The sequence below is a fragment of the Genypterus blacodes genome, unplaced genomic scaffold (genome assembly GCF_046128005.1).
Source record: "Genypterus blacodes isolate CSIRO-AG114 ecotype Tasmania unplaced genomic scaffold, CSIRO-AGI_Gbla_v1 ptg000111l_1, whole genome shotgun sequence".
Taxonomy (NCBI): Eukaryota; Metazoa; Chordata; class Actinopteri; order Ophidiiformes; family Ophidiidae; genus Genypterus; species Genypterus blacodes.
Window position 1 is genome coordinate 2103460 of NW_027466915.1, and position 111645 is coordinate 2215104.

Here is a 111645-nt window from a genome sequence, read left to right on the forward strand (position 1 = left end):
TTTTCACGCCACCCGTGCTTGTTGATTGTGTTTGGTATAGTATTGAATATGTAAGAATTAAGTGAATGTCGATGCTTTTCGTCAGTATTATACTGCTGTTTACTTCATTCAATACTTTACTTTAATCGCCTGCTTGCATTTGTTTTTGCTTTGCTTTGCTTTCCTATATTCACTATTGCACTATTGTAAGACACTTGCAGTTTACTTTTCTGATAATAAAACAGTGATGTGTGGTATTGAAGTTAAAGGGCCATTGTGTCCCTGTAGATGCAGTTAGATACACGCTGCTGTACATTCTGCTTTGGAACAAACTTAAAGCTCAAAGTCTGCATGAAACTATAGTTACTGCTGTGGCATCCTGCAGTACATCTTCTAGATATGATATATTGTTGTATGCTTCATTTGTCTGTGCTTTACTTTTTTGGACCACAATAAAAGCCTCTGTGTCAGTGAGAATTATTATTGTCTGTTCTTTTCTCTCTAGTCTCTCTTTTGTCATAACTAGAGCAAAGTGCCCCAAGGGCCTGAAGGGCACTATGCTCATCACCTCCAATGAAAGCTTTCACAGTGCTGGATCTCTTTGCCCTGGAGAAGATTGGCTCCAGTGAACGAATCCCCACAAAGGTCAGGTAACAATTACTTAAGGTTAACGCTGATTCATGTACAACTTGAGGCCATGGTGAAGAGGGCAAAATATCAGGGGGATGATGTTACGGGAGGGTCGGGAAGAAAAGGTAGAAATGCCCAAAGCGCTTTGAAGGGGTGGGGCAGGAGGGCCAGGGAGGAGAAGGAGGGTCAGGGGAGGCTGGGGTTAGGGTGGATGGGTACAGGTGGGGTAAAATATCAGGGGTAAGATGTTACAGCGGGGTCAGGAAGAAAAATTGGACAGTGTGGGTTTGTATGTATGAAGACGACAAGCTCTCTTCCTATAATCGCCTTCAAACTTGCCAAACACATGAATTCCGGGGTCCAGCGCGAGTGTGTTTCATTCCCATTGTATTTATTTGCATGACTGAAAAGTTGACATGAATGTACCGACCCTCGCAACCCCTATAATAACATCACAAATGCCATGAAAACCATTAATATTCAGACCATTTGCATCATTGCGAAGAAGAAGCGACTGTCACTGTCAGCAATAAGACAGATGAGAGCTTCTCCACACCTTTGTCAGGTGGCAGATTCTTGTCAGACCGGCTTTGGCATTAACCATTGACAAAGGCCAGGGGTTAAGAGAATGAACGAGTTGACATCTATTTTCCCTAGCTCATTTTGCATTGTGGCCTGCTGTGAACGAAGGTGCTTCGTCTTCGGCATGGTGCAAATGGTTTATCTTTGGAAAGAAATGTGTCTTGTTTTCCGCTTTACAGACGTTCTCCGTGTTATTATTATTATTATTTCCGGGCGGAACGTGTGTAGGATAGTATTTTCGGCTTCCATTCATGCCGGTGATTGCAGGTATGGTGGAACTCCGCACAAACAAACTGCTGATTTGATGTTGATGAAATGAAAAGCACTTCCATATGCTGGACAATGTTTCCAGCAAGTTTGGAAGCGATTAGAGGAACTGCAACTCAATAAGTACACACACACACTCTCTTCAATTATAGTAATAATAATATATTTATGATATACTATCGCAAAATAAGATGGCGTTTGATTCAATTTGACCACTAGAGGGCAGTAAGCTCACACAGGGGACAAGAAGATTGACAGAAGGAGTATGAACTGAAGAAGATGGCAGGAAAAAAATCAAGAGGTTTATGATTAATGTACGAGTTATTGACAATATTACTATTCAGGATAAATAAATGTGATGCATGCAAGTCTACTTTATATTCCATTATTACTATGATTTTGCCACATTATAACCGTAGGTCGTGAACACTGGAAGAGGAGGTCTACTACATCACCTGTCACCCATGTACAATGCTGTTCTTCATCCCTCTTTCACAAGACTTAATAACCATTCAGCCTCTAACCAACATCATTACAGCAGAAAGGAGAACCCCAATGACTGTTGTCACCGTCCACTCCTGGCCACAGGTGACTCCAAAGACTCTGACAACAATTCTTACAGCAGCCAAGGAGGACTAATCAAGAGTATTAACAACCCTGACAACTCCACACAGGTTCAATCCTGTGAATCTCCACCTGTCAGTCAGAACTGGAGAAGCTCCTCGGACGAGAGGTGAAAGGTCTTCAAGTCTTTACTACCAAGTCCACTTTCCTTGGGCATTACATGATTCTTACCTCTGGGAAATAAGGATATAAATAAAATAAATAAATGAATCAGTCTGCTTTCTGGGGCTGCACAATACATGAAATGTGACGTTATGTTATATGTTATATGTTATATGTTATATGTTATATGTTATGTTAGATGTGATGCTATATGTTACAATTGCCAGTTGTAACAACACCAAATTGCATGTGTATACGGTAAACGATGGAATCCCCCATATGTCTTGCATTTGTATCCAAATCGCAGTCCAGCCCAAAAAATGGGAGCATATTATGCACATTCACGTAGTGATAAACAAGCATGTAATGTAGTGTTCAGCATGTGATCCAGAAGCTCAGGAAGATCATGACAAAATACAGATTCATATTGACACACGCACACACACATTAACACACTGATGAGGTCACAGCACCATTGCTCTTATCATAGCCTCACGCTGACATATGTGCTCCATGACAAACATTTGTGCTCATTATTCCTGTAATGAGAAGCTGCCTGTGGTGGATGGAATTCTGTGCACTTTGTACTGGAGTAATTACATCATGTGCACCATGTTGTTTCACCTTGGCCATGAAGGTCAAATTCATTCGTTGGAACATAATTGGGGCTTTATTGCGGTATGATAATTTCAGACCACGTGTGGGTAAAGCGCAGTGTGTCCTGTGTGTGCGTTTATATACACACAGCCTGGAAGCATGTCTGCTCCATGCAGCAACAATAGAATTAATTATCTGAGAATGAATGCGATTTACTCCATAGAATATGCTGCATTAAAAGCAATATGTCCTTGGTCTTCAACGGAATATAATAAACGGAAGAGCTTTGTTAAAGAGAGTAAGGAGTTTGGACATCAGGAGGGAGCTATAGCTGCTTCAAATCATCATGTGTCCACACAGGTGTTTCAGGCACATCCAGCTGGGAGGAAACCACAAAGCAGACCCAGAATACACAAATATGGAGGAATTACGTATCATCTGGCATGGGAATATCTTGGGATCCTATAGAAGAGCTGGAGGATTTGGTCAGGGAGAGGGACATCTGGGCTACTTTGCTCAGCATGTTGTCTCTCCAACACGAATAAACAGTTGAAGATGATGAATCATCGATCAAGCTGGTTTATGAGACTACATGCATTACATCATTCGCAGGTCTAGATCCTCCCCATGTTACTGGTAGGGTTTGACTCTGTTTGTCTTTCTCCTTTTTGTCCTTCCCCTCGTTTTTGTCCGTGTGCTTCTGTGTGTTGTGCAGCTCTGCCTGGCTGGGCGTGGCTACCTGATTCCTGTTCAGTCAATCTTGTCCAGCCTTGTGTTTGTTCCTTTTGGAACACTGTTTAAGTCTTGTAGTTTGTGTTTGCCTTTTGGTTCCGCCCATAAATAGACACAACATTTATATTACATATTAATCCTTCTTTGTATGCCGTTTTAACAGTTAGTATACAAGAAATTAATCAACTTTAGCATTTTGGAATAATAATCCAACTGCAACACTGGTAAAGTGCTGCCGTTTCAAATTGGGAGCTTTCAGTACAAACTAATGTTTCCATCTTGTGTGTTGCATTGTGGGGAATCGTGTCCAGTAACTCCATGACCAGAAATTAATAATTTTAATACAACCAATGACATATGGAATGTTACAGTGTAATGTATTGTGAATGCACTAAATAATGAAAACCTGAATAGAATTAGTTTGCAGTATGTAATGAGGATATAGTTTAGAGGCTCTGCCAGCCATTTATTGCTGCAGTATGAGTTGGACGCAACTAGTGGCATACTGATGATTGTTGTTAGAGCCTTACTAATAGCAGAGCTGAAACCGTTTGTCCTAAGGTGCTGCTACAGGAAATGACTGTTGCTACATTCACATTACAGGCTAAAGTGGGCCACATTCTTCTTCACCCTCTCAGATTAAGGTCACTCGCATATGTAGCGTTAGATTTGATTCATATCTGGGCTCTGCTGATACGACCGGTGTGAGAACTGTCTGAGTGTGTCACGCCTCCATGCACTGCATCACCCCGTGTAAATACAAAATGAGTGAGAATGTAGTGGAGAGATCAGGAGTTCGGAAGTTTATATTCTGTATTTAAATGAGAAATTATTTCTTGCGGATGATGCGTGCATGCGGATCATGTTTTATACTGTCTGTGTGTCAGATGCAGGTTACTTACAGGTTACATGAATGTGAACTGTCAGCATCAGAATCCAGCAAGCACTTAAGCCTGCGTTGTAAATGGTTAATCCTCTGGGGTGGCGTGAATGAACTTTGTGATATAATTAGTGCACATATTACATTTTATATGGGAACTTTGGTTTGAAGCTCAATTTGATGTGAGGTCAGGGGGTGCAGGTCACCAAAACATGAAGACTCATTGGCAATTGTTCCAGTAGTTATTGTGATATCATAAAGTGTTAGTCAGGCCAAGTGACCAACATCCTTAAACCGCATTAACTTATCTCTGTAAGGCAAAAACAAAACACCAAGCCCCAACTCTCTCACGTCATATTTACCCCAAATTATGACAGAATGACTTTGCATTTTCAAGTTAATTTTTTACTTAAAAAGGATCAAAAGAAAGATGTACAATTGAAAACAAAATAAGACACCATATTTCACTCGAGCTCTAAAAGAGTGTGTCAGGACAAAAAGTTCATGACCTGAAATATTTCCGCCGATTTAGCCACGCCAAACAAAAACACACCCTGTCAACCACGGTGTGTCTATAAGGGAATGGACCTTATGAGAAAACAAAAAAAACATTTAGACCAACAACCACCCACCACCGCCAGTGTTGGTTGAGCCTGTGGCCTGTGTATCCGCAGTATCGCAGCCAAAAGAGGCCCTGAAGGTCGTCCCCTTTCCGATGAGGACACTTCAATCAGCGAGACTGGAACGAGAAATTTTCTGCTACAGTGCGTCCAGCCTCCTCGGAGGATCCACAGTGTTTTTCCACAAAGGAGGGCTCTGATCTTTGTTAAACATACAAACAGCGGCTTCATTACTTGGTTTCGACGTGTCATTGAAAATAGCATAGTCACTTCAAATAACATAGTGAGACAAATGTCACTTTTCAATTTCACACATCGTTTGGACTCATGTCTCCGCACACATAATCGTCTAAAAGATCTACCCAGACAGGACTATTGACTTTAAAGGAGACAGACATTTAATTTCTTGGTACAAAAAAATAGATTAAAGGATGAAAAAAATATATATTCTGACTGCAGAAGTCGATTTATAAAGCTCTGCTCGTGAGCAATCCCCCGGGTCTACATCTGCACAGTGACAATTGTGGTTTAAGGATTGGGGTGGAGCTACGTAACATTCCTTCTTTAACATATGGATTAATATGGCATCAGATATCAGAATGTTCAGGCAGTTGATACCCCATCTCAATGAGAGCTTTAATGTATCTATAATATACTGTATTTTTACCACTGGCTCCTCTTTCATGTTTTAATTATTGCAGTGAATAAAACCTTTAAAGATGATTACAACAAAGAACTGTCTGTCCACTACAGTATCTGTATGTACATCTGTTTAAAAAGCAAGCATGTTACACAGTCTTCCCTATGTACAGCTTAAGTCTTCCTTTGTTTTCATGGAATATACATATTTACGTATTTTCACAGTTTCCTATGTTTTCTCATTTATTCAGTATCAATAGATTTCACGTAATAATACAAATATCTTCCATCATCACCTTACGGCACCGGGGCACAGCTCTCCCAGTGTCAGTTATTGATATCCAGTGATGTTGCTGCAACTACTGTCCAGTGTGGAAACAATCTTGATTGCGATTCACATTTTCCCAATCACAGCGATCCCCCCAAAAAATGCACAGTTTAAGTTTCAGCCTTACAGTTTTCTGGTCTTCGTTGTATCATAAATCATGATATCGTTATCTTCCTTTCGTTTCCTCTTCTTTTTACTGGAGTGATGATTTCCGTGACCACTTCATTCATACTTCATGTGGCCGCACAGTGAAAATCAAAGATAGTTTTGCCTCTGGATTCCACAGATGTCAAAGAGAAGTCGTCAAAGCCACAAACGTCTACGAACGTCTGTGAACGCTGGCGACCGTGTTTCACCGACTGCAGGTGTCCTGTTGTGTGTTAATCCTGTTTGGGTTGTTGTTGTGGGTTTTGTAAATGGTGTCAAGTTTTCTGTAATGGAATATTGGAATAAGGCACTTTGGAGGTTTTTGGTTTTCATGGGAGCTCAGAAGAGACTAGGGCTAAGCCAGAGCTCTGGCGGAGTGGAGGCCCGGTGTGGACAGCCTTGGGACAGTCGGGCGTCAGCACCCGTCCATTTTCCCCGACACTGCCAGTGATGGACAGACGGGCCTTGTTCCTCATGGCTTCTGTAAACGTTAGCTGAGGAGAAATATAGAGAAAAAGAAATATGTACAGAGGAAAGCTGTGAGCGTGAGAAACACTTTTGTTAAATTGCAGAATGGAGTTTTAGTGTCTGTTATTGCCAAATATGTTAACTCCTATTTGATGAGCTAGACTGCTAACTTTAGGATTTTAAATGTCATTGAGACAGAGCCATCATTTTTTTTAAAGTAACTGTGAAAATCTCTTTAGGTAACTTCCATAGAAGTCATTTGTTATGATCCAGAATTGTACAGAGTACAATACAGGGCTGCTCTAATGAGAGCTCAAGCCGACTGTGAATGCTGCTCAACCCTGAGTTTGGTATGAGGGGCCGTGTAGGATTTAAATACTGAGACACTCTCACACATACCAGTGAAACATTCTTACATTTACTACAGAAACACTCTTACATTTGCTCTTACATTTGCCTGCTCTTGCATTTGCTATTCAGGTATATCATTTAGTGAAACCTGTTTTCTTTAAATCTGTGTTTCAATGGCTCTAACCATTAAACTATCAACCAATGACTTCAAAAAGCTCTGGCAGAGCTAAAACTCCAATCAGCTATAACATTGTTTATGAAAACAACAGCCCCACAATACCATTGTACAAAGAAATATATACATAGCGTACATCTGTCATAGCCATTCATTACAGAGTCAAGCCGCTCTACACGTCAATCCACTGGCAACAGAATTATTACAAAGTGAGTGATTGTTGCAGGCAGTGGGACAGGGAAGCTGACTAAGCAACAGTCAAGCTAATGAAAGGGTCTTGGTGAAGTGCTGATGGGGAACACATAATCATGTTGGACAGATACACTGACTGAGAGGCTAACATCTGATGACCAAGGAACTATCTACAACATAAACAGCTCATGATCAATATCACCTTAGCTCAGGGGATCATTACTTTACACTTACTTTAACCCTTCAACTCCTGCAAAGTATAGAGTTTAAATGCAGCTTTATTACAACACTCTGGGATGGCTCAAATTTTTGGGATTAAATCTGGTCGTTTGAATGATGATCTATGATGTTGACTTATAACTCCCAGCTATGTAGTATTCAGGTGTGTGTTTGTGTATGTGTGTTTTGTATGTTTGTATCTTTTTGGTCCTTGCAAGGTTACAAAGTTAACGTACAGCGTTTTGATGATTCCCACTTATTCTTTGTTGAATCACACAATGCTTGGGGATGGATGTACTGTGTTGTTATGGAATGTCCTCACAAGTATAGAAAAACAGACACGTGTGTACAAGTAAGACATTGGTCCTCATTTATCATTGTTCTAGGTTAAGGGTCCGATCACCACAGAAAAGGTCCGATCCGAACTTTATGGGACAGAGAGAATCATTTTAGCTTTTAGAGCCAATAGGCAGTTTGGACAAGAAATGTATTCATATTTATAACCTCTAGCAAAGACTTTGTTTTGTCTTTTCTCTCATTTGCCTGTTAGCTGGGAAAACAGATTTTAATGAAAGCTGGTGTAAATTTAGTCCATGTCCGAGCACACGAGTGTAACAGGACATATTTTACTAGAGAGTGAAGCAAGTTTTGAGTTGTCAAGAGTTGACAATCAACAATACCCTGGAAGCATACGGCGGATTTTACTTCCACGTGGAACCAGGTAATCTAGATTACATCATCAATATTAACAAAAACATAAGCTTGCAGCGCATAAAAGCCACAACCAAAGATTCTTTATGGGATCTAAAACAGCATTTTTCAAGAATACGTGACAGCATGGAACACAATAAAAGCCAAGAAAAATGTCTGTAGTTAGTTAGCTGAGATAAAAGGAGATGCTCGTATAATATGATCTATGTGGAGCAATTTTCTTTTGTGGAGAGCAGAGCGGAGTGGTTGTTAGGGAAAAGCACAGTGAGCGGCAGAGTGGGGAAAAGCTCTTTTCCATGGATGGAGAAATTAGGTTTTCATGTGGATCAAAAAAGTATTTTTTTGCAATTTTTCCCCACTACGAATATCAATAACAAAAATCTTGACATATTTGGAACACATTTTGAAAAAAGAAAAATGCCAACTGGTCATCTCCTGTGATTATTCATTGTAGCTTAACTAATGTCCTCATAGTCAAATAGTCTAAATATTAGTTTAACAGAAGATGAAAGAGTGAGTTTGGATAGGAGCACCGTGGGATCAATCATGTTCCCGTAAACCCATTATATTTGGTCACATTTGATAAATGAGGGCCAACGTTAGCAGCCACACAAGCCGAGAAGCAACAGAGGCGACATCATGTTTGATGATAACTCACTGGCTGCCGTTACATTGAGAAAAGCTTCAGTGCAGACCAGGACATCACATGACCACACAGTGAGCAAATAGAGAGACATGTAACTAGGAAGCACTTTGCCACTGGTCATGACATGGTCACATGGTCACTCAGCAAGGCACAGCTAGCAAGGGAATAAGATAAGGTTCACTTACAGCCTCTTTGCAGGGGGCTACAAATAGTCAAGCGAGGGGTTGGCGGAGCTTCTACGAAAACCCCAACTACATCTTATCAACTTCCCCATCGCTGCCATATGTACTGAAACCCTCGCTAAACTCGGCTAAATTGTGGATGCTGGGGCTGGGGCTGGGTCGTGGACTCTGGCTTTGGCTAGGCTTTGGGCTGGGACAGGGGCTGTCTGTCGGGCAGTGGTGGTGATGGTGGTGGGGGTGTTGGTGGTAATGGTGGTGTTGGTGTTGGGTCTGGGCCTCCACCTTCATTCTCTTGGCCTCGTTGCGTGACTTATAGCAGAACTCGATGAGGGCCACCAGCATGGCCAGGCCCAGGCCCCCCACGAGGATGTAGAAGACCCCCGCCACATTGCTCAGGCTGAGGGCTTGGGACGACTTGTCCTGTAGGATTGGGTGGGGGAGGTGAGAGGGTGGCCGGCAAAACACCAACATGTCAGGGGCAAGTTTGAACTCTGTATATACTTGCATTCACACAACATTTACACACACATAAAACTACTATACTACTACAATAAAACTACCAGTTTACTGTACATCACGCACACACAATCACAGACACAGAGTACCTACTTTTTTCTAACCAATGATAGTATTGCGGCCCATTCTAATCTGAACCAAAAATTATCGTAACCAACTCCACATTTCAGGCTACTATTGTTTAAATTTATGCGACTGATCACTCTCGTTTGTAGGTTTAAGTAACAATAGCTCTCGGAGTGGCTGGTATAGTATTGAAATGTACAGCTTTCGCCACCAACATATTATTATAATACAGCTAGTAGCTAGCTACCCGTCCTAGCTAGTCAGTATGTGAAATTAAGAACCCCATGATCAATCAATGGAACTGAATGTGTAAAATTGACATCCGTACTTTTCTTCTATTAAAATATAGCTCCATATGGTTTGTAATTGCATTCAGAAACCTCTCTCAGTACATTTACATGCACTCTAATGTACTCCGTTGTTAATGTCTATATCAGGATTAGGGCAAATAAGACGAAAACGAAGACAGTAAATGCATAGGATTCTCTTGTTCACTGAATGAGGAGCCTGCCAGGTGGCTTAGTCACATTACTCACATCACTCTATGTGTCAAAATGTACACGCTTGAGTAAATCAACCGTAGTAATTCAATGTCAATCTAATTCTGCTTTTGTATGTTGTTTGACAAAATCAGTTTATTGCATCCCAGGTTGAACATGCATGTAAATGTACTGAGTGATGGCCTCAGATCAGTTTAGGGAAACGTAAATCGAATGATGTCATGCTAAAAGGCAAATTAGTTAAGTTGCATAGAACACTCAAAAGTGAAATTTGTGAATATTCCTTGTGCACAATAAACATTTGAATCGAGTTTAGATGAGCAGTTCACCAATCCAAATGAATAAGACATTACTTGATGTGGAAGGTTCATGCTACTTAGTTCAAAATGTGGCAGCTCTTTCCATGCTCCGGTGCATCAGTCTCCAGTGTGCTGTAGCTGAGGCATACTCTAGTGCTGGCATCTAATGTGACATACAGTAACATCTGAACATGCCCTGAGATCATCTGAGGTGACACCCAGTGTGAGTGTGATCCTCCATATCTGAACTGCTGTAAAACTCTTAGCACTGCACCATGCCTTGCTTCTGTCATGCTGTATCCCTCAGGCTACACCTTAAGTCTCTACCTGGGTGTCTGTCATTCCCTGACTCTGTCTCTAAGTGTTATGTGAGTGCATGGTGTCAGCCAGCCTGCTGCTATAACAGAACAGTACTGCCAGCATTAACAGTGTGCAGTGAGACAATGAGGGGACGGGAGGCTCCCGAGCCTCTGGAGACTGACCTTACTTCCCGAGTCCTTGGGTCCACACTCCCCTTTATCGTACCACCATTTGTTTTTCAGTTTGTCTAAGACTCCTGCTTCACTCAGTTTCAATACGGCAAGGTTTACGGGCGTTCTTCAAATCACGAGGAATGGGGAAGGGTGGGGAAAATAACATAAATAACATCATAGGACATGTTATTTTATGTTATTCAATCAGAAGAAGCCCAACAAGAGCAGCTGAGTACTCTTAACAAAGCAACAAAGCCAGGAAAAGGTCCCACACATTCCACATGTCTCTATGCTCACTGGTCAAAATAGTTGTTTTGCGGGGTTATTGGGGGATGTGGCGACACGAAGACGCGGAGCTAACAGACATGTATATGTGGGGCTCCGGCTGCATCACTTTTCTGGAACAGGCACATACTGCCGGGATCTTTGGTCACATCAAATATAGAGGCTGCGACTGTCAACACAAAACTATTGGCTCATAAACTCTTCTTCACACCCAGGTCGTATCATTCTAAGACACCCAGAAAGAGTTAACTCTGATGAAACTAAGGGGACTTCCAGGTCCCCCCCCACTAACCTTTGCAGTGCACAGCTACACCAAATACTTTTGTTTTGACAGCACTCACTCCCTTTCTCAAGATTTAAAGGTGCCTTTGTTTTTGTTAAGTGGCACTCTGTGGGCGTCAACCCGGCAGATGCCCCTGTTGCCAACAACACACATTTCTCTGTTTACCCATTTCAACATGGGCATTAGCGACATAGCGGCTAACCTTCTCGCCACCGCCTCCGCTGCCACACTCTCCTTTGTCGTACCACCACTTGTTTTTCAATTTGTCCAAGAGGCCTTGCTCATTGAGTTTTAACACTGCCAGGTTAACAGCACTTCTTGAAAACGATAAAGCATATTTGGTGAGAGGGGTGAGCATGCTGTCCAATTTGAGGGGAAGGAAAGAGGAGGAGGGGATAGGGAGAAGGGAAGTAGCAGTAACAGAGGGACAAGGGTGGAAAAGTGTGTTAATGCTCTAAAAAAAGGGTACAACCCATCCCATGCCCTAACGCCCCCCCCCACCCAAGACCCAAGACCCAGACAAACAATGATTAGAAATCTCTCTCAGGCCGTTGCTCATGTTGACCCTCATGGACAACAGTGTATATGACCTCACTGGAGTTAGATAGTGAATTAGTATTGGGCTCCTCTGTCCACTGTTGATGTCACTATACAAATACATATTGAAGAATTGATTTATTTGTTTTTGTGAGTCATAACAACTTTAATGTTTCCTCCCAACTTAACAAGGAAGAAGCAGTAAAGCAATTAATATGTTTAAGTATTTGTTCAATATCAAATGTTGGCAATTAGCAGCTTCCAGCACAAATCCTCCTACAATATGAATTTTATTCTGAAAAATCCTCCAGGAATGATTTTCTGCACCCACGTTATCTGTGTAAGATCTGCACAGAAAGGCCCAACAATCCTAGGACCTTACAGTGTGTAGTTGGCTGGTAGTTGTCGCTCATCGGAGGTAAATTAAAATAATATTACATTTTGGACATGTATTAGTTCAGCAAAAATCATCTGACTTGCATAAAATGTCTGTTTGAAGTAATTGTTGATAGTTTTGTGTCTTATTTTGGTGCCAGCTGTCATGTAAAGACGGTATAGACTGTGGAGAGAGAGATTCACCTCAGTGTTCATTTGGATCCTTCAAAATCATTTGTATCATTATGAAAATAAACAATTTAATGGCAATGGATCAGACATGTGAAACAAAGAGCAACACAGCCAATATTTCAATATGCGTCGCTGAGAAGACAAAAGACATTCAGAAGTGTTTGCAGAGTCGTGTGAAATAGCAGCCTTGACCAACAGCGCTCAAGTTCTGTGCGGCCGGCATGTTTCCTTGATGGTATGAGGAAGAAGTGACCGACAGAAGAAGATGATCCCCCAAAACAATCGAGGCCTGGGCGAGGAGGACTACCATGATCTGTCAGAGACACTTCCAGGTGAAAACAGTTGCTGGCGAGAAAACAAACTACTACCGACTTCACAGACTTGGCCAGAGGAATTTACAGACGACAAAGAGTTCCTTTGTTCACTCCACCAGTTACTTTGGAACAAATTACTAAGTGGTTTTCTATTGGGGGATGAAAGCCCTTAATGTTTGGCCATTGTTTCCCTACACACTTCCAGATTACTCATGATCAATGATGGTGATGGCAGAACTTAAGTGGTTTCAGTCGGCATAAAAATACTGTCGCTGGCGTTCTCTTCTATGTGTGTGTGTGTGTGTGTGTGTGTGTGTGTGTGTGTGTGTGTGTGCTAATACATCAGGAACTTGAAGTTGCTCTCTTTGGGACACACATACTGGTTGCAAGATTTTTAGACTTAACTTTTCAATATCGTTTCTATGCAATGAGTAAAGCAACATTAACAAATATTTTACTCCAGTTTTTTGTCGTTGTCTGTTTTTTGTTTCCTCTGTGTCCTATGTCTCCTTGTCTCTGCCTCCTCCCACTTAACTACTAAACCAACCAGATGTAGCTCCTAGCATGGACTGCTCCACACACCTGATCCTTATTTCCTCATCAGTCTTCCCAGTATATAACCGCCCATTTTACTATTGACCAACGGACTGTAGAGACTCTGTGGCTGGTTTTGAGTGATGAGTGAGAAGTGAAAGCACCTCTCTCTCCTCAGTAATGTCACTGTTCTCTCACAGGTCTGTAAATTCCACTGTGTGCAGAAAGCAGTGTTAAGGTTGTGCAGGGCTGAGCACTCACATGACTCCCAAAACACAATTTCAGTCACTGAAGTTAAAGAAAAACCCCTTGTCAGTCAACTGTGAAGTAAAGCTTAAGGTAGATTTAGACAGTTTTGTATAAGAAAAGCACAGTATCTAAAATGGCATTTCCTAAATGAGATATTATCAGATGAGTGCTTCTGGCATGCCATTCCAACATTTCCTTGGCAAAGACAGCAAGCGCAAGCACAAAGGTTTACCTGGTGTGAAGAGCTGTGAAGAAAGCAATGAAATAAACACACACTCCTACATCATTAACATGAAATCCCACATGCATACAACAAGCAAACAAGCAAAAAGCCATCGCTTCTGCCTAAATGACCTAAAACGCCCCACCCACCAAAACCAAGCAGTAAGTGGAGAGACAAAGATAGAAAGATGGAAAAGGCGGCACATCAGGGAAGGTGGAATACCATAACAACACGTAGAACATATTGTTACACTATTCCACCCACCTTAACTGTGAACCCTTTGGTGTGGCCACTCCATAGCCTTTGGAGTCCAAGTTGCCTCCGACTTTCATGGTGTCGCAGGGTTTGCGCTGCTCGGTGTATTCATTCATAGTGGACTCCAAGAGGAAGGCGTATTTCCCTTTGGATTTACGGACCCGTGCGACGCCCTCGGCCGTGGTTTTGGTGAAGACTGTGGGCTCGGCCGACTTCATGTAGCCCCACATCTTCTCATAGACGGCTATCTTTGACCGCTGTAGAGTGTGAGGGGGTTGGAGGTTGTCATGAGAGACAGGGAAGACAAGAGAGAGCACATACGCATACAAAACAAAACACAAAGCTTTAGTTAATACATTAGTATTAAGGTTACAGGCTGGGACTAGATGCGGTTTCCCATATTCATGTGAACAATAGACCATTTGCACATGTGTCACATCTGTAGTCGTGAGACCATTTATAACTTCATACCTTACCTGTGGTAGGGGTCAGGTCATTATTGATCCACTTGTGGACACAGTGTGTATCAGTGCTGTTATGATCCTAGTGGAATGAGTCTGGGTCCACACTATCACTAAATGGCTATTACTGTGAAATAGACAGCTAAAATGATGATATAATGGGTGATGAGCAAGTCTACCAGTGTGGTGCCGGTGACCTGTGACGTCACATGGAAAAGATCTATTGTCTATTTGGCATGAACAGCCTCTAAAACTTACCTGCTTTTAAGGGGCAACTACAAATACTGTGGGGGTAATTTGTGAAACACAGATTTAACGTGTCTTTCAGGGCAAATCACGCAATCACATTCCCCTACACAACATTGCGATTCCAAAATCCTTAGAGTGCATCAGCAAATGTTGTGTCTGTGGGTCGGACCAAATAAGGTCAAAATGTTATCAAAAGCCAGTTCTGGAACAATGTATTAGATAGACTTTAGATAGATAGATTTGCAAAGAACATTAATATTTTGTGGCCATTTTGTTCCCTGGTGTGTGTGTCTGGGTGTGTAAAAAGGATGTGTGTGTTTGGCAAGTAGACAATAAACCACCGTAACTCACCCTAAAGAACTCTTTGGTAGAACCAGAGTCCAAAGTGCCGTAGGCAATGTCTGTCTGCTTGGCCAGATCCTCTGCACTCTCTATGGGAGAAACCATCCTCTCCACAGTGAGGAAGGCAGCCAGGTTAGCCGTGTAAGATGAGATAATGATGAGAGTGAAGAACCACCAAACTCCTCCTACAATACGACCAGATAAAGATCTTGGGGAGAGAAAGGAGGGCGGAAAGTAGGGCAAAATAAACAGAATTTTTGGGAGGGCAGAGTTGAGATTTGGGACATAGGGGTAATGTGGAGGAGGTAAGAGAGGGGAAAAGGGGGTTTGCCAGAAAGCAGAAAGGAAAAAAGGTAAATTCAATGGAGTAAGTGTTCAAATTAGAACAATGAAAAGAGGGGAAGTGAGGGATCAGTGGGGTGAGATAGAAAGACAACAAAACAATGAGTCAGTATAAGAAAATACACCCAGGCTGCAGACATTCACCAGAGTGACACAAAGGATATGACTGGACAAGGCATGGAGAGAGACGAGCCACCACAGTGGAGAATACAAATGCTGATGCACCACCACAGGGTGGAGCTCCGACAGCACCTGCGAGGGCTGCATCACCCCTCATTAGAGAACATTACCACATAAAACACAACATGATTGTGTTGGTACAGAAAAGGCAGGCTACTCCTCGCTTTGTTTCTGTTTGTAGGTTTGATGAAAAGAGCTGCAAGTCCCTAGGACCAGGCAACGGCTGTGACACTGTTCTTTTCTTGTTCGCTGGCTCGGGAGAGACAGAGAGCGCGCTGCTCAGGAGCGGCGGAAGGTCGTGAGGAGAATCTTAAACTGTAAATGCCGCATTGAGGAGAACAAACAAGATCTCCCCTCTGTGCAAATCAAACAGTGGAGGATACAAAGCCCCCGAGCCTTGTCAGACGGAGGGAGAAATGGGGATGTGACATAAGAGAGGAGAGGGGGGGCATGTGCAACTCTTGGGGTGTTCTCTTTTGCCCTGTGTCTTAATGTAATGAGGCCCTATTCCAGTGTTGCCAGCAGCTAGTCCTGTAATTCACTATGCCAATGTGCATGCATGTGTGAGTGAATGCCTTTGAAAAAGGTTATACACAGTGTCTAGTTAAATGTGCAATAGAGTCCTTTTAACACTGATTTCTCCTGGCATGCTCAATTGGTTCCTCATACAGTAAAGGCTGCATGGTGCTAAAGAAGCTACCAGTGTTATGCCGTAATCCAGTCTAAAACTCATGAAAAACGCAAAAAGGGCAAAACCTTTAATTTCTTTAGAATTCCTTCCTTATCTTACTACAAGCCCCAACACTGGGAATTTCAAAGAAACACAAGGCTCCATATTCTCTGTTGACAAAGGGCTCCACCATTAGAGATTGACAGATAACCAAAGACTGCAAGACGCCTCCCTTTATCTACCTATTGCAGCAAAAGGAACTTCCAATAGAGTAAAGCATGTTCCCTGCACGCACACGGCAGGCTTTGCTCATGAAATAGACTTACTTGATGTATTAGCTCGGGATTTGAATGCAAATGACTGCCTCCCCTTTCTTTCCCCCCTTCGCTCCATTTTCCCTTTCACTCAGATGCTGGAGAGAATTCCTCTGTGGCTCTTCCACACAATATTTAACTGGAAAAGTGAGTGAGGGGGGCGGGGGGGGGGGGGTATGTGCTTGGATGAGCTTTATTTCCATTTGACACTGCTCTATCTCTTTCTCTCGCCCCTTTCTAAGCAAGCAGCAGTGAATAGTGGGGATATACGGATTACTGTGTGTTTGTTGACTGACAGATGGCTTTGACTCGCTGGACCTGCACCAAACAGAGGTGATGGGCAGGTGAAGGCAGCCTGATACTGGGAATTTAAGGAATTCAATTGATTCATTATTCACCTAATCAGTGAACAATACACTGATTCTACTTGTTATGGGCACTATAATTGGAGAGTGTGGGTGTGTTTGTTTTTACGTTTATCTGTTCGCCTGGAGTGGCCACAAGCACCGTTCCTTCCCTTTGCCTCCAAACCTGGCAGAAATATTGTTCAGGGCTCCAGCATGTGCATAGTGTGCCTTTAATTCCATTTCATTTCCATCTCTTATTTGCATTAATGAATTATAGTAGCGGGTGATGATGTCACAGCTGCCAATGACATCACACACACAACTTTGAAAACAGTTTGCAGAGGAAGAGTAATGTGTAAGGTTTGGGGGTGACGGGGTGAAACTAGTGGGAAGCACCCCGGAGGGCTCAAAGGGTGCTAGGGGAGAGATAGTCAATAATGAATTCCCAGGCCTGATATTATATATAATATAATCCTTTAAGTAAACGCAGGTTCTACCCGGGAATTCTCTTTCCAGCTGGACATTTCTGGAATACCTCCCAACCCCGGAGGCCTCCTGATGAGAGCCACCTTTCATCTCACCGGGCTGAAGTATGGGTGAGTTGTGAAAGCAGCTTCTATCTGAAATTGCATCCTATTGGTCACTAATGAGAGCTGATAACCACAGGTAAGAGCTGGAATGCAGATTGGCTAAATTGTGAACATTGTCTTCATGCTGAGCTATCAGCTAGCAATTCAGTTTCAAATGATCTCAAACATATTTAAGCATCCTGAAGGACATATTTCTATGTTGGAACATGATACAATACAAAACACTGCATTCCAAACATCAATTGACTACATTACTGTATTATGCCCTGTGTTCAATGTGTGAGTTTGTATTTATAGTGCTAAATGTGTGTGTTTTTGTACAATATGTTTGACTGCAAATTGCAATAGATGCTGTGAAAGCCATTGGGAAAAGTTTGACTGTGATGTATGAGTTCAGATTTCCCACGAGTGCAGAACACCAGAGAAAGAAGTAGGGAAGTATTGGAAGAAATAAAGGGGAAACAAAACAGATATTGGCTACACATTTGCTGACTGGAAGTAAATCACAGCACCAGAGTAAATGACAACAAATATGAAACGTTTCAGAGATGAGGAGAAGATGGCTGGCATTGTTTTGACAATTTGACAAGGCAACGTTTCTGCCATCATGCAACAATTCATCTTTATCTCACAATAAAATAATCCTCTCTATAAAACTAATGAATTGAAGTGTGTATTCAAGCGCCGTGTTTGAGGCCAAAGGTAGCTGCCAAACAACTGAGACAGGTTTTTAACAAACGTAACAAATTAAGTTGTCAAATCAAATAGTTGATTTGCAATTGGGTGGGGTAACACAAAATGAATTTTTCAGGTCCTGAGTCGGTCTTGTTTAAGTCTGATTTTGTGAGGAATTTGTGTCACTAGTTGCAAATGGAAATGTTCCACACACACACACGCACACACACACACATGCACACACACACACAGTGGCACAATAATTGCACATTGTCCAGTTCCAAGAAGAGGCCTTAACCTATAAGTAATGATCCAGGATTAATTTAGTATTTTGTTTAATTTTTATTTCGTTTTATTTTATAGGTATAGGTATTTATCTTGTTTCAGTTTAATTTCAGGAGTAAGCCAAATCATCTTAGTGTTTTTATGACATACTGTCATAAAAAACCTGGAAAACTCTACCGCTACAGTGAATGTGTGGGAAGAGACGTGACAAAGGCTGAAAACCTCAAAGTGATCCAAGTTTGGGAAGAAATTGGAGCAAAGTTTTCCTTGGAGAAGAAGAGGAAAGTCTAGGCTGGTGTAAAGCTGCTTTTCTCCAATAAGTAAAAAGAAATTCTGCTAAATTTATGGTAAAATACTGGCAGCTGTGGTTGCCAGAATGTAACCGTTAAAAAATATGATGCAAACATAAAAGATATTACAGTACAAAATTAGAGTTATAGTAAATGTAATTTGATCACAGTGAATCACAGAATATGACAACAACAGGGTTTCACTGTACAATTAGCACAACAATGCTGACATTACATTAGAATTTTATGGAACATTTTGATTGAATTTATACTTATTTAGCACCGAATCGAATGTAGTTCCTTGACTATTCACATTGTGTGTGTTGGCTTTTTTCTGCTGTCGTGTGCTGAAATAGGGAGAAGCTCACAAATCACACATACAGTCTCAGTCAGGGCTGCAACACAACTATGATGACAAGTCTTAAAACTATAAACTATAACTATAAAACACAGGAGAAACATACATAAACACAGGAGACCTCAGTCATTGTAATAGGAACATGAAACATATGCATGATAACATAACAACTGCTGAAATATTCAGTCTGTCAGTCAAAGGCCTGCTGAGAGATTTATCTCACTACCTACTCAGGGACGCTGCGATACATTAACATGTTTTACTGTGAAATTATCATCAAACAAAGTCAATAAATTATACTTTTCTGTCCAATTTAAAACATGATTTTGCTTATCATACACTTAATCCAATTAAATTCACTGGCAGTATTTTACTGTCAAACCAACATAAACACTACACACAACATAATTGAAGCCTTTATTACGATCCTATTGTAATAACAGGTTTGTACTGTATCTTTACCATCAAATCAAATTAATTACTTTGTTGAGTAGAAAACGGTTTCCTTTTGTACTTTTAATGACCAAACTTTACGTGGTTATTCATTTGTAATTCTTTTAACGTCATTCATCTATTCATTTGTCTATTTTTGAATCATTGAAGAGATAAAAAATAGGAAAAATCATCAGCATAAAGCAAACAACAGTTAAGCCTAGACAGGAATCAGCTACTTACATTTGACAAAACACACAAACACACACACACACACACACACACACACACATGCAGCCATCATTTTTGTCATAACTATCATCATTGAAACCGCTACCGAGAGTGTCCCCTTGTTAATAATTCTATTTGTATTATTGTCCATCACGGTTTGTTTCAAAAACGAGGAAAGGAGAAAAACAACAAGAACTGTAATAATGGCAGTCATTAAAAAGAAAAGTGTCACAAACACGTTCCCATAGCTGACATTGATTAAGTTATCACATCATACCTGACATTGATTTAGTAATCATGTCCCACATATCGTTTTCCTGGGACCAATCATCATCCGATTGCAGCTCATCTTCTCTAGCATCAGCATTTTGCGCAATAAGATTTTAGCCACAGTTCCTCTAAAACAACATCAACATTCTCTTTCTCTTTCCATTCTCTTCAATGTACAGTAGATGATTCCACTCGTATGCTGATGACACTCTCTTACTATATGTTTCCATAAACCTGAACCATAATTCATGGCTCTTTAACCTGGAGTCCTGCCTTTCTAGCTGTTACAGGCTGGATGAAGAATAACGTTTTATTCCTAAATGCTGATGAAACTGAAATACTAATGTCAGGTTCAAAGAAGCAAAGATTGACTCTTCACAACATCTTTGGAAAATTTTGATAGCTGTTCTGTCTGACGTTCCACAATAATAATAAACCTCAGCGTAACATTGGATGAAGACCTGTCCTTCAGCAAGCAATGTTAACTATGTTACTACAGCTCCACAATATATCCAGGATTAGACCATTCCTCATCATAGCAGATGCTGAAACCTTAGTTTAGTCCTTGTTACATGGAGACTAGACTTTTGAAATGTTTGTGCTTTAACGCTCTTACAAAACTGCAGCTCATTCAAAATACTGCAGCACGACTTTGAACTACAAACATCTAAATCTGAACATATCACTCCAGTTAACTTACAAAATAGTATGTGGCCTCTGTTACTTCATTATATCTCACTAATCATACAACCACTTGTGTTCCTGTATGTGTTCTAAGGTCTCAGCAGGTGGGGCCTGCTCCTTATTCCAAAAACCAACACAAACTCTTTTGGAAGTAGAGCACTCTTGTACCACACTCATTTCCTTTGGAATGAACTTCCGGCACACATTAAAGAGGAAATCTCTCTTCTGATCTTTACAACTAGACTAAAAACACAATTTTTCATTAGTCTCCCAATGTAACTAAACTGCTGATAAACAGGGCGTGAACACATGTGATTTAGCTGCTCAGGCTAAGGTAGGCTAGAGCACAGCAGCTGATTCTCTCTTTTCCCACTGTTCCTCTGTCTCTTGTTATTTGCTGTGTACTGTACATGCTCCCTCCTGTGCTCTTACTCAGCATCTCTGCGTCCTGTGGGACCCCACACTCACACACTCTGGGTGTCGGGATCCTATACTGTATTCCAGTTCTGCTGGCAGCAGTTCTGTCTCCATGTCAGACAGAACATGGCTCCCCACCTAGAAGGCTCCCCACCCTTGCAGGTTGTTTAATAGGTCCATCAAAATCCATCCACCATCCTGCCCCCCTGTAAACATCCCAGTCCACCTGGTGTCCACCTGGTTGCGGCGCTGCTTTAACAGGTCATCAAGTTTTATGCTACGAAATGAGAATTCTAACAGCAAGTGCAGGCTGTTAGCAAGCTCAACAAATCTCATCTGCAAAGGCGCAAAAACCATTTAGTATTAACAGTGACGTGATTCGGCTGTTAAATGAAGAAATCACTTCAAACTAACTATCAAATTGAGCCATAGCAATTTGGTGTGTGGCAGGACTGAAAGAGTGTTTGATTGCTGCTAAGGAGTTGATAGGAAACACAGCAAAAGGTGATGATGTCAGATCACAGATCCAGAGGAGGAGGAGGAGCATGAGGAGGAGCTTGTTTCCTCTCACGGCAATGCAGTGGTTCAATTTATTCAACTCACACCGTTTACTTCAATTTCTGCTCTTAGCTCCCTTCCAGCTCGGCTCTCTGCAGCTGAGATACACAACGTTAAAGCCATAAAGCAATTAAATCTTTGACAAACACTTTTACCACTGTCTGTCTCCCTGTGCGCAGGCATTACTGCAGCTGCTGAGACGTCCTATACCATCATCAAATATAACCCAGGTAATTGCCAGGGTGCGTTACATGTTAACTTAACTAATTGGAGGTGGATGCTAGGCGATTGGTTTTCATCTTCAACAACATGATTGCCTAATTACTATTCATTTACTGTTAGTATTCTGTGGAAACTGATACCACAGCATGCTTCATTGAGAGTCACGTTTGCGTGTATCGTTTCAGTCGCTCTTTACATTGCAGGGAAATCAGCGGGGACACACATCTACACACGGGCTTAGTGACAACACAATACGGTGGTAGAGGCATAGCAACAATTTCTCCTCATGATAATCAAAGCAGGTAATATTTACGAATAATAACCATAAATAAGTTCTGTAAGCAGGAGGAGGATACACACACAATCAAACGCAAATTTGCATTTTACAACCCTATAACCCTAACTCATGGTTATGACACAGAAACTACAGCATGTGTCTTGTAAGGAGTCATGTAATTGTTTTTAATAATGGTTTAATAGCCATTTAGCTAATGTTTTTAGTGTTAAATTACATAATATATCATCATCTGTGATACTTACTTACTCCAATATTAATCTCTTTTTCAACAATATCTACATTAAAATATACCTTCAAGACATAAAATGCAAGGATCATGAATCCGTACAGTGACTCATTATTATTTATTCATGCTGAGTGTGTAGCTGGCAGGGCATCACTGTTATTAATGTAGCAATGTAATTTAGTGTTACAACAAATAGAACTTTGATGGATACATCAATAGTATTACTTTGAAGCTACGGGCCTCTTCTGTAAATAGATGCAAGAAACACTTTAACAAAGTTCATCACAGTTTAAGGATGAGAACCACTGATGCAACAACAACGGGAAGTAGGATCACAAAACTAAGTAGCATTAAAACAATGCAGGGATATGAGAGGGATAACACCAATGCCTTTTTCATGTCTCGAAATGAAATGATGTATATACTCATACTACACAACCGTCAAGAGTAAACAAGCAAATCGCCGCTAAGTGATATATAATAATATATAAAAACCTGAGGTACGCTATGACACAAACTGATCCATCAGCGCAAATGGGATAAAGCTGACTAATATCAGGAATAACCAACTCCACCTAAACTGACAGGCAGAGAGTATTTTGTTGCCTTGTGCTGTTGTGATGCCACATCCTCTCAGGCCAAAGCACTACAATACCCTAAGTTGTGTTCACATGGGGTTTAGACAATTAAAAAAACCCCACCTCACCTTTTTATTTAAGCTTCCCTCTGAACCTGTTTCCATGGAGACCTTACCGTTGGAGACCGGGATATTAATCACTGAATTAATTATTATGGGTTTCCTTGTGGGAGCAGAAGGGGGTATTAACCCTTATTAAGGAGAGAGGCGAAGAGAATAGAAGAGAATAGAATTCATGGCAGTCTGTGCATGCAAAGTGAATTACTAAATAGAAATACCTATTCCTATAAAACAAAACACTGGGCCCTGACATTCTGGAGTATTTGTGTTTCTACTCACTGCATTCTACATTTTCCTGATGTAGTCCAGGATTATCATCATCCTCTGTGGTGAGGGGGGTTGCTATAGAAACTCTACATATCTTACCAAACCAATCAATGTACTTCATTACAAAACCCTATAGTTAGACATGTGGCTACAATTATCCTGCATATAACATAGATTACAAACCATGTAACATAATCAGCGGTAGTACTTCAACTGGATTTCCTGTGTAGTTTTGAAGACGTTCTACTCTTTCATTTGGCTTCTTCATTTCAAGTCAGTGTCTGGCTGTAACTCTTGGGCCAGACCACATCAGCTTGTTCCCTACAATTCAATACCACCCACAACCGCTGTGCCAACAGGGGGTGCTGCCGGACTTTTGAGTGTGTGTGTGTGTGTGTGTGTGTGTGTGTGTGTGTTTGTGTGGGTGGCAGCACAACTGACAGAAAACCTCAACTCACCAAAGATGTTTTCACGCACTGTATGACGTATGAACCAGTTAATCTGCCACTTAATGCTTTTGTGTTCGATAAATACAGATTGAGCTCCTCACAGTAAACGCATGGGTGAATACTTTGGCCATCACCCTGAATTCCTCCTTTTCACCTCTACCCTTGTCACTTCCTCCACACTGTCTAATCTCCCCTGTGTGAAGGAATTTGCATGTTGCCATGTCAGGGTAAACTGGAGTGAAAGAGCTCTGGGGCTTTGTGGTGATGGATTGGGAAAAGGCCCGTGGGGATTAGCAGTGACAGGTAATGCAATGGGGACCACAGCCAGACACAGAGAGAGAGAGAGAGAGAGAGAGAGAGAGAGAGAGAGAGGGTCAAAATGTAGACATTCTGATGCCGACATTGTGGCGTGGCACTTAAGTCCTTATCACCAGTGAACAGGCATATATGGGGCGGGCAGGGGTGGTGGAGGTGGTGTGAGTGGGGGGGTTCCCTGTGTACACAAAAAAAGCAAGTGCTACTCCTTAAAAATGAATGTGCTTTATCAAAATCAAAGGCCAACTCTAGCCCCCTCCATAAGGTTGCTTACGTAAACCCAGGCTACAATTTGAACGGCGCTCTCATGTACCTTGGGATCCTCCATCTTGTGTGTTTCTCTGTTCTCCTCTGGTGTAGGGGTGCTGAAAGATACAGGCTGGTTTGGTCTTCCTTTCATTTTCTACAATCTTAAGAACTCTATTGCAAGTGCATTATCCATAAGGGCTTAAAGCAGATAAAGGAAGTGTTATATAAAAGTCTAAAAATAACTACTGGAGTCATTAGGAGGCTGGAAATAACAGACAATCCATGAAGTGCAACTGTAAATGTGACAAAGGCATTCAAACAGCTAAGAAAGGATTTATAGAACATCAGAAACTATAGGCTTTAATGATCTATATATTCCACCAAAGCAGAGAATGTCAGTGTGTGATGATGATAAACATGAAGCCTTGACCTTTGGTTTAAAAACAAAGGCAACCAGCACTTAAAGCTGAAATCTGTAACTTTCTATTAGATTTATTTGCTGTTTCACCTCAGCCCTGCGTCCTGCTCATTACATTTAAGTACAGGAAATATCGATTCAAAATTACCGTTTAACAGAGAAAACGACGTGGAATATACATTTTTTTTCCATCCAAAACAGGAAGTGGTGTTGGTTAGAGTGGAACCGGTGTCAGATAATTTGTCTAACAGTCAGTCATCATAAATTACATCAGTTACATAACGGATGAGGCATGACGGAGATGCAGACAGACAGCTGTGCTGAAAACTGCAGCACGAATATCAAACCACATTAGTTTGCAATGTCTGGAAATATTTCAAGCCTGTTGATCACCGGCACGAGGAGAGAGGGGAGACTCATGCCAGGAAGCTATGGTTTTATGCACATATCTGCAAGATACATATAAAAAGGGGCTTTAGGTGTTGAGGCTAAATGCGAAAGAATATCTTATACATATCTGCCAAAGCATTGATTCCTCTGTGAAGCTCTGGTTGTATTAAGGTGGTCAGCAAGTATTAGGGGACTGAATAGCAGCTGCAGCAGCACAATGAGTCGTATTGAAAATGTGCAATTATCAAATTGTGTGACTATTTAATGAATTATCATGTCTAGATGCACTGAGATGTGCCAGAGAGGAGGAGCACTCCTCTGCTTTATCTACTCCAGAGAGTTTGTCTAGTGTAAAATCATAAATGTTCCTTCCAAAAAAGATCCTTCATTTTATGTTGATGATCATGTTGCTGTTTTAATGTCATAGAGGTTATTCAAGGACTAATAATATATTGGTGTCACTTAATGCATTTTGAGCTTTGAAAACAAAGCGGTCACGTTATGCGTTTTTCATATCGTAGATCAAATCAAAAACGCAGTATTTTTCACACTAATCCCAATACCATATTTTGGCTAAATTGCACAGCTCTAATAGCAGCACATAGTCAACCATAGTAACTATGCCGCTGACTAATAATATCATATTGAAATAAGTTATAGATTCAGCTTTAAAGGCTGGAAAGGAACACAATGAGACAGTAAACTACACAAATCCTATTTCTCTCCCCTTCCACCAAACTACAACATGATTATTAGATATTAGTGTGTTGGTTCTAAGCTCACGAGGTGGTGGACTTCAGGCTTTGTATTTTGGACAAAGGGAAGAGAAGTAAGAGAAACAGGAAAAGACAACACCTTGACAGTGTGTTGTGTGTACAGTCCAGTGCATAGCACCGTGGTCACCAATGTAACTGGAGCTCACAATGTTAAATACAAAGACATGAAGGCACCCGAGTGCAAAGCCACAACTGCTGATGCTGACAGGCACTGAGAAAGCCAATTCTCTGAGAAGCAGACACCAGAGTATACGGTATGTGAGTCTGACAGTGAAGTGCAATCAGAACGAGACATGAAAATCCATACCCATACCCACACACACACACACACACACACACGCAAGCACATACACACGCACATCCTCAACACACACAGCACACAGACTCCAGCTATGATGCATGTGTGCACATATAAACACAGCAGCTATAGAGTAACAGATGAGACGGAAGCTAAAATTCCAAACACAATATGATGACTATTTATACTCTACTTAAGTCTCTACAGTCCCAGATCAAATACATGCCACTTATACAGTTATTGATCTACAGCAGGATATCGGAATATTATGCAGGAACAATGCAGTGTGTTAAAAGAGTGTGCATCACCACTGTCAGATGCTAACCACATATCTCCAAAATGTCAACTTTTTGAGAATTCCAGCCCTCTTGGTTTACCCATGATGCATTTGGTATCAATCTGTTTTGTAAGACTATATTGGAAAAAAATGATATTGATTCAAACTGGATTCGTTACAATTTGACATTTTGAAAGTAACTATTCCAGAGATGAAACTATTTAAATATTTTGGGATGAAAACGTATTCCTTGTTTAACAGCATTCACAGATTGAATGTGAGTTGTGACCCACATTAAGGACACACTACACAACTAAAAGTAATAAGGAGACGATTGGCTTTTTATCCACTAAATAGCAAATATTAGTGCACAAAAATCAAGATTGAAAAACAGGGTGATATATTTTCCCCTTTTTTGCACTTTTAGAAGATGTCCACAAACTATTTTCAGGTAAGAAAGACTCTACTTTGGAGTTTATAAGTGTAAATAAAAAACAGGAAGCCATGGATTTAGATCCTAAATGCTTACAGACAAATAGGTCACCAGTACGCCTGACCAAGCAAACACACAGACTTGATCAAATGAGCTGTGACAGTACATTAGTTAAGAAGTCATGTAATGTGTCCCAGGCCTGAAAACATTGATGCAATTTATTTATGCAAATTATTTGACAATTGCATGGAAGTGTGTCTTACCTGGGTGAGATGTCACAACCTTGCTGCATGAAAGCACCCAGGGAGAACCAGAGGGAGTTGAAGATACCAAACTCATTGGGGGGCTGGTCACTTGGCGGACCATCGGTGCCCTCTTCGGGCTCCTCGGTGTGCCATTCATACGGGCTGAAGCGGCTGACCAGGAAGAGCACCACGCTCACGCCGATATAGGCAAACACGATGCACATCCAGATCTCGTAGGCCAGTGGGTCCAGGAAGGAGAACACCCCGGGTTTGGATTTTTGGGGCTTTTTGATCATAATTGAAATGCCCAGCGACATGAAGGGCTTGGAAAAGTCAATCACCTCCTCCCGGACCAACGTGATAGTCAATGGGGCCACAGCAATTTCCGCTTTCTGTGATGTGGAGAGAGGGGCATTTGGAAATACTGAGTTCAGAAAACAAATGGCAGAAAAACAAATAAAAAAGATGCATCATATCGCTGATATAAGCAGTGACAAAACCACATTTAGTCAGAGGTATGACATTCCTACAGCCAATACAGTCAGTCAGCGATCAAAAGACAAAATAACATAAATCATTCTTTTTCTTCTCTCCTTGACTGCGTGTCATTTCAAGTGTATTTCTCCCTTGACTGAGCAACTCTCAGAAGGATAAGAAGCATAGACAGTGACTGACTACATTGAAACTGTGATTAAGTTAAGACCCAGAGAAAAAAGAAAAGAAAAAAGAAAGTCTAAAACCCTTAGCTTAGTTCAAACTCTGGGAGAATCACAGGGGAGGATAAAATAATGTCACAGGAATATGCTTACAGCACAGGAAGGCAAAAATGGGATAGTGAGGTCTGCAGCTGTGAAAAGTGCACACTGGCTTGCTGCAAATCCGCAAACCAGATTACAGCCAGTGACTTAGCAACACTTTCTGACCTTGTCAGAGGGCTTAAAACCAGCACGAAATTAAGGTTTCATTACAACCATCTGACATGAAGGAGGGTGAGAGGGAGAAAACATGGAAGAGGAAGAGAAAACGGAAGGGATTTAGCTTTTTTTCATCCTCAGCAAAATGCAGCAAAATGACAGCTTGAGTTTAGTGTTGAAATATACAGTAGACTAAGAGGTGGAACGGCCTTTGTGGTCATATGGGTTTTTCATTTAGACGTGAACCGTCTCCATAAGGTCTTAGAGGGAAGACTGCTGACAGCCTCCTGTCCACAGCTCTTTAAATGTTACCATGGACACTGGAGAAAAACTTGGAGCACAGTGCAGCAGCAAGTACACACACTGATACACACTGTGGACATTGACGCTGTGCTACTTACTGACAGGTACACTACTGATGTGTCTATAAACACTGAAATTTACCCTAAGTTAAATGTTGAAGGACAATATAAGTCCTTAAGAACTGTCTTTTGTCTTCACCCCTTCTGATCCCCCCTATTGACTGCTTGTTTGGTTGTTTGTGTCCCCAGTGTAAGGACCAATGGAAAGAGATCAACCAGTCATGTGCTATTCAGACCAGTTTTGACCGAAAGGAGGAACCAGAAATAGAAAAGACAAAGATTCACAAAGAAAGAAAAAGAATAGAGAAATCATCACATCTTGAGCTTTGGCAGACATCTCTTTCACCTGAAGGTTCTATTTCCTTATGATGTATACTGAGACCTCAGAGCTCCAATAAAATAAAAGATCTTGGGTTGTCAGATGCTCAAAGCTCATTTCTGGGTGTTTGTTTTACGAGTCACAAGCCTCAAGATTCTCAGGTCACGACAGATAAGTCATAAGTCAAGACTGACAAATCCAAGTAAATGTTCAAGGTGTCAAGTCCTAGACGAGCCGTGTGTGTGCTCGCCAGATTCAATGGTGGACTAATGGCAGACTCTTCACCCTGCAAAGTGCAAATTGGCCACTGCATGACTAATTATGTCAGTAAATATTTTTCTCAGTGATCCAAAGTATTTAAGGGTTGAGCATTTCCTGATTGTACATATACTTTTTAATGGATAAAGTCTTTTCAAGTCAAAAGGTCACATACAGGTGAACTGTTGTCAAAGTTGAATCTTTTTGGACTACATTAAGTGTCTAGTTGTGACTCAAATCAACACCTGTACTAAACAGTCGAAAACAGTGTTTTAGGGATCTGACGATCTGACACAAAATTGACTTCTTACCCCGTATACCAGCTCCCCAACCATGCCGTTCCAGATCTTCGTCTCTGGGTCCCTGGCGCCGTATTTTCCATCTGGGACAATGGAGATCTTGTACTTGATGCCAATGTGTTTGGCAATCTCAGATGCCAAGTCCACGCAGTAGCCTTCATACTGGTCATTGCCCTCGTACATCTCCCAGTTTTTCTTAAGCATCACATAGGGCCCCTCCTACACAAGGGACCATACCAAACTGTCAGACAGACAGACAGACAGACTTGCAGACTTGAGGACTCACACAATGGCTCATTGACACACCAACAGACAACAGAACAGCAAAGATGAAATGTATCTTACTAATACTAGCCAAGATTGAGGCTGATTCAGTTTCAGTTTGGGCATTTTGTCAAGGAATTTTTCTAAATCTATTATGCTGCTGGAACTGTGATGAACATGTGCAGAAGAAAGTAATGAAGGTGAAAACATCATGCTTTAACTTAAACTAACTGTGGTTTGGAATGATACACAAAGAGAACAAGTTTGATTAAGCAGACATGGAGGCAGGCATGAGTATGAGGAAAATGAGAAACAAACGTAATACAGCCAAAGTGAATTACTTGCTAAGTAAAACGACTCTGACACTTTAAAGGTTGTGTGCGATTGCATGGTGCAGCTTTGAGCCGGTGGAGTGTTGCAGTCATTTTGTTGACAAATGAGATTGAAGTCAACTTTAATTATCTGATTGTAATCATCCTGCCAGATGTGTGATCCTGTGTGATATTTTACTGCTATTTGGCTGTTGGTTGCACACGAGTTAATGAAGGTAAACTTAATGGAGAATAATGCATAATGGCACAATGCTTTGGCATTTTTCAGATAAGTGTGTGAGTGAGAATTGAGTCACTTGAAGTGGAATGCTTTCACTGACTCTCGCCGCAGACGATACCTCAGTATCAGAGACTGTTTCACTGACATACTTGGTGCAATGGCATCGAACCTGTATATTCTAACTAATGGTTGGAGAGCGTCTAATTAAAGGTGTTATTTAAATGTTATCCTATGTCATTCTTTAATTCTTACACATTACCAACAAGCATTTACTTTGTGCTTTGTGGCAAAATCCCCTTGATTGACGTTGCAATGAAAACAGACATGGAGCTGCGATGTCTCTACTTGGCAGAGCGTCAAAGTGCCAGTTTGGACTTTAATAGCGAGAGCTCCCCTTGCACTGCTTCTTCATCTGAACAACTGACCTGCTAATCTTTATAGCTTTACACCGTGCACCAAATGCATATTTCAAGTTCTGATAAACAGCAACTTGTCTTTGTGTCGCCATGAAAATAGAACACTTAACATAATGCGGGTCGGCTATAGATTGTTCAAACCATGACAAGGAATCACAGGTTTTTGCTTGTTGCTAAGAAAATAATCTAAATGTAAACCTCCTCTGGTCTAGGGGCTCACATTTCCAAACCAATTACATTTGTCATGCCGACTGCATATTGAACAAGTGAGCAATTTATTCTTGAGATGTGTTTGCTTGACATTGCTCCGGGCCAGAGCACGGTAAAGCAAAGAGTAGATGGCTGGGAGAGAATGCAAATGCTCAGCACAACAAAATGTTAATGCACAAAATAACAATGACACATTTCAAGCGTTGCGTGTCAAGACAACAAATGCGTGACCTCTGTTGTCCCAACACAATTAACAGAAACATTAAGTAAGGTATGTCAGTCCAGCCTTTAAATCATCCACAACAACACATTAACTATCAGAATTCAATAGGATACATTTGTGCTACCTGTCTTCATTTTTATATTATTAATTCTTTTCCCTCACCACTTTTGAAAATTGTCTTTTTATTTTAGATTCAGCCAAACTATCGACGCTACATAATAATCATGCAGAGAATAAAGAGAATGGATTCATATACCATTATGCCATTTACTACATACCTGTATGTGTAAACATACTACATACTGTACGTACAAACATACTCACGGAACAAATTGTTTGCGTTTATAAAATTAGATTGTTTTGTGTGGGAAAATGGATGAAAACTTGGTAATTTGCATGCAAGGACTCTCTCTCTCTCTATCTCTCTGTCCCTCTCCCTTCCTCTCCCCAAAATAACTTGCCAATTGAGACAAAACACGACATTTCTCATTTATTTCACGTAGTTGTATGACATTGAGAAATGCAGAACACAAATTCTGCTGCTGTGGGACGTCACAGATGCTTTTACATCACCATTGTGCCTTTTAGTATTATGTTAAATGGACCACAGCATCTGCATACAGCTGTACACTTTCAGCAGTGAAAGTTTCCAATTTACAGCAAAACAAGGTTGCTCCTCATCTGAAATACTGAAATCATACATTCCTACTAAGTAACGGTGATGTCGCCTCAGACTTCAAAGAATTATGAAATTAGAAACATTAAGTTAAACACTTATCATCATGGTTCAGCATGATTAACAATTTCTAAACTTCATATAAATGCACATTTGATTAGAACAAATCTTCAAAACATAAGGTTAGTAAACATTTTGCAGACATGTTCCCTCATGTTCAATATGAACTTTTTGACATCAAACTGTCAGCGTGCTCCCTTAAAGGTGTTCTCAATCTTTTGATCGGCTCTTTAATGGTATGAGTGGCGTATTACAAATGTTTTTCATTTGAGCAGGAACTCCAGCTCAAGTTAGATAATGAGGCAGCTTGGTGGGTAATAAAACCATCCAACATTATTTAAACTGATGCTTAACAGACTTTACTGTCACAAATGTTCTAAACAAACACCAAAAGCAACAAGCAATAGCTTTTACAATGTATCTATAATATCATGTTGTACAAAAGCGTGATGGATATGAACTGCAATGATTCTGAGTGCATCAGGAGTGTGTGATATACTGCACTGCACTGTGCTGCGCTGCACTGTACAGGTTGTGAGACAAAGGACAGTTCAGTGTCTAAAGCTTTTGCATAAATTACAGATTCACACTATGGTAGGATTGAAGCTTTGATTGGCCACACAAATGCAATGGTCTAACAATGCATGATTCTAACACACACACACATACGCACACACACACATACGCACACACACACACAGATATACGTGTAGTGCAGTGAGGAAGGAGAGACCCATTTATGAAACACCCTTAAATAAGAGCCTTTTCGGCCCTACATTTCCATTTCATGTTCTTCGGTTCCATTATGGCTCCATTCTTGTTCAGTTTTCTTGATTGGATATCCATTAAAAACAGTGGTCGTGTCCCTCGTCTTGCCCAGTGTCTTTAGGGCTTCATTTTGGCTCGGGGCTGTGTCCATCACTCTGCCATAAAGGACATTCGTATCCTTGCTTGGGTCCACCTGTGGTTCAGTTTCTTAAAATAGGGTTCCTCATCAGGGGCTGAAAAGAGGGAGGATTGTGCTGAGCTGTGACTCTCCATTCCACCACCTCTCACCCCCACTCAGCCGCTATGGTCAAATCTGACTCTTTAACACTCAAAACATTCTTACAGGCATAGAATCTCATTCACAAGTCAACCAAGTCACTCTTCATCTCGTCTTGTGTGTGAAACGGCTCGTGCTGTGTTTGATTGTGGAGCTATATGGAGCTTTGAGTCATTTTTATGTACATTTATTGGCACAAAAGGATGACAAAACTACAGAAATGGAGCTGCTTGGGGAGTTGTATGACTGTTTTTGGAATATTTATAGATGCAATAAAAATAAATCTTGAGTAATATGAGCTGCTTTGGATGTCTCTGTGCGATAAAAAGGAAGCCATAATCTATGCTTTTTACTCTGCAGTAAAAAGCATTTGTGAGTGAAGCTGCGTTCAAATTCCAAGCCTTAATGCTCACTTCGGAATTTTTCAGTCAGATCCAATCTTTTTGTCTTGACAGTTCACACTGATGTCTGACACATATATGAACGCAGCTCTGCATACACACCTCTAACAAGAAACATACTCTGCATGTGTTCATGCACCAAAACAATTCAACCCTTTCTCCGAAAATTGATTAGTTGTGTTGTGTTCCCTCAAGTGTAGCTTGGACGGAAATGTTTCCTTGTCTATCGACCCTCTGTCCGTGGCAGCTGTCCCTCATGTTTATGTTAATGGCTGTGTGGCGCCTACACCCAATGATGATGACAGCGATACAGTGATAAAGCGCCTGGGCAGAAAAGTGAGACGTAAAATAAAAGTCTACATCTGAACTGAAAAAAAAACCAAAACCTTTTACATACAGGCCACATGGCTCTGTGATGTGAATGTAACATTAATTCACTGTACCCAAAATAGGGCCTTTAAAGGTAGTATTGAGTTAAATAGTGAGGACTGCATGAGAATAGGCATACCTGGCTCATACCAGTGTCTTTTGTAAAAGTTGAGGAAGTAATTAGTTCTAACAGTACGTAAGTCAATCAAAGATGGGAACAGTGATTGTGGCGCCTCACTTCAAACATAATAATGTTGCCAAGACGTTTTTTTTCTTGACCAAATCATGCTCATTAATTGCTTCATTCCTTCAGCAGATCGCTTTTACTTGCTTATGTTTTTTAAAAATAATCTATGTCCAAAATGTTAATGCAAAAATATTTCTGCTTGCTAAAAGGGCCAAGATTGAATTTCTCAGTCACAGTTATATATTTCAATTCAGTTATCTGAATATCAGCTCAGAGTGAATCATTAGTCTTACAGTTTTATTCTGGTGAATAGCTTAATTATCTCATTCATCAAATGGAAATAAAAGGAAACCAAAGGCTAAGATAATGAGATAACTTATTTGGACAAAAAACAGCAAACCATTAATTAACTTGCATATACTTTGATGCCATTATGCACAGATGCTTGACCTGGAGACGGCCCACTCCACAGATAATCACATTGTGACTTTCAAACTATATAGGTATACAATGAAAGAGTTTGTCTATTTCTCTCTCTCTTATCAGAGCACTTTGTTAGGACTCTGCCCTGCCCTAAATAGAAGGGCAGGGGATGGTGCAGAACCGATTGACTGACATCAACAAAATTGCACTACACTGTGGGATTGCCAGTGACACTCTGCTAATTTTTAACTGAACCCAAAAAGCAGCATGTGTGTGTGTGTGTGTGTGTGTGTGTGTGTGTGTGTGTGTGTGTGTGTGTGTGTGTGTGTGTGTGTGTGTGTGTGTGTGTGTGTGTGTTGGACTCTCCCTAAAGTTCACATTGACATAACATCTAAAGGTTTCTCTCTTCACTGTGAGGCAGGACCAGAGGACATATGGTGATTTCTGGTGACAAGTCATCTTGAAGAGTCAGCAAACAGGTCTGGCGGGGGGAAAGGGGGGGCGGGGGACGGGCGAAGGAAATGAAGGACTAACGGGTCAAAAGAACATAACACACCAGCAATACAGGAGAGGCCTGGATCAGCACGCCAGAGAGTCCTGATGACTCAGCACATCAAAGGGTCATGGCTATACAACACTAACTTCTTTCTGTGCGTCACGAGGTGGAACTCATTTTATATGTGCACAATTACAGTAAAAGAGAAAAAGTAAATATCAGTATTAGTATCTACTTTTCCAGAGCCTAAGGATGAGCCGACTGTAGAACACACTCTTGTATAAGAGCTGTTGTATGTTTAGAGACCTTGCAGCAGCACCAGCAGCAGATTCACATGTTTGAAGGTGAAAGAGGTACAAACCCAACATGTTTCTCGTTGGAATGCAAGCTAGAGCCTCATCTGGTGTGATTAACGCAGAGAGTCTATTGGATTAGACTTAATTAGTTCACTATATCGTTTCCTTCCCTGATCATGACATATGCATTCCATCTGCAGCAGACTCTTTAGAGGAATGTGCTGTGCTCTGCATAATTCACACGCAGATGAAAAAGATTGTGGTCCATAATCATTTCTCTTCAATCATTAATTCCTCCAACGAAGCACCAGGATGTGCATGGACGTCTTTAGAGTGGGCTGCCATCAGCACGTGTCTGTGCACACTGGATTGATAGGTTAATTATCTCATTAGCTCAGGATAACAATATTTATTTTTGGAGATAATGAGATAATAATGAGATTATTAACCTGTTAAGATGATAAATTGACTGTTATCCCAAGATCATAAGATAATAAATGAATTAATAATAATAAATGCTGTTCTCATCTTCTATTCATAGTCAATTAGAAAGGGTTTTTAAAACACTTTTAGGGAAAACTTTTCAAAGTTGTGTAATTAAGTGTGGCAGTGGCTTGTAGGCTTATTCTTCAAAAATGAAAATACTGTACATACTAATTGGCTAATTTGATGCCAGCTTATACTTTGTAGACCCGTGGAACCACATGGGCCCATACACATGATATACAGTAGATTTACATGCTTGCTCATTACTGGGGCTCTCAACGCGGGCCGCACAGATTTCGTAACCACACACACTCTCGGCTGCACCAAAGCCCAAAGTAAGACTGGGCGTTTACGAGTAGAATTAGTGCTCAGGAGAGGTTATACAAGGGCCACCGTGGTATAAAGACAGCCTAACCCTATACTATCACAAAGACATCACAAAGTGGGAAGAGATTAAAACGAGCATTTTGACTACAGGAGTGTGTGTTCCCCCTACTGATATAACACTCAGCTGTCATCACGGAACACTGGGACACATTCTGCTTCCTCCAGGTTCTTTGGTTTCCTCTCACAGTCCAAACATATTAAAGTTAATAGGGGAATTAGAAAACCCAAAAATTTGTATAAATGTGAGTGTGAAGGATTTGGCCTGTGTGTTTGTGTGATAGCCCTGTTAAGAGTCTGGTGATCAATAAATTCTGTGGTGGGATCCAGCGCCCTCACAACCCTGCAGAAGATAGCAGCTATATAGAAAATAAGTGGATATATGGTGCACATTTGTGGAATGTGTCCGCATACGCAGCCACCAAAATGTAAAGTGCAGAACCGCGTCCTCGAATGCTCCACTGGCTACGTCTCTGTCTATTTTGAAGTAGAAATCCCACGGGCTACATCCCTTGGTGCTGCATAGTGGAGAATCCACATATTTATTTGATTTGGTGGGTCAAAAAAAAGCTCTTGCTCTTGCTTTCTGTTTTAAAAACACTGACAGCTGAAACTATATTGATATATAGTGAGTCTACAGTATCTGGATTTGGCCAGAGATTTGGAGTAACAAGCAATAACACACAACCTAATAATAAAATGGACTATTTTCTTGACTAATGACTTTAATTGACTAATAAATAGAAGACTTATGAACGGTAACCGTTTACAGTTTTTCTGTAGGATTTCTTCTTACATCTGTGATGGCGAAATTCAATGCAAATTTAACAAAATGCTGCACTTTTCAGCAATGCTGCATAATTTCCAATTTCACTGCATATTGAGTGCATATTTCTCCAAAAATGCAAAGATGATCAAAACCATGTGTGAAGTACAGGAGAAACTCATTCCTCACAGGGCAGACTGGCGTGTCGTGGTTGCTCCTGAAGCATATTCAGTGATTCAATTCACCCCCAAGGCAACTGCCGGCATTAAAATCTAAGTAACGAGGAAGCTGTGAAGTGTATCAAAAAATCGATTGCAACGTAAAACAGAAGGGGAAAAAAATCATGATCCTGTTAAGTTTCATTTCACTTCATTTAGAAGTTGGTGTGGGAAATAACAGACATTAAGGTTTTGTTCCTCTTTGTTACTTTATTTTGATATTACGTAAAGGGAGAGTGAAGTGGAGGGCAGCCATGACTAATATTGTGATTAATGGAAAACAAAAGTTGTGATATTACTGCACTATTATGCAGTAAAATCTGCTATTTGTTCGCAAAAATGGTAAATCCTGAGGCTAATACAGTAGTGCATAGTGATAGTGAGTGTAGAAAGAGAATGGTAAGTGCAATAAGGGTTAAGACACATAACCGACAATAACTGACAATAACCCTGCATACATACGTGTATGCAACATGGCTGCTACATAGAACCTGCCTCCATTTGAAGCCTTGGCTGTCCTTTAGAATTAACGACACCGTCCCACAAAGCATGTTGCGGGGGCAGTAATGCAAACTTTTGTGGCAAAAACCAGAAACAATTACTGATTTTTTTGTGGAGAAGATGATGGGGCACAAATTTGTTCAATGGCCTGATGCAACATTGGTGTTGTCTCCATTGTGTCTTTGGGTTTTGTGACGTGAGTATTTAATCTGCGTGTCCTCGACTGCTGCCATATTTATTTACAGTGTTGATCAAAACCAGAAGAAGTCCAATGACGAGTTATGTATCGAGCCTCACATAGTCCCCCTAGTATAAGCATTGAAAACAAGTATGTGAGAAACACCTCTCGCGTTAAGAGTTAACTTCACTTACAGAAGTGTTTTGCCATCCACCGTCAAACGTATTATCGGGTTTGCAAATCTGGGGGTTTTGACTCCAGGTTTTAATGACGTGCTTGATGTTGGATGTACTGAAAAATCTAAAGCCACTTCACCTCTGGCTCCTGATTCTCTTACACCATCATGTTCTGTGCAGTTGGCAGCAGTAAGCGCTGGTGTGTATGTATTTGTGTTCACAAGCTGGTCTCTTACCATGATGGTGGTCACAACGACTGTTCGGTTTTCCATGCCAGAAGTGTCATTTGGTAGGAGAGGCGAGTCCTGGATCAGTACCAGTTTGTCTGCATCATTCCAGTAGCCAATCTGCAGGGAAAGGACCAGCATAAAACACTTATCCATGTTTTGTGTGCGTGTGTGTGTGTGTTTATGTGTGTGTGTATATGCATGCTTATATGTCAGGCTGTTGTTAACTTCATTTTAAAAAGCAGGTGTGGTTCAGTCAGTGTCAGCCACCCCTGTTATGATTAATTATTATATTTAGAATAATATTATACAATTATTATCATTATAAAAGGATAGTAATAGGACAAAGTCATATACAGGTGTCATCATGTGTCATTACATAAATATAAAATATCGCCTATCATCTTGTCTAGATTTAAAAGTATTTAAAGAATTCTGGTCCTGTCCCAGATTTCCGTCCTGGATCCTGTTTGGATAATATTTCAGCCCCAGCATGATCTTATATTTCAAATTCCTTGAAGAACTATTCAATGGTGATGATTAATTACTGCCCAACTTCAGTTGAAAGAACCTTCATGCAAGATGGCTGCTTCAGCATTTCCCTTCCACATATGGACATTCAAACTTACCGATCAGGACATCCTAGGGGATTACAATGATGAATGTTTCCATTGGTCTGTACCATGAACCATAGTTAAGAGAATGACAATCTGCTCTCCCGAAACAACTCTACATCCATCAGTGTAGTTTGGGTTCATTCATGTGGGGCCACTCACTTAAAGGGAGACTCAAACTATTGACAGTAAAAAATAACATAACAAATCCCTTGACTATAGTAAAGCATATTGTAATTAAAAAGATCAAAGTGGTTGTGTGCTTATAGAATTGGGCAGAGGGATTGGAAAGGGCAAGGACAATATTTCAAATGTTAACAAGAAAAGAGAATTTTCTTTTCTTACATCCCACCTACGTTTCAACATCCCATATTAAATATAATACGGCCAATGTTTCATTAAAAGGACAATATCTGAAAACATAATATACTGAAAAAGTGATATATTAACTAATAACATCAAACACAAGCAGGTTTATGTCAGTGAGAATGGAAACTAAGCCAGGAAGCAGCTGGTTGGCCACTAGAGGGAATCAAGAAGGAACGAGGAGCTGTGATTGGCTGATGCTGCCTCTGTGCAAGAGCAACAGAATGATTTAGGATTGCAGGGAATGTGGGAGTGAGGTGCAGTCCCATAACCACACACACACACTCATGCACACACACAACACAAACCATGACCTGACAAGACCTTCGCTGTGAGCAGGAAGACAGGCCAAATCAGCTTTTGATTGATGGGAACTTCTCTCTGCTTCTTCACCTTCTTCAGCACTCCTCCTCTCTTTTACCTCGATTGCTCTCTATTTCATTTCAGTCCTTCATCATCACTCTTCCTGGTGCTCTCTCTCTCTCTCTCTCTCTCTCTCTCTCTCTCTCTCTCTCTCTCTCTCTCTCTCTCCCCGCCCCCTTTTCAATTTTACCCGAATTTCCAGACATCATTCCTTTCATACAAGACGCAGGTTTCTTGGCAGAGTCTTTTCACCAACTACTAAAGATAATAGAAAAATGCGTTGATGCATAGAAAGCACAGTTGGGGTTGGCAAATATTGGCCAGCAGGCCACGACTTTCCAAGCTCCACTAAACTTCATTGGTCTCCCACAGGGTGTGTTTGCTTTCTACATCTTTTTACTGTTAACAGAGAGGATCGGTTGTGAAGTTTTAAGGTGCCTACTGACTGTGTGATTATTGGCTGTTTCAGACGAATGATAATGATTAGGGAAACGTGAAGAAATCCTATGTCCCCAATCCCAATGGGAGATATGCTCGTGGACAGCACATGAAGTATTCGTGCAACCCAAGTGGGTTTATGTGTGTGTGTGAGTGACAAAGAAATAGATAGACAGATCGATTGACAAAGAGAGAGAGAGAGAGAGGGAGCCAACATTTAGCTCATTAGCTGCAAGCCAGCACAGTCTGATGTTTCACCAGAGACTGATCTCACAATTTGACATGCATCAAATTACCATATAGTCTGACACAAATACCTGTCCTGCACTTTGTGATGTAAACTTATATGAGATGGCCATGAACGCATAGCTTAACACATGTAAACAGAAGCCAGTGGCCCTCTGCTTTTGCCAGTGGAAAAGGTGGACAAACACACACACCTGACTGTCAATGATAAATGTATGACAAAGCTTAAACATATGAAACACAGAATCATCACATATTCAGTCATATGTGTTGAACGTGGCATGCACTAATAATTACGGTTTCATTTTCATATCTGACAGAAGTATGAGCAGTGCGGTGTGGTGTTTTACCCGTCGAGGTCCGGTATTCTTCAGCTCAAACACGTCCATAGTGTAGTTGACCCTGCGGCCATAGTGGTCAAACTGGACATTACCTGTTAATCCCTGCAACCGGACCTGCACACAAGAAAATGACGACACAATGGGCAACTAGTCAGACATCACAAGGACGAGAAGGAAAAGATAAATGGACACATATTCTTATAAAAGTGTGATGATCACAGAGGATAACATAATAAGATCATTTGGGATCATTTCACAAATACCAGATGTTCTGCACCATCTGTAACAGACTGTTTGTTAGAGTTTATCACTTGGATGAACTGGGCATAGAACACGAATACAGTAGAAGAATTGTTTGTCTTAAGAACTGTGTTTTGTAAATGAATACATTTGACACTAATTTAGCCTGATCAACCAATCAAATTTAAACACTCTGCCAGCAATAGCCAACAATACATCAAAATTCAGAAAATGCAAGAAGAAAATGTTTGGTTCTTTCTTTGGGTTTAGTTCTTTGTAACAGAGAGGATGTTTGCACGTCAGTGGTGAAGGGAAACTGGGTTTGAAATGCTTTTATGAATGTTCACCAATTGTAACTTGGCATACAGAACAGTATGTGCTCCCAAAGATCAAGTGCCCCGGGGAGCATCGGCAGTTCAGTGTGTGAAATGTTATCCTTTCAAAAACCGTTTTTTCATTCCTAATAGATTCTTCTTTGCCCCTCTCACCTGCTTGAGGGTGCGCTCCATATCGATGCCCTGGTTCCACGGTGCGGCAGGATTGGCCAGACAGTCTCCGGCATTCCCTCTTCTAGAAATGTCCACCTTCTGCCTGCGCAGGTTCCTGAAGGCCTCAGCCATCACCATCACCCCGTCGTATGTCAATGCCGAGGTGTACTGGAGAACAGGAGGAGGTGTGTGAAAAATAAGGGTTACTGCAGGCTGCATCAATATTGCAACTAGGCAATGCTGCACCCAGCAGAGTTAAAGGCTCAACTGAACATTGAGTGGAACTACTGTAGCAGGAATTATGATTTCATTCTAACCTGCCGTGTTTATCACAAAGGAAATACAAACACAGGGAGGAAATATATGCAGCATGTGATTTGTAAATTGCAGTGTGTGTATCCTGGGGCCCCCCTGATGTTCTGCCTCTTTTGTGTATATACAGCACTCGGGGACACACACTGGAGAAACCTAAGAAGGCCAATTAAAAGCAGATTTAGCTGGACAGGGAAAATGTTCTGCATTATTTTCTAGTCAGATCTGCTTTAATACAATTTCTGTTTGGCTGCCTCAAAGAGCACACTGAGTAAGGAATCTATGATAATGACCGTGGTTGTTGCAAAGAAGCAGCATTTGTCCCGCACTCATTGCTTTCTACGAATGCAAAAGAAGGTAAAGAGAGAGAAAGGAAAGTGATTTCCCCTCAGTGTAAACCTTTCAATTTCCCCCCATCTATCTTTGAACTGAACATGTGGCATAACCTCAGATTATTTCCCTTAAGAGCAACTTGTTTCCCTAAGCCCTGGCGCAGGGGAACAGGGGAAAACTAATTCTCTGAATGAGGTCAAGGGTGCAAGATGGAGAATGAGCTGAGAAACACAAAGGGAAAAGGCAAATGTTTTGTCCAGCTGTAAAGCAGTCTGGCATTAATTATCCCAGCCAGCAGGAGTTCATTAAGTTCCCCTCCAGTCAGGGGTGAATCCTATTCATTAGCCCACTGCTCACTGCGATGCAACACTGCGGCAGCGTGTAGCGCCGTGGGCACGCAGCAACATCAGCTTTACACTTTGATTGTCTGGTGTGATCCAGTAAACAGTGTTCATGACATCACTCATCATATCACAAAACCTCATCCTTTACATTTAAAGATAAAAGTCAACGCAGTAAATTCTGTGTTTACTCTCATCACCAATCAAATGAACATGCTGACGTTATCTCGCTCATGAATAAGTCAAGTAGGCCCCAATCCTTAAAATGAAGCTCTGCAGCACAATACTAATACTACTACTAATAATTGTAATATTAACAATCATAATAATAACAATAATAATAATAAAACATGTTATTTGAGGGCGCCTTTCAAGACACCCAAAGTCATTCATTCATTTATTTGAGTGCTTTAGGGATAAAATCTCACTCAATGAGGCCACATTGACGTTGCATTAACATGGTAACAAGATATTCATCCCGGCTCTGCTTACTGTGATCTATATTATGTGGAATTGGAGTTGTCACTTGCTGTAAACGTGTGTTTGCTCCCGGACAAAGACCATGCCAAAAACAAGCATTTAGCTATTTAAAAAATGCATTAAAGCCCAGGGATCTGATCATAACACAAGCAGCATCCAATTATTGACAATGAATGTAAATGCAAGGCATAAATGCATAAAATGACATCATCCAGATAATATATCCAGATACTGAGACGACAAGAAATGATCTGTGTCTAAAGGAAGTGAAGGAAGTGGAATCTAATGTCCCAACAACACATTTGAAGGTTTTCAGTCCTGCAGTCATCTCTCATTGGCTTTGCTGCCTGCTTCCCAGACCTTTAAAACGCATTAGTCTTTGCATTTTCAAGTGGGTAAACATGCCAAGAAAAAGCCCAACACACTGCTGGTGGTAAATATAGGAGAAGAAAACAGTCTGGCTGTGAATCAGGTACCATGGAGAAACTTAGCAGGGGACAGAGTCATTTAGATCGAACAGATTTTCAGTGGAGAGCCATTCATCAACTCACACACACACACACACACACACACACACACACACACACACACACACACACACACACAGGAAAGACACAGTAAATGCCATGTGCGCTGTGAACTTTGGATGTGAAGTAGCCCAACCAGCACACACACACACACACACACGTTCCCTCTCCTTTGACAAACACCGTTTCCATTCCGCTGCACCTATCTATGAAAAGGACACACACACACACTGGGGTTAGGGGGGAGTTTTTCTAACCATCACACCATGATGCCTTCTTACCCCAGGACCATTTTCAAGCTATGTAGCCGAACGGAAACCCAAAGTGGGTCAGCGTGTCACATCGTTGGACGTGACAGCAACGGATGGAAGGCAGCAGATTGCAGCTGATTCGCCTGTTTCTTCAGCCACAGCGATGGACTTTAGGTGCAGCACACGAGTCATGTTTGTTGCTTTCTTTTGTACTTTTGAGTGGTTTAGAATCGAACTGACACAATGAAAAATCTCAACACATTCATTGTATTTAGCTTTACTATAAACAGCAACATATCAGTTGGCGTCTACAGGCCCAGTGCTCATTTATCAGAGTGATTAACACTGAGCTTCTGTGTGGGTAATTGCTGATAGCCATTTTCCAAAGCTACCATCATTTTTCAGCAGACAATCGTCACAATTCAGGTCTTTGAAAGCATCACCGAGACGAGATTGCTCCAAACAGCACAACCACATGGCAATAAGGTAAATTTGACAACAAAAATAAAGGCTGCAAAATCCTCCACTGTGATGGATTCCCTATTTTAAGCAAGTTTCAAATGTGCGCAACTTCATTGCCTCAAACATACCGAGCTGAATAGAATCCAATCTCTGCCTTGAATTTTTGAAATCTTGCTTTATCTGATTTGGTCGATGATGAATGACACACACCTTGGGTGGGGCGTCGGAGCCCGGGTACTCCCGCTGATCCAGCTTGTTCCAGCGTTGCATCAGTTTGATGACCATGGGGTTGCTGAAGTCAACCAGCTGGAAGCCCGTCACGTTGGCTCCGCCGTGCATGAAGCGTTCCAGGTTGATGTCCTTAAAACCCTTGTAGTTACAGACAGGAGGAGGAGAGGGGATACGGGGAGTTATGGAGGTGAGACAGGGTGAGCTTCAGTCTGTGTGTGTGTATGCATATGTGTGTGATCTCTCCACACATTTCTTTTTAGATTATCAGTTTAATTTTTGCCGTTCTTAGTTCTGTATCAAAGCCATTATTTGCTAAGTGGAAGAGAAAATCTTAAGAAATACTCAATATGTGTGTATAACATTTCCCAGGTCTCATCCATATTTCTTTCCTTTTTGTCTCTTTTGAAAATGTCTCATAACTACATGCTCATTGTCATCTCAAACGCTTTCTTCAATAAAATATTCAAAACGAAGAAATACTCAAGTATGAACACAAGAACAGTTTTTAAGGTCGTATAATGAATTCAGAGAACTACATGACAGCGTGTGTGAGTAGAGTAATGGGGGTGTTTTTGGAGATGATGAATTACCTAGTACAAGTTGCACACAGGCCCTCTAAACAACTCTATAGGCACCTCTCATTTAACAATTCCACACATAAATTATTGCACAATACACTCATTAAGTCAAACCCGGTTGGGCTTGTGATTATGAGCCCGCATAATAAGAGATTATTCACAAACCACAAAATCCACTTACGTAACACCCCTTATAAACCATGGAGGGGTTAAGGTGGACGCCTGAGTTACGGCCTGACTCCTGTGCATAGTTTAGGGGTCATAGGAGATAGGAGTGAACCCTGACATACGGAGATGGATGGTGCTTATCTCCTCTTCTAACACTTTTGATGCTGCCGTGATGATGTCAGGGATTTACCAACCTCTTTGTCAGCACAACAGTTCATGCGGCGTGTGCGTATTTACACAGGTATACTTTCCACGGGCTATCATAGAGGAAAAGTAATGCAGCTTTTCAATGTCTCTTCTCCTCTGTGTGTGTGTTCACGGCCCTACAGAGAGTAACAAAGCTGCGTTGTGTCATCTGTATGCTGTCCGTCCAGCATGAAAGGACCGAGAGACAAATTAAACCATAGCGGCTGCAGAAGAAAGTCAAGTATAGAAAGCTAAAGAATGAAATATTTTTCTCTGTGCTGGCAAAAAAGAATTGGTGAATTGTTGCAGTTGTACCATTTCAATAAACTATCAAAAGGAAAACTTTAAACACGTTGACAGAGGCACACAAATTCATAAGTAAAGCCCATTTGAGCGCTTGTTGTGCTTGCAGAGTGCAGAGTCGGAATACTGCTCTGAAAATGAGAGGAAGAGCCAACAAAAACCAACTCCTCTGCTTGAGAATGTCTGAAGACTAAACACTTTTAAGATACAAGGCATTCACTACTTTTAATTAGTGGGTCCCTATAGACAGAAGGAGCTCAAATTATCCTGGCTTGGTTAGATTACCGTATTTGTAGACCTTAAAGGCACCAACGAAAAGTCACCCCTTTCTTTTGGTATTACATTTAAACTAGGAAATATAACATTCATCATTTACAAATTAGATGTTTTACTTTCTATTACAAGGCCATTGACACATGGCACACGCTGAATGTCTACACTTTTCACTATTTAGTAAATGAACAATGGTCTGTCAACCAAGGTCAAAGCAATGTGCCAGCAACCTGTGGGGTTTACGGCCCAATATGTACTTATCCCACGTTTAAACCATGAGAGCAACTACAATCTCAATAAATTAGCAACCTTTAAAATCACTTAAATGGTGGCGTGTACATGACAATGGCTATCTCCTGATGTAATCTGCTTTAGCTCATCATAATCACCCCGCCAGAACAAATGAACTGAGAGAAAAAGACAAGGAGGAGAACGAGCAAGATGGAGACAGAGGAAGGAAGGAGGAGGAGGCAAACAAACAAACAAATGAAGGAAACTCTCATCTGAAGAGTCCTTTTCCCTCACCAGGTTGGCCATGATGTAATGGTAGCCCTTGACGTGCTTTCCAACGCTGACGATCTGTGAGTAAATGGAGCAGAATTTAGTGTTAATCTGATTGGATTACAATATAGCACAAAAATATATCATTGAATAACGCTCGATTCCCTGTCAACCAGTTCATTACTGTAGATATCCAGCAGTTGTAGTGCTGAGCAGAGGAAGACGTGTGTGTGTTCCAGATGACCACCACTGGCCGTCGAAACGAATGAACTAGCACTCATGTGAGTGTCTCACTGTGGATGTAAACACTTCACACCTTCAAATACATGACAGTGCTCGACACGCACAAACGGACAAGAACAGTCACATCAGGTTCAAGCTTGGTGACAAAAACACACTTTGAAAGCAGACATCTGTTTGAAAATCCCACTGAGTTGCAGTAAATCCCCTGGTACCTATTAAAGCATAAAACATAACGTTCTCTAAGAAAACCTGGATTGGAGTCAATACCCCAACAGTGTGTAGTTTGTGGACAATGGAAGCTGCAGTATGGAGGAGTCCAAACTTTAATCAGCCTCCATAATCCTGTGGAGCAGCAGCACAATGATCAGCACCGGAAGCACACTGATGTGGTGTTGCAAATACACTCCATTTGTTAATATGAAATTCTGGTGTTGGCAAGAGAAAACTTGGAAAATGAAAATGAATTTTTTTGGAGCAGAGTGGCAGGTTTAGCAAAAACAAGAATGCACTGCCCAAGTTAGACTGAAATGGTTATTGAAGAACTAACAACAACTATAGCTGCCTAAACCTCATACTTTACTGTAATGTCAAACACAATTACTGCATCATTTCATATATGTAGGCTATTTAATGTTTGTGTTCATGTGAAACTACTCCATGGATAACAAGCAATTATTTGTATTCAGTGACCTTTAAGAACAATACATATAAATGCTCAAACGTATAAAATGCTTTTGCGATCATCACCCTGTTAAAACATCCAAAGAGTGAGGCTGAAGTCTTCTTCTTCGCTCATTTTCTGACTAATTTCCATCCTGTAATTCAAAGAGCCACCAAACACTGCATGGCTCTGAGATGTTGATTTCTTCATTGTGGCACAGCTTCTACTTACTAATTTCTACATTAGTTGCAACATAACATGAATCCAATCTGTAGATGAAAGCAGGTTTGCATGGTAATATTAGTGTCTATTATGTCAGGTGGTTACAAATAAGTCTTCATATATGTATATCATTGATATATGCTGTCGATTAGTAGTTCAATAATTAAAAGAGGTGAATAATAGCAAACTGACATTTATACTGAATACAGTCTTTTGTTTTTGGCACTAGGCATCATCCAGTGATTCCATTTTGTATGTGTGTGATGTGTTTATGCCTGACGTTCTGCACGCTGCCATCTAGTAAATGATGAAATAGTAGATCTGCTGCTTCTTGAGGCAAAGATACTCACATACACACATAGACACAGTAAACAGACCTATGACAGATGTCAGAGTGGAGATCTGCTAAATAATTGAACATTCGGGGCAGACACCGGTTGCCCCAAGGATGGATAGAGAGATGATGAATTGCAGGGGAAAAGGGGGAACACGCTCATCATATTCCAAGTGTGCTTATGCCAACAAACACCAGCAGAGATCAAACACAGTCTTGAAGTTCAAAACTACCTACACTGCGCTCACACATCGTGTTAGAATGCAGCAAATACAGATTTGACATTATAGTAAATCACTGCATGGTGTTGTGTTCTTTCCAAATATACAACCCATTTATTTCATGTGTGTGTTGCAAAGAAACAAGCATTTAATCACTCGTAGATCTTTTGTATGTCAGTGTGCTAACTTGCAAACCACTGTATAGTGACACGTGTGATTTAGTGCCTTTGACAGTCCGACTAATGAGCTGAGAAGCACATGAAGCCTAAAACCAGCAAATCACCCAACAATCTACTTCGTCCAAATGTTCCTCTGTGGATCTACACTACCAAACATTTGTGTCAGACCTTGTACACATTCTGGGTAATCCACAATTCTGTTAATGCTCCTGAAGTTGAGGAATATTTATTTTTCTGGAGAAGGCAAATACACTCCCATGCAATTTTCTATAATCTACCTGTCAGTTTGTGTTCCAGCTGGGACTAAACACAGTCATTGCTCCTCATTTGAGAGCTATGTTCAGACACAGAAGAACCGGCCAAATGTTGCAGTGTCACTAAGCTTATTACTTGAGGCTTGAGCTGATTCTGGCCAACCAATAGCATTAGTTCACAGTACAGGCTGACGTGTTCCAAATCCAGTTTCTCTTTTTGGACAACAAGTGACACAGATCTGTTTCTTTTCCAGCATTTCTGGGCTTTTTTTCATATCCGACTTGGCCCAACCGATGATTTATATCAGAATCTGGCTATGCGACTACAGTGTCAACACTCGGTTAAGACTTCCTGTTGTTGTTTTTTGTTTTGTTGAATGTGAACATGAATGACACGGCTCCGTCCATACTGGTGTCAGATACAGGTCACTTACAAACATGAATGTAAAATTGGTGAGGCAAAGACATCAGATCTGATTCAAAATAATAGGAATTTGAATCAGCTGCATTTAGGTCAGTTTTTTGGCCTGTGCACCCAGAATTTGAGCAAGATACAAATGCGTCAATCATCAAACTGAGACCACTGGGATTAGTCCACCACACACTCAACCATTAGATTGATTTCTCTGCAATGTACCAGAATTGCACTGGATAGCTAGTAATTGGTAATATCGCGGTACATTTGAGAGGAGCAGCCGAACATTCTAAAAGTAGAGTCACACTCATCTGTGCTCAGTGCTTCTCTGAGATGTGTGCCGTTTATTGACCCTTCATTTGTGATCATGGCTACCCTTGATTTTAAGTCAAGGCTCTATATTTCTATGATCTGTAATTTACTGAGAATGAGCTGAAACATTTTTGTCCCACTCACTTTTGACGCACATACCTGCATTTTGATTCTACCAAATCAAACCAGAAAAGAGAAAACAACATCTCCTATAATCCAATCTTATTTTCAAATACCAAAATGGAGTGAATGCTATTCTCATGGTGGCATCACCTGCTCCAGCATATTCTGCAGTCTCTCAGCCTCCAGGTCAATGACAAACTTCTTCTCCTGTCGTCGGTCCAAATCCTCTAGCAGCCGTCGGTAGTTGGCATCGTTGAAGTTTTCCACACAGATGGCACTGACCTGCCAGTTGTTTTGGCCCGCCTTCTCCATGATGGCTTGCAGAATGGCGTATCCTGATGGTCAGACACAAAGAAGAGAACGTTTCAATGGTAGAATTTAACACAATTTCACACAAATCACACTAAGGGCTCAACATTTAACTCATATTCAACTTATATCGATGAAAATGCATCACATCGTTTCTGCAGCTTCCTGAAATGCACATGTGTGTGTGTATGTCAGGATTAGTTTCTCTCTCCGTGTGTTGCTGGGTTTGAAAGCTACAGGCATATGGTGTCGGTTGAAAATCCTTCTCAGATACTCCTGACACATATGGAATGAAAATGTTTTGTGGGTAGTTTCTTCTTCTTTACATCACTCACAGTGCTGGTGTTGTTTTTGCTTCTTTTGTCTGTTTTGACAAAGGCCCAGCTAGGGTATACACAAGCTTTAAGTAAGTTCTTCAGGTGTTTCTGCTCTTTGTACGAAAGGAAAGACTGCCTGAAACTGCCACAGCCTCAAACCTGTCTACACGAGAGAGGTTCCACCGAGACTTGAACTCGGATCACTGGATTCAAAATCCAGAGTGCTAACCATTACACCATGGAACCACATGCCAGATCTTCGCAACCAGATAGAAGGACACACCAGCAGCTAACTTAGTAGGACAGTGTAGGCCGTAGGGTGTCATCATGTCGCATAAATTGTAAAAAAAGCACATTTCTACAAATACAAACATGACGAAAAAAAGAAAAGGTCCCACTGAGACTTGAACTCGGATCACTGGATTCAGAGCCCAGAGTGCTGACCATTACACCATGGAACCACAAAATATATCATATGGAACCACCGGTATGTGGTTCCATATGATTATTGGAACAATTATTGCTACAATATTGCTATATTTGCCAGGTGTGGATGATGATGACAGTCATTGTGGTTCTTTTTTCTGCTGTAACAATGTTCATTAGAGGTTGAATGATGGTTAAGTCTCCTGGGGAGGGATGGAAGAACAGCACCATATGTGTGTGATAAGTGGTGTCGTAGACCTCTTCCTCAGTTCAGATATGGTTTCTCTGGCCTTACGTGTTTCACCCGTCTTTCAAACCATCTGTCTTCTCTGTCCAAGATGTGTACATTGTTGTCCACAAAAGAGTGTCACTTGTCCCTCAAGTATAGGTCAACTGCTGAGTCTTGTCCTGAAGAGCTGGTCCTCTTGTGTTGAACAATGCATTTGTTTAAGCCAGGAGTGTTTTGGTTTCCCCGCTGTACAGGTCTGCGCATTCCTCACTACTTTGGACTGCATACACCAGGTTGCTCTTCTTGTGTTTAGTTGTGGGATCTATTGGCTGGACTAGTTTGTCTCTCTACGTGTTTGAAAGCTACAGGCATATGGTGTTGGTTAAAAATCCTTCTGACTTTTCAGATACTCCTGACACATATGGAATGACATTGATTTTTGGGTTGGTTCATCTTCTTAACATCACTCACAGTGCTGGTGTTGATTTGGTTCTTTTGTCTGTTTTCAACAGTATGGGTATACACGCTCTTTAAGTAAGTTCTTCAGGTGTTTGTGCTCGTCTCTTTGGTCTGGGCCCAAAAGGAAAGATTGCCTGCAACTGCCACAGTCTCAAACCTGTCAACATGAGAGAGGTTCCACCGAGACTTGAACTCGGATCACTGGATTCAGAGTCCAGAGTGCTAACCATTACACCATGGAACCACATACCAGATATTTGCAACCGCAAAGAAGGACACACCAGTAGCTAGCTTAGAAGGATAGTGTAGAGTGTCATCTGCATAAAATGTAAACAGGTACATTTCTACAAATACAAACATGACAAGTCTGGAAAGGTCCCACCGAGACTTGAACTCGGATCACTGGATTCAGAGTCCAGAGTGCTGACCATTACACCATGGAACCACAAAATATGCTGTATGGAACCACAAAGAGGTCTGAGGTGATCACTACAATATTGCTATATTTGCGACTTTTTACAATCCTGTGATCAATTCATAGCAAGATCTTTTGGTATTTGGTTGTCATCATTGTAAATTGTGATAATGTTACCAGGCAGGATTATGATAATTGATTGAGTTGCTTACAGACATAATAGTAGGACAAAGGTAATGGTTCCACCAAGAGTTGAACTCGGATCACTGGATTCAAAGTTCAGAGTGCTGACCATTAAACCATGGAACCACATACCACCTGTGCGGCACCTCATACATCCACACACCAGTGGCTACCACAGTAGTCCTCATTAGAGGCTGAATGATTGTTAAGTCTCCTGGGGAGGGATGGAAGAACAGCACCGTATGTGTGTGATAAGTGGTGTCGTAGACCTCCTCCTCAGTTCAGATATGGTTTCTCTAGCTTTATGTCTTTCAAACAATCTGTCTTTCCTGTCCAAGATGTGTACATTGTTGTCCTCAAAAGAGTGTTACTTGTCCCTCAAGTATAGGTCAACTGCTGAGTGTTGTCCTGAAGAGCTGGCCGTCCTATGTTGAATGATGCATTTCTTTAAGCCAGGAGTGTTTTGGTTTCCCCGCTGTACAGGTCTGTGCATTCCTCACTACTTTGGATTGTATTCACCAGGTTGCTCTTCTTGTGTTTAGTTGTGGGATCAATTGGCTGGACTACTTTGTCTCTCCGTGTGTTGCTGGGATTGAAAGCTACAGGCATATGGTGTCGGTAGAAAATCCTTCTGACTTTTCAGATACTCCTGACACATATGGAATGACAATGTTTTTTGGGTAGTTTCTTCTTCTTTACATCACTCACAGTGCTGGTGTTGTTTTTGGTTTTTTTGACAAAGGACCAGTTAGGGTATACACAAGCTTTAAGTAAGTTCTTCAGGTGTTTGTGTTCTGTCTCTTTGGTCTAGGCACGAAAGGAAACACTGCTAGCAACTGCCACAGCCTCAACCTCTACATGAGAGAGGTTCCACCGAAATTTGAACTCGGATGACTGGATTCAGAGTCCAGAGTGCTAACCATTACTCAGAGCTAACACTGGACTCATGAAGTGCTTTTACATTCCATGCAGTAATACTACATACATGCTATACACATCCATGTTTCACACATCTGCAAATCACACACATTTGAAAGTTTGCACCCCCCTTCTGCACACACGCCAGAAGCCAGAGGAGCAGGTTGGGATTCGGATTTTTTGCCTCGCTCAAGGGCAAGTGCAGTGCCCAGGGCAGTGGCCTGAAGGCAAAACTGGCAACTCTTTGACTGCTAGCTGCCAATCCACACTTTTTGGCCCACAGGGGACTGGAAGCGGCCACCCTCCGGTTCCCAAGCAGAGTCCTATGGACTTCGCCACTGCCGCCTCAGGTGAGAATTTGATAGGAATTCATAAACTAAGTGCTATGTGAAAAATATCACGTCTATGTAGTGCCTCCTACTGACAGAAAGTGATTTAGGTTTAAGAAAAGAAAGAAAGAAATACACCTTGTATCAAATCAGTTTTCTTCCCCACTAGTGAACAAAATCAATTAAATCAAACAGTATTGAAAATGGGAAGGGAGGGAGGATGCAAGGAAGCAAATAAAGCAGGAGTCATGTGGTATGGTGTTACATTCCTGTTGAATGTAAAATTACAGCAATCAAGCTTCAAGTACCATTGCATGTAAATGTACTAAGTTCCTTTGCATTTACATCAAGTGGACAACTGACAATCACTTGAACTAGGATGTAAAAGTCTGGGTGAATATTTCAAGGCTGAAATACGGCAACAACTCATCTCATCATAATTATCATTTTCAACAGCAAACACGCAGCATCCCTGGCATCCTCCACTGGAGCGACCTCGCCTCAAACTAAAGCTCTTATCCTTCTCCAACCAGACCCTGGCTGCCTGTCTGAGAAACAGGCTCTGCTCTCACCACTTGACTCTAGAGGGGGACCCTCGCTGTCAGCCACGTGGAAAAAGAAGATGAGTGTCAGAAAGAAAACGAAGGAGCTGTGATGGCGGCTGTTCTCCGGCAGGAACAGATGTCCCCCTTAAACAGCCCCTCCTGGTGGCCATCACAATCTGGCAACCCATCTCCCTGCGCTCCCAATTAGTGGATTAACCTGTGCTCTGGCAACTTGTCTCCCTCTCCACCTCCTGTACTCCTCCCCACCCTGCTGCTTAGAGGATTATCGGTGCCAAAAGGGACTGTTGGCTGCAGTGACACACACACACACACACACACACACACACACACACACACACACACACACACACACACACACACACACACACACACACACACACACACACACACACACACACACACACACACACACACACACACACACACACACACACACACACACACCTCATCTCAGATATTCTTCTTGAAGAAAACTGCCACTCATTTACTTCAGAAGGAAGAGTTGCTTCACTGCATTTTGGCTGAAACTTTAGAGCTGGTGGAACGCCAAACCCTGAACGGGAAGGAAAAATTAACTCATAACACAAGGGAAATTGAGATTTTATTTTTCTATGGACTTCCTTCAGAAAATTTACTTTCTAAAAGTTTTATATTTCATTTTTTGAAGAAACAGAAGAAGGGTTATTAGAGTGCATTAATCTGATTGTCTTGCTCATGCAGTTTATGCAGACTGTTGCACAATCATATCCGGTACAAGCACATGCTTGTCTGCAAGCCACTGAGTAGGTCCCCTGGAGAAGTTGGGGGTTCGCTCAAGGGCACCATGGTGGTGGCAAAATGGACTCAAAGCAGCAAGTGACTGTGTGGACTCGACCGTTCAGCCTACAGAGCTCCTTATCTAAAAACACAGGTTCAACTCTTCATTTAAACTCACCCATCCAGATGTTTCCTGCTATCGAAGCAGTGAACTTCAGTCACACGCTCATCTCTCTTACATAAAGATCACTGCTGTCCCAGTAAGATGTACACTTGCGTGTATATCTGATAAATTAAAATAAATGCAACCAAATAACTTCAGCAGGAAATCCAACATTTCTATATTAACCTATAATAACCTGTCACAGACAATACGAAATGTTTTCACTGTGGACTTTTTGAGGCAGCAGGTCTGGATCAGGATAGATCTAACTAGATCTAAATGAAAATACTCAGGCACGGTGGATTCAAGACAGTTACGATTTACCTCACATCTAGATATTAAGATAGTGTTCCAAAGCTGATGGTTTATATATAATGAAGCATTCCACATGCCAGTCTGAACAATGGGGGGAATTTCCCAGCGTTCTCACGGGTGCACCACTTCTTGTAAATAGTTGAGTACAAGGATGTCAAACATCAGGAGATCGTTCCTATGTTCAGTTCCCATGTGCACCTTCCCTTGTCTTGTGTGAATGTTCATTAATCTGTTTATCAATGTTAGGTGAGCTGTGAGTGAAAGTGCATGTCTGTGTAGAACCCAGTCCCAGGTGTTAATTTGTTTTCATGCCTTTACACTTTGCTCAGACAGGGACGGCAACTAAAAACAAAGTTATTGAGAACAATGCTGATTTGGTTATAATTATTATTATTATTTTTAATAATTATTAAGAATATTTTTTTCATGTTTAACAATTTTGTTTAGTATACAGACCCTTATATTGGCAAAAAAAAGCTAAATCAAAGGACTTCTGGGCCTTGGTGGAGGTATGATCTATGTCCATGTGGTGGTGCTATTTCCCCGAAGAAATGCTATTTCCACAGATTTCACTGAAATCTGTCAAAAACTGTATTTAATACCTTGCTATACAGACGGACAGACAGACAGACAGACAGACAGACAAAGAAAAATGGGAAGTCATGAGGATCCAAAAAGATCAAATATCTTTTAAATGTAATGTGTAACCATATAAGCATTCAAAACTATTAAGGATGGTAAAAGGTTAAATGTATACACATCCAAATCATTAGAACAGGTGCTGGAAAAGGCAGGAGTCATTTAAAGCAAAGTTGCTTTTGACTCCTATGAAGTGATTTAATAATTGAATTAAATGTTTGATCCATGGTGTATCTTGGTCAGGCATAGCAGCAATACATCAGTAAGCATTTGCCTTCAAAAACACACATTAATCACACCCTAGTTTCCTGAGCTTAGTCAAATTTACCTTCCACAACAAATACTTTGCTGCTATCAGACAACTATTCCAATATGTAAAGATTAGCAGCTGGCAATAATTTGGTCCCATGTAATGATATGATATCCCATCACATCCCATTGTGCCAAATGGCATATACAGTGCAGTGTATGGACAGGAAGCCGCGGCAGCAGCCAAGGCAAGCAAAGCGAGCAAAGAGCCAGCTGATTACCAGCTGATAAATGTGTAGCCCTGGGGCTGTATGTGGAGCAGCAGCCAGCTGCAATCAGCATCAGCGTCAAAGACACAGCTACAGGCGAGAGTGCACACTGACGCTTAGCCGAGTTCTGCTGATTGGACCAGAGCTGGACACTAGGTGGAGGCAGCTATAGTCAGTGGAGTGCTGAGTAGTTTGAAAAAAAATCAGTATAACGGAAAAAACACGAAAAGGAAATATTAAATAATAAAATTATTTGAATTCACACATCTGCTGTTCTTTTCCAGCTCATTGCAAAAAGAGGAACTCACCATTTTTAAGCAAGTAAAAATGCGTGTGGGGAGACTTTTGGCTTCTCTGCTTTGCAAGGTTGCAGAACATAACTGAACTGCTCAGCTAAAGCTGCTGGAATGACTGAATAGAGAAAACTAAAGATAATTCATGGAACAAAATGTTTGAAGTTTTCTTTTGTGTCATTTAATTTCCAACCACTGCTGAATTACATTGAGGAGAAAATCCAAACGTGCATACCTTCTTTAAATATCTCTTTGTATGCAAAACAGACCAATGGAGCTTCAGCAACGATGGTCTGAATTTGGGCACAGCGCCCTTGTGGGCTTGTCATGAGCCACAGGTGTGAAAAGCATCTGCTATACCTCATTATGTTAAAATATTTGCATTCCATTATGTTACATTGTTTTCCGTCAGTGTTACTTTTATAGTGACAGACTCCAAATCGCAGACACCATTTGCTGTCTCGCACATCATTTCCGCCCCGTAAACAGTAAACCAATTGAGTGCAAAGGTTAAAATGTGGACCAATGGCAGGGACATGCTGAAGCCCGGATCCTCTGCACTGTATGGCCCTGATGCACAGCTGTAACTCAACCGTAAATCTAGCTGACATGGTCCAAAACACAAACTCTTCACTGTTGCCATAGTGACACTTTCAGCCAGGAACTAAAATGGCCACAATTGGTAAAAATGCTTTGAGCTTTGAATTGGCTTGACACAATAAATGTAATGTGAAAAAACTTGCTACACATATGGTCACTGGGGTTGAGAGTCTTATTAGAGCAGTGTTTCCCAAAGTGGAACAAGGAACTGCAGGTGGGCCGCTCGAGGTCATTTACAATAAAGAAATACAACTTTTTAATTTTCAATTTTGTAATTTATTTTGAAATTACCATAAAATATTACTGATATAATATTTACATTTCAAGAAGGTGATGAAATCTAGTAAAACAAAGCCAGGGGATGTTATTAATTGTTATTCATCTGACCTATTTTTGATCTTATATCTCTTCCTTGGCGGGAATCGTATCAGAGTTGTGATTAAAAGGTGTGGGGTGGGCTGCAGAAGATTTTCAGATTTCAAATTGAGCATCCATTCAATTTGCAATGGATAAACAAACGCTCTCGATCAACATTCTGACTACAGATTAAAGTATACCTCCATGCTGGCTTAATCAGATGGTGGTTACCACTTCAGAGAAACACAGACCGAGTTTCACAGCTGTGCAGCAGTTTGGTTGCGTATTTGGACCCGTTCACATACAGTTAGGTTTGGGAGTTGCTGTTTAGATGAGGAGGCTTTTTACTCAGTCAAGCATCTCTGTCGTGAGAAAGAGTCAATCCTCACTGATAGAAAGCCAATCTATGCAGAAATTTAGCCGTGGCAGGGAAAAAGAATGGAAACCCATGACTGCCTCCTGGAAAATGTATGAAAACAAGATGTGGAGATTTGATACAAGCAGTAGCCCATATCCATTCAGTCTTGTAATGGAAATGTGACACGGCGAGTGAACAAGTACCAACCTATTGAGTCTGTGAGTGTGTGTGTGTCCTTATGTGGTGTTTGAGATGGAGGAAGAAAGTAGCAAAGGTTGGCTGACATCAAATAAAATGGAAAAGAAACAGGGGGAAAGTGTGCAAGTGAATGAGAGATATATTCAGCATGCGGGTAAGTTGCATCTCTCCAGCTATAGAGTGAGAAACTATGGAGTAAGATAGAGACAAAGAGAGACAGAGAGACACAAATAGAGACGACCCGACCCAAAGAAAGACAAAGAGCGAGGTCGCCTCAGCCCCCCGTACAGCAGATGCACTGCAGGATTGATAGCTAAGGGCCCAAGACATTCATGATCAAAAACAGCCATCTGAGCAGCACAAAGAGACATCAATAAGACAGGAAACAACTGAAGTATGTTTGTCAGAATGTGTATATGAGAGAGAGAGAGAGAGAGAGCAAGAGCGAGAGAGAGAGAGAGCGAGCGATGCAGAGCTCACAGCTTGAGGAAGTGCCATATCAAATACAATTTTACACTTAAATAAACTGACTAATCAATTGAGTTTTTTAAGTCACATTCATTGATACGTAATGCAGCCAATGAAATTCACTGTAAATACTGTGTGTTTGTACTGTTCTAGGAATAACTTACCAAACAACATGCAAATGAGAAAATAATGTAGATATACTTCTTTCGATGTAAACGTAAGAGGAGCCATTTACAAATGATTAACAATTAGGGAACATGGCTGCATGAAGCGATTTGTCATCATCAACACGATAAATGTGGTGCTTTGTTTTATGAATGATAATAATTCTTCTTCTTTTGAAACCATTTTGTTTTTGAATTATTTACGTGGTTTACAAGTCCAACTATTTATCTTCAAAGGGCCGACTGCTGCCGGATGATTACCTGTAAAATGCCTTCATACAGTTTGGATTGCATTGTTTGCTCAATGACTGGGATCCTAGTAGAGACAGAACCAACACTCCGAGGCTCCATCATGCCGGCTCACTACTCTCACTGCTTATCCATCCCAGCCAGCTGACCCATTCAATGGCCTTGTGAATTCTTTAATTCATACCTTACTCGTGAACAGATAATTTAACAGGTTCTAGTGATTTCTGCAGATGTTTTTGTCTGTTACCAGTGGGTTCTTATTCCTCCTCCAGCTTTACACATCATCCAATTGTACAATTCCTCTTGTAATATATTCTTGCTACTGGCATTTGTCATTTCTGATTAAGATAACTCATTAGCCCAGAGTTCATTTTAGTATTGAAAAGAGAGAATATAATTGCTTAAACAAATTTAATTAACACAAGCAAATGTGTTTGTCTTTTAATACCTGCACCAACAAGGTTTAGGCTTTCAACTCAGTGTGTGCGTGTGTGCGTGTGTGCGTGTGTGCGTATGTGCTTGTGCAAATGTTAAGATAATTCAAATGGTTACAGACTGATTTTATAAATAGGTTGGCCGGAGGGCTGAGTGATAGCAGATTGTGAGTCAGATCTGGATCATCATTTCAGAGTTATTGAACAACTTTATTGTGCAGTGATAGACAACCATTCAAATTGCTTGTCTTGTGTCAACACCAGGTTACCACTAGATGGTAGCAGAGACTAAAAACGGTACAGCCAGCTACTGGATCTGGAGGTCATAAAAGCATTTGCAGATAGAAGCGATATATATCCAGGTATAGGCAGATGCCAACTAGGGCTACAAATATACAATTACCACCATCATTTAGTTGGGATTGTGCTGATAAAGTATGCATATTGTTAATATATCTTCAGTAGCTGGTGAGATCCACCGAGAAAGCATTCTGACAACAGGATAGCAAATATCTGACCATGAAATGTCATACTTCTTTCTTGGTTTTGTACAAATATGGCCATATCTGACCCTCCTGATAACCTTTAACCTAACATGAAGAAGTTTGGGTATTCATAGGTTTTGTTGTATTACAGGAGGGTTCTTGCTACTTCTTCCGTATTGGCTTAAGACTTCTGGACTGTCTGCCTTGTTGTTTGACCATAAGAGTTCCATTATCACTAGTTACCATTAATATCGCCTAAACTAATAAAGATCATCTTTTAGTATCTTTGCATGACTGCTGAAATTGAGTTACCAGAAAAAAGTATTTGATTTATTGGCTACAGGCTGTTTGTACAGTAAAAAGCAGTATTGGAATAGGGATAAGATACACATATTACCAGTACTCACCCCGGTCAGTGTCATAGAGGAAGACAAACTTGTTCCAATCATAATGGTCGAGGAGGGACAGGAGTGCCCCGCGGATGGACGGTCGGAGCTGCAGTGTGAACTGACTCTCCCCCTCTGTGGGGAAGCTGGGCGTGATGAGAGAGATGTGCAGTGCGCTGCAGAAGGACGTCAATGTGTGAACCGAGCGCTTGTCGTACAGGCCAAAAATGGCGAAGACACCACGGGAGTACTGGGAGCAAACTGGAAAAGAGAACAAAGATACAGGGCACACACAAGGAATTAAGAGACTGAAAGCACAAGGGCACAACATGAAGTACACAGAAGGGAACCAGAATTCACAGATAAATCATCAAAGTCAGTAAGAGCACAGACAGAAGGAGGCAGAGGTTGAATGGAGCAGTGGCAGTATGTGGTGTTAGTCAGGCCACCCTGTGTACTTGTGCGAAAATGATAGGATGTGAGCTGAGAGCCAATCGGCTGATCTAATGAGTCAGTCTATTCAGAAATGAATGATACAGCTGGTAGCCTGATGTGGCTGATACAAATGTGACAAGTACCCTGCTGAACGCACACAGTGCTCCATAACTATTTTAAACACATTTTACCGTATGCTAAAATGTGTCACCCTTGGCAGTATGTCATCATCTGCATTTCACACAAAAAAAGAAAATGACACCGTTTATGTGCAATTAGTTCGATTTTACTGGCCCATTGCACAAAATCACCAAATGGGTTTGCAAGTTAGTCACTCCCCTGTTACTTCAAAGGTTGCTGGTGGTTCTAAACAGGTACAAGCAAAACCTGCACTGTGTTTTTTGCCGCACTATTCTCCCAGGGCCCCTCAGCTACCCACTGTGCTGTCTCTACTTGGTTTTGCCCGAGTGAACATCAGTGTAGCATGAGAAAGGTGCAAGCTTCAGACTCAGACATTTTCTTTAATTTTATCTGACAGGTCTGAAACTTAAATTATAATGAAACAAAGCCCATCTTATCTGAAGAGCTCATGCGTCAAATGGCAGCATCCTATTTCCTATCATTTTATAAGCATCCTGCAGCGATTTGACTTTGTATACTGGAGTCGAATACAAAGATGTGACCTCACCTCAACCACTTTAGAGGAGTTTTATCTTTCCTACCTCTGGGAAGTATTGCACCAAAATACATTAAGTTCCACAAATGAAAGTCAGTCTGATGTTATCATATTGATTCTTAATAACAGGACTAGATGATGCCACTGTAAGTCAATGTACTCTTGAAGTTAACAATTAAAGTCACCTATCAGCGCCTGCACTTCCTCTCATGAGCTAATTAAGCAGTTGTGACAGCTTTCTTGAGCTTCCTGTTTCTCCTGGGCCGTCTTCTCCTTTGGGGAGATTGGCAGGAAGCAATCAGTGGGACGCCTCACACCTGTGCTAGCCTGTCTCATTCTCTCCCTCTCTCTCCTTTGTGCTTGGTTAGTTTTTCGGGTTTGGTTCCTTTGAACAATCGCCATCACTTTTTGCACAGCACACACTGATGTTACTGATTTCCATGCAGCATTCTCCTTTTACTGTTTTGTATAATGAATATTTAGTTAAAAGTCATGTGTGTCTCCTCCTCTATGTCCTTCTCTTGAGCCGGGCGTGACAAATTGGGGACACGTCCATTAAGTTTGAAACAATTGCTTTTGGTAGGTTTTGAATCTTGAATTGGGAATTAATTGAGGCATATCATGCATTACAACTCAGTAGTTTTGTTTTCGGGCATTTGTTTGGACCCTTTGTTGGCCCTTCTTGATTGTGGTTGTGTCTTTTGTGAAAGTTTTTTTCCCCCGTAAGCTCGGCAACAGATACTACCAGTGAGTGTGCTGCAGGTGTTTCCTGTTAGTGTGATGGCTGGTGAACATGTCCATGGTGCTCTTCAGACCCACTGGTTTATAGTGAATGAGCAAAACCCTGCTGGTAACCACTGGAAGGGTGATTTGTGTCTGATTTGTGCATTAGCTAGTGTGGCCGCTTTTTGTTAAACTGCTTAACACTTGGTTGGGTCAGGTCCCATTATTGCTTGGAATTCATCATGGCCTCTGTAGCGAAGGAATTCAGTCTCCTTCTGAAGAATCGCTTGGTCATAAAAGAAAAGATCAGCAGTTAAATTGCTGCTCATTTCAATGCTGAAATTGCAGCTACTCGTCTAGAGGACACTGAACGCATCATATTAAGGTGAATTTGTTGAAAGAAGGACTTCTGCATATCTGTTTATCAATAGCGAGTTTATCTTTTGAGCAGCAAAAAGAACGAATGTTACAGATAAAGCAAGAGAAATTTTTGGTGACAAGAGTCAAAAAGACTCTAGTCTCAAAGATATTCATGAGAGAGATCAGTCAGATTAAGCTCTAGCTTCTCTAAAGCAAGAAAGCTGCACATTTGGGGAAAACTGACCAAAATAGCACAAAAAAATGATAAATCAGAGCTTGTCAGCGAAGGGTTCATTTGAAAGAGTGTCCTGCTTTCATAGCTGAGGGATTTCTATCTCTAGTTGACGGTGATAAGAAAGTGCCTGTCAAACGTTTGAGAGATTCTGGTGCTTGAGATGCTTTGTCAGGGAGTCGCTTACATTCTGTGCTACAGTCAGACACAGGGAGTTGTGTTCCTCTCTGTAGAATCAGTTTAAATAACATCTTTGTGCCTATTCATAAAGTAAGTATGTCTGATATTTGGCACAGGGGTGAGAGATGCGGCGGTTGGTGTGTGTCTGGTGTGGGCAGTGAATGATATTGATGTCATCCGTGGTGGTGTTTGGGATGGCATACATGGCCTGATAAATCAACATCTGATGCAATGTCTAAGATGTTGAATGTTTGATGTCCTCCATTTAAAGCCACAGGTTTATGATGTGCCAGAGCAGCTGTGTCTTCTGTTTGTGTACTAACGGGTTCCATGTCCGCTAATAGTTGTAAAAATAACAAAAAAGCTGAGCCTTCAGTGAAATAATTGTTTGATCTCAGGTAGGGAACAACTCTCAAGCTAACCTTCTCCATGATTATGTGATAAGTAGCTGTGTTGGTCCTCTGCCTCATTTTTGGTCTGGTTGTCTCCATTTATTCACTACTTGAGCTACTTAACCACTGTGTACAATTTCTGCAAAAAATCAGTAGTCGGGGAGCTTAGCCTGATCATTTCTGTGTTTGGGATCCACAATGTAATCCCGCTTGTTTATGCGAGTCCTCCAACAACTTATTACAATTTATTCACTCAAACAAAACAAATCTTCATTGTATCATCTGCTGGAGTGATTCCAATTAGCATTTTGAAATCACTGAGTTAAATGCTGACTGGGAAGAAAGCTGCCCGGCTCCGATCGGCAGCCGGTAAAGTTGTGCAGGAGATCACGTTTCAGTCCTTTGACCTCGTGTTGGCTCACTGCCTGTGTGTGGTTCTGTTAGGGTGGGATTTTACCATCAACCAATGGTAGTCCTGAGAGCCACCACAAACATTGATTACTTTTCTCAGTGGACTTAGACAGAGACTCGTCTACCTCACCTGCCTCAGAAAGAGAAAGTAGAACTTTCTCAGAAGAAAATGAATACTGTCAGCATAGTGCAGGTGATCAGGTATTGAGTTGCCATTCTCTGTCTGTTAAATAGATTTCTGGGACTAACTGATTGATAGGCCAAACAAGAGCAAATTTACCCAGCTTGAACCATACGATACTTGTGACTGGTCTTGTGACATGTCTCTGATTGTAGTCCACAGTGTGTGGTAATCACACTCCTCTGGCTAGTACTGCAAACCCGAGATCATCCTGAGCGTCTGCAGCCATTGAGGAAGGAGGAGGTGTGCTAGGAGATGAGGGTACTACAACCTTGCTTAATAATTCAGAAGCTTTGGGTAACTTATCTGCTATTACTTGGACATTTGGATGAGACTAAACATAATTGCTACACATCATTCACTCTTATCCATCCCTGTGTTCAGATGAATAATCTCCTACTCACTTCATGAGCATGATGTTGACATTAGGGAGGCTCAGCCCACTACGATGTTTTATGGCTTCTCTCCTGACAAAAGAGAAAAATTTGAATTTTGAGGTAAATTACATGCTGGAATGTGGTTTTGAGGTTTTAAGCCCTCATCCTCTGCCTTGTCTACCTGAAAGATTGCCAGCTAAATACTGTATATCAGTAAGTTTGACCTCCTGAAGGAATATTGGCAGGTTCCTCTTTCTAACAGACCCAAGAGGTTGCATACACTGACAAGCAATTTGGGCTGCATAAGGATTCCAACCATATTTCACAGACTAATGAATGATCTTGTCAGGTTTGCACAGCTGTGTAGTGCATTCGGATGATGTAGATGCATACAGTGGCACCTGGGAAGAGCATCTAAGGAGAATGAACTATTAAAACAAGCATTCTTGATGCTAGAGTAAAATGCATCTAGTCACAGTTGTGTTGAGCTCCTGTACTTGCTGCTCCTCTGTTAGGTGATCCCTCCCTATGCTGCAGCTGAATATTGGTGCCAGTGAAGATTTACTGCAGACAGGTGGTAATGGTGATTGAAGACCGGGGAGCTACTTTTCAAAAAAACGTTACGCCCTCATCTACTGCAATCTTTGGGTGCTGGATGAAGCACTTGCACTTCTTTGAGCCCTCTAACATTTAGATGTTGGGTCACAGGCTCCTCCCTCAGTCAAAACCCACTGACTTCCATGCAGTCTCCTGAAATAACTCCAAATAAACGGTTCATGAGGTCGAGCATTGTTTTCGCAACCTTATCCTGACAAAGTTTGCCAAATTACTTCTCATTTATACATGAATATTTGTTTTATCCTCTTGTTGGGCTCTCCTAGATGAAAGAAGATGTAGGCTTTAAATTAGGTCACTTATCTCTTATTAAGCACATTTCCCCTGTGATAAACAAAACAAACACCATACGTAGATAATGAGACCTCTTTCCTAAGGAAACAAACAGCCAAATGAGAAACAGTCGACACAATGGCAGGAAAAATGTTTGTACAAAGCTTTACTGTGCATTTGTACTTCGCTTGGAATTTTCTAAAGAAACAGGAAGTTGATATATGCAGACAAATCCACTGTATTAAAAAACAGACAAAACCAGAACAAAGGATATTGAAACAGCCATTTCAAACTGTGTATTGTAGATATATTGCGAGATATAAGATATTCCTCATTAACAAAAGACACCACATTTCAAGGCAAATGCTTATTCAAGCCCCAATGCTTCAAAATATCGAAACAGCAGAAACCAAGCCAGCATCTATTGTATTATATTGGTCAGAATTTGAATACAAAAGATTTTTTCATTTGCATAAACTCAGAAGAAGCTGTGCTTTGCACACACACACAAACAAACAAACACAACATGCACCCTGCATAAAGAGATGTTCTCATTATGGAAAGGTTTTGCTGTCTACAAGACCCATACGATAATTGCTCACTTTTCACTCACACACACTCAAATACAACAGAGAGGAAAGATAATGAGCATCCACAGCCGGTGTCCTGGTTCGTGTAGAATCAGAGTGAACGACAAACTAAAGGAAGAACTCAAGATGTTCTCGTTGTTAAAGGAAAGTAAACACGGATGCCTCTTTACTGACAAGCTTAGTGTTTTCATGCAGGGTGCAGCACTCCAGAGAGGCTTCACTGCAGTCTTGCTTGATCTGCCTGCAGCATCCTTCCTCGGCAAGACAAACATGGCAACACTCTGACGTGAAGACAGGAAAGCTGTGCTTCTTTTGTTGTATACACTATTAAGGTACGCAGAGGTGTCGGGTGCCACTGTACTACAGGAAAATGTCAGTCGGGACGCCAATGTATTGAGTTTTGTAAATTTACAGCATTGCTTTTCCACATGAGCAAGCAAGCCACTTTAAGTCATTCTCAGTGTTTAATGCACTTACATTTCTAACACCAATCCAAGACATATACCAATGAAATGCCTCAGTTTGGCATTTCAAAGACAAATAAGTGTTGTTTACGCCTTTGTCTGAAGACTATCAATGGTCTGATTAGGCACATACAGTATGGCCACAGCTGTTCACTTACTGCAACATACAGCCACCAAGGTGTGTGTGTGTGTATGTGTGTTCATGTTGAGGGATGACGACTCTCAAGAGAGAAATGGTCGTGGTAGAGAGACTGTCCAGTCAACCAAGAAAGGAGTCCAGGGGCTTGGATATACTCACAGCTGACTGATGTCGCCTCAAGGGAGAGAATGACACACATGAACACACACGCACATACTAGACTTGCACACACACTCACACTGAGAAATGTCTTCATTGCACCCAGGCTGTAATTATTTTTAGTTTTTCCATTTTCGCCCGAACACACAGAAGATCTGCATTCTCCATATGAGCAGAATGTTCAATTTGTCAATAGTTAAATATTAACTGCTACACAGTATTTAACATAATATTAATAACAATAATTTACTATTGCTGTTGTGTTTAGCGCTTTGCACAGTCAAACCACATAGATACTGTGCTTCTCAGTGTTGTGTGTGTCCTTGCCAAAGATATTTTTTGCCAAGTCACTGATGAAGTCTCCAACATCAACACTGTGACATACTGTAGATATATTTACCTGCAGAGGAATGTTGATTACCTTCTACTTATAAGTCTTTATTATGAAGCATCTCTATTGGTCTCATTTCATGCATTATTAGATACATCATAAATCATTCAACATTCCCAAGCATTCATATCATTTGACCCCATCTTTAATTGCTTGTCGAAGCTTCTGAACTCGTTTAACCCTGCGACTTTAAATGAATACTTTGGTATCCGCTTGTGCAGTGGAGTATGAATAGTTTATTTCTTATGGTTTCATTCTTGTGCGCAAGAAATCATCCAGATGGAACCCGGAAAACAAAAGTTATCTGTATGCACGGGAAGCAAGTTGCCATAAAATCCCCTCAGGGTACAGATGGGGTGAATCAGCTCAGTATTTGGCCAACTTATCCAGTACTTATTGCATATTCTACAGTTTGATAGGCAGCTGTATCATAATATCACTGAAATGTTTTCTTGCACAAACCGTACAGATCTCACTGCATCAAACATTAATGTGCTTGCGCTTGGTGTGACATGTGGCATTTTACAGCTACACAGAATACATAGGATAGACTAGAGAATATTAAGGACTCCTTCAGTGCAAAGTGCCAACAGGGGCCACAGCAGTGATCCATCAGAGTCGAGCTTTATCTCACTGCGTCTGCTCTGTGTGACCTGGTGATGACGTGACAGTAGTGGCACTGACAGTGAGAGGGCAGCAGTTAGTGGGAGGCAGCGCCGGCCTCCGCGACCGGTTGGTCCATTTTGTCCCACACCAGCAGTGACCCTGAAACATCCGCTGGCCTCACACTCCACTGCACAAACAGGTCACAGCGCGCGCACACACTCACTGAATCTCATTCGAATCAATGAGCCAGACTCTCACTGTGAACCCAATGCAACAGTCTCTCTCCTGACATTTTAGTAGTCTTTCATCTAGACCTACGCTGTCACTTTAAGCTTAATTCATGTGGTGGACACTGGTTTAAGAGTCTTGTGTCCTGTCCTCACACAGGCCATTCCACTTTGTTAAGATATACACTTTCCCAAGTCACTGTACTATTACCGTCCAGCACAACTTTAGGCAGCTAAACTGCTTTGTCATCAGAGATCTGTTTAAATCAGTGGCTATGGTCTAGTGCACGTAACGCCCTTTTCCCTCGGTCCCCCAGGTGTCAGACCCTAACCATAGCACAGTGCAGCTTGATGATGAATGTCCCCGACCACTACACTATCAATATATTGATCACAGCCGTGCAGTACAAACCTTCATTATTTAACACTTGTTTTAGACCCAAAGCAAACTGTTATTGTTGCAGGCAAGTCAATCCCCTTCATTTTCAGCATTGGCCTGTTCTTTGCATTTTAACCCAAAACACTCACAGCCTCTTGAATCAATCAATCAATCAATCAATCGACTTTCAGGGACAATGTGGAACTGGTATATTGTAGTGTGTGGCCTCATAATCTGTTAGATCATTCAGATGCCAAATAATTAGTTTGACCTTTGTTTTTCCTTTAATACATATAGAGTTTTCAACGATAGAGTCTTTGTTGTTTTTTAAAGCCCCTATGAAATCCCTAAAGCTGGTTTGGATAAACAAATACATCAACACACAAGTCAATACATGTAGTTGATGATGCCATTCACCACACAGATAATAATTGTATTCTTTAAAGATTTCAGTAGTTAATAATACTATTGTGAAATATTATTTTGATGTCACCACACAAACAGTACAGCCAAAACCCAATCTGTAAAGATTTGCAGACGTCTGCCTCACAGATCTCTAAATGTTCAAAATTAAACTTAGTGTATCAATGTCCAGACTGCGAAGAGGAAAAAAACTGTGTCTATTTTTGGATTACTGTCTTAATCTTTGCGAAACAACAGTATTATGGTAATCATTTGACTCTGGAAAATGGTTTTGGCTCCAGCACAGCTTCAGCCACATGTCTTATCATGTATGTATTCTATCAATTAATCTCAACACCATCTTATAGAAAAGCAATGTTTCAAAGGAAGTGCTTATCACCTTCTAAAGTGCACTGCAAGTACTTCAGCAATGTGAACGGAGGCTTTTGATTGAAACGCAGATGGTGTCAACACGGTAAGAATCAATACAGGCGTGTTGTGTGAGCAGTTCTGCTGAGGAGTCGACTGATCCAACAACCAATTTGAAAAAGAGCATGATGCGTTTAGCTCAATTATATCAATTATGTCTTTTAATTCTGTCCCTTTTATCACATGGGTACTGCAACATCTGAGCAGAAATGGCAGAAAAAGTGAAAAGTACTTTTGCTACTTTATTTAAAAATGTGCTTGCTTACTTCCCATATGCTACATAGTTTTCCCGTACATATAGATTTGAGTTTTTAATCACATCTATGTTTATTGCAATCAAATAATTTAGTTTATCTGGAAAGTAATGAATACAAATAAGAAAGGTATCTGCAATTCCTGTAGGTCTTAAACTGAATAACGCAAAAATAAGCACTGCGTGTCTTTAATTAGCTGGTCTACAGGCCACTATTGTCGTCTAATCCATGCTTCCGTCTGTTCATGAGGAGGAAACTTGGTAGTGGCATCACTTCCATTTACTGATTGCGAGGGCTGTTGGCTTCCAGCTTGAGTCGGTCTCTATCTTCAGAGCAGAAAGCCTCACCTCTTGCGTGTCACTGGTTTTCACCACGAAGACACTCACTGAAGGGAGCATGCAGGCTGTGTCTCATTTCATGGGCTGCAGCCTTGGAAGGGTGCGAGTCGGCTGCACCCTGCGGGGGACAGAAGGTTCGGTCTAACCACCCTGCAAAGGGCGCCCATCCTCATCCACACACGTGACTGCACGCCAGACATTTGTTTACTTACTCCAAACGAAAGAGGAGGGTAGTTTGATATTCTACTGTAATATTATCGTATGAAGTCTCAACTGGAAGAACAAGAGTTGGATCTAAACTTCTGAATATCTATATTACTAATAAGAGTTGATGTTTAGAATATTGATGTTAATATGTACAGGTTTACAAATTATTTCAACTGCAACACTCTAAATAACAAAGAAAAGCTATACTATAACTGTATTGTTGTCAACTTGATTTTGTTGTTAGCCAGAATACATAGCCATCAATATAAATATAGATCATATTTCACTTCTTCTTTGTCTTATTTTAGTTGACACAAACAAACAGTGCTTACATAACAATAGATTAGAACTAATTTGTACAGAGAAGCAAAAGTTGTTCAAACATTGGATTTATGAATGTGTTTTTAAATTTATGTTCATCCCCTTGAACAAAAGAGGTGCACAAATTAAGTTTTAGAGTGCACTTCAACATCTATTATTTAGCTCCTTTGTTTTATGACAGAATAATAGATGGTACATACCGATAAATACGAGTACAACCACACATCAGAGATTATTGTTTTGTTTGGCTGCATTTCTCAGCCACTTTGCCACGTAAACATATTGGGTCTTTAGACGCACCCTTCCAAGACTGCAGCCCATGAAATGAGACACAGCTGTGGCACAACCCAATGTCACACCTCTGTCTGTGTGTGTGTGTGTGTGTGTGTGTGTGTGTGTGTGTGTGTGTGTGTGTGTGTGCTGTTCACCACCACAGTTACTCTGTCCATGGTGCTGAGGAAGTTGAATGTCAAAACTGCCTTCAGAAACCTGTAGGTGGCACAACTGATACAGGGTGTGCGTGTGTGACATTAAATAAGGCGTTTGTGTCATGTGCTTGGGTGCATTCAAGTGCATGCTGCCAGTGCCTGCACATTTGTACGCATGACATTTCCTGTGGCGTAAAGCACAGAGAGAGAGCGAGAGAAAGAGAGAGAGCGAAAGAGAGAGAGAGAGACACACACACAAAGAGAGAGAGAGAGAGTCGTACTGGACGTGATTTGACATATTTCCACATAATGCATGAATTCCACTGACAGACCACAATTCACTACACACAAGGCTACACACAACGCTTACAGAGCAGGTTTAAGCGTGGTGGCGTTTGGTGGTCTAGCACTAGGATCATCTTTCACACACATTTCCTCCTCTCGTCTCACTCCTCCTCCCCCCACTCGTTCCATTTCCTCTAGGTCTGATTCTTTTTTTAAACACTGACCCACACTGTCATTTAAGCAGACATGCTGATTTTGTTAAGAATTAAGCATAGAGAAAACATAGTCAATGGAATATGATGATGAAGAAATATCTTAAAATACTTATCAATGTTGTATATTTATTGTGCATTCTATTATCTGGCATTTCATTCCTTTTTTTACAGGGAATGGTCAAAAAACCTCAAAACAGATCTGGTTTTACAAGTACAAAACACATTTAAAACACTGCTCAACTGAAAGCAGATACAATACAAATATAAATAAAAGCTGAACAGGCAGAGTGTATGTAGAAGACACGTTCAGGTGCACTCAGTCATCATTTAAACTAAATTTATTTATCTAAAAATGAACCTGCTTATAATTAACCCCCGAAATTGTCTTAAATTATTTTGGTGACCCAGACCCCATTTAATAGGCCTATATACAGTATTTAAAAAAAAAGCAAAAAATGAAGCCATCATATCAGAAGCTGACAAAAAAAACGGACTGGACCAATATTGCTACTGGTTGGATATTAGGATATTGGTAAAACCATTTAATGAATTGGAGATACACTCGTAAAAAAATCAGGCAATCAGAACCAGGAGCTTGATCAGCTTCACTACACAATTACACTAAGTGCACACTGTGGCCTGAAGACTTCTGCTTCCTATGCTGTTGCCCCTGAGGGACAAAAGGCATTTGACAGATGGTTAAAATACAGCCATGATCGTAAGTCAGCCATAAAGCAATAGCCACCACTCACAGCCCAAGAACCTCACTGCACCAGCTCCAAGGCAGACACACACAACCTCACAAAAAAAATATACAACAGCTAATAATGTAGCAGAAATCCTCAGGGAGGGTTACCAAGAAGCAAACAATGCTCCAAACTGTGAATATTTAAAGTGCAAGCAAGCACAGAGGGATGAGTGAACAAAACTCCCTGTAAATCCTTTACTACTTACTGGATCCATAAAACATGAGGTAATGAGAGAGAGAGAGAGAGAGGAGAGAGAGAGAGAGAGAGAGAGAGAGAGAGAGAGAGAGAGAGAGAGAGAGAGACGAAATAATAAAGAAATAACTGAATAAATACGTTCTTCATGAAGCGTATGATGGAATGGACAGTTGACTCTGCACTCTCGGCAAAGGGAGGATACTTGTGAAGGTTACACCGTTAACAAGGAAATAATTCTTTAGGTTCAGACTATAGCAGAATCCTTGAAGGTGTTGTAAAGAGAACCCTTTCAGGTCATTAAAGATAATTAAAAAGCTAAATGACACACTGGGTAACAACAAATCATAGGAATAACCACCACATCTCACTTTTGTTCTTCCGCAATAGGCTCAGGCCCCCCAACGGTCCCGTACAAGAAGTGGATACAGAGAAGGGAAGGATGGACTGTGATTTACCTAGTCCAACTAAGCTGACTGACTTCTTCCAAGGAAACATGAGACAGGAAAAACAAATCAGTTATGTATGGTGCCTTGACCTGATGTCCCTTAAAGACACAAATACCGCATTTAATGCCAGGCCAGTAAACTGATTGATGATCATGTAGTGGATACTTTTAGAACACATATTTGTCAAGACAGAAATGGAAAAACTATGATTTGCGACTTTCCAACGGAAGTCAGAAGTCGTTGGTGTCCAAGTCAAGTTGTCATTATGTCAGTTCGTGACTGGAGCCCAGTTTGAGTCGAGGTGACTCCACATCAAGCCGTTTCTACTGAGAAAGCACTAACAACGCCGTACATTCAGACAGCCAGGCCACATTTAAAGGAAAGTTTCGACTGGGATGAAAGCATCTGCGAGAAACAGGAACAGCAAGAAAATATGATGGTATTGGGTTTGTTGTCTGTGTGGCAGAGTGGAGGGGGTTTCACCTATTATTCATCTAATACTAGTTTATACTCCCCTCAGAGTTGGATTACGATTCCGTGTGGAGAGGGAGATCCCACTCCACTACCAAAATGTCACCACACACACACACTGACAATGGGGGGGGGCAAACAAGCTGAGAGGGGCGAGCTGCCACAGTTATACAGCAGCAGCAGCAGCAGCAGCATGACTTAGGAAGGTAGAGTGGTTGTCTAGGGATTGGAAGGTTCCTGGTTTGATTCTGGGCTCCTCCTAGAATGGGTCAATGTGAGGTCATTGCAAAGGGCTTTGAATTAAACTGCTGTCAGTAGAGTCCACTTTTCCATACGCACAGTTCAACAGAAGAGCCCTACAGTATATAGGTACCCCCTGCGTATATGTGTGTGTGAGCATTGACTACTAGATATTGTAAAAATATTACCATAATATAAGGTCTTCTTTTATCATGGGGCCCAGTGGAGGTTGATGGGTCTAATTTAACAGGGCTAATAACTTGTGACTCAGAGAGCACAGCCTAAGCCCGGGGGAAGAGCTGCACCGTGCGGCCCCCACTCTCCAGGTCAATGTGGTGGCGGCGACTGGTGGGCTTTTGTCCCTGGGGCCCAGCTCGGAGGTGCGCCGCCGGGCTCCGACTACCCATACTGCCTACCCGCAGAAGAATATTATCACTAATGTAATCTGTTTAAGGTCATCGAAGTGCAGAGATGATCACACATGTCAAACACATGCACGCACACGCGCGCACGCACGCACGCACACACACATCATGGTGAGGACATTTAGAAAGAGGAAGCAGACTGATTGGAGAAACACTCTGCTTCACTGCTTTTTATTGAGATCCAGCCATACTGGCATATCAAGACACAAGACACACAGGCACACAGCCACCCCCACACACACACACATACATACACACACAGAACTTAGAGATTCCTAGTCTGGGGAGAACAGTTCTTTTTCAGCCGATGCTGTCAGAGCCACTCAACCTCAGACATGCATAAAACCACACAAACCCAAGCTCTATTGTGAGAGCCACGGGGTAAACCCTGAAAGAATAGGGTCTGAGCAAACATGAGTGTTTGTGCGTGTGCGTGTGCGTGTGTGTGTGTGTGTGTGTCAAGAAATGAAGAGGCGACCACAGAGAGCGGTACCTCAGGACCTGTAACAGACGGCACCAAGACTGAGACGCTTCATGAATCATTTCATCACGTTCAGCCCAAAAAACCATGGACAGTCCTTGGCAGATGGTTGCTAATTCAGTGACCTTTAATAACATCATGGTTACATTTCACCTTGATGAACACTTTGTATGGTGACAATACAGACCAGATGTCCATGAAAATTGCAGCGTGTGTTTATGATCTCTAGAGCACGGGTCATAATGGTTCAGTTTCCTCTTACTACTTATTTCATTAAGCACTACCATCAGGCCAAAGCTTTCTGATTTCTACACCAGAAACTGCAATAATTAACTAGCCATGGAATTTGCTCCTTCTGGGGTTTGTTTAGAGTTTGTTCATACCCGCGAACCTGTTTTGATTAGGATCGAGTAAAAATGCAGATTGGCTCTCAAAATGATGATGATGATTCACGTGTTGATAGCCATGACGGTGGTTTTTGCAGAATCTGTTTACCACAGCCGTACTGGAAATGCTGTAGATGGTGGGCGACAGCAGACGATACATACTAATTCAGGCATTTGCAAATTTCTACATTCGTTTTCAAGAAACGGCGAGAAAGGCAAGACATGCAGACACATGTGGGTTTATAACTATACTACAGGTGTCGTTGCTTGTAGTTAAGTAGTCAAGCTGATGATATGAGGACCATCAATTATGGAATCAGGAAACTCCATCAATAGGGCGGAGTGTGTATATCGAGTATATATGGAGTAATCCACCTTTAGCATTTGTCTATCCCTCTCCATCTGAGCCTTCTATTCTCAACCAAATCTCCATCTGTCACCCCAGAGTTTTCTTGTTTCTGGTTTCTGATCATCTGACTACCTTTGCTTCCCAATTGCTCCCATTCGCTCCCATTCACTCCCAACCCCCCAAGCCAGACTGTTGTTGATGCATTGCTTGAGTCATCCAGCCTTTTCTCTGTTTACCTGCCTGCCTGCCTGCCTGTTACTGTTGTTGTTGTTGTTGTTGTTGTTGTTGCAGACCTTGACTTTGTATTTGCCTTTGCCAATTTTGGATACCTGGTGCCTGTTCACTGATTTTGCCAACTACCTTTTAGTTTGTATGCCTGGTAGTTGTTTTTATTCGTACAAGTCATATTTTTGGTCTAGCCTCTGACACAAAATGCCACAGGGTTTTCAAAATGCGCTTCAATTTTCTTTGGCGATCTACCTTGTTGTTTTGAACACAAGGCAAACAGATTGACGTCAGTGGAATGCTAGAAATAGCTCATGAAGTGCAGGGAGTGTTAAAGGACCGTTCTCTTAGGAGCATAAGTGTGTTCAGTAAATTTCATGTATTAAGCAATTCAACTTTGATATACCATGTGTGCAATAGGAAAATAAAGCAAGAAGTTGGTGCCAAAGTCGAAGATCAGGGGGCACATAAACCTTTAGGAATAATTATTTGGCAACTATGGGCATTGAATCGCAAATTGATTGTGTTCCAAATTGATTGTTGTTACTATCTTTATCTCCACATCTGTTACGTTGAACTGTTGAAAGACACAAAAAGAAGTAAATGCATGAAAAAGGGTGCTTTTAAAATTTCTAGGAACGAAACACAAAATTGACGTGCTCTGCCCTGCTGCTACCTTGCTTTGAGAATCGTAGACATCTTCGTCCTATTTTTAGAAAGCAGTGCCACTCGGACAAGCAGAAAATATCAGAAAAGCACACAATATACTTTCAGAGCCTCCCACCAGAGTCATTCAAGTGTGAGGGGGAGGAAAGGAACGGATTTACAGCAATAAGCATCAATGTTGATTGCCAAGGAATGCCAGAAGGAGCTTGCATCTCTTTGCTGCCTTTCCTTAAATGGAAAACAACAACAGCATTATGTGCACTGTGTTATATCAGTGATGTTTATGCTCAGGGTTGCATGGTGAGTGGTGGTTAGCATTCTCATGTGACAGCAAGAAGGTCCTGGGTTTGACATGAATCTCTGGTTTACTCCATCATTAAAAATGTTTTGTCTGTTATTGGGCCATCAGCTAGCACACTGTGTGGCTGCCCAACACTTTTAATACTAGGATGGATCAAATGCAAATTCGGAAATTCTCCAAAATGAAGGGCCCACTCAACAACTTAACCCCAGAGGAAAATTTAATTTTTCTTGCATTTTTCTTGTTTAACTAATTCTGGAACACAGGGATGCTCTTCCTCTGGGTAAGGACAGTAACCCCCTCCCCTTTGTATCCCTTCCAATTGCCACCACGTCACTCACTGAACAGTCTGGCTTATGAGCTTTATTCCTAGGAACCTGAAACTCCTCTTTATCATCCTTTTTTGTGTCTGTATTGGATCATTTATATTTTAGAGCAATCCCGAAAAACATGATCACAAACCTGGTGCCTGGTGCCTGCCTCGAGCTTATATGGATAACTGCAAAACGTGGCTGAGGGATTAATAGTGACTAAATGACTTTATTTCCCATAAGAAATGTCATTAAGAAGAGACATTAAGACATTAAGAAGAGCTCCAGTAAACATCAAGGAAACACTGTGGCAGTTCACACAACATTCAGTCAATAAATAAAGCTTAACAAAACACAACATGTTAGTTCCGTTTTGGTCTAAAATCATGACGTAAAATGCGCTCCCCAGTTACTTTCCTGTGACATTTATTGGTCCAATATACGGAGGTTCCTGAAGACATTGTGGGTATGTGGGATGTATTTATTGAACTTTGTGTTCTGTAAAACGTGAGAACTTTAATTGAATTAATAGTGATGCAGATATCTACCGCTAAAATCTCATTCTAGAAGCACAAAGAGACGTAAAAAGCACAAGTGGAAAACGCGATTTATCAATGGTGATGAAAGCATTTTGTTGGTTTATGCTTACACACACACACACACACACACACACACACACACACACACAAATACATGGCAGACTGCATGCATGGGAAACAAAGGGGCCATTTAAAACAGGGACCAGAAAGATTAAAGAACGGCTGTAAACTGATAATTGTACTACAAACTGCTTCATGTCACAGGAGGGCAACAGTTGTTAAAGCCCTATTTGATTGTCAATGAAACACCAATTACGAGCCACAATTATCACTCTGACCCTTTGAGATCGATATAGAAGCAGAGATATGGAAAGAGAGGCGTAAAAAAAACAAAAGCAACAGAAAGAACAAATGACATAGGAGAGGCAGTCAGAAGACGTAAATGAGAAGGAGAGAGAGGTGAGGAAGCAGTGATTGAGCCAAGGTGCTTGGAAAACATGCTTCTGTTTAAACACTGGCACAACTTGCAACCAGACGGGGGTGTTAATGAGGACAGACTCATGCCTGAACACGACACACGAGTGTTAGGCTGTACCACCAGGGAACACAGAGGGACACAACTGAGACTATGCATCAGTGTGTGTTAAGGCTTTACAGTAGATGTTTGTGATGAAGGACTGAAGGTGGACTGCAGTCATTTTCCTTACAATTTCAATTTTTTATAATTTGACAAAATCATATCTGCACCACCCTTGACAATCATGTCTGGCGTTGGAGGTGACAATGGAGGCAGGACTGGGGTGTAGCCGGTAGGAGGGGGAGGAGTCAGTCCTTCAACATGTTCTCTATGATTCCGCCTACACTCCAATCACACAGGCTGCTGCTTTTACAACAACACATACATATGCATCCAAAACCTTCATTTTTGTTTTGCTGGTGTGCTCTCGTGCAGCATGATAAACTCCAGCGCCATGGTTCAGCCCGTGCATTTAATTGTTTTTTACTTTCGAGATGAATCCCAGCAGGTTAACATAATGATTTGAATAAGGGAAATTAGCATTATCATTATTGTCTCTGAGACTGTGTCAAAAGTTTAATTCAGCTTTGGCAATTTTTTAAGCATTTTTCATAGTGTTGTTGTATTGTACTATACTGAAAGGTATAACATGATGCCCCCCTCATGTATGTAAATGGGAATATAGACTTCAAAATACATAAATTAGTATAAATGATACTGTTACATCATAAAGACTTTACTGCAGTTCTGTTGTAGTGGATTGGATTCTACCTAAACTTGTGGCCACTGTATTTCAACAGGATATTTGGGTAGAAATGCCAACAAACTGAATTTAGATCAAATGTGGACATGGCTTAGCGATTATATAGGTTATAAAACTGTAGGTATTTGTCAGGCTAAAGTCGTTTAGATACAAACTTGCCAAAATTTGGGAAATATTTGTCAGAAAACTGTATGAAATTCTGGAGAAACCACCTGCTTCAAAATGGGGATGAGTGCAAAACAAATTCTAGCCACTAAATGCATAAATACTAATGGAAGTTTGTGGTCCTGCATCAATGCAGTCAAAGCCTCAACCACCATCCACAATTTAAGCACAATGACACATGAACTAAATTGGCACCCAATGTGAAAGCACACTTAGGTGTTCAATGGACTACCATTAAAAATTGTGATTAGAGTTGGATTGAGTATTCAGAGTCAAACAAATGATCTGATCAGATAAATCACTTCAAAGCAGCGTCACACACCCATAAACATCCTCTCCTCTATGTCATTCCCTATCACGCCTGCCAGCTTTCATGTTCCAAACCAGTGGAGTAAAGCTATCGTTACTGGTATGTGCTGTGTGAGGCAGCTGGGCCTCTTCCTTTCTGTCTAAATCTGCATCAGATGGAGACACTGATGACTCTGACCTCATTGCAGTACAGCAAGTAATAAGCATCGGCGATATTCAGGCTCGGGATATGGCTGCGCATTGCATCGCTACTCCTTGATACTTTAGCACACAAACTAAATCAGAATATGGTAAGACCGGCCGTTTTTGAGAGGATGACATAACAACACACATTTTTGAATAGGCCAATGATTATAATCACTTAATTGTGGAATCAATTAACAAATATCCAGGCATCTCTCTGTAAGATCATTTGAATATGCCATCTAAGAATTTTGTATTATAATTAGAATCATGTTTAATTGTGATCCTAGTCACATTCCTTCCGATGCAGAACACAACACATTTCCGTTTTTGATCTGTAGTCCTCTTACTTCAGAGAAAATCGACATTTCTTATTTACTGAGTGGGTGTTCATGATGTTGTTCATAAATGTGCAAGAAGACGGCAAAGTCTGAGAGCACCATTTTCTCAAATGTGCTTCGTATTTCATTACCATTCATCGCACGAGTCACTCACTGCTTCCTTGGCTGAACAATTGGATATGCCACTTTTGAAGCTGCCAGTGCTTTGCTGGGTATGGCAGCTTGCACATGTACAATTGTCTTTTATCCAAACAGTTCATCCTGGTTTATCAACAAAGTGATCTGTGTACCTAGTCTCTCCATTTTTGCTGGCTGTAAGCTGCAGGAGTCAAACGCTCACAGTGCAGCCAGCGTTCATCGCGGGAATGTTTCATTTTTCCTTCTTTCTTTACCATTGCAGATGACAGAGTATTATAAAAACTCCACCACCATCTTTATGTTTCTTCGATAAAAATAACCCCAGAAGTTTTGCGGAGCAGTAAATCTATTCATAATTAGTATCAGGTGCTTCTTTTGCTTTATGTGGGAACTAACTACACTGAGGTTTGTATGTTTAGAGAATAGAGGAGGTGGAGAACACCTGACTGGATTTGTTTCAAGAATAGCTGTTTAGTTTTGTGGTGATCAGCACAACTCGATCCCGCTTCTCCTCCTTGTTTTCTTCTACACATTATATCCTCAAGAAGCCCTGTGTGTGCATATGTTTGTATAGGTGTTCCTGTATCCGTTTTTCAAAAGCTCAAAGCGCAATAAAGGTCTTACATAGCACAGGTGTAAGTAAACTTAACTTTGAAGGAAGGACATCATCTGGCCTCTGTGCCTCATTAACCCACATTGTGCTCCCCACGGAGGAAGGAAATAACATCAGTAGGAGGGCTGGATCCACCGACTTGTATAAATAATGTCCATGTGTGTGTGTATGTGCGTTTATACAGCAGATTGACAAATGGGCCAAGGCGACACAAGAAAGACTCATTCGCACTATAGAGAGAACCAGCAGCCGCTTCAAAAACCTTGACAATTGCCTGGGAACACAATAGCAAATAACCCCCAAAAATATAAGAAAATATTTAGAAACCTCTTACTTCTGCCCTCCAACCACCCAGTGGCCTAGTATCCGTATTAACTACCTGGCACAACCTAGCAACCATCCCATTCCTATCATGTCTTCTTGTACTCCTTCGTGTCAAATGTGTATGACACTGCCTTGAAGAAATGTCATGTCAGGGAAACTCATTTTCCCCTATAAGGTGAACGAACACAGACAAACAACAGTGATTAGTGGCAAATTTAACAGTTAGAGGAGCTGGGGAAATTAATGTCCAAGATGACCCAGAATATTACCTGTTATTGCCACATTACATCATTTTTATATTGTTAATACTGAATTGCAATGAGAAGTCGGCCAAAATCGGCTTAACATGTTTGACCTTGTTCTTCCTGACAGGCATTTTATAGGCTTGTGGCAAGTATAATAGATGTAACTTGTCCTACCATGTGATAAACCCAAGATTTGATTAAACTACAATAGAGAAGAGCAGACTCAAACATTGTTTTTCAGTTTTGCCAGTGTTTGTTTTTCAAAAGATCCCCCTCTATTTTTATCTGCAATAATTTGCATTTTCAATATTATCACTGTTGACATGACAAATCAAAGTCAAACCTGCTGTTCACTTCTCTGTCTCTCTCCTTCTTCTTCTACTCCCTACAGTCCTGTCCCTATACCCTCTCATCTTTCCGCCTCTAGCTCCTTCTTTGTTTCTCTCACAGTAGCAAACAGTTCATCAGTACCAGTCATGCAGTGCTGAAAGCAAATGTCTTTTCTCTCTGGGACATTAATGTGCATTATCATGCAGTCTGTTCCCACAAGATTTGAGCACATCAGCAGATTTACTCAGAGAGCAGAAGAGCGTATGGGGGTTGAAAATTCTCCACTCAGGATTCAAGGACAATTCATTATCATCACGGGGCAGTGGATGGGGTTGGCTATAAGACGACCGCTCAATACCAGTTTTGATTCTCTTAGCGAGTGGGAGAGAGGAGTCGGGAAATGTCAAGGGCATCGCAAAGACAAACCTCTTCACTGCTTCTTCTCCACATGCCCTGCAGCTGCCACAGAAAGCAAAACCTAATGTCAGCTATATATGTACGCATGTGTGCATGTGCGTGTATTTGTGTGTGTGTGTGTGTGTGTGTAAGGTAAAATGTAAAGACACTACTGTGAATCTTCATCTATAGCCAAAGTCAACATAAATTCTCTAGCCATTTCCACAACAATTAATAATACCAATTATAGTGCTAAAGCAACTGCTACTGTTAGTCCTTACCGCTTACCAATAGCCATTCTTTATTGTTCTTTTAGCAGTATATTTTAGAATCAGAGTCTATTTGTACTTGTATGTTTGAATGTAGAGGAAGCCTGTAGAATGTGTAGATACATAAATGTCATTGTAAGTTGGTGAAATATCAGTATTTCAGGAAAAAAGGCTCATACCTCTAGTGGGCCATAGCAAAGACCTGCAGTGTCTTTGCTATAGTCCACATCCAGACTAAATTGTTAGAAAGTTACATATACCCTAGGTTTGCTTTAGCTTCATAAATATAAGTGAGCAAAATGTACCGGCAAACCAACTATTCAAGTGGATCATTTGGTCCAAGTATCCAAGATTTGGCACGAGAAGCTGAAATTGAGTACGTCTGAGTACCTTTTAGGTAAACGTTATGGACCTTTCCATAGCTTTTTGCTTTACTGGCTATGACTCATCAAAGCTGCTGTCAATCAAAAGATCAATATGTCACCTTGTGGTTGGTTCGAACTTAGTGTAGTTTGCCATCAGCCCATGATCCAAAAGAGCCGTGACAGAGTGGAACTGGAGACCACATCAAAGAGATGAGGTTTCAGTTGTTTTGGTCCAGACCCAAGAGTGGCTGCTGTGTTCACACCTGTCCACACAAACCCTGCAGCAAACAGCAAATACACTCTCCAATACTTTCCAAGACACCATTGCCAGAATCGCCATCTTTCAAAGCACCTCGGCTATTCCCTTACCTTCTTTTCCTTCTCAGCATCATTACTGTTTGGTATTTTGTTATTAAGCTACATATGCCAGCAAAAATGCCCCACTTCACCCAATCAACTCATCCACCAAACCAATGCCCGAGTGTATCTGGTGTGATAAAAGCACAGTAATTGGCCAATCACATTGCAATCAGGGAGCTCTTCTCTGGGAGCTGGCTGGAGAGAGAGCTGAAATGCTGAGGTCTTCAAAAACCTGAACAAGCCACACACACACACACACACACACACACACACACACACACACACACACACACACACACACACACACACACACACACACACACACACACACACACACACACACACACACACACACACACACACACACACACACACACACAGTGATGCCAACAACAGAAAGTGGGAGACTTGAAGCAGAACTGATAACTAATAATGATCTCCTCCAATTATAGCTTCATCATTACGAGAAGTGTGTGTTGTTTGTGTGTGTGTGTGCATTTGTGTGTGTGTGCATTTGTGTGTGTGTACCTTTGTGTGTTTGTATGTGTGAAAGAGAGGGAGCAGAGTAGAGGATGTGGTGTCTTGTCTTTTGTTACTTTATCTGCCTATGGATACACATTCTCGCTTTTGTTTGTGAAGCAAAATATGACCGTGAATCGTACTTGTCTCTGATTGGCTGTTAGGTGTCACATGGCAGGTGTACAGTTGTGTAAAGGGACGCCTCAAAGGTGATTGTGATGGTGCTGGAGTCATTTGCAAAAGAACATATATTTCCATAGTTTACAGCAGACAGGGACATCTTGCCTTGAGTAAAGCTCAAAGGAAAGCTCACAGTGACAAAAAGTACAAAGAAAATAGTAAGAACAAAGAACTAATTATGCAGCAGAGGTCCTCAAAGTTAATGATAGAGGCAAAGAAGATTTCCAAAGCACCACACCACATCTATTTTGAAAAGTTTTATAAAATCAAACTTGTGATGTATTTAAAGTAAACTATAACCAATGTCATCTTTTCTATTTTAATTAAAGCTGCATCATAAAAACACTCCATGTACTGTGCTGGTGTCAGTGGTGCAAAGCAATAAAGTTAAGGCAGAATGTGTTTGTCACTGTGAAGGTAAACAGTCCTGCAACCACAGCAAAACTCTAAAATACTTTAGCATTGTAGCATGTCCTTCCTGTCCTTATCTGAAAAGGATGTATCAGGTTTTCAAACTGAAAAGCAACAAAATGTTATCGTCAACGTCAAGAAAAGTCCCATTCATGTCACATTTCAACATGGATGGAAATGGGCCATTTAAGTGTAAAACTTAGCTGCAAACATGCTGCTAATACTGTATGTAGCTAGCTAGTAGGTATTGCTTACGTAGCAGCACAGTTGCTAGGCTAGCAGAAGGACAATAGGACTATTATTTCTCAGCCGAAGCTTGTAGTTAGCAATACATACATTGAAATTAATGGAACAATTGTTTATGTTTTGAGTAAGTAGCTGTATTATATGTAAAATATATTGTTTTTTATTTTGAAAATTCTACACCCTGGAAACCAATATCATCAATGCATACAATTAAATTACGGTACAATTCATTCGTAATACTAACAACTTGCTTCTGAATTATTGAATTGAACATCGTTGCAATGACTTACACCTAATTTAAGTTTAATTCAAAGATGGAGACTGTTTCCCCAGTAGTTTTTAAATCAGGAATCTTCAGGAATCATAAATACTCTTATAATAAGCATTGGTACAAATGCCACCTGCTTGCAGTGTGAAGGTGTGAATGCTGACTAATGGGCTGCTACGGAAATGTGTAACATCTGACAATGGAGGTGTGAACATTGCTGAGGAATAATTTAACACTAAAATGACTGATGATCTGTGATGATTTACTGCAGCTGTGTAGTGAAGTTACAACGCAGAGGAAGAAACACAGACATCAACTCCACATAGATATAATCCAACAGGTTTGGCCTTTAATTACACCGAAAATAGGCTGGATAGCACATAACTAAATCATTTTTTATCTCTCCAGAACTCATCAATGCTACAGGGTTTTGAAATCTTCTTTTGGTCTGAATTAAAGTCAACACAAGTATGTCTGAATAGCCTTTGATGACACCATTTTTTCAGTCGAATTTTCCTTTCACGCATTTCAAACCCCTACAGCTTTCACAAGTGGCATTTCTAACACCTCTCTCAAAATAATGGAAATATATTCACGCCAGCTCCACACTGAGCAAAATCCTCTGGCTGCCCTCCATGTTTTACGAGGAGGAGGGGTTAAGATCAAGAGGTCGCAGCTGTGGCCCCAACAGAGGGTCAGGACCCGATCTATACCCTCCTGAAGCCTTTCAATGGCATTCTGACCTTGTGATCTCAAACTAATGAACATGGCAACTAATGAACAGTCTTTGATTGCTTTCTCAATAGAAGCACCTCTACCCGCACCAGAGACATAATGACCATTAAACCTGAGCTGCTAATTGCGCGGACACACCTACACATTTAACTAATGAAGATGTTGGTGATTTGTCTTAGTGGCATCAGCAGCACATCCTCATCACAGCCCCTGAGTCTGGGTGTGCTTTTCTGTCAGAGCCGCTCATATCAATGGAAAAGTCATTTAGGCTAATGAGGCTGAATTGCCTCCTTAGCATCAAGTGAAAAATACTGTATCAAACTGTGCTGAGTCATAACAGTTTCACTATTATCACGTCTGCATATCAACAAGACATCAAGTGCATAACAAGAAGGTTTCAGGAATGCATAATGCTGATGCTGCTGTTGCATAACCTAAATTATGGTTGTACTAAAGGATTCACCTTTCTTCATGATGTGGTTTGTAAATGCTTAGACGACACCGTACCTGTTGCAGTGTTGGAAAATTTAAAAAAGTTAACTACTGCTAATATAATACCACTAATAAAAGGATGAGTGAATTGATTAAACAGCCAACAACAATCAGTATATCAAATTGATTTCTTTATCAGATAAAAACGTCAAACATCTGCTGCTTATAGCTCTATAAATAATTTGCTTCTCCCCATTTCATAGATTTATCATTTCAACGTTTAAGTCTGTCTCATGTCAAACTCCGATAAAAAATAATGAATTTTTAAGACTATTGGTTTTGGTAACACAAATTTGCCATTGTCATTTTGATTTCTGATTTAGTTTGCATGTTAAGACACTTTTGACAACAATGATACTTGTGTTTGCTTTGATTTCACTGCTTGACTGTACAGCGATGCGCACAACCAGCAATGTGGCTCCAAACTGGAATATTTGTCCTGGATCAGAATAAGGTGTCTAGGATTTGTCCATCCAGATTTTAATATAATTTTCTCTAAACATGATAACGCCTGAGCCAGTGGTACTGCTAAATGCTGTCGTATGCCAATTTGGGCCAGGCTGCACCTGGTTGGTAATTTCCTGCCTCCAAATGAACTTGGACTGAGCTGGGTGGAGTGGTAAAAGCTGTGTATATACACGTATACACAAATTATAAAAGGTTTCAAAGCACATCAGAACGCAACTTGGTCATCAGTATCATTGTATGGTAGTGGATCAGAGAGTTTCAAACAGTAGGGCAGTTTGCAGTTAGGTCACATTGCATTCCAAAAATGTTACTGGAATTATGAATAAATACTGGAGAGAGAGAAAGACAGAGAGAGATAGGAAAAGAGACAGACAGGCAGGCACAAATTCTGAGGCCCTATTTACAACTATTAGCATCCATTTTCAAGGAGCAAGGAAGAAGGATGAATGGGCTTGAATGGGCTTGAATAGGCTGACGGCGCTCCTGCTGAGATTCGCAATCTAGACAGCATCCAAATGATACGTGTTGATGCTGATGTGCACATGCAAGTCCTGTGATCCCAGGATCTCACAATCTGCATAACGTATCCAGATAACCAGCATGGATGTTAATGCAGGCGGTAAAAAAGGGGCCAGGACATGTTTACTCCATGTTATAATATGTGTTGTATCATAACATGAACTGTCCAGATTTATGGCTACTGACAATTGTGAAAAACCAACAAGAGGAGGGAATGTGAAACAGAAATGTGGTGGAGTAAAAGAAGTATGTAGGATAGCACTCAGTGTTGTATCAAAGATATTTAGTTAGTATTCATTAGTTGTTGTCACAGTGCCATAGTTCTGCACAGGACCACAAATCTGTTGGAAAATAGCACTTCTCAATCTGCATAAATACATTTTTGAAATAACAGTCCTGACCCAAAGGGGGGGGGGGGGGGGGGGGGGGGGGAAGAGAGAGGGGGGGGGGGGAAGAGAGAGAGAGAGAGAGAGAGAGAGAGAGAGAGAGAGAGAGAGAGAGAGAGAGAGAGAGAGAGAGAGAGAGAGAGAGAGAGAGAGAGAGAATGGCTCACTTTTTCCTGCACTTCACTTCAGCCCCTCAAAATGCATTTGCTCCTGTAGTGTTTGCTATGGACAACTTGAATCCGACATTGATCCGCACAGGCCTGCTCAGATATACATACCGGGCCAGACCCGACCCAATGAGACCGACTATAACGTAACCTTTTCTCAGTTCCAAGGAATTAAGTGAAACTGTGAAGGCTTCCACTATTTGTCTATTTATACTCATACTTTGTCATTTTGGTTGGTACTGAAACGCTATTTATATACATTATACTGTAGTATATATGATACTAAATAGGATCAAACCTGACTGAATCTCTTCTAAGAAAATTTGACTTGGCATTATGTTGAAGTTTAGGGTACAAAAAACATTTTCGATTTTGGGAGAATCATCATGAAAAGAGGACAGATTTTGTTTCACAACCTGTACGACCTCAACATACACACAAGCACACACACACGCGCACACACACGCGCACACCTCAGGGCGGGTGCTTATATAACAGTGCCACAAAGCAGGGGGAGGTGCAGGGAATGATACAGAGGAGAGGAGGAATGAATGCAAAGTTAAACAAGAAATGTGGAAGAAAAACAACTGAAGCGGGACGAGAATTTAAAATGTTTTCACGTGGTTGCACACTTATGAAATTGCTTCAAAACAAACACAAACAAAGAAAAGAACAAACCAAGCTCTGCTAAAACGAGTAAAATAACAGAAATATGTTGGAGCAATATTTGATACTTATATTACCATAAACGTGTTCAGATGCATCCTCGTCACGCTCCAGCTTTTTAGGGGCCTTAAGTGGACTTTGAAATTCAATCGATCAAAATCTGTTTTTAAATGACTAAATTACCACGGGGGCCCCCTGACCATCACAGGGGCCCTAAGCAGATGGTTATTTGATTGGATCCGAGTAGGCAGGTTGTTAAGCGGTTTGTGGTTCACCCTTTGCCTCACCCAGACTTCATTCATTGTTGTTAAAATAACGTGCATGGACTGTTAATGTTCCCGTTCCAGGTGCAGACGGCGATTTAAAGGAACTCCTGATTAAGATAACTTCTAATAAGAGCGAGGAAGATGAGGGAGGGTGATAGTTTCAACCTGTGGCTGGATTTAATCCTACGAGTGTGTATCCCAGAGTGCATTACGACCGCAATGCGTCTACACCAAAAATGATCCACTTAAATCATATCAGATGAGGCTCCCGATGTGTGTCAATTACGGCCAAATCAAACACGCCGACTGCCAAACAATGAGAAGACGTCTGCCCTTTTCCTCCAACTGCAAAGTCATCGCTATGAGTGGACACCCTTGTGTTTCGCCAGGGACACAATTAGTGATGCAAGAACTACTTTGCATCAAAAAGTAATTTGACACTAATGTGGCTGCGCTGTCATGCACTCAGCTGGGTTGTCAAGTAGCTTTGTTTGTTTGTTTGCATGTTTGTTGGTTGGTTTGCTTGTTTAACATCGATGAGAGGGGATTTAGACATCCTAGCTTATTGGTACTTTCTGATCTGGCCATTCTTTAGTATTGTACAGCCATGAAGATGGTCTCTGCGGATCACACTTAACAGTAAAATTGACCCTTTAAAAGTATCACAGCTCCTTATCACATTCTCCAAAAACCTGTTTTTTCCATTTCCATTACCTCCTCTTAGCTCTTACCAATGTTTTTCCTTTTAACACCTTAAATCTTTTCATTCTCCCATTCTCCATATACCCCCTTGTCACATGAAACTCTCATTAGCAGCCGCTCTCCAACACAAAAACACACATATGAGCACACACACACACACGCGTCAGGCCTTCGCATTTTCATGGGTGCAACAGAAGGATCCTCAAATAAAGGCCGGGGGGGGGGGCGGGGGGGGCATTTCAAGTACTGCACTACAGAACAGAAGAGCCCCTCTCACAGAGCCCGGAGGGAAGATAATATACTTAAACAGGACTAACATGCTGCACACTAAGATTATTCATCACACAAAAACACCCGCACACACATTCATTTATCACACACAAATGGGAGCTTTTTTTCCCCCCAATTCAGAGTTAAAGACAGGCGAGGTATGAGTTCATGCGTGAGCAGTGGAGAAAAGATGGCGTTTTTAGTGTCGTATGTGCATATAGGCGCACAGGCTGCTATCTGGATCTGGAATGAGTCAGAGCAGCACGCTGAATATAAATGACTCAATGCAGATTAAAATGTCACTATTTCCGTAAAAGCAAAGGCAGGGGCAGCAGGGAGGAGGTCATATTAACCCTTTCCGACCACATATTCCCTTTAAAGCATTTACATCACCTCTCAAGTTACCCCAATAAAGATCAGATGAATGAATCAACAGGAGAATAACAGGAGTACTGTGTTTAGTTTCTGTCCAAACTTATCCATTTAATTTGGATTGTGTAATTAATGTTTAGCAGACTGCACTTCCACCCAAACTGTATGTCTTTCCCAAAACCTCTTTCCATTCCTTGTTGAGGTGCAGCACTTGCCAACTAACTAATCATTGCTCTGTGTAGTACATTTAGAGGGGAACATTAATTTCCTCTGTTTATTGGTCTTGGGAGCATGATTTAGCATGTGACAACAACTAAATAAAGGCTTTTGGCTGAAGATGGTGATGTTTTAAGTCAGCAGGAGAGAGACCAATGTGATGTCATTAAGGTCTCTCCAGCTGCAAAAACCTTTATACGATTGTTTTCACACAATGAATACGACAGGACCAAATTAGGATTTATGTGAAATTCCCCCTGCAGATCTTACATTTGAAATTAAAATAATCCTTTTTTTGCACCCCTGTAAATTGTAAGATGTCTTCAGCAACCAAGGCAACTTTAATTATATACTAGATATATAAAGAATATATAGACGCCGTATGCTTCACATAAAAACATGTTCAGATACAAGAATAAAGAAAGAACAGGATATAAAATAATGACTAAAAAGACATTTAAATGAAGAATAAAAGATTAAAACGAAAACGTATTTGAACATGAAAATGAAATCAATATCAATGTGTACTAAATCAAAAGTGTAAGGTTTACAGCTGAGTAAAAGTTTGCAGTTTAGCAGAATGCAATGGGGATCGTTAATGTTTGAAGTCTGGATTTAAAAGTAGTCAGTGTTAAAGCAAGTCTCAAATCTTCTGGAAGTTTATTCCAGCTATTTTTTTACATCGCAGCTAAATGCTGTTTGTCCCTGTTTTATTCCAAGATGACCTGAGAGTTCTGGAGGGTCCATGTAAAAGCATTTCAATGTATTTTGGCCCTAAACCATCAATTTATTTATGATTGCATAATAGGTGAATTTTGCATCTGATCTGCATCACATTTTCACTCAACACAATAATAGTGAACATTAAATCTTGAATCTCAACCTTTTACTCTTTTTTACCAAAATACTACTAGATATTTATTAGCTGTGATGTCTGTAATTGTCCTCAGTATGTTTAGCTGGGAGGGGACATTGGGACAGCATGCACAATGAGCATACTAGCAGCCAGAAATGTCTGGATGGTCTTATTGACTTTCAGGTCAATTCCCATGTCATTCACTACAGTTCCATAGGGTTGGTCAGTAACAGCTGTGCCACTGCTTTGACCTGCTGACATGACAAAAAGCCAAAATGCAGAATAAGATACAAGGATTACACTTTTTAACAAGGACCATTAACTGAGTCATGTGCATTGTGGGCATTTTTCCTGGTTACTGATTGTCTTTCTGAGAGGATATTTCTTTTGACTCTCTGAGTTACACTGGTTGACACTGACTCTTCATATTACAGTGATACATGTGGCATCCAAGTTGTCAGCTCAGTGGGCATAATGCTCTGTAGACTGAAGGGTCTGAACATCATGTGTGCTTCCAAGAATCCTCACTAAACAGACCACTGACCCTGTCAGATGAAGGCGTGTGGGTGGCAGCATAGGAAGCAGAGGTTATTGAATGTGTCAGGGTGGTATATTTGTTTGTCTTAACCACTGCTGACAGGCTGGGATCCCTTTATTCTATGCACTTTATATTCAACTACACCGGCCTCTTATTTTCTACTATAAATGTATATATCGTTTGATGATTTCCACATTCTGTAGTATTAAATCTCTCCTCAATAATAGAAGGATGCATGTTGCAGAATGGATTTAGGAAGGCTCATACAGTATTGATCTTATTGATATAGTTTGCACTTTGGTTGAAGGTAAATAACAAGACAATAAAACAACTTTTGCCTTAGTGATTTCCAGAAGGCTTGATTATGTCAATGGAGACCTTTTGGTGTATCAGGGCATACAAACAGAAATATAGAGAACATTATTCAGTCCACTCCTTTTACTGTGCACCTGTGGCATGGATTTTGTTAATGAGTTTGAAGCAGACTGGTTTAGAACCTCGTTAAGAGTTAAGCAATGGGATCCATTATCACCAATTTTGTTTGAGTTTAGATAAATGATCTAGCAAAAGAAATTAAAAGCTTTGGGGCTGGTGTGAGTTTTAGGAGGGATACCCTCAGCACATTCCTTTATTAGGATGATATAAAACTGTGAGCAGAAAAAGGACCAACAACGGATGTCAAGCATTATGCAAATAACCAAAATAAGACCGGAATAATGCATTTTAGGAAAGCTGACAGGACAAGTTATAATCCTACAGCTACAGCTTCACACTGAAACAGGCAAATTAGAGAATATGTGTGTTTTATCATTTAGGGAAAGTTGAAATGAATATGTTAACACCTTCATATTGTACTGGCCCTTAGTAAGTATCAAGTATAGTATTAACCTATTTGCCTGTATTATCAGTCTGTATACTCTTAATTGAACTTGAAATTAATGTCACCCTATCACTGTATCATTTACAGTAATTGACCTTGTTTCCATTTTGTTTGTATTAAGATATGGTGTCCTATAAGCCTATAAGCCCTTATGGGACATGGAAATAAACAATTCATTCATTCATTCATATGGCTGATGAAAGCTTTATTCCAGGGGTTGCAACCATTAGCATCCATCACAGAGACGGCATTTGATACAGTGGCATATGAAAGTAAACAAAGCATCCACAGACACTTTCCATACTTGGTGTAGACATGCAGCCAGAAAAATGCAGATAATACAAGATCTATTGTTGAATGTCTTACACTATACACTACTACTGTACACTACTAGTATAGGCTGTGAGTGTGTCATTTGTTTGTTCCACACTAGACACGTTTGTATTTTGGAAGGGAACTTCAAAGATGAAGATATAGCCAAAGCGATTAAGTAGCAAACGCACTGTCTGTGACTGAGAATACAGAAAATACAGAGGCACAAGTTTGCTTTGATCTCCGAGATGAAAGACTCTCTGATACAGCTGAGAGCGTCAGTCACCAACAAATGACTGATTTAGTAGATGTGTCACCCGTTACAGTTACACGCATGTTAAAACTTCCAATTCCATTTACCAAGGAGGCCATATGTCATTTTCTAAGCAGCATAGCAACATAAGCACCATAATTAGGTTGACATTGGAAATGAGATCACAGTGGACTTTCAAGTAATATAATTCTAAAATTATGTAAATCATAAACCAACGGGGGTGTAGACTGTGACACAGACATCCAAACAAGAATAGGGAATGAGCTCTACTATGTATATGGGGCAGAATCACAGAAAACAGCACGCTTTAAGGCGGGATAAAGAAATGCTGCCTATACCGCTAACGTCAAAGAGCTCTGGGAAATCACACAACAGTAACCCACTGGAAGGCAATTAAGAAACTGGGAAAAGGGGATGAACTAAACACACCCAGAGGAAATCACCCACATGGATTCTTTTACCCAGAAACCAATGGGGAGGCAGAACTTAAAGAAGAAGCAGGATCATCCCGGGTGGAAGTGGAGACGACCACCCGAGGACAGAAAAGCTGGAGGACTTTGTCAACTTAGTATAGGGGGATCAATTAATTCTCTACATCTCAATAAGAATACTAAATAAAAATGTTTTCTTCAGCAGTGAGGAAACCCCCGGTTGTGACGCATATGTTTTTTTTTCCATGAATTTCGAAATAAAATTAGCTCCAGTTATTAAGAAACGTGCTCATTCATAATCATCCATCTGTTTGCTTCCAGGTCGCTCACATGATGTTGGTGCGTGTGTGTGTGTGTGTATGTGTGTGTGTGTGTGTGTGTGTTCAGGAGGACACCATGTCTATATTTGTCATTTGTTCATTTTACTTATACCATAATATTGCAATTAGTATGACCATAATACAATTCAAATACTACAGGCAGTAAACATCAGAATAAAATTCCATCACTGTGCCAGTATCATCCCTGCTGCTATTGTTGATCAAAGAAACACACTACAATCTATCGGAGTGTCTGGGGTTTATGGAATGATTATCAATGACAATGGGAATATACGACAACATTTGTCCCCAATTGTCCCCCATCAGCCTTTCTGACAGCAGCACTCCGAGCTGCTGAATGGCCTAATCTCTCTACACAAATTAGCTCCGTCTCTCATCTCCGCTACCCAAATGTACGCGCCGCCCTTGAATGTCACCGGCTTAAAACCGTCTATTTCGAAAAAAACATTATTTCAGAGACTTTTGATACCGCAGCAAATTTGAGCCCAGAAGCAGAAAGGAATAAAGACACAGGAAATGTAAAAAGAAAAGACAGGAGAAAAAAAAAAAAGGGAGTGAAAACAAGCTATGTGGTTCGATCACAAATTCCCAGCTGGCCCTAAGCTATCAGAGTCATTGATTGGCTCATGTAATTCTGCTCTGATTTGGCTTGGCCAATCAATGGGCCGCAGATGCACTTCCTGTGACTGTGCAGCCATTAGAGTAGAGGTGATAAAGCTCCTCATTTTCTTCTGTTGCCTGGAATAATACAGAGTATGTCCACCCTTCTGTCTCCCTCTCCGGCGGGGTGCTGTCCTGTTGCATATGTCGCTCATTCAGCAGCTGTGTCCTGTCTCATTACTTCATTTAAGTGTCCGTATTGACCGTGTGTCCACAAAAAGCTGTCCGGGATGGTATCGCCTTGTAAGTCATGTACCTCTCCCCTCACCACAAATGACCCAGTGTACTGTACATTGATTTTGAAATGAAAATGTCTTTACCCTTATTGTTATACTTGGTTCATTATCTTCCGTTGTGTTTTCCTTACTTTCAAAGAAAAAGCATCCACGGAAAGTTCCAAGTCGTCCCCCTTTTCAAAGCTAAAAAATGCAGTTATGACCAATGCTGAATCTCTCTCAAAGATCTCTGCTAACACACCACATGTTGTAGCTGTGATTACGCGTGCGAGTGCATAGAGGTGTCGTGTCTCTATAGTCAGCTGCACCTTACACTACCTGGCCTTGAAGAAGCATTCATAACAAAGGTCACTGAGCACCGACCTCTCCTTGAATACCATCTAAGAGCTCAGCCACACGGTATTAGTCTTTATATCCGGGGGCCTTGGACATGTGCAGGAGCTGGGGATAAGTGGTCTGAGGTTGTTTGTGTTAACCAAAAAGAGTGTTAAACCACAGGCTACTGCTCAGCAATCATCGGGACTTGTCACATATGACAAAGGTGTTGCTATTTATACCCATGTAACAGATTTCTGTGCTCTGCAATGTGTATAATTGCGTGAGGTGGCAGCTGCCCAGGGTTTGCAGATATAGTCATGCTTGTGTATCCTGCTGTTTATGTCCTGCTTCACTCCTTCTGTACATAGATGTACAAATATATTATTAAAGTGTGTGTGTGTGTGTGTGTGTGTGTGTGTGTGTGTGTGTGTGTGTGTGTGTGTGTGTGTGTGTGTGTGTGTGTGTGTGTGTGTGTGTGGTAGTATTACAATTGCTGTCCCTTCTGTGTGCGAGGCTTTGCTCAACACAGACATATCCTCTGGCACAGGCACAGGCACACACACACACACACACACACAGTGATTCCTTGATGTATTTGTGGATGGCAGAGGAGGGAGGAATATTATACAGTATTCAGGTTCAATCAAATAATACTGGGCCACTCATATATGGGAAGAATGTACTTGTAAAGTGTATTGTAAATCGATACATACGAGCTGGCTGCACAGAATATTTTGATCCTTGAATATTTGTATGCAGAAACATATTCTGCCCCGATCTTTAGCTAAATGACTGCCTGAAACTTTACGCTCTGCTCTTTGCTCATAAAAACAGATTTGATAGGCGAGTCGGAGCTGGATCACAATCAGACAGAGCGATTGGAGGTCAACCCTATACAGCATAAACGAGTGTAAAGCTCATAATGCAACACAGAGACATGCAGCTGACTTACAGGCATTGGTGACGGCGAAGCTGTTGGCCGTCTCAATGTTGTCCACGTGAGGCACCAGGTTGAACGGGGCTTCGGACGCGTTGGGGCTGGTGTTGTGCAGGAAGATGGCCAGACGAAAGGCAGTGTACTCTTGATCAGTGTTTCTGATGAAGAGACCGCCTGCGTGCAGAAGAAGAAAATGAAGATCTGAGCACTGGCATCTGACGAGCAGCACGTGACAAGAGGCAACTGATTTCTTTTGAAGAGAAATCATCTAAACACATCACATCACATCAGTCAGCGATTAGGGATAGTTGAGTGAGAGCGAACGAGCACAAGGGTTAGAAGAAGAATTCACCCAGGACACAACTGAACAATCTCATCACCATCTGTCTTTTTAATCAAGGAAAATAAAGATGTAATGATGAAATGGGGATCTTAGGAACAGTTTAGGGACAGTGACTCGTTAACAAATTCATTCAAATGTGCTCTGCAAGCATTAACGTGCATTTTTTTCCATTTTCAGATAATGTATCCAGATACAGATGTTAATGTAGAGTGCATGAAACAATGAAACCTTAGTTCCTGCACAGAGCCGAGTTGAATAAATGCTGAATCGTTGTTTTAACCGTACACTAGGAGATAACACGGGCGACAATGTCAACCTTATCAAAATAGCAGCTATACATGTGGGAGGAAGTGAATGAGCTTCCTCTTCCTCTTTGATGGTCACCAGGAGCAATGCAGACATTTTAATTTAATGAATTTCGGACTCTGTCGCAAAAAACCTTCACGGGACCGCATTTCAACCATCATGGAACAAAGCCGTATAAAATTCCCCAAAGTTTATTAGGGTTTTACAGAGTGTTTTAGTAGCTGTGGCCTGGGAGCCTTCATTATATTAGAGGTAGACACAACTGACTGGACAATATATGAAATGTAATAAAAGGTCCCATATTGGCCCAGTAAATCACTTTTGCCAATATACTTTTGCTGACACTCCAATCAGAATACAGCAACTCATGACTCTTCTGTGTGCAGTTATCAGGCAACACTTGCTTTTTTTCCACGTTCAATGTAACGCTTACATCCCACATTCTATTCCCGCGCAGGGGAATAGAATGTTTTAAATCAACCTGGAACCATGCAGCTTTATTTCATCAATATTCAGAGCGAAGTGTGCATTTGGCCCTCACATATAAACCCTTTTAGTGTTCATATATACAGAATGTGTGCTGTTCATAGAGGCTGGAAATGTCAGACGTGCTTTCAGGTCTGAAGTAGTTTGCTTTGTATTTAAAAATCTAACTCACGGGAACATTTCTTTGGATGAAGGCGACGTAAATGCCCTTTACAGTCAAATGCCAGTGAGTTCTTTTTTTGAGGCTGACCTCTTTAAAAGGGACGGCGTTATGCTGCTCTCAACAGTGTGTTTAGTGACATAAGATGCAACAGAACTGGAGAAGAAATGTCCATGCAGTATTGAGTGGTGTCATACAGTATCTTCTAAATCAGTGGTTCCCATTGTAGGGGGGGGGCGTAGAGCTACTGCACACACAACAAGACACACAAACTGCTAAGGAGGACTATAAATCTTTACAGAGCAGAACTTTTAAAAGTTCTTTGACATGATTATCTTTTTCCCCGACGTACCGGGTCAACGTCTTGGTGATTTTTGTGAATATGGGTCAGTCTGCATGAGTCTAAAGAGCAAAAAAAAAGGGAATTTGTAATTGTAAGGAGCCACACTTACATCTATTATTCATGTTTATATGAAACTGGGTGTTGAGCATGATTGCAAAAGTGGAACTATGTACAGATCCAATTTTCCAATGTAAGTGTTCTACTAAGTGTTTTTTGTAATTTGGTGACTGTGCAGATGAGAAATGCACAAGAGACTGCAAAGAAGAATTTGTTCTTCTTTGAAATCCCCCTCTGGAATGTGAACAACTGGAAGGGAATTCCACGCACAAAAACACACTTACACAAGTTATTTTGAAACACAATCTGAACAAGTGCTTGAAATGGGAAGTAAAGAAGGAGTCACATACGCAGACAAATCAAACCCTATCCTCGCTAAAGCGTCCCTTTTAACTCCAGGGGCAGTGTTCTGTAGCTGACCCTGACCTTTGACCTCGCCGGGAGGGGAGGGGGGGATTCTAGTAACACACTGATATAAATGGACAACGAGAACCGCTGGTCCGTTTTTCCTGGGCCTGGCTCACTCTGATACGCCTCCGCTCCCCTGTCAGCCACAGCACAGGGGAGGAGAAACCCACACGATCATGTATTTAAACACATTTGGAAGTTATCTTGCTCTTCAATATTTTTCTGAAATAGATCTAAACGCATTTCCAGGGTGAAATAAATCAATTCACATTCAATCATTTATCTATTGAACTTCTCAGCATTAGTACTACACACACAGAGGGCTACGTGTCATACAATATTGGAATCCTTGTATATAATTTCATTTAACGAACATTTCAAAAGTACTGTGCCCTTCACTTCACCCACAAACACTGTGTGAAATCAAATCAGTCCTTTACAATACACTAGAATAGAACCAGGGTACGCTCTAGAACTAAATAAATAGTATTACCGTCCAATAAGAGGAAAGCGGAATGAAATTCGTATGAGCACATTAGCTTTTACAGGGGGAAAAACATGAATGAATGCTTTTGTGAAAATTGATTTTTCATGTTGGAGGGCGGGGGGGTTATGATGATCACAGACTGGAGGTCACAGTTTGCCCTTCTTTTCATTCCCCGAGCCCTTAAATCAGCCAAGTCAATCTGCCTGCGAGTGAAATGAAACCCGCAAATCCATCACCTTCGTCTGGTCCCAACACAAACACGGGGGAGTGTTAAATGGAAACACACAGAGAGGTTCAAACACAGAGTGAGGAGAAGAGAGGAGAGGAGAGGAGAGGAAAGGAGAGGAGCTGCTACTGATGCTGGGGAGAAGGGGGGTAGGGGGTGGGGGGGGGGGGGGGGGGGGGGGGGGGGGGGCAGTGGGACAGCGGGACAGTGGGGGGACAGAGGTTTGTGTCAGAGGCTTGTGTCAGAGACAGGACCTGGGGGTTTTGCCTGCATTGGGACTACACACTTTGCTGCTCTTGATCTGCTGCAGTGGTGGAACGCATTGGGTTACACACTGTAGCCTGCAGATACCCAACGCATTAGATGTGTGGCTTTAAACACACAGCGCAGCGTGAGGAGGAGGAAAAAAAAAACACATTCATGACAGCAGATCTACACCGTTTCTTCAATTTTTCCAGCAGCAGTCCAGGCAGCTCGGGAAACGATCCAGAGATTCATTACGCGAGTGCTGCCGTTTCGTGGATCAGAAATGAGATCAAAACGTAAAGATTCCACTTACCGATCTGAACGCTGCTCGGGAAAGCACCCATTGTCAGTCCCAAAAAGCCAGAGAACAACACCAGAAAGCAGCCACCAGAAGAAATCCTCATTTTGTTTCGGTTATAAACTGATAAGAGACATCGAGCAGGTTTCATTTACCCCCCGGAGGGCAAAAAGCAAAATCACAAGGTGCGGTAACAAAAAAAAAGAAGAAGATTTAAGATTTCACAAAAATCAAACGTCCTTTAGAGATCCATGTGTGCTTTACACGGGCTTCCTCTCGCATCTCCTCCCGCAGTGCCGCTGCTTTTGCACGGTTGAAAACTGCGTCCGTCCGTCCGGCGATGGTTGATTTTTTGCGCACAACACGCCGTCGCCGCTGAGATTGTGGTGGTGAGGGGGTGGTGGTGGTAGTGGTGGTGGTGGGGTGGGGGTGGGTGGATGAGGAAGAGGAGGGGGCAAACACAGCATCAGCCAGCGGCGGGCCGGTGAGTCTGGATGCGGCTCAACTCGCAATCACAGTTGAATAACACACATGCGCCCCCTTTTTTTTTAAAAAAAAAACCGGAGAACGCGGAGCATGCAGGCAGGAAGGCGGCGGAGGACTCAAAGTAGCTCCGCGGGGTTAACAGCAAACTTCCAGAGCTGCAGATCTCACACACACACACACACACACACACACACACACACACACACACACACACACACACACACACACACACACACACACACACACACACACACACACACACACACGATGGACTGTCTGAGAGATGAACTGCGGCGAAGATGCATGAGGTACCAGGATAAGACGTGATGTTTCTGTATGTTTTGTTTATGTTTGGACCATAATAGTTTCTCAGATTGCACAAAATAATTATGCCCCTAAATGATTTAAAAGAATGACATCAATCAAGCTGAGACAAATCTGTCCATAGCCTGGGTGAAAGGGAAACAGGTCCTTTGAATCTGGCATGTTCGACTACTAGGGATAGACCCGAGGTTCTCAAGCTGTGGTGCCAGTACCACCTGTGGTACAGGAAGTCGCTGCTCAGTGGTTTAATGCCAAAATCCAAGAAATGTCTGCACAAAACAACAATGTAATGTATTTTTTTTATATAATGGCAACAGATTGATGGATCCTTTTTCATTGCAATGATTCCATTTTGGCCAAACTGTCCTCTCCTCTGCACATTATGGAAGCTAAGACAATTCTTTTTCAGAACACAACACAATAATTTCTCAGGACTGTTCAGATAGTAAAATAAAGATTATGGTTGTACTCTTGAGATCTCAAGAGAACTAAACGTGTCTCAATGAAGCAGATATTTAGGCATTGCAGGAATCATCACCATGTTGTTCTTCAGCATCACACTTTAGATTGTAGATGGATGTCAGTAACTTTCCATGCTGACTGTAAACTTCTAGATTATAGTACAGTGCAGTTCTAAATTATTCACGCACAGAGGTCTAAGGGTGAGTTGTTGTCTTTTTGGCCAACAACCATTCTATAATATACTGTATATCAAAAGTTAAGGTCCGAGTGCTGAGACAGAAAAAGAAGTCTCGGCATCCTGAAAGAAGCACTGCACAAGTTCAAGTAAAGATCAGATGAGGTCATGGACAAACTTAAAAAAGCCGGCTGTCAAAGTGTCAAATTCAAACTGTGCAGCTGTGCATGTGTCTGCTGCTTTCGGCAGAGAGTCTAGAAGCTCTGAAACAGCTGCCTACGAAATGTCACTAAAGATAAAAGGTCAGTTATCCAATTAAACATCTGGAAGAGGTTGCAGAGGTTTTGGTCACATATACTTCATATCCACCAATAGAGGTGCTCAGGTAAGAAACGGCCTGGATTCAAAGCAGGGAGCTGCTAACATAATCCAATCCCAACTTTACTTTCGGAGCACTTTTGCTGATGTCTTTGTCCTCCTTCTTCAACTTCTACATCTAATTTATCATCCTTTAATAATCATAGCGGATGACTCACCGGCTCTTTCCAGTCCGCCTCTGACTTCTTCATTTATCTTTTGCTTTTCTTTGCTACGTTTCCAACTTTGCCTGGATCTTTACATCACCACTTTGCCAGTAATGTGTAAGTGTTTTCTGCTGAGTCGTTTGATTTATCTCCATGCTGAAATGCTGCTGATCACAGTTACTGGTTGCTGTTACTAAAAAAGAAGGGAGGTTCAGGTAAACAACAACTGCTGTCTCTTGCCTCCTGGCTGTGATCCAGACTAGTTCCTGAACAGATAAAAAGGTGCCTTGGGAAACATCTATCCGGACTGAGCTCCAGTGCACCAGTAGGGTTTTTGCAGTGGGAATGCTTGGAGTCAGAGTTGCACCAGCAGCACTGCCACCTCCAGCCCATGGGACACAGGTATAGAGTGCAATAAGTCATCAAATTAAAGTACTAGTTGTTTCTTGGTGTTGGTTGCTTGTGTGTGTTTGTGTTTGCTATCTCATTGGGGCTTTATAATTCTCTTCTTCTACATTAGCGTTCTTAATTACTATTACTATAATGTATCACAATGAGCAATCTGTATTTTATTGACTAAAATGAGCCGAAATGAGAAATGAAGGGAAGATGATTAAAGTGTTAATTTCACCATTACTCCAACCGATGTAATTAGGAACAAAACTTCAGAAGCTGGCCTCAGCAAACCTTTCTTGGCACAGTGTCTGTCAACTGTCCTCAAAGTAATTACACAGATGTCCACTACCTGAATGAATGGCTGCTGTATTTATCAGGTACTTTATATTGCCTTCAATAACATAACAGGATAACCCTGGTAAAATACCGTTATTACCATTATTTTGTTTGCCATTAACCATAATGTGTAACAGATCTAGAGAACCGTTGCTAGGTGATGAGAATCAAGTCCTGTCACTGAGTTTGTGGTACTGAATTGAACTCCATCACAATTAATGGCACTGCGTAGCTTGGCAATGCACAGAAATCATATATATGCAGGAAAAAAATGTAGATCTAATTGGAGTCGGAGTGGGGCTGGGACTGTCACAACCAGTGAGCCAGACAGGTCTTATCCTGCTGTTAGTTAGTAGCATATAACCATAGGAAGTCTGATTTTTTGCGCATGTAGAGTGAGGAGGTACATGGGAATAGGAGATGTGAATAGCTCAGGATGTAGGTTAGAACTACATTTCAGAATAGTTTCCCAGCTGCTTTACTCTCACCCTGTTCCCAGTGGATGATGGTCTGAACCTGACCGACTTTATGAATGGTGTGTGTATATGTGTGTGTGTGTGTGTGTATGTGTGGAGTGAGTGTGTAATGGAACCCTGCCATAACTCTGGAGTTGAACAGATGGGAGGGCCGCAGTAGGTGTTTTGCTCACATCAGGAATGACTGTGATTGTTGTGCAACCACTGTTAGGGACCACATGCTTGTGTGGGTGTGTGTGTGTGTGTGTGTTTGCAAGCATGAAGTCCGCTGCAACCATATCAGCCATAAGCGAGGTGAGTTCAGGTTTGGAGTCGATCACGTACACTATCACAGAAAACAACTGACTCATCATTACACAAGCTATATTTTGTATAAATAGGTCTGTGTAACTAAAGGAGAGAGAGGAAAGGAAAGATGGAAGCAGTATGGATGAAGGGGCATGAAGGAGGAGAATGGAGGGTGAGACATTGGTGGGGTGAGAGCAGTGAAGAGAAGGGATGTGGGGTGATGGGATGGGGAGGGCAAGGGGATGGATGATGGATGAGAGTGTGGGTGGGTCAAACACAAGAGGATGGGCTGACCATGTGTACTGGTGACCCTGTCAGTGGATGCTGTGATGAACAGGTCTCCGTATTGTGTGTACCGTGTGCCCTACAAGCAAGAAGCGTAGACTGGATATGTGAGGCTCATTGCTTTTTCAGAGGAGCGATAACACGTGAAGCACCTGGGCTTTTAATAATTGCCTGATGATGGAAAAGGACAAACAGTGTGTGAGCGTGTAGGAGCGTGTGAAACCTGTTTGCGTGTGTGTGTGGTCTCATATTTCAGACAAGCCCCAACTCATATAAAGTGATCCATTATGGAAGTATTACAAGATGCACTCCTGCTTTCTCCTGTCTCCTGCCAGCTCACGCCTGTGTTCTTGATTGCGATTGGTCAAAAGAGGGGCAGGAAAACCCAACACCAACTGGCTGACATCAAAACCCGATCCATCAGGCAGTCTGAAAAAGATTTATATGATTTGCTCCAATCGAACAAGGACTGGTTCTGCTGCAAATCAGCCCAAAGATTTCCAACCAACTACAAACTCTTTGTGCATGTAACCCTTTTATAGTTCTCAGCGATCTGAATGAGCATCACTTGTTTAAGGCAATCGGGGCTTTAAATCTCCACGTCAGACTATCAGCAGAATATCAGTGGTTGAACATTCATCCTTAAAGCTTTATACACCAGTCTTTGGTGTATCACACCACAAATGGAGCCAGAAGCTGACCGCACACGGAATTGCCCAGAAACTGCTTAGTGTAAGCGCATAAATAACAACCACAAGGGAGCAGCATTTCACAGTGCTGAGCATGGCCTCCAGGCAGCTCTTCGCTGGATGTAATGGTTGGTTTTTATCCGTATTCTGGGTCAGCAGAGCTTTCATTCCCTCCCTAAGAGGAATGGGCTTCATGTTTGCGCCTTTGTTTCACGCTGAGCTCCGTTACTCCGCCTGGTTGAGCGCGTGTTGAAAAAGATCATGGCTGCAAATAGCGGCTCTACTTCTGTGAGGAAAGTTTGGATTTTCACAAAACATGCATCGAACTTTGGAATGGCAACAAAAGCAACGATGGATAACAACAAGCTGTCTATTGGAGAGTGTTCAGTTGGTAAAATATTATTTATTTTTTACTGTATACTAGCGCAAAAGAAGGCTTGATCCATAATAATAAATAGTTGTAGACAAGGCGGTAGTCATATATTGTGGAGTTCCCCCCCGTGTGGTGCCATTCTGGTATTCTGGGTAGATTCATGACACCTTGGAAATGGAATTTGGATTAAAGTAAATATTTAGTTTTAGTGATGTGTCTGGGGGACTTGGATGAGCTTGATGGGAGACAGAGGGATCAATAGCTTCTCAAATACTTTTGGTTGCATATAAAAAAATCCTGACTAAGAAATGGTTCTGCCTTTGAGATTTGTTCCGTTTTAGGATGAGATAACATTCACACAACACCATGGTGTAGTAACTCTAATCTCCTTATCTCCTTATTTGCATTCGAAGATGATTGGAATTCCTTGTTGCTGTGCTGTTACTTGTTGGTAAGGTGCATTTACAGTTTGGTATGACAGTAAGAAAATTCCGTTTGGGGACTTTCAACGAGTTCAGATTATCTAAAGAAGAATAAAAAGAAGAGAAAAGCAAAGAAGGGCAGAAAGAAAGATAGAAGGTAACACTGATGGTAGAGTAAAGGAATTACTGTATAAGAAATGTTACAGTGTATGTACTGTAAGTTACGTTGCTTAATTTGTCTTATTCTGTCTGTCCTCAGTCTAATAATGAGGCCAGGCTTCACACACGCTGACACCACTGTGACCCAGGCTAAATCATCTGGACCACCAAATTGCAGTGACTTAAAATAAACGAACACGAGACCCTGTAACTGCATGAGGCCTCATTTAAATTGCCAATTGCCTTGCTTTGGGATTCACGCCACTAGTCGTGCATGATATTAGTCATGCAACATGAAATGGGGGATCTAGACCAATAACTTGGCAGCATCTCCAATTGCTATAAATGGGCTCCTGTGGGCATTACTACATGGTGTTTCAAGAAGGCTTACATAAGCATGCTTCCACTCTTCAGACTGAAGACCAGGGGGGATGGGAGGGAGGGGGGGGGAGAGAGAGAGAGAGAGAGAGAGAGAGAGAGAGAGAGAGAGAGAGAGAGAGAGAGAGAGAGAGAGAGAGAATTCATTTGTATTTCCTCCACGTAAATAAGCCACGACTGGATCAAATGTCAAATTAAATAGCTGTGGTGTGGAGACATTGCATTATTGATTTCCACAGCTAGGAGGTAGATTACATGAAAATGAGGAAAGAGTTAAAGAACCAGATGCAGGTGAGCTTACTGCAGGTCTGAGACAAAATGCCAGGCTGGGCCAGAGAGAAGAGAGGAAGAGGCAGAATGAAAAAAAGAAGGGAAGACAGGGAGACAAGAAAAGAAAAGGGAGTACGAGACCCTGCAGCAAACCCCAGTGCAAACCCAGTGTATACACGGTCTGACTCATCTCGTGCTTTACAGAGAAAAAGCCATTTCTGCTTTTGTGTCACAGCCAGCATTCATATAAATCCATTTGTGCTGTTCCAGCTTCATAAATCACAATCTCAGTGTGTCATTCATGGTTACGCCGGCAGTCTTTTGGGTTTTTATTTTTCACTATAAATCTGTAAATTTACAGCTCTATTTAGATTGAATATTACAAAACTGTAAAAAATAGTCAATAAAACAGCAATACAGAAGTATGAGAAATTCAGATTTTAACAATATCATGTGCTTGACAAAACCTGTGCTAAGCATTTGAATCATTCTTTTCTTATTCGAGGGACCCTGGTACAGTTATGAATGAAAAGAGTATAATAATAAAGGTATATAATGACTATGACTGGTTCCTGGGTGGATTCCAGGCTCCTCCAGGAGAGCCTGGAGGTGTTATTGGGCGAGACACTGAACCCTTAACTGCTGCTCATATGCAGGTGCTTGGAGAAACGCCCTATGTAATATTGAAAATGTAATCTTTTGTGTCTCAAAATGTTATCGTTCAAAAACACAATCGTTTATTTCCAGATATGCATTTTCCAGTTTTTCTATTAGCGTCAACCCTGAGTGTCATCATCCCCCATCCCTTAACCCTTAATTTTCACATATTCCTCTAAATGAACCTAAATCAGTGAAGGGCTGATTGACTGACAATAAGAATGCATGAGCTGCAGGTTTGGAGGGACATACATTTTCGATTTTTGCTTGAAATATTTTTCGCTCCTTACATTTAACAATGATAAGTAGGCCAGAAAGCAATATTGTTGAGCTAGAAACAAACTGAAACCTTGTTTGTCTTTAAACAAAAGCAGAACGGATCTGGTATTATACCAAGATGTTCAATGTTAGATTCACAGGCTCCACTCATCTGCAAAATGAGGGGAGAGGATGAAGCAAGAGACTGTCGCATCTGTTCCCTGCAGCTTGATTCTGCAGAATGAGGAGGCAACACAGAAGCATATAAGCAAGAATCCTTACATACAAGCATAGCACTGCCTCCTGCTGGTAACATCAAGGACACTTGTTTGAAATCAGTAAACAACAACAACAAATGTTGCCCCTATTCTTCCAATAAAGGCCAAGTTGTATACATACAGTAAATGTCTGTAAGTGTAAGACTCACTCACAGCTCCTAATTATTTTATCAAGCTGGAGAGGTGTGTGAGATGAGATGGTGGTGTGACAAACACACACACACACTTTTCAAAGGACGTATTGGCATTTTATGATGAGACAGAGTTGATAAAGAGATACAGTCTTGACTGTCGTCGATCTTATTAGTAATTCAGTGACTTTGCCGCAGTTTTTGGCAACTGCAAAATGCCGTGCATCAGTCCACCGTTAGCCGAGTGTGAAATATGCTGCAGCATTTTACCAAGTCTCCTTCTGACCTCCATTAGTCTTCAAGAACAGTTTGAGAGGAATCATGAAGTGCAAAGAGCTGGATGAATTGATTGGTCTCATGCCGCACAGACATATTTTTCCCTTGCAGGAATGTTTATGGCTCATTCCATTGGTGAGGGCGAACATTTTGGGTCAATGTCATTGTAATTTGTATTTTCTGTCCACTTACTTCTCATTTTATTAGATGCATATTCTTGGCTGCTCTTGCCACTAAAAGGACCTTGTTGGAGTCTGGGTGAAATTCCATAACACTGGGCTACTCCATCAAGGAATTCAGGGTTTCAGTCTGTCAAGACAGACAAGATCAATTTTACCGACTATATAATGGAAGACACAGAGTTTTAGATGCAGCACCATGCAAGAGAAGGCTTCGTCTTTTGCAAGGTGAGCACTATCGCAGCAAAAAGGGTGTTTATGTTAAGACTTTTTCTATATTGTTATTTTTCCACCGATGATACACAGCACCCTAATGATTTTTTTAAACCCTGTAGTTAATGATTCTGTTATTGATCTAAATGCTTCTAGTGGAATCTCAAACATACTTGAACGCAACGTAAGAGAAACCCTGTTTACCTCTGCAGGTCAGTCAAAGAAATCAATCAGTGCATTGAACAGAATGCGTTTCATAGCTCTGCAGTCGAGTGCAGCTACAGTGCAGCTCCTATGTTTACTGTTTGTTTAGTGTCACAGCAGCAGCTTCCTGCAGCCGCAAGCTATATGCTGGTCAAAGGGGAACGCACTGCAGTAATGCTCCTCTTTTATACCCCCTGGCTAGCGCATACATGCATTATTTGTGTGCAGGGAAACATCATTCCTGGTGTTTCTGAAGTAATACCACCAACAGCTTCTACGCTCACACAAACGCCATCACCAACTCCAGTTTCAAATGAGCCTTGGCTGAGGGTGAACATGTTCCATATCTTGTATCAAGAGGAAGACAAGAGAGTAGCGAAAGGAAGGACCGTATGTGAACATGCTTCACATATAACTCACATCGTCTCACCACTACCACCACAATTCCTTCTTTCAAGAAAACACCTTGAATGGGAGCGAGTTAGAGCCAAGGGTACCCTAACCAACTATAGAGTGCTGAGACTATACTGTATGATCAAGCCACAGCTCAGCAGAAGAAGTCCCCTTGATATAAATCAAAGACATCCAGGGACAATCTTGAACTCCTCTCATTCATTTGTCAGATTCATTTCAATCATTTGGATGCAAGTTGCAGCAAACGTTCCACCTCCTTCCCCAGTCGGCCCCTCTTGTCTACTTACACACAGTACTTAGAACAGCCCTAGTTGAAGTGATATTCTAGGTTTTTCATTATTAATAAGTAATATCAGAAAACATTAGGAGGCCCATTCATATTGGCCATTTACTGAATACCTGAATTCACACTTTGCCCTATGATGCACTTTTCTGCTGACGGAACAAACGCCTGTGTTCTTGCGATTAAAGCTGCTGTCCCTGGGGTTTCCATCACAACTCTCCTATACACTCTCACACTTTTCTGTACCTTCGTCTTCCACTCCTGGCAGCTTGATAGTGGTGCAGGACAACTTAGGGACCTCAGGGGAGAGCGAATGGTAAAAGATATGAAGTAATCTTAGAGAAAAGCAAAGACAGTATAAGAGGCATTCATCTGCTTTTTTTGGTGTGAGCAGCACGAAAGAGGACAATTAAAGCCCACAGCATAACTGAACAACACGCATAAAAACACTGAATATGCTCTAACAAAGGTGTTTAAAGACAAGTGACTGAGAGGATTAAGGATGCAGTAACTATATTAAAGCTCATTTACAGGTTCTAATTCACCTAAACTCCATGTTTTGGGACTGTGGGAGGACAGCTTAGTAGCCGGAGGACAACCACAGTGAATTGAAACACAGGATGTGACAAGACCGACCGAGCCACAGTGCCGCTCTCTCCGCTTCACAAAAAAGATAATTGGGTCCAGAAAATCTTTTATTTTGATAAACACTGCCTGGAGGAGTAACACTGACATTAGGCAGAGACTATGTTTGTGCCAATTATATTAAGCTTTCACAATTAATTAACCACCGGGGCAAAGCTATGACAACCACCTGGAACAAATTACAAACCGCTTTGCGCAGGGAAGCAACCACCTGGAAACGCTGTTGTGGTGACCGTGAACACCAACATCAACCTAGTAACACAATGGCAAACAGGTCTTCCTTGGGAAAAGACACCTACAATAACAGTTAAACCTTTTCTATTTAAATAATGTACCAATATACTCGTATGATGTGCAGCTCACAGGGCTTTTAAAGTGGCTACTGCTACTTTTACTTTGGATCTAACTCTTACTTCCACAAAGTTCCATAAATTGACCATATGTTAACTAGGTCTGACCCTATTATTCAATTGTATTTTGATTGAATTCTTGTTCAAAAGTGATTGATTCTGTATTTGTTCCCCCTTTTTGTGAACAAATATCTTGAACTACAATGGGCCTAGAACTCTGTAGAGGTAAGAAATAATGTTGACTTAGCCTCAGTTATGATCACGCATCCACATTGTGTCCAATCAGTGCAGAACACATGATGGGTGGAACAGTAGATAGAACAAAGGCACTTCTACTTTGATTGAAGTTAATTGGATTATCGGTCGATGACAGGGGTTATGGGTATATATAACTGCACATCTTTTTAACTGCTTTTAATGCTGAATGAATAAGCAGGTCAAAGACACCTTCAATAATATGGACACTGTTTTTGTGTCCCATGTCCACTCTCCTGACTGTGGAGAAAATTGATGTGTGGATCAGCTACGGTAATCAAGATGTCATTGATGTGAGCCAGGATTGTCATGGAGACCACGACAACATGTAGAGATGTTTCTTTTGCCAACCTAATGCTCTGAAAATATGAGTAGATCTGCTCTATTTGCAGCATGTTAATCTTATTGGGAGAGCGAGAGCGAGAGAGACTAATCCGCTGCATTTTCGTCCATTCTGCATGTGCAGAGAGAGAGGATTTGTGTGATTTGTGTGCTGTTCTTACTGCCAGTCAATTAACCCTTACACAAGAATAGGATCTGAAAAATAATTTGCCTAATTAATGCTTTTGTAGCCATTGTAATTATGTTTATGTACTGGTTCATTAGGGAAGGAATGAGTCTGAGTGTAAAGACGAATACATAAGGAACGTGAAATGACTGGCAAATAATGAATCATTTCTTTGAATTGTTTGCGACTTTACAACTGTTCGGTTCCCTTTGTTTGTTGTTTTTTTGTTGTAGTTTCTTTTTACCTCAGCCAGTGTGGTTATACTTTTGCCGTCATCCTTTGATTTGTGTGTTTGTTTGATTCTTAGTAGGAACGGAAATTGTGTGGTAATCGCTTTTGGTGTTGATCTGAATCAAGGAGCAGACAGTTTTATGATTCCTTAATATTGTGGGAAAGGGACGTGTTTAAACTTCTATCAATGTCTTCAAAAGCATTTAATTAAAAACAAACAAAAGCAGACATATTTATCTTATGACTGAATATTAACAGATGTCATTTGAAAAGCTACTAAAAAAGGAATTACTCTTCTTCTACTAAGGGCGGACGCAGTGATCATTGTCTGTGATAATCAAGCAGGGTGGAGTGTTTCCACAGGTAGACGCTTCACACTGATTTGACAAATACCAGTAGGATTTATTTTGGAGCCAAATCCAGCTGGCATTCTCTACTGTGGTTAATGACCACTTGTTATCAAATGGAACTGCTGCTCCAAAGCTACATTCCAGGCTTTAAAGGCCAATTCAGATTTTCTTCAAAGTTCAGATCCTATCTTTTTATCTCAGTCGCTCATGTTTCGTAAGCGACCAGTATTCTCCAAATGTGTGACCGCAGCTCAGCACCGAAAGGCCACATTTCTCAGATAACTGCTGGGGTTGCAGTGTGTTCACTCAATCACTCTCTCAGGCTTATTTTGGATGGAAGCGTCACCGTATATCTAACAAATTTCCAATCCCTCATCTCTCCGCTAACATCTCTCACAGTTGTTCCATGCTAGAAACGTAACGCAGACGAGTGATGCCTTTGCGGCGAAAAGTAAGAATCCCTTCTGCCCTGTTCACGCACTGGTTGAATAGCCAGAAATCAGATGTGATATAGAAATAATCCTATTCACACCTTGAGAATGTATGTTTGAAAATAAATAAATCTGTGATTGATAGAAAAGTACTGCCTTAATAGTGGTCCCTGTGGAAATGGGGTAAAATGCGTGTGAGGTGGCGAAACACAAGTATGCAGCTCAGTTTTTGGTGCAGTGCAGTATATAATTGAACCACAACATTCCTTTCAAAGAAGGGACAAGGCTCCATTGAATGCCTGCAAGACACCAAGCTTGAGTTTATGCGGTTCATACCATAAATAGAATCACGCCACCCCCTGTAGGCTAAAATCCTCCTATCCACCCTCCACCCCCTCTAATTCAAGGCTGGGCCTAATCCCTTAGCTGAGATGTAAGTTGGAGCACTGGAGTCTCAGTAGAAGGGACTGCAGCAGAGAATTCTTTGATCTCCCAAAACAACAGCTAAATAGACCCATAGGAATAATGTCTTATGACCTTTGTATGCGTTCTCCTTTCTACACACTACCTCTGTTTGTTTTCTCTCCATATGTCATGGGTTATGGTCAAGCTGAGTCCAGTCGGTCTTGTTTGGACCTCAGAGTTTCTCACTTCCTACTTAGATAATAGATAGATATACTTTATTTTCCCAAACTGGGAAGTTGTTCAAACTTACTCATTATGGTCTATAAAATATCATGTGAGGATCGGCCAAGATATTTGTCAGGCTATTACCATCGTATCTGTGAATAACGTCGCATCAATACGACGGCCGGCCTGTTTAACAATCAGAGAAGTCAAACTGGGAGCATTTCTTCCCTTCACACTGGGGTGGAAGGTTGAAATAAGATTTTATAAGAAACTGAAACTAGCCGTCTATTTCTTACCAATATAAATGGGCTGCTTTCAGGTTTGTACACGTTCTATGTAAGCTATATTTATCAATTTTAGCTGCTACTTTTCTTAACCTTCCATCAATGCTACAAGCTCATCTGTATTAGTGTATCGCCTGTGTTTTTTATGCTTATAACTCTTTATAAACAAATCACACTAACACAGCAAAGCTCTCAATTGTTCTAGACGCCTTCAACATGAGATTCAATGATTTAGACAGGAGCAATGGCAACACAAATGCATTGTTCCAATTTGTTCTATGAATCCTGTGGAAAGTTATTGATAAAAAAAAGTACAGAAATGTCATGTTCACTTATTGGAAAACAGGTGGATTTTGATCTGCATTCTCATTTATATTTTTTCAACACATGGACTCTCATGTCTAGAATGATTGTGAGCTTTGCTGTGTTGCTGTGATATGTCTATAAAGAGTTATAAGCATAAATAACAAGCCAAAAATACACGTGAGCTATAACATTGCTGCTTCAAGGGCTATCAACTAGCTGCTCTCAGACAACTGCAATGGATAGAAGTCTTTTTCACGTTCACCTTGATGCTATACATTGGTATATTATCATTTACACATACAAAATCAAAAACACAATCAAGCAATGAGGCTGTTAATGACTTTGGGGGTTCCTAAAAAATGCTCTCAGTATTGCCACAATTTATTTATATTCAGTTTTGAAAGAAATAAAATGCACTTATCTGAGTGTGTGCGGAAATGTAAATATATAAACCTCAATTAGATCTGTTTTCACTTTTCACAGATAACATAGCAATATGATTTAAATGACTAAAAAATAAAAATGGTCTGCATGCATGCACCTGCTGTCCATGGCATCACATGACGGAGACAGAGAGAGAGAGAGAGAGAGAGAGAGAGAGAGAGAGAGCAAGAGCGAGAGACATCAAATGGTTTTGTTTAGAAAAAGCTATTTGTGTTTCAAGCAACAAGATAGCCATAACCTCGAGTCCTTGGATCTTTTTTTTGCAATTCAACATCTTTTCTGTATGATCACTAGATTCTTCTATTTTTTTATAAATTCCAGCCTCGTTTTCTGAGTATGATTAGGAAAAAAAACCTTGATGTGAAAGCATCATATCTGTGGCAGTAATTGGCCTGGCAGCCAATTGATGTGCTTTATAGTGCAAATGCAGAAGCAGAGGGGTTTTTTACATGATGTAGGGATACTATATGCACTGGAGTCAGCACAACCAGGCTGATAACAAGCCCGGTGCAAAGTCACTTAAAAGTCAGTCAGTATTGTTTAACTTCAGAATGAGATGACAGGGGCTGATTTGCTGTGTTGCATTGAGATGGGAAGCTCCTCTAGGTGATGATGTGTTGGCTCTGCAGCTGATCTGAAGTCAGTTTGGTGCATATAAAACACATTCTGTCAAAGCATTCAACCGTTTTAAAATGCTCTGGAGAGTTGGACTGCTAAAGCATTTTTATCACTTCCAGTATTGACAAATCAAGCCCCAATACCTCTTTATCATCCATCCAGTCTTG

The 111645-nt window shown here is 41.2% G+C and overlaps 1 protein-coding gene and 4 non-coding genes across 9 annotated transcripts; all 5 read right to left on the reverse strand.

Annotated features, from left to right (window-relative positions):
• Window positions 1–5204: 5204 nt before the first annotated feature.
• gria4b (glutamate receptor, ionotropic, AMPA 4b) lies at window positions 5205–97856 on the reverse strand. 5 transcript variants are annotated; one of them, XM_076161285.1, is made up of 16 exons: window positions 97506–97856; window positions 94146–94304; window positions 59695–59934; window positions 49290–49474; window positions 46200–46253; window positions 44146–44304; window positions 41230–41397; window positions 40511–40615; window positions 38143–38253; window positions 29592–29798; window positions 27446–27819; window positions 15234–15432; window positions 14182–14429; window positions 10935–11049; window positions 9354–9491; window positions 5205–6621 (listed from the first exon to the last, which is right to left on the reverse strand). In XM_076161285.1, the coding sequence occupies exons 1-16, from the start codon at window positions 97639–97641 to the stop codon at window positions 6457–6459; spliced, it is 2763 nt and encodes a 920-aa protein (XP_076017400.1). In that variant the 5' UTR covers window positions 97642–97856; the 3' UTR covers window positions 5205–6456. The 5 variants fall into 5 exon arrangements, with proteins under 5 accessions (XP_076017400.1, XP_076017399.1, XP_076017402.1 ...); XM_076161284.1 differs by lacking the exon at window positions 10935–11049 and adding an exon at window positions 11696–11810; XM_076161287.1 differs by lacking the exon at window positions 5205–6621 and having other exon boundaries at window positions 7891–9491.
• On the reverse strand, window positions 49940–50011 carry trnaq-uug (transfer RNA glutamine (anticodon UUG)). The gene has a single exon. It is a non-coding gene; the product is annotated as a tRNA-Gln (tRNA).
• trnaq-cug (transfer RNA glutamine (anticodon CUG)) lies at window positions 50155–50226 on the reverse strand. The gene has a single exon. It is a non-coding gene; the product is annotated as a tRNA-Gln (tRNA).
• trnaq-cug (transfer RNA glutamine (anticodon CUG)) lies at window positions 51052–51123 on the reverse strand. Its single transcript has one exon. It is a non-coding gene; the product is annotated as a tRNA-Gln (tRNA).
• trnaq-cug (transfer RNA glutamine (anticodon CUG)) lies at window positions 51253–51324 on the reverse strand. The gene has a single exon. It is a non-coding gene; the product is annotated as a tRNA-Gln (tRNA).
• Window positions 97857–111645: the final 13789 nt, after the last annotated feature.

What these genes read in the sequence shown, in the direction of transcription:
- gria4b (XM_076161287.1), bottom strand. Translation starts at nt 97,641, where the DNA reads ATGAAACCTGCTCGATGTCTCTTATCAGTTTATAACCGAAACAAAATG. An exon ending in AGAATACCGGACCTCGACGG is followed by an intron (nt 38,254 to 40,510) that starts GTAAAACACCAC and finishes CTTTCCCTGCAG; the next exon opens with ATTGGCTACTGGAATGATGC. An exon ending in CCAAAGGGTTCACAGTTAAG is followed by an intron (nt 11,050 to 14,181) that starts GTGGGTGGAATA and finishes CGTGATTTGAAG; the next exon opens with AACGCCCGTAAACCTTGCCG.